This window comes from Phalacrocorax carbo, chromosome 2, assembly GCF_963921805.1.
Source record: "Phalacrocorax carbo chromosome 2, bPhaCar2.1, whole genome shotgun sequence".
NCBI classification, from domain to species: Eukaryota; Metazoa; Chordata; class Aves; order Suliformes; family Phalacrocoracidae; genus Phalacrocorax; species Phalacrocorax carbo.
The window spans coordinates 152,081,841-152,226,019 of NC_087514.1; the positions used below are offsets into that span (position 1 = coordinate 152,081,841).

Consider the following 144,179-nt stretch of genomic DNA (forward strand, 5'->3'; position numbering starts at 1 on the left):
TGTGGTTATGGGTGACTTGAGGCATAAAATGGTATAAAAGAAAAAATTAAAGCTCTAATAAATTAATGTTGCTTGAACCAATATGCTGTTAGGCATAATGCATTGCGAAGGACAGAACAATTAAGGAGTGGGAAGGGAATTACTTCTGGTATCTAATGTCCAGATGCCATGATCTGAAAATCAAAACCAACTTTGACGTTTGACTTTGTGAAAGCAGGAGAGGAGAATTGACTTAGAAATCACAGAATCACAGAATCACAGAATCACAGAATGGTAGGGGTGGAAGGGACCTCTGGAGATCATCTTGTCCAACCCCCCTGCTTGAGCAGGCACACCCAGAGCAGGGGGCACAGGAACGTGTCCAGGTGGGTTTTGGATGTCTCTGGGCAGCCTGTTCCACTGCTCTGGCACTGTCACAGTAAAGAGTTTTTTTTTTTCTCCTGTTTAAGTGGGAAATAGACTAGTTGTAGATAAGAAAATACTTACAAGGGTCAATGCTTCATAAAAGATAGTTTATGAGGACTGAGGATCCTTCATCTCCACTGGGAGAGGCAGCTTTGGGCCAGTGGGCAGGTTTGTACAGGTAGGCACCTCTGTCATTTCCATGATGCCAGTGAGCCTTACCCAACCATACACCAGCTGTGCTGCCCCTGCCTCTCCTGTACATCTGCCTTTTGCTGTATAATTGTATTTTATGTCCTGCCAAAAGGCAAGGAAGTGGCACTGGGCTCAGCACTGTGGCTATGTGGCTGCTGGCTCAGGGCTCGTACGTTTGACTGGTGAAATAATAATAGGGTTTGCATGTCTCTACCTACCAAAGAACCTTTTTACAGACCATGACCCTAATATTTGAGCCTTAGAGTTGTGCGCTCCTGGCACTGGTTGTCTGTAGCTGACCCATCTGTTATTTCCATCTGCTCTTCCTTTTCTTTCAAGTTTACAAGATATGTTCTGAAATGTAATTAGATCCCATTGCACCATTTTTGTCTTTCCTTTATATAGCCTATTTAGTGCAGAAAACTGAAGGTTTAGTGCTAAGTAGTTGTTAGCTTCTAGGCTAATTAATTTCCCCTAAATGAAATAAAGAGAATTTTCTTAACTTAAAATACTTGTCTCTCTTTTCTGAACTTCATCCTCCATGGATTCACTTTATAGATTTCTTTTTTTACTAATTAATTCCATTGCCATTTATTTTCCCTCAAAGAGCCCTGTGGCTGGTTATTACAGAAGCAAACAGAGTGCAGTGAAGTACATTTCTAAGGAATTTGGATTTCGTGATTATATGGACAGCAACCTTCACAACTGTCTTTTGAGAGCACTCCCTATTCTGACCACAAAGCCAAGTTTTGCTCAGGCGCATTGCTGTAGTTGCATCTGATATTTTAAACAGGTACCCACAACAGCGCTGTCTTGAGGACAAAAGGTTTGATCCGTTCTCTTCAACAGTGCTGATCATCAAATATATGGTAATAGGTACAATATTTTCCCCAGGAGTAGTAAAGTAGCTGAAGTAAAATGTTTGTTCACGAACGCTCAACCTAGCGACATACTGACAGTATGTGCATTGTTCATATGTGCAGCATAAAGAAAGGATTTGAAAAACTTTAATGTGCAGACTGCTCAGTATTAAAACGAAACAAATAGTGAAGTATTGCATACAACAGGTTGTGTGCAATCTAAAGCTTCTTGTCTGGATGCAAATTTCTAGAAGGTCTCCTACCCACTATTGTGTGTTCCACAAATGAGTTCAGTACCCAACCGAATGCCAAATCAGGCCTAATGGGTTGCTCTTGCAGCATTTGCTCCCGTCAGCAACTTCCATTCTGCGTTGGAAGGTTTGGCCATGGTTGGGTAAATCCTGATGACTTCAGTGGAAATTTGTAAGGAGCTCATCAGTACAAACCTTACTACTGGGGCAGAGATGTAGTGGAGCAACTTGTCAAAAATGGCCATTGCTCCCTGGGAAGACTCACCCCTAGGAGCAAGCCACAAGGGGTGCATGTGGCTTACACAGGGTGTGCGGCTTGGGCTTCCCATGGCAGCGAGATGCAATACAACCTGCAAGCAGCGGTGGCAGATTTGTCCTCTTAACTCCCTGCTGTTTGGCTAAAAGTTAGGCATGTAGTGGGTGTGTCTTCTGGCAGGGAGAGAGAATTGGGCAGGCAGGGGGTGAATCCCTCCATCCTAAACCATGAACGGTTCCACTAAGGTTGGAGTTGCCTACCAACAAATGTAACTGTGATTAAAAGATTGGGCTTGTTGCAAGATGCTAAATAAAACCAGCCATTTAATAAAATCAATCCATTTTAGTATAATAAAATACATCAGGTATGGGATATTTTATGAAAATGTTTAATTCAACTGTTTCTTTGGAATGTAGTAGTCATAGTTTGGAAATTTAAGTTACAGTTCAGTTCTATGTGTTTTTTTTATGCTACTCAGTGTCTGAGAATACAAATGTCATTTAAAGTTAAGGCTTCGCTGTTCATTTTGAAACAACAATTTACAAGTGTCATATTGTCATAGAAAATAAAAATTTCTGTAAAAAAAATTTGCACAAAGTTTTATGATGGTACAAAACATGAAGCAATAATATACCAGTAAAATGAAATCATTTTACTACAGAAGATTCTTATAGTTTTTCAATAAAGAAAAAAATATGTTATTTTACACTTTAAAAATTATGAAACAATCTAAAACAATATAAACTGAACATTTTGTAACACTGCCTTTACAAATTAATAACTTTATAAACATATAATTTTTTTTAAATATATTTATCAGTGCAAGATACTTTTCAATGTAAAGTTGCAGTATCATTTTTCCTTATTTGATGGGCAACTTTCATTCTGTTACCTTCAGAGAAATAAAATCTTCAGTGCTAGAACCTCATTATCATAGTAAGGTCTGAAGACCACAAAGGAGATATATTTCTTTTTATGTTCGCTACTCTCAGTACGTTAAAAGAGGGAAAAAACCCACCAACCACCAGCTTTACTGTTCAAATAGACCACGACCAAAAGCTGGCCTAGAATCAATTGAAATCCACGGGAGTATTTCAAAAGATTTTGGACTTGGGCTCCCCAATGGGATTTTCTCTTCAAGGCAATATATGCATGTAACTCTGTCAGGTTAGTGGACTAGAATTTCTCTCAGCTAAGGAGAACAGATCCTAACACCTGAATCACACGGTGGTAGCGTGCTGAAAATAGTTTTGAAGAATTAATTTTTTCTTTGGGTTAATTAAGTAGCTGCTGTGATACTATTATGGTCACATTTCACTGTTGGATACAACTGAAAATTCTGCCTCTGCCAAAGTGAGTTTGTCACTTGGGACATTTAATGGACTAACTTTTACGCCTAACTTTCAGGCCTTAGGCTCTGCCCTAGCTTCTGGAGGACCCAGGGCCTAGAGCCTGGGGAGGTAACTTTTTCAATTTAGGCATCTAAATGGGTGTTTGAATATTCACTATAGTCTCTGCCTTTAGGATTCCTTTGAAGTAGCAACTGTCCACTATTCTTTCTACTGGGTCTTTCTTCAAAATATTTTCAATTTCCAAACTCATATTTTTACCTCCAGTCTCCCTCCCTTTTCTTCAATTCCTAGGTTACTGGTGGATTTTCTACGGGTTTTTCTGTTTTATGATTCATATTGGTGAAATGATATGCTTGCAACCATTTAATTGATAAATAGGAGTGGATTTAGTTGCTCTACTAACTCAAGGCTGAATGAGTGAAAAGGCTAACTCAGAAAGTCACAATCACTTCCCTGACTCTGCTCAGGGAATTCAGTGAGGAAAAACATGAGTTTAGCACTTTGCAGGATGTTCCTTTCCCCATGTTTGCACTGGTTTTTCCTGCTGGTTAGTAGCTACCCAGGGGAAGGTTAAAGCTGCCTTCTACTGCCTCCCTGGTTATGGCTGTGCTGTGCGTGGGTCACTGCAGAAAAGCCAGGGGGTCCCCTCGCACCTGCAGAAGGGGAATGATCCTGCTGGCCCCTCGCCTTCTCCTATGGACCCCTGAGGGCAACAAAATCTTGTTGGACCAGCTGCACAGGCTGTTGAATATTTGTCCTAAAATATTAAAAAATTGCCACATAATTGTCAAACACATTTGTCCAACAGCTTACACTACTCACTGACCTGACCCTGCCACTATCTGACTTCTGGTCAAACAGAAACCTCCTGGTATGAAATGCCAATTGGATACAACAGGGTAAGAACATACCCTACATACACTGTGGGATTTTATTCTGCCCTCAGTACCCATGTGTATGCCCAATTAGCATTGATTAGCATGAAAATACACGTTTACTGAGAGAACAGAACTCTGGGTTCAGGTAGGGGCAGGAGGAGGAAAGTTTCTCATTTTAAAGGCAATCTTTTCCGTTAGCAAATCATTTTCCCTGGTGTAATTAACAGGCAAACTGTTCAGGATAAAAGACGTGTTTCATGACTTCAGGAAAAAAGATACTGTCACTTTATGCTGTTAAGAAGAAACCCAAAGTTCTACTTTGGAGGGTAAAGTTAAGAATTTTCCCTTATTTTTAAACACAAACTCTAATAAAATCCTTTGCCATTACCAGCAAGTTAAAGCTGCAGTTTTCTTTCCTTGGCAATGGCAAATGCTTATGCAATCTACTTAGAGAGAGAACGGGAGAGAGGAAGAGAAGAGAAAGGGAGAGACATTTTACATTTGAAAATACATTCTATATGAAAGAACAATAAAAGGAGATATTGCAGCTTTATACAAAAGGGTCAAGAGACATGAAGTTGGAATACAGAAAGCAGAACAATCGAGCCAGGTTGTTAAATCTGATTAGCCCTTGCCTTGCTGAGGCTACTTTCTTACACTAAAATATAATTTTCTTTTAGTCAGTGAGCCATCAGAATATGATTAAAGACAAGGGCATAACTGCAGAGAAGCAGAGCTGTAGTTAATGTTAACACAATAAGAAGCAGTACAAACAAAAAGGCACTTGAGAGGACATACACTAGCCAGTGCCAAGGACTTTTTTGTTTAGTTTTTAGGCAGTACACTCGGTTACCAGTTGTGTCTGATGATGGCACATACTCTTTTATGGAGTTCACAAGCACAAAATTTAGTACAACACTGAAAAACATCAATAAAATTTGACTGTATTGCTTCGTAAACAGAGCTGACACACTATATCGGTACTGATGCAGCAGTACTTTCAAAAACATCCTAACCCTTCTTTGCCTATGCACAACACTAGCAATTATACACAAATACAGGTGCAGGAGTCCACTAAATTGCTGTTACTCCAATATTTTCTGGGCACTGAGCTACAGACAGCATGTCCATCCAAAGGACCCCACTGAATACATTTTGTGACAGCATCTTGGATTTTGCACAGTAAAACCAAAATTATCCATTAACGGAAAACAAGAGAGGGAGAGAAAGAAAGACAAAATGAACTATAAGTCAATCATACTTGGTCTCAACACCAGCATTTGATTATTTCAAATAAAACCAACAGAAAAAGCAGACTGTACATGATTCAGATTGTTAACACAGATTGTTGTCCATGTTTATCGGTTACACACTCATTGAAGCTCCTGAGAAAAGCTTGGCTCAGTGTCATCAATGCACTTTTCAGCCTGTACAGTAAAAGAAGATCAACAGTTCCCCAGCACGACCGAGCTATGTCCTTCCATCCCGATTCTCTGAAACTTCTCCAGTCGCTTTATACCTTCATGCTTCCGAGTATGAATTCTGTGTGTTTAGTTTATCTTTTTTCAGTTTTACACCATCGACCAGTTCAAAATTGTAGTTCTCCAGTGCAGACAAGTTCCTCTCTGACATCCCATTGTGCCAACAGGCACAGTACAGGACAACTCCACAGATGGCTCCTAAAAGCACCCCGAGTGCACTCATGGCTATAATGGTGATAAGGATTGGATCTAGGGTCTTCAGGACGTTGCCTGGTTTCCTGGAGATATCATCGTAGTCTTCGCCTGTATGGTATGGGGGCGTAAATCCTGAAATGGAGTAAAGAATTACAAAATTTTCAGAACTGATTCTAGGTAGGACTTTGTTTGGTGACTTGGAAATTTAGAGAAAGGACATAAAGTTTCTGACAGAAATTGCTACATGATTTGAAAACCCAGCTTCTTGGAGGTAGTCATAAGTAGCTGAAAGCTATAAGGCAGCCCAAACAGTTGTTGGGTTTTTTCATATTGTTCTTGAATCCCGGAACCTGCTGCATGTTAGCAGGGGTCTGATTCTGCCTCGGATTAAGTGGGAGTCTTGGGAATGAATAACCAGACCTTTTGATTATATTTTGCCAGTTCTTAGTTTTTAGCTCAAAAATGTTAATTAAATTGCGTTCAGCTCAGTGTGAATGTTTACAACCTTAGACATTGTTTGAGAATCTCCAGCTGTTTTGTGTCCATCTCCCCTGACTTCAGGATTGGACCTTGAAATGTGACAGTGACAGACCTGACACAGAAGGGCACTCTGCCCACTTGTGTAAAATATTCACTGGGTCTCACAGTGTTTTCCCCCAACCGTTTCAGATTATAAAAGAGATCCAATAAGCTTGCAAACTCTGCTAATTGTTGCAGGAAAAGCCAAAATGTCTTTTGGACAAACTCTGCATTCACTGAAGCCAATGAAAGCAATCCTGTTGACTGTGACAGAAAAAAAATTGAGCTCATTGCCTGAAAAATGCGAGTGTATTTTATTATTGGGACAATATGACAGTTATGATCCATTTAATGATCCACTTACAGCTATCATCACTGAAAATGATAATGCTTTGGTAGACTGGTCATAAAATGACATTTTCAGCCAGGTCTGAGAAACAATTAGCCTGAAGAGTTTGAGCCTAATTACCTAGGGACTGCGTGAATCATAGATTGTAAGAGATAATTATAGCTTTTTCTTCAGTTGCGGGCAAGCCTTCTAGGTACCAAACTATTAAGGAGCTATAGTGTGCATGCATATATATTTATACAATGTAACCAATTATGCATATAAAGTTTGAAAGGTTTGAGACAGGTATAAATGTTACAAAGTCCACAAGATTACATGACATAGAAGAATAAAACTATTACATCCTTCAAATAAATGTAAGCTGTCTTCGCATCTGATCTAGATAAATCAAAAAACCTTAATACAACATGCAGTTAGAGAACTGATCTATAAATAAATTAATAGAATACACAAATTCACATGAAAACACACTTTAAAATTCATTCGCTTTTAACAACAATACAACTTTTACCTGTTTGATTACTTTCTGGGTCTTCTTCTTCATCTATTTCATTCTCCACATCAGTTGATTCTAATGAAGCAAAGAGAATTGACATTGATTATTAGGGTTACAAACACTGATTGACTATCATGCTGGCAATAACGGTATGGCAGATTTTCTTCTGTCAGAGCATCATTATGCCAGCTTGACAGAACTGTTCATTATGATGGGCTATGATAATTAATGGAGAAAAAAGGAAGATTTAAAAACTCCTCTCTGCCCAGTCTTGGCACCGTTTTAGTTATCAGCAGGGGTTTTCCATGTCTGGGAAAGAAAAATCAGTGTGATGAATTAGCATCTCATTCATTGTATTTACAATTTTGGAGCACAATTCCATAACACTTCATCAGCATAGGCTTAGCTAATCACAAGACCACTTGAGTTTGGGCTTCAGACTAAGCTTTTGGCTTTGACTCCCACAGGACAAAATCATTGCTCAGCAATTGGTTTGAACAACCAAAACATGTGGGGGTAGGAAAGAATTTACTTTCCTCTCTCATTTGGAGTCAGGTAAATACATCACTGAGGTCCCAGCACCCTGCTTGGCCCTGAGGACACTGCAGGAGGACCAAGCAGTGCACCCTGCCTCTCTTTCCTGGTAACTGCCACTCTGGCAGCATATGACGAACCCCAGGAGATGGACTGTGTGATAAAAAGAGATTGTTCAGTTTTCTCATCCTGCAGTGAAATCACCATGTAGCTGAAGTCATGTTACCCTCAAAAGGCTATTAGCTACAAAAGGTGAGGAACACCCTCCGTTATTGCTCTCAGTTGTGTTGCCAATTCTCATGGCATAAGTTTATATTTGTAATGCTGAGGGTTCTCAGTTCTATTCCCTTTCATACATAAAAGTCATTGCTTCATCTCCATCGTGAAGGAGAGGGTTCAGTTGCTTGTGTTTATCTGGGGTTCCTGCTGCCAAATTACTTGCAGTGTGCAATGCGCACATGATCAGCAGTAACTGGAATAACTGAAGAGTGGCCATAAATAAAAGGATTCAAACAGCATCCCAGGAATAGCCTGGCTCAAATGTGGAAAAGGTCGTGTTCTAACATTACTTGACGTCTCACATGTCTGGGAGCTGGTGACTACAGCAAACAAGTCACAGCAAACTCAGAATTGCCGAACAACAGAGGAGAGAGCAGGGGCCATTTCAACCTACTTATGTACCCTGTAAGGATTTGATACGGTCCTTTAAAAAACTTGTGGTAGAATTAAAGTAGGCTTGGTAGTAAGGGTGAATAAATAAAGCTGGGTTTTAAGCATTAGTTAAAACAGGGAAAAACATTAGGAAAAGCAGAGAAATTTAAAGAGGACAGCAATGTGAAATACAGGGAGAGATGTGAGGATGTGAACACGCTGTGGCCCATGTCAGTAGGATCCCAATTCTGATCCAAAAGGCTGCAGTTGCTGAGGTACTGAGGTGAGAAAAGTGGCACTTACTATGCATAAAGCTATAGGCCAGATCAGGATCTTTTCAGTGCAAAACCTCCTATAGAGTCAGTAATTATCTATCCCTTTCTCACAGGAAAAAACAGCTATCAAAGTAAAATAAAAAATGTTTGGGATGAGATTTCTATATGTTCTTCATGCTTTTCATACTTACTTCGGCAATCCTCTTGTGCTACATGATTGTCAATCTTAATATCATCCACAGCAATTCCTCCAGTTCCTTTTCCAATTTCTCCCTCTATAACCACCTGGCAAAATAAGATAATGTTCACATTATTTTCCTGTTTACACACAATTCCGTCATTCAGGGTATCTTAATTAGTTGTTAATACACATCTTTACTTGCTGTGATGCCACACCTGCATGTACTTTGATTGTGGTCTGCCAGGCTGCACCGCATACCTTTATGAACTTATGAATTCAAATGTGAATATATAGAATGTCATAACTTCATTAAATACTTTTATGTCACCAGCAAAACTGTGGCAAGGATGTAGCTTTGTGACATGAGAAATGATTTCTGAACTATTTATTTGGCCTTTGATAAAAAATTGCTTGTATCACTGTCATCTGAGATACCATGAAATATGCCACTGTTATTACTGGCAGGGCAATGACACCTCATCTGTAGGTATAATACTGTCTACATAAATCCTTCAGAGACATTTTCTGCTATGGTGTATAAAACATGACCAGCAAGGTGTTATTGGTCTCGGCCTTGTTAATTCAGTGAGGAGCAGCCAAGCTCACCTGATAGTGTTTCACAGACTTGTGAAGAAGAACACGTCCTTCCTTCCAGCAGTTTGCCTGGTGCCCGCTCAGGGTCCACAGCACCTGATCGTATTCATCTGGCTTTTGGTACCGCAATTTGATCTTCAGGGTGCCAACATGTGCGCCGGACATGTGGTACCAGAAAGTCATGCAGTGAGCAGAGTTCTGCGAGTAAATCATGGGGCTCAGCAGTCGGGCGACTTTCCCTTTTTGGCTTTCATCAGCTTGTGAGTAAATGAAGTTGCCATCTCCTACTGTGACAGAAGGACTGCGTTAGGAATAGCCCCAAGCTTTTGTATTCTTTGTTCACCTAAGAAGCCCCAACCACCCCAATCATTTTGCCTTCTTTCCATGGTGACAGGTCAATCCAAGAGAGTCAGAGGGCATTGATTTGGGAGCTCTAGGAAAGCTGATGAGCACTAAAGAGAGTTTATTTCTTTTGGCAGCCTCCTTTGCTGTTCATTGGGATGCTTTGTGCTGAGAGTGAACTGTAACAAGATGTTCACTATATGGCACACACAAGGCATTTTCTTTTGCTCAGGGAAGGAGGCAAAAGCATGTTTGGTGTGACAGTGTATGTTCTATTAGTCAGTGTGCACCTCCTGAAGAGAGCCAGCCCTAGTTCAGCAGGCTAGACAGAAATCCCTCAGGGCCTGCTCTACACTTATTGCGCAAAGAGCTATTTTTGATCTCTGTTTAAAGTAATCTGTGCTTGAGAAAGCAAGATTTGAATGGGAAGAACAGTGGAGGATAAACTAGCTATGAACAGCCATGGTCAGAGATCAGGAACTGAGATCTCAACAGTACTCCTAAATAGAGTCTGAGCATTGTCACAAATGGTGCCAGTTATCCCCTTGATTTTGGCAATAATATATTGGGCTCTGTATATTTGTGAGCTTCCTGAAAGAGTAAGATTATGGATGGTATTTTCTGAAGAGCATAATGGATTTATACATGTTGAAATCTGGATACCTAATACCCTTAACTTGGAAAATTACTTGCTTAATCACGCTGGGAGAGAAACATGTGGGAGTGTGATAAGTTTGGTGACATATAATTGCTAAGGAAGATACTGACTACAGGGAAGTGCTTGTGATTTACACCAGCCAGGCATCCATTCCAGTCAGCTTTTGAACAACTCCTTTGCAGAGAATTATGGTGGAAAAATACAAAGTTCATCCTGGTGTGTTTAAGAAGAGATTGCATGTGTAATGCACTCACACAAAAAGATGTAGCAGTCATTTGCTGGTATTGGTATAAAGTTATTTTGAAAGTAGGAAGGAGAAAAGTAATAACAAGAAAGACTATTTCTCAAATGCTGAAATAAGTATATACAGCTATATATATAAGCATATATATAAGTATATATATATACACTTGTATATATATATAAGTGTGTATATATATATATATAAAAGTATATAAGCATTGTACCAATGCTTAAATACAAGAAAAGTAAAAAGAGGTGAAATAAGATGTTTTGGAAGGGTGGTGTTTTATCAGCATTGATCTTTGCTTATACATGATATTCTTGAATTTTGTTTGAAATAATGTATAACTGAGACTTGCTGGATTGTAACGGTATAGTTCTGCACCAATGAAGAAGGGAATGTGAGCATTGCCACTCTGGGAAGTATAAAAAGCACAGGGTAGTAAAAGGTCAACCAGGAACAAAAAGGAGTGGGTTAAACGCAGTGGTTGGAAGGCGTGGGTCTAATAAATGAGAAAGGGAAATATTTCTTCCAAGAGGAGACAAGGATGCTTTCTTTTATTTGGATTTTTCTGTAAGTAGTCAGAGGTATCCTGGCCAATATGCATGTAGAAGTATCTGGTCCTTGAAAGAATTTGGAAGATGATATTAAATTGAAAAAAAAAAATGTAGGCTTTTTTTTTTTTCCCTTTTTTCTATCTTACTGCAGTAATATCTTGTCCAGCTTCTTCAGCAGCAGTGCTTTTGCCTATATGTTCTTTCCAACACACTGTGCCGCGTCTGTGCAGAGGGCAGCACATGTGCAAATCTCATCAAAGAATGGTGATAGGGAAATCCAAAGGGAGGAAAAAAGAAAAATAATCACAGCATTACGATGGCTGTCTCAGTTGGAAGACCTAACTCTGGCCAGATTTAATCATAACATGTATAATTTGAAGTGACATAGAGCATACCCTGCTGTCTTAAAGCAATTGCTGTTGAAGATCACTTCTGTGGAGTTTCTTCAGCTTTATACAAGTGCAGCTGAGAGCAAGATATGTCTGGGAATTGCTCATTGCGGTTCTCCCAGTATATAGGGTGGCCTTGCTGCGTAGTGGTGACCCTGAGGGGCTTGCTTGGGATGGCAGTGCCATTCAGGCTGCTAGTGGTCTGCATTCACACCCACCCCACTCATTGCGTACCTGCTGGCAGGTGAATGGCAAACCTGGCAGGTGAAGGTGCCCTTAGCATTGATGGAAAATTTTGGAAAATGCTGAGGGTTAGTACAGTAAGGAGCAAGAGGGGCTGCCTGTAAGACTTACTCAAACTACAGCTAATGGAACAAATAAGTCTACTGCACTAGCAGGGCCCAGTGAAAACAACAAAATCTCATTTGAAGTATATAATTTCTACATCTTTTGATTGAAGACAGGTTCAGTCTCTCTGTAATCCTTGGTGGCAAAGTGCAGATAGCTCTCATTTCCAGAATATTATTGCAGTGCTGGGTCAGGAACTCCGTCTTCATTGTCTTAATTAGAGCTTTACTTATGCATGCCTTTTAGATTTTGTCAGTCTCTGGCTAACATAGCTTTTAACCTCCTTTCAATGTCAGATCCTACTGAGCCATTTCACTTTACATCAATTTTTCCACCATTACAGCCTTCACTTCAGCTAACTGCATTTAGTTAATTTGATGCCATTTATTTGTACAATGCCATTTATAGTCAAAGTATTATAAGTTTTTTTCCCTGAAACTACTGTACTTGTCTTAAGATTCAATTGAAAGTGTCTCAGAATGTAAAAAGTCCAATTTTGTCTAATTTCCTTGTCATTCTCATTAGGCAAAGGGGTTGCAGAAGTGAGAAGGGGGATTCGTCTCAACACATTTGATTAATCTGCATGTATGCAAGAGAGAACACTAAAGCGAGAGGCTGTGCAGGTCACGCAGTGCCCTCCCTTCGCACTAGCCAGCAGCATATTTATTGCCTAATTATGCAGAGCCACGAACTAGATACTACAAAACCTACCAATCAATTTCCCAGGGTGATATTTCTGGGAAAACTGTGTGTGAGTGAAGGGATGGCTATAATCTCCAACTCCTGCTGGAGAGGAGGAGGGCATGGAAATACATCCATCTGGGAAGTTTCACTTAAAACACATTTCTGTGGTGGGCAGCCCCTGTACCTGCAAACAGGAACAATGTGAGGTTTGTTTATGACTGTATCACTTGGTAAGTGGTATTTGCAGAATATTTGGTCATTCAGATTTTTTTCTACCCTAGATGGTGGTTATCCAAAAGCAAGTCAGGAGAAGGGAATATCTTCAATTCTTTTTATTCCCCAACATAAAGGACAATTATGGTCAGTTCTGACTACATACGATGGATTAGCTTTCCTAAAGGATTGTCTTTGAGACTACATATTTTATATATAATTAATTCTCCTCTGGTTTTGGAAGGCATGTTGGTATTAAACAGAAGAACCTCTTCCCATGTAAAATGGTTAAATCATGAACTCATGATTACCTGTGTGGTCTTGAATTGGCCCAGTTTTGCTGGTCAGGATTGCCCACTTTAAATCCACCTGGTTGTCATGCTCCCAGTGGCACAAAGTCTTTTGGGATCCCCAGCCAAAGGCACAGTTGAAGTTGTACAGTGGCAGCTCTGCAGGGAAATAGGGAAAGAAGGGACAAAATTTGATTATCAATTGCATAATTCAGATATTGTACTTCAAAACCAAATGCATACACTTGACTATTAAGAGAGCTGTTCCTGCCTGAAACTCTGAGAAGCTATAGCAAAAGCAGCCCTGCTGGGAAGCAGATAAAGAATGACTATTTCTAGTAAATGATGTGGTTGTTTCTTGTCTCTTTATGACCTATATTTTGGGATTTTTTGTGGTTAGATTAATTCTTCTGATTTGCCCACATTAGTGGGTAATTGTACTGTAACATATGACTCAAAAAGAAAGCTCTGGCTTAACTATCAGATATATTTGCTGGTTGATAATATCTATTTGTACCGTAACTGTACAAAGTTTTGCAACAACTCATAATAAGGTTTGGACAAAAATGAGAAAGGGCAGAATCACTAATGGAATGTCCTTGGTAGGAAAGAATTTCTGGTGAAATGTATAGTATGTGGCCTCAATAAGGAACTTATTTCATCCTCTTCCAGACAGTTTAGTGGGCCCACAAGATGGCAGCATTGAAATGGACAAATTGAGATTGAAAAGGGACAAATGTGGCTGATGGCCAAATGAACTCAAAATAAGCTTCAAAACAAGCTTCACGTAAAACAAGGGAAGTCTGGTATTATGGTCAGGATGAGATCATATCTTATTTTCAGCTTCTCTTCAATTCTGCCCAAAGGTTTAATACATAGTAGCTTATTTTCTTCAGTAGAACTTGGAATTTGAATGGAAAGATTATACAAAGATAGCATATAAATCCTCTGCATTTCTTATTTTCAGAAGCGGTTTGAAATCTTTTGGGCTTTTGGTTCTTACCCCATTGGTATGAAACTTGACCTCACCTTGAGCAATGACAGCCCCCACTAAAGCAATAACCTTCCCATAGTGATGTGATCAAATCCTGGAGTCTTTTCTCAGGCATGACTCAGGCCTTGTTAAAGGAATAACTTAGGTTTATTTTAATGAGATGCTTTGTGCATGAACTAAGAACAAAGGACTCTGTGCTCCCATCAGTATCGATTCTGGGGGAAGAATTGTGTTCTTTTGCTTTCTTGCCCATTATATATATATAAAAAAAAGCCAGGAAAGATAATGCAACCCCTAGAATGTGTTTTGTTTACTGTGGGAAAATACGGAGAAATATGGGAAGTGTGTTGGGACCTGTGGCTGGCCAGACCTTTGAGGTGAAGCTCTTCCAGTCTGAAGAGGCAACGACCTCCTCCATGTAGTGAGCTGCCCGGGGAAGCCTGGAAAGGCTTTTGAACTCACAACCCAGATTTTAATGGAAAGTAAACTGTAATAATAATTTTATCGACACAGAGAAGCCTCAGGTGAGAAGGTTGAGACAGAATGGATATAAGAAGTGCTCATCTATCATCCTCTCCTTGCCTGCTATGTCCTTGTTTGGTGGGTCCTTGCTCCCAGACACAGTTTTAACTCAACTCTCTGGATTCCTGCATTGCAGCCACTGTGCCCTCTCCCCTCTGGCCCCTAGAAAATGTCTTTCTGTCAGCAGATAGGCCTGAGCATATGGCAGCTCTTGCCCCTCTCTGCCTGTCAGTACCTCAGCAGTGCTTCGGCATCTCTCCGCTCTGAGCCCTCATTCTTTTCTCCTTCCTTTCATCTGCCCCATTCTGCCCGCCTCCCCACCTCCCTCCTGCTGGCTTCCAGGGGGTCTACTCCACATTGTCACAAATACGGCATCCTAGCTGGGAACAAATGAATTAAACAGTTAATGTCTGGTACAGGAATTCAATGTGGAGAAAACATGTTTCCTGGAGGACCCTAGCCCTTTCTAGGAAAGGGGCAGAGAGTGGTGAATTATCTCTCTTTGGGCTCAAAACGTTGAAGAAGCAGAACTCAGTCTTTGCGCACAAGAGTACAGAAAGGCAATCCATTATGTTTCTTTCTTCAGTATATGTTTTTTTTTTGCTAGACAATGGGGCCATGATCAAAGACATCTTGCCTAAAAGGGGACATCTGAAAATCAAGGGCAACTTTTAAAGAAGCAGAATGACATTGAAATGAATTAAAGGGTTTTAAGTTTGTGAAAAATAGCCTTTCATTGTCAAGGAGGCCTAGGGAGAGCTATATTGCATGGCTTTGACATCAGAGCCATGAAAGAGAACTTTAGAAAAGGTCTTAGAAAACGTAAAACAAAATTAATCTTATTAATCCTGAAGGATTATATCATGCAAAGCTAGTAATAGTCTGTGTGGTATTCAAACCACAAGAAAGGAGAACAGTGGTAGATAGATCACATCAATCTGAAGATATCACACAGCACAAATGAGCACGTAGCACAAAGAGATTGAAAGGACTGGTTTTGTTCAACTCTGAATAAAAATAAATAGCAGAAGACACAGGAGAAGTATGTAAATGGGTGAAGAATCCAGAGAAGGAATATTACAGTATTCTGTTTTCTCCATTTCATAGCCCGAAAACTGTGAGATACTCAGTGAAGTTCAATGCAGATCAAAGGAAAAAATTTCTCATATGATGTGAGCGATACTTGCTTCCCTCGAATGCTGCTAAGGCTGAACACAATTCAAAGAGAACTGGACACTGAAATGGATAAGGAAAATATCCAGAATTTGATTGTTAATTCTAAAGCAAAGGGAGTGACAAAAGCCTTTTGCTTCATGGTCTGAAGCCAGCTCTGAACACTGGGATTAGAAGGAGAGTTTCAAAGCAGAACTAAATTTCACAGCACCATCTAATAAAGAATTTCTTACACTTTCATTTGAAATATATAGTCCAGGAAATTGGCAAAGAACCTAAGCCTGATATGCTTTGGCCATGCCTGTGTTCTTGGCTTTGGTCTAACAGACAGCGTGGTGTAGCATAAAAATGAACTTCTCTTCCATGCAGAAGTTAATGAGAATCCCCTGAAATTGAGCAGGATTTGACCAGTAACCTGCTCTCAGTTAGCTATATCTTGCTAGACTCCTATTGTTTTCTTAAAAGTGATTGTGTTAATATATTCCTTAGACAATCACAGCAACGGGATTGAAGGTCAAAGGCAAGGCATTTCAGAGTGCTCTTATTTTATGGAGCTTTTAAGCATGCCATCTCTTATTGTCTATTCTTACGTCTCCTCCAATGCTTCTCCCAGGGACCCATAAAAAGGAAAAAATAGACCTGCTAGCCAATTAATATTAGACACTTGTAGCATGAGGATAGGTTCATTAGTCGTACGGACAATGGATCTGCCCCAGCAAAAGACAGAACAGTTCAGCACTTCTATTAAAGGTCCCAGGGGGCTGATACAGTAGCTCACAGTGAGCTACAAGCAATCTGTCCTCTTCTTTGTCCTTGAACTATAGCTTGGCAGCTCTGGTGGAAGGAAGGAAAGTAGGGACAAGTAGCATTTAGTGGGCTCCCTCTGTACCACTGGCCCATTCCCCTGCTAGGACAATTCTCCTGCCAATAGGTGATTGATCTCTGGGTTTGTGTGTATTGAGAGGAGGAAGAAAACCAGCTATTATGTAACCAAATAGCAGCAGTTCAGATGAGAATCTGAGAGGGAGGTGTGACAAAATCCCATATGCCTTTTTCAAAATGTAGGGTATGTGATACTGAATTAAAACAGATTTATCCTCTCAAAGAATAACCAACAGCTGTACTTCTTGACCACATCTTGCTCACAGCTGGAACCATTACTGCACATGAACAAGAAAGTAATTTGAAAATCTAGCTGAGTGAGTTTCTTGCAAGTCCATTAATCTTTCGTGGCCCACAGACTTTGACATATTTTTATAACTCCCCCAACAACAAGCAAGAAGGAACATGATGGCTTTAAAAATTCTCTATAGGATGCTCTTGCCAAAGGGTAAATCAACATTAAACTGGGAAATTACAAACATAATTTGGACCACTTCAAGTAGTATATTAGGTCTGATTTGTATTTGCATTTCACCTTTTTATACCACTTATGCTGGCAGCACAGAATTACCTTAAATGATAGTAAATGATCATTTAACTGCTTTAACATCCCTTTGTTGATGCAAAGTTGTCCCACCGTAAATGAGAATCAGACCTATTCTACCTTTAAACTATTTCTTAGCATAGATTTTAACCTCAGGATTTCTTAGTTATATTTTTCTGAAATAGCTATTACATGTGTGAAAAATGAGGTACTTTACTTCTTGAACAGTCCGCTTTACAAAGGACTGAGCTTACATTCTGAAAGCACATAATGTAAATGAACAGCTTGCTCTGTATGTAAATAGCTAAGAGTCAAGCATTTCAAATAGTCCTTTGGAACTGAAAAAGATGTGTTCAAAAAGACTAGATGTTGGTGAGTCTTAGGACTGTGGCCTGAAAGGTATTTACCTTGACAGACAGATGTCTTTTCAAGTTTGAGGAGGAAAGTAGATCCTCCCTTAAAAAAATATTCAAACCTTTAAACATTTTTAGCACTTTGAAATCATGATTCTTTTTTATTTTCTTACAATTCAGTCCCCCTGAAATGAACTGTTAAAGTCTCCTTGATGGAAAGCTTGTTTATACATGGAGGCTTTCCAGCCATTTGCTCTTAACTGTTTCAATAGTGTATGAAAGCTTGTTGGAATAGGATAATCTCAGGCTTTGACATACAAGCACGTTAGTCTGGGATAACAAGATTAGGGGTGTTTGCAGGCTTGAATGCAGGCAGGAGGACAGCGATACATGGCGTTAGCACCTATTGCAGAAGTACCTGTGCCACAGCAGGTGCTGTTACTAAGAGGGCTGGTAAATCTGTCCTGAATCACTGTGGCACAAGCTGCTGCGGCCAGCACTGGCACAGTGTAGCTTGTGCAGGGTTACCCGCAGTGGCCTGCATCCTGCAACTGATCTAGAATAGCTCTTAGGCTTGGAGTTCGCCATTTGCCTCAAGGTGTATTAGCATCTTAAGGTAATCCAGCCCTTAGAGGGAATTAAGGCTGAAGCTGAAGGCTCAGTCCTTGGCATGTTAAATTCATACCTTGTTCAGCTTGAGAATAGCTGAAAGATCTGGAGTGTACTGATCCTCAGCCAGCTGAGGGCTCTGGGGGGCCTGAGCAGCTCTGTAACTTCAAGGCCAGTTTTAATTATGTTGTTCATGGCTGCATGGCCTTTTGCTATGATGTACTTCATCATGCCAGCTAGGTCCACCTGTGCCCCTTCAGGAGAAGGAAATGCTTGCACCACCTTTATGCCAGGAGAGGTTTCCCCAAGTTGAGGGCAGTTTCTGTCTGCCCTTTTTAGGAGTTTTCTGGCTGGTTTTCAGTGAAGAATTATGAAGCAGCTGGAAACCTTTGTGTCTTAAACTGGAGATTCTGGAAACTGTATTCTTATTTATTAGCATCGGACTGATCTCTTCTATGGTCTTTGTAATGTGCTGCCATGTAGAAGCCTGGAGTTTGGGATGTGAACTCGTCCCTTTTTCCCCGGAAGGAAACAGTTCCTACCAGCACAATGCATGGAAGTAATATTGGCATGCTCTGAAGGGAACCTCAGAAACTTCTTTACTAGAGAAAAATCTTGGCTTGTCACAGAGTAAGTGAAGGTGGTGCAGGAGGGAAGTAAGGAGAGAAAATAAGGATATCTTAATCTCTGGCAGAAAGAGTCAATCTATTACTGGAGAGTCCCACCCAAGCCAAAGGGATTAAACACAACCTGCAAATGCAACTGGTACTGGGGAGGAGGGAGGAAAACTGCATTGCACAGAGGCACTTTATGAATTTGCAATTTGTTTAAATGCAAGAAGATACTTAAAAAGTCCTTCATTTTAGCAAAACAGAAAGCTAAAAGATTATTTCAGGCATAAAAATTAAAATGTTTTACTCTAAAACTACTGCACAGCAGCCTTTCTTCCTCTGCATCCCCCACCGCTTTCTGAACTGTGGGATCAACAGCAGCCCTCCAGCCCTTCAGCAATGCTGGCTGCGGGAGAGCAGTGTGGTGAGGTGTCCCGCGAAGGTGGGCCAGCCTGCCGCCGTGTTTCTCATTGCACCAGTACTCCACAACCTCCCTCTGCTCATAAAGCAGGGCAGAGATAGAAATAGTGTATGCTGACTAAGCCAACTGGATGACCCTGGAGACAAATTTTGAAAGGAGTAAAAGCATTTGCCCCTGCAATATCAGAACGCAGAGGCCGAGAGAGGGAACAACGTCTGAGATAAGTCGGCTCTATCTCTTAATCAGGTCGACACCATCAGTGTCCTTTAGGAAACTTTTGCATCATTAGTTCCTTTTTTTTACTTGAAGCAAAAGCCGATTGTGTCACATGGTTGAGGAAACAATGACAAACACTTACCCACCCTGTTAATAAATCAATTGCAAGACTGTGCCTGACTGTACTTTAATGGAGGAAATGGGAGTAACTGAAAACTGACCTCTTTACTGCTCCACAATTATTAAAGCAAAGTATTTTAAACTGGTGCTCGTAGTTTTTGGAGTTGGGTTTTCTGCCTATATCTATCCTCTCCCCCACTCCCAGTAAATTGTACAGGATATTAAAAAATGGTATGAAAGCTGTTGAAGCAGCAAACTAGGGATTTTAAAAGCTGCTAGTTATTGTATTGATTAAGTAAAAAGGACCTGCTGCCAGTGACAACTTGTTTTTCCCTTTTCAAGTTCATGGTAGCAGTTTATGTAACCCCATTTTGAGAAAACTTGCTAGAAAACAATATTGTAAAACTGCCAGCTCTCTGGTGGAGAAAACTGGCAAACTTTACTTGTCTTAGTTTTGTAAAACCAGGGATATAAATAGTGAGTGGGCCTGTGTGGCTCTGCTTTTGTTTTCCCGGAGTTTGCAAACACACTTTATGTCACTGACATGCCACATTATAACAGAGTGCACTGTGTGATTAAGTTAGTTTAATTTTGTCAGCATTTGGCATTTGCTGATGCAGAAGGAAATCTTGTTCTCTGCTGTGTCTACATGTGGATGAAAGGAATGAAATATTTACTGTACAGAGCTGGGAGACCAGATGCTTCTTTACTTCAGAGACTTTTAGGGAATTGGAAGTCAGGAAGTACTGCAATTCATTATTTTGTCTCTGGCATGAAATTTGGGTATGGAATTTATTATGTTTTCAATAAGAAAATTTTTTTTTACCTGGTTGTAATGTATTGTCTATTACTGTTGGCTTTTCTGTATTCAGCACTGTAGTACCACCTGGAAAAGAAATTATGCATATCATGATACATGGGACACAACAAAGGACACAGCAGTCATTAGGAGTATCCTATATATAAATCTGAAGCATTACCATCTTTATTAGACATGTAGGTAACTGAGTATGTGAGCTTAAGCATGAAAATATGACATTAAAGATCTGGTTTCCTTTATCAAAAAAGAAAACAAGAACTCATCATTCAGTAAAGCTGTATGTCTTTGGAGTCCTTGCAAACACCAGCTAATCAATCCTCACCATGTCCCTGTGGCCATCCTCATTTTATAGACAGTGATTTGCTCCAAATCACATGGGAAGTCAGCGACTGATCTCTGTACCATTTCCTAACAGTTACCAGTTTGTGCACTCACCCATGGCATGTTGTTTCTCATATCAGGGATGTGAGGTCCTCCGGACCCTGCCATGCTGGGTCCTCCCTGTGCATTGTTTCATAGCTGTGGTGTGAGATCAGCTCACAAGAGAGGTGCATGGGAATTGCCCGACTTTAAGCTATAGTCTAAGGCAGGTTTCACTTCTGTCTCAAAGTGCAGGAGGACTTAAGGACTTCCCCTTTGTCCTCTTCTTCAAGCAGATAACAAGTGGTGAGTGGGGTCATGGCCCTCTCGTGAGCTCACTAACTGTTATTTTTAAAATACTTGACTTTTTAAAGCAAGCCTCATATTGATAAAGGAAACAAAAAGTAAATTAGCACAATTATAAATGCACAGTGGGGTGCTGATTACCAGTCAATGGCTTTTCTTTTCTCCAGCAAGCAAGTGCTTAAAGCATTATAGAAAGGATATCTGCAATGGCTTCCAATGAGAATGAATGCCCAAGCTCTATCAGCTTTATGTTTGTGAGAATGATCTGATGGGGAATGCTATAAGCCACACAAATAGAGTAGCTCTGTATGGGGTCCAAATAGAGCAGGAAGGAATCTGGCCTACAGCACAATTACAGTTAATTGCATGGGAGGCTTCATTGTGATACTCACATATGTGCAAGTGCTATCAGGGAAGTGACTGTAACTGTTGTACCCATGACAATGTGGGTGCCACACTCACACTGGGAGTAGATAAAATAGGGTAAGACACTGATGACATGCCCTTTGCACTGGCCTGGTATCCTTAATGGGCCACGAGATTTACATACTTTCCTTCTATGCATTTGGAGGAAGAAAATAATGTTTACAATGAAATTATTGGTAATATCACTTCTGTGGATTTTAGTATTATATGTAACATCACACATTCAATGTAGTATTTCTAGTGTCAAGAACAACTTGGGATGCACTGCTCAGGGTTTCTAGGTGATATAGTAACAAATTATACTAAAGTGCGTGCACTTTTGTAGAAGGGCAATGTAGTAATTTTCAATTTTAGTACTGAAATAGGTTCAGTTCCCCAAAAGAGCTGGTGCTCAGGAAGGCTGGTGGCTGTTCCCTTTTCTTAGAGATTATGAGGTGCTCCCTAAGCACAACCTGCAAAAATTGCCAGAGGGAGTTTCTTCTACTCAATAAGCTTTTCATAAGGGACATGTGGGGATGCAGTCCTGAGCTCCCTGGAGTGCAGAGACTGAGTGAACAGGGAAGGTGCTTGCATAGATCTGTGTCCTTCCCCTCACACAGCCTCTGTCTATGTGAAATACATCTTTACCTATCGGGCTGTGCAAGCCAGCCCTCAGGGTAGGGCTTTGCAGGAAGCCCCAGAGTTTCCTGGCCTGGCTTTTCCCTTTCAGAAAAAATACATAAATTACAATGTTTAGTAACATTGAAAGCTTTCTGAGCTACCTTAACACAATACAGACTATTTTATCAAACTCCTTGCGTGGCTGTTTTCAAAAAGAATAAGATTCATCTGGGACACTGATTTGAACAGCAGTGAGAGTGACCATGCAGTGTCTTTTCCACTCAAGAATTGTTTTTCACTTTATGATTTGCAACATGCATTTACAGGAGACATTGGCAAAGCTCAGAAAGTCTTTGATGCTGAAACTGCACTTTAATTGGTATCTGCTGTCGGATGTTCTACTTGGTTGCTTCCAAAAAGCCAATCTCTTACCTAAGGTTTCCCAATGTCCTCTTGGACAGCTATTGCCAGATTTTAATGCTATTTTATATCATGGATATAAGAAGCAATAAACATTTATTAGATAAGCACACCAGGGAGCAGTGATGAAATAACTTGTGTCACTGTGTCCAAAAATAAGCTCAGTTACTGTAGATGTATAGCTCTGCTACAGGAAGATCTCATCAAACAGGCCCAGAACTTTGTGGAGCAAGCGACCTCCAAGAAGACATAAAAAATATAGTGGTGCAGCATCAGCTTTCTCAGAAGGACAGTGGTTCTCTGCAAAAGTGGGAGAATAAGAAAACTAGCAAGCTTCCTCTGTTCCAGATGCAGACTTTGTTATGTTTCTCCCTCCTATTTTTCTGCTAGTGATGGCAGCTTGGAAAACATCAGCCCCTCTGCGGCTGTAATGTTGTGTTGGTGGGGAAGCTCATGGAAATATTTCTGGTGGTATGTGTGTGAGTACACTTTGATGAAACAAATCTGCTTTGTTTCTGTCTGGGGAAGGTTTGGAGATGAAATCTGAGTCCTATACTAATTTTTAGGTATGAAAGTGTATACATATCTTGAACCTAAACAATATTTCATTTTGAGATCTTCAATCTCAGACAATAAACCTCAAAAGGTTTGTCCAGCTCTTTTCTTAATAAGAGAAAGTTTGATTAGGACATTTGATTAGACACAATTCCTACTCAGAAAAATTGCCCTCCTTTCCAGCTAGTCACTGTTATTTGCTTCAAAAATTACATAGCTGAGAAAACAATCAAAAGTATTGTCATATGTAAAAGGCAGATGCCTATGTTTTGACAGCACTGACAATATGAACTGCATACCAATGTCCATTTATGTTGAGTGATTAAATCAGTGCAAACATTTAGCTGGTAACTGGTGATGGATATGAGCTACAATGAAGCTGCAATGGAATGAGGATGGTTTCTGCACCTGTCAGTTGGTAGTCATCACCTGTGCCACTGTGACAGTTTGCCTGGTCATCATCACACTCATCCACGGGTTTGCCTTCGGAAACGGTAGGGACAGCCGTAGGAGCTGAAACAAAATCCAGTCATTCAGTTAAAACGTGTGCCGGAGAATCAGCATGCAGTTGGCAGTAACATTTTGATGAGCACCATATGCTGTCTTCATGTGTTATATCAGAGGAAAGGAGCAACTCTACTTTGCAGGTTAGTTGGTGCTTCTTTGCAGTGGGATGTATCTGTTCTGCCTCCTTGCACCAAAGCACTCTGCTGTATCTGAGCTCAAGGGCTGAGCGTTGTTGGGCAGCAAAGCCCCGGACTGTCTATTTACTGGCTGATGAGTGTTTGCTATTCCTACCAACAAAGAGAGAAAGCCTGGCAGGGCAGAATGGGAGGCTTGGAGAGGGGTAGAAAACCCATCATTTTATTGCAGGCTGAAGTGCCTGTGAGTGGGCCTCTACAGACAAGCAGGAAGGGTGCATGCTCAAGGCAGTAATTCTCCAGCACTCACCACATTGTTGAAGAAACCTCTCTGCAGAGCACATGTAAGAAAGGAAATGTCTGAGCAGAGTCCTGGTAACTGTGGCAGGAAGGCAGTGTGCTGGAGAATCACTTTGTGCTCAGTGAGGAGATCTGGAAGGAGGTTCTTTTTGTTAAAGTTATAAATAAGACAGTGATGTCAGTCACCCCTTCTGGCCACCTGCTTGCTTCTCATTGGTGATGACCTTCCGGTAGCTGCTGCATAACCAGTAAAAGTCTGACCTTTGTTACTACAGTTAAAATCTTGAGATTTGTGCATGGTGCCAGAAGACATATCTATACCTCAGTATCTGCAAAACATACCACATCTGGAAAATCAGAATTCAGATACTTGGTGTTTTGTTTAGGTTTATGTTTTATGCTGCAGGTATAGTTCCCTGCCTTAAGATAACCGGACTGGGAATGTGATCCAGGCTTTCGTCTGTTCTCACCTACTGTTATTTTCATTAACGATGTTTCACTGTCATTATAAGCTACGCAATAATGCATCCCTTTCTCGGATTCTTCTTTGCCCTTCTACTGCCTCCAGAGCCTGCTGGCCACATAAGATCTTATGCACTGACTTCTTGGCCTGAAAATGTCAGGAGGGATGGTAGTTTCTGAAGTAGCTATATTATGGGATGAAACATGGCTCTTTAGGACCCTGACCTATGCCTTACAGCTAAAATCTAACCCTAGTTAAAGAAACAGTTCTGTACCTATTATGAATTATGGAGAGCATGTGTTCCCCATATCTCTTTAAAAACCCCTGTGGGAGCTCCCTCTAGCTTTCTACATCAAGTTAAGTTTCTTATCTTGATCTTCATGACCCTGTATAGCCTCAAGCTTGCCTACATCTCTGCTGTCATTTCATATGAAGCCCCACTGGGATGCTCTGAGCACACGAAGCTTCCCCATGCTTATTACTGCTGGAGAGCTGATTTCTACTCCTGCCTGTGTCAACCTCCATGCCTCTTTTCTTGTTTCAACTCCTTTCCTTCTCAGTAAATCTCAGATGACTTCTCTTCATTCAACTCCCTCCTTAAGATACAGTTATACAACAAAGTTTTTTTATAGTGCTTCTCCCTCAGGTAAATGGGAATTGACCTTACCTGTCCATGGGTGACCTATGGGTGAGCACCCTTCGAAAGTACACCATAGCAGAAAGACAAATACAAGTGGATGAGTCCCAGGGAAAAATTGTACTTGCTGCTGCAGTTTGCCTAAAAGCAAGGGCATTTTGCCTGGTCAGTCTGCTCTTTGGCTCCTCCATCTCACTGAGCAGTGTGTTCTTGTAAGGTGGTCCACAGCCTCACTTCCTGATGTCTAGGCCACTACAGGAGCCCTGTGGCTGAAGGACTTTGCCCACAGGTTGTGAGTTTACATGAGGCAGGTGCTGGGTTTTCTTTTTTCTGAGCAAGTAGCACAATAGTCTGCAGGAACTAAGTATTCCCACAGGAAATGAGGACTTCCTGCAGGAACTAAGAAGTATTTCCAACCTCCCCACTTTCCGGGCCAAGTAAAAAGCACACTTATTCAATCTGGCCTTCTCTAAAAAACAACATAGAACTCATCAGTTCTCACAGCAAATGCCTCCCACTCTTCCGCCTTGGGGGAAAAATGGTGAGAAAGAAATGGAGGCAGAGCAGTCAGTTCCATTCATCTTGGGAGCCTGTTCAGCTACTTCTGTATGAGGTATCATATGAAACCCTGAATAACATGGTTTGTTATTCTGTGTGTTGTTAAGCTGTGGGGTTTATAAGCCATGCTACTATACCATCATCCATCAGATAAAATTGTGAAATTCACATAGTGTTATCTGTACTTATCTATGAAGATAAATAATTATTGTTTATATAACCAGAATCAAAGCTTGACTTCATGTCACAGTCCAAGAATAAATGTCTAAACTTTGCTTTTCCTGGTCTTTCATCTCCTATGTACTCTTGCAAAATTAAAGCTTGGTAAGGAACAAAGAGGCCCCCTCTGGCTCCCAAAAGGAACAGCACAGAGGCTGTCCAGCCAAGCAGTCATTGCCCACCATACTGTCTGGTGTGACTTTCACATCCTTTGAAGGAGCAAGGGACATAATTGCTATATTTAGTGCAAAGTTCCTCTGCATTCTCAGAAAAACAGCTCTTCCAGGGTTGTATCATGGTAACATAAAAATATAAGTTGCTGTCTTTATTCTCTCCTAATAGCTCTGTGCTTCTCAAAAGTATAATCATAAGGCTGCTTACGAGAACAGGAAACCATGTGAGGAATATCACTGTGATTCAGCAAAGGAATGGGAGAAAGAATAATATTTGTGCCTTGGGCATATTCAAATGTCTGCAGAGAAGGAACTGATTAGGCCAAGAAACAGCACTCATGGCAGTCACAGAAGCGAGAGTCCGACGTGCTGCCTGTACAGACACAGCAGTGTTCAGCAGTATTCCAAGTGGGGATTGTATTTATGAAAATAATAAAGTGCATTCATCTCTGGCAGAGCAATTACCTTCAAGTTCACAGCCCAGCAGCTCCATTCGCAGCCCCAGTCCTCCGTGTGTGGCTCTCTCAGGGTAGACGCGGATGAATCTCGTTGATACAGGTTCAAAAGTCCGCAGTTCAGGCGTGTCATAGTTGGTGTTGCCTTCAAAAGTCTGCAAAGCATGACAAATGCTACTTGTTGAAAAAAAAAAGAAGCTATTTTCAACACTCATCTTTTCCCCTTCATTCTCTAGTCTTTGAATTAGGTGAGCAGTAGGCCAGATTCTAACAGCTTAATAAGTGTCAGGCATTCCTATCCTAAATGAGAATGGAAAATACATAGCTAAAGCTTCTTGGAAAAGTAATGCATTACATTTTTCATAAACTCAGTAGCAACCAATCCATCAGGGTCATAACAAGAGCTGAATGTTTAATGAGACATGTTTTTAAATGACGCTCTGATCTGGGGTTTAACTGGGTGACATTTTCAACACTTCTCAGGGAAAAAATGGCTGAGGTGAAGATCCTGTCACCTTTTAAGTGGTTACAATAATAATCCAACTATTCAAGAGAAAATTTCAATCTGATTTCCCCCAGTGACAGAGTTTCACAAATTGTAGTTATTTCAAAAGGCATAAATTAAACTCCAGGAGCAGTAGCTGCAAGAGTTCTTCCAGTGAGCCTGTTATTGAATAAGAATAGAAAGAAAGAAAGAAAAGAAGAAGAAAGCTGCTTCCTGACAAAACTGCAATACGGGCAATAACGGGCAAGGCAGGTCAGCAAATGTACATTTCAGACAAAAATGTCTTCTCTGAGTTGCACTCGGGGTTCTTCAGCCATAATGCAGCTCTCAATGACATTTGTTTGATGCCTTTAACTTCTCTTGTCAGTGATCTTTTGCATATAGAACAAGTTATAATTTGTACTTATAGCAGCACCTCGGGTGCCTCCATGGAGATGATTTCTCCTTAGAATGAAGTACCTGTACAAAGAAGCAGTCCTTGCCATGAAAAGTGTATAACCAAGATAGGCAAAAGGAGTTCTTTTTACCTTATTTTATGGAAAAAATGACCTCGGAATATCATGTAGAAAATACTCTAATGTACAAAACGTGAAAATGTATATAACAATGAAGTAAAAGTAAAGTATTTTCAAATTTTCTATGAATTAGTTAAATGACAAAACATTAAAATAATCTTCTTTGAACCGGACTTCAAATTTAGGATTAGAAGTGCTATTTATAAGATACTTCCAACTCATAGCTGCAAAGCCTGAAGCCTTCTTCAGGAAGAAACTACCAGATGTCCTTCATTTTGGATGAGAACAAAACCCAGCCTACAATGAACTCCTCCAATTGATCTGCGGGCAGACAAAACAGAGGCCATGGGAAAAGCTGGCTGTATTTCCCAAAGCACAAAACCAGGGTAGGTAAAACTGATTGTTGCTTGTATTTTCAGTGCAGTTGTAAAAGCCTTCCTTGTTTTTACTGTACACCTCTGTATTACGAATCAATGTTCCACAACCCCTTCTGGACATTGGTTAGAGCGCCAGTCACAAAAGCCAATAATGACGGGAGACTATGACCGACTAGATTTAAAAAATAATTTCAACATTAATGCTTCTGCTCCTATTTCCTAGGGGAGATTGTACCTCCAAGGTGGCTTCAAGGGGCACTGGTTGACCTGGTGTTCTGCCAGTGCTTGGAAGATTGTTGTCAAGAATTCACATGCAGATAGCCTGTCAGATCTAATTAACATGCAATTACATATTATTATATTTGAATAGCAATACAGTGCAAATGATCAGAAAAGCTACCTACCATATAAGAAAGAATGAATGCCATTTTATGTGTAAAAAGTAGACAGACATGTATCTGAGGAATCCTTGCTTCCTTTTTAATAGTAGTCTTAATAGCAACACGTAATAATGAAAACTGTTTTATAAAAGACATCAGCCCTGGAGTACTGACACATAGACATTAGAATTCAATAGGCATCTAGAATTATATTGAATCATAATTATATTGAATCATTGTCCTTTGTAGTGCAGAGCTGCCTGTGATTCAATTTTGACTGTTCATTTAAAACACGTACTGATATTCTTTGTGGGGGAGGAGAGGAGAGAGGAGTATACAGTAAAACTTTACTTTGTGAGTGTCTTTTATACGGGCTATGTCACAAATTGCTTTACTTCATTACAAAGATAAGTTATAATAAATAATAGCTAAACAAAACAGAAGCTAAATGGGCAAGAGGAAAAAAATTCTTCCTGATGTCTTTAAAAAAAAGAAACATGGCAGAAAAATTAAAAAAGCTTGTTCCAAATGGGAGGATAGCCAGAAGTTTCTTGTACCAGAAATGATGAGAGGTGGTGTAAAAAAACCCCAAAAAACCATCAGTAGGTAAGTGGAAGTTGGAAAGGAGTATGAAAGAGAAAGATGACATTATGGAGTAAGCTTGAATAAGACTATGGAGAAGAAATAGAAATTGTATCTTGAAATGAAAACGGGGTTCTGCATGATTGTTTAAGGATTTGAGTGATGTTCACTTCTTCAAGTGCTTGAGCTAGGCTAAAGGGGGAAACTTTCTGCACATTCAAAAATAGCAGAAATTGGGTCAACCACAGAGGAAAGTGTTACGGTAGTCTTAGTGAAAGGAGCTGCAGGCATGGATGAAAAGATCATGTTGAGAAACAAGGTGATGTTTCATCCTTTGGACATATTCTGTTGTTACATTTAGCTTATGATTGCTCTTTCTTTCCTAAAATGTGTTGTTTGTTTATTGAAAGTCAAGACTTTAACCAAGTGAAACGATGTGTTTCATTTCACATAACAGGGCTGTTTCTAATCCACATTCCTGCTGTGACTCATTACAGCATTCTGTCCCATCCAGCTCCACTTACATTTAGAAATCCTACATTCCAGTATTAACATTTGAAATCTCTCAGACTCCCAAATCATAGGATTTATCTGATTTTCTTTAAAGAAAAGTTGTGCTTCAGAAGAAAGTTTATTAAATGTCTTGAATTTTTGAGGAGGATTATAATTATGCCACAAGAGATTTGAATTCCAGCCCTCCCCATTCCATTAAACTTGAAAGTTAATTTCTGGTAGTGATGAAAGCTAAGGATGGGCTCAGTGTGTTAGCGCACTAGTTTTCTTGTCAAACTGCTAACTTCTGACAATGATGGCAAGTGCTTGTATTAGAAAACAGAAAGCCATGCAGCAGACGGCGCACTGCTTTGAAAGCATATGGCATTATTTTTTTCCCTCGTTGAGCCACAGTGTAGAAGTACATGTCAAAACAACATCTATTTTAGAAAGAAAATGGTTAGATCCCATTGTTGATTTACACTCTCTTCACACTTTATGATGAAGTCAAAACTCATGGTAACAAGAGAAAGGAGCTGACTGCAAAGGCTGAATTAATTTAGTTTTAATCCCCAAAACAAATGATGAAAAGTGATGAGAAGTGAGAAAATGCAGACATATTCAGTGAGATTAAAACAGGAGAGAATGAAGTCCAATATTTACTAAATGTGCTTGGAAAAGCTACATCCTTGGGCCCACTCAGCTTTTCCTTAACGAAACACAGGTTTGTCCAATGGATGAGTCTATACAGCAAAACAGCTTTTACATCTAATTTTCAGACTAACGCAGATGAGATACGGAGTAACTCTCAGGATTCCCATCTGCCAAGCACCACACCAATTTGCCTTTTGAGGGCATATTTTGGTATACGATTCCCCGATCATCCCAGTACTGCAGCACCACTTTGTGAATAGGACTGCATGCCCACTGGTTTCCTCATGGAACAAGGTAGGAGGACTAAAAAACAGTTGTGCCTTTTAAGGTAAAAATGCACTTTGTGAGCAACACTAGCAAAATGGGATGGAAGTCTTAATGAATGGGATTTGGGGTAAATAAGCTAAATACTCAGTGTCCTGAAAAGCAGACGTTATGTCCTGAAAAGCATACATTCACAGACAAACCAAAATAGGTACATTCCCAGAAACTTTTCTAGGCCACACTATTTTTCTTTTCCTTGGCATCTAACCCGGCAATTCATTTGGTCCTCCTCTAGAAATGTCTTCCAGTTTCTGCTTGAACCTGTGATCCAGCTGCCCTTTTTTCCCAAGCAACCTCCAAGATGCTTCACTTGTGACAGTATGATAGTACTTTTCACTTGGGAAGGGATAACATGTCAAAAACTCCATCACTTTCTTTCAGAGCAGCTTGGATCAGGCCATTACAGTGAGCCTGTGGAGCTCTCAAAGCAGTCTACAAGCAGTTCAGAAATCCAACAGGTACCCATTGAGTTAAATAACACCATTCCATTCTACAGCTCAGACAAAAAAGAAGGAAAGGAAAAGTAATTCAGTGTCTCAAAGAAGTTCATTCAATGTCAGTGGAAAAACTGCAGAGGGACATCTACTTTTATGGCAGTGTTGCATATTACCACTGCATGGGATTTTGCAGTAACCTAGGGGCCACAGGGGCACACTGCCCTTGTCAGAAATCAAGTCTGAACTAGCTGTTGAATAAACAAAACCTTTGCCACAGAGGGGAATATCCTAAGGCCAGCTCCTGCCCTCAGGCATGGTGCCGTTCCCACAGCATCTCTTCAGGGTTGCTGCCCTAGGAGTCCTCCTGCTTAGCTTCATCCCAGCTGTGTGCCTTTTCTAAGGTCGGAGATGATAGATGCATAAAAAATTAACACAGAACTTTTTCCTAGTGCAACTTTTTCTCTTTTTAGTGCAGCTTTTCCTCCTTACCTTTGTCTTTTTCTTGCTGGAATCCATGATCATTTTCCAATCTGATCCATTGTTGCTGTAGCCAATTTTGAATTTTTTCATGAACACTTTGTTTTCTCGGTGCTTGCCTCCTTGGACAATTATGCCCCTCACTTTTTTTTCTTCACCAAGATCAATTTGAAGCCATTCATTTGTATATGGATGAGTAGTTGGTGGCAGCGCCCAACCTGAACGGCTTGTTATAAGGCGAGCATTTTCTGGGATCCAGTTTCGATCGACTTGAGTAGATGCAGTAATCTGAGAGTCAGGAATGAGTCCAGAGACCATCCCCAGCATCCCAGAGCAAGGATAATCTACAGAGAAAAAACCAAATAAATAGTTAATCTGAACAAGCACCAAAACAGAAACAGGACATATCAGTCGGTTCAACTATCATAAGCAATTACTTATTTCTTTCTTATATCCAAAATAATCTTTTTGGATTGGTATGTAATTTTCATTTGTTCAAACTTGCACATCCTAGTTTTGGCAGGAAGTACCAAAATACCACAAGTATTTCTGGCTTGATGGGAACCAAAAGGATCAGAAAACGCTATTCTATTCTTGTTTTCTATTCTTCTTGCTAAGGCAAAGAGTGCAGGGTCACATCTGAATTTGTGAATATTTCTCTAGAGAAAACTTCCAAAATCAGCAAAAACCTGGTACCAGATTAACTTAAGTTTGGTAACACTGGAAATGGAAGTCTTTTTATACATTCTGTAAAATATAATTTATTGCTGTACTTGAGATTTTCCTATTGTATTTCTTTGGTCTCTCAGCCTTTTTCCAATGACACAGAAGCTAAATAGTTGCTTCTTTTGCGGTCCCATAAATAAATATAAATCAGAAGTAGGAAAAACTGCTAACAAGGAATGAAGATTTCCAGTATAGAATGTAACAGCAGTTCTGCTGATACTACTTTATCTAATCTGAAAAGATTTCATAGAACGACCTGGAATTCTATAACATAGTAATCAGTAATCTTATTTTCCTGCTGTATGGAAACGAGTCCTAAGAAACATTTTCAAGACTAAAGAAACACCTTAAGGGAAAAAAACCCATCCCTAGAAAAATTTGTGCCAATCAACTGTATTAAGTGCTACAAAATGACACCAGAGATTTTTTTAGAAAAATCAGCTTTGTAAAAAATACTAGATCATTACCATTTTCTTTAATCTATAACTTGTATTTTTACTTTACATATAAAAACACCTCAGTTTTGTAGAAGTTAGAGAAATCCTAAAACTAGAAAAAAAAGACTTCTAAAAAGATTCCTGCTTGTGCCCATTTTGTTTTGGTTTGTTTTGGTTTGGATTTTTTTGTTTTTAAAATAGTATTTTTATGATAATGAATGCCTTTTGCTGTTACTTCAGAAAACACTTTGGACAGCTATTTGTGTAGTTAGCTGTGTGATAGAAAGGAGTTACATCCCAATACTGATCACTAGTGGGTATCTGACTATATATGTCTAGTTGCTTGAATAGGCTTCAGATCTAAGTGTTTGTACGTTGCAATGCTTTTAAACCTAGTTATGTATGTTTGTCCCTTGGAAAACCTGCTGAGCACTACCTACAGGTTATCAGGCATGAGAGAAGGACTAGAGTGTTAGAAAGGAAAAACAACATGGGAATTTGCAAAATTTCTGTGTAGCTCAGGTATTTTGCACAGACCTGTAAAATAATTGTAAGAAAAGTAATTAAACTTTTTTTTTCACTTAAAGCTGAACACCTAAAAGATAATGCCAGAACAACATTCAGATAACAATGGATGTTTGAACATACATTTCACTCATAAAAGCCACAGCATAGGCACAATAAATTCCCTTGGTTTTAAAATCCTTTCAAGACCTACCTGTTATCTTGCAGCCATAAACTTCAAATCTCAGTGATACTCCATTTTCCCAAGACACAGGTCTAATTCGCACAAACCGTGTTAAAACTGGTTTGGCAAAAGGTCTGTAAACAACATCAGTGGGGTTGCTATTCCCTTGAAACACCTTTTTGTGGAAAGAAAAAGTGCATATTTGTTAGGCTTTCTCTTAAGTGGTGTTCCTAATTCAGTGTTTTACAGATAGTTAGGATACAAGGTCTAACCAGGGTTACTCTGGGGGGGCATGAGACAAAAGACTTGCATGGGGAACTGTTTCATCAAACTCCTAACACAATTTTTGCAGACAGATAAGTTTTCCTTGGGGAGCAAAAAAAGGTGATGTAAGGTGTTAAATTATACTAAAAAGTGCTTGCCACCTGCAGAGTCCCGTAACATACCCAAACACTGCAGAGCAGACCAGGAGAGCTCAGGGCCTTCTTGAGAGCAGGAGCTCACCTGAGTGCAACAAGGGTCTGTCCACTCACTGCCTATTTTGAGGTGTTCCTAATGCCCAGATCTATATTCAGGAATGACATACACTGGTCTTTGTCACCGAAGGACTGCTGTGTCCTGGAACAATCCTTCAATACTCCATTAGGGCAATTTTATTCCTTGTACTCTCATAGAATGATGCAAAAAGCTACAGAACCTCAGGCCCAAATTAAAGATCTGGGTTTCATTTAGACCACATGAAAATCCTATGTGGAGTTAGGATAAAAACATATATCATTTTGCCATCCTTGGGCTTAAGAGTTTTGCACAGTGTATCGTGCAGACCTTGCCTTGTTAACCTTCCATTTTTTAATCCTTTCTAACAAGTACCCAGACTTTCTTGCTCCTTGCATACTGAGATGGAAGTCTATTTAAAATCTATATAGCAGGCTCTAAGATTTTCTCTGCGTCCCCTGAGGCTAAGAGTCAAATTAGACGAACAATGAGACTTCCACAAGAAGGGACAGGATTGTGCTGTGCTTTCATGTTGAGGATCCTGCAGACGCGCTCCTTCCTAGCAGAGACGAAACCTTGCAATGTTCTAGTCCAAAGAAGGTGATTCAGTTTCCTGCTTCTTCCTCACGTAGAGAGGACCAATTTCCTGTTGTTTTCCATGGATACAAACTCCTCTCCTTTTATGGGAGATTCTTCCATTTCTTACACACTCTGTCTACTTTCCTGTTTGTTACTTGCAATAAATGCACTAATTTGGAGTGGAGGCCAGCAGCGCACAGCTGTCAACTCGTCAGGCTCAGTTATATCTCAAGTAATTTAATAAAGGAGTTTCGTATCTAGCAAGAGATTTTAAATGGAGCTACGTTACTCTTCAGCAACTTTTTTTCACTGTGAGGACCCACTGTGGTTTTCTCTAGGTCTGCATCTGACAGAGGAAATGAGTCTTTTCTCAAAAGTACACAACTCCTTATATGTGGTTAGTGCAACACTCGTGTGAGGCTTCCATTAAGAGAACTGCTACTGCCTGCTAGTGTTGTTCCTTCAGTAGCCAATTCTCCTTAACTTTTAATTTGAATAAAAATATCAGAAGATGACTAGTGTGTAGTTTTTTATTGTCCTCATCAACAGCAAAATATTGACATTTTAGAAACCTTTTTTTTTTTTTTAATAAGCCCTTTGAACAAATAACACAGGTTTAGGAAGGGCTCCCACTAATTAAGGACAACATGCTCAATAGAAACTCATGTAAAATACACTCTTACAGAGTACAAATTGAAGTTGGTAATGAAAATCAGGCATATTCTGATTTTGAAAGAGGCATTTGTTCAGATTACAGGAACCAGAGCCAGGAAACCTTGTCTCTTATACCAGCCACAGTGTTGGCTCCTCTTGTGACTCTGGGCAGGTCAGTTATTGTACATTTATACATCATTATACAGTGCACAAATTGTGGCATTTTACCTTCTAAAGTCCTTCTCTGTAAAACCAGGATAATACCTGTCAAAGAGAAGCTTTCAGGATTCATTTTTTATTGTTTTACACAGTGCTTCAAAGAGGGAAGATGTATGTGTTAAGCACTGCTAGCTGCCATTTTGATTAGATAAATGTAGTGGACTTGGCATAGCACTTACAGATGAATCAGGGACAAACCAGTAACCAAATATTTAGAGCTAGATATGGTTACATTGATAGAGTTTAATATTATACAGCTCTTCTAGATCTTCACAGAAGGGTCACAAAACCACTGTTTTGAAGGGAGGCACCACAAAACCTTTCCAGTTGCATCAGCCCCTGGCAGCCTCTGGAGATGCTGCTTCCGGGCACATCCTGAGCGGGGTGGGAAGGGAGGCACATCCTCACTGGGACTATTCATGTGAGAGTTGGAGCAGAATTGACTTCTCAGTAATGAGCTTTATGCTCATGGTAGTGGGTAATGAAGATTTTTCTTATGAGTGTCTAAAGCTGTTTCATTTGGGAGGTCACAGAAAGCAAATCCACTGATAAATGGAAAGGTGATAAAAATCTGTAAGGATGGAAAGGTGTGCCTAATTATCTGTCTGCATGACCCCCATCACTGAGATGCTTGTAAGTCTAACAAACTACTAATGATTTGCTAGCACTCCTGCAAGACAGCATTGCACAGGGAGCCGAGGCACTGACACATTGCATAGCCAGAGCTTCACTGCAGATAAGGGACCTACAGGTTTTTTAAAAGGTTCCACATAATGTTTTCCTCAAGGTCACATAGATGATCTCTGGCAAAATGGGAAGCAGCAGCACACTCCAGGGAAAAGACCCAAACCACTCAGATTCCTGTGGGTACAACAGATGGGGCAACACCTTGTACCCTTTTCGGCTGCTCTAGGCTTTGGATAAACAATTTCTGTGGCCCATTACTGCTGAGACAATAGCTATTTTTTGGATCTGGGATATTGTTAACCCTGATCATGCTGATTAAACCTGTGATACCTTACTCCTCTTAATTTTTTAACAACTGGTAGTAACTAAAGAATTCAATAGCCTATTTCTTGGCCAAAGAGAGGTAAAAGCGAAAAGACTTACAACAGGCTTGTTTCCCTCCTTCAGTGTAATCCAGTCCTCTCCATTGGAGCTGACATCTACACGGTATGTTTTCAGATAATATTCTTTCTTTGTTTCTTTTGAGATGGCTCCTTGAGTCCCAATTCCAGAAACAAAGCGGAGAAGGCCTAGATCTACCTGTGGTAAGGAATGAATTGGGACATGAGGACCACCTGTTCAGAGCATAACAGTAATGCAGAAGTGACACCCCTCTTGTCCATGTTTTACAGAGATAATAACGATTTTATATAAAGGAAACTGCAGTATATTGTTAGTAATAACATAGCTGAATCTCCTCTTTTGTAAACAGTGTCATCACAGGAGACAGGGACATTTGCCTAATTAGACAGGAAGGCTATTCACATGCCAGAGAATTATCTTTCCTCTATTGGGGAGGAACCAGAGAGCCCATCAGTGCGAGTGGGAACCACCAGACTGCAGAGAAGTTACTAGAGAAGTTCCTCAAGGACCAGTCTGGTAAACAATCTTACTTAATGCTTTCATTAACTACCTTGCATAGATGCTAATGAACTTTGCTGAGGACACAAAGCTGCAAGGCACTGTCAATACAGAGGAGAGTCATGCAGTGAGAACTGAATGACCCTGAGGGCTAGAGTATTAGAAATAGGATGAAATTTAATGGTACAATATCAAACTCATGCACTTAGGGAACGATAACAAGAATTCTGCTAAAACCCAGGAGCTCATCACTTGCAAACAGAAGTGTAGAAAAGAATCCCGTGGTGTATTAGTCACAAGATAATTAAGAATCACTGTGTGATTTTGTTGGGAAAAAGGCAAATGAGTTGCTTGTACCGTATGATGTATTTGAACAAAACAGAGATAAGTATTAAGCCAAGTACGATAATTCTGTTCCAACTGTCAAATGTAGTTAACTTTAATAATTAGAAAATAATGGCATTTTGAACTTGCTGGAGAAATGAATGGTATGGTGTGCATATGAATGTGTGTTAGAGGCCTCTCTTCTTCACCCATGTTCTGTCTTTCTCCTTCTCTCATGAAGTTACACTGCAACCAAATGGACAAGTGATTTAGGCTAACCTTCCCCTCCCCCAGTTATTTGTCATCCAGATCTGTCTCCTGATCTAGTTCATCATGTGGCATCACCAAAGTTGTATCAGCATAGCTGGGACGACGAAGTGGGGTGCAGGACTGTGGCTACCCAAGTCAGTTCTGCTGACAAAAGAAACCTTTGTCCCAGTGCACAAGTCCAGCTGCCAAATGGCTGAAACTAGGCACAAAACTCTCTCACAGCCAGGTTGATGACCACAGTTTTGGAACACCTGCTATTTCCTTACAGCCTTTCTTTAGCCATAAAAACAAAACAATTAAAATCAAATTCATCACCCTCTTTCTCCATAGCTAGAACCTTCTCTTTGTTTCCTAAAGCAAGCCATTTAATTTCAATATAAAATGACACTATGCACAAAATATTAATCAGAGTAATTTATTCCTCTAAACTTCAGTTGTCCAGACTTTAGTAGGTTAATAATAGGTTGAATTAACCCTTCTCAAGTGAATGTCTCATGAATGTCTTAGGCTTTTTCATTATTTCCAAAGTACGCAGGATGCAGAATATATGTCCCCTGTGTCCTACAGGCATCCTTTTTCCTGGATGTATGTCATATATCCAAAGGCACTGGAGCAGATAAATCAACATGCTCTGCATTCTCTCTCAAAAGGCTGAAGGAAGTGCTATTGAGGACAGACTGGCTGCTCTTTAAATGCCCATGTCATATGCAAAGCATTTTGAAGTCTTCCAACACAAGAATAGCAGCCTTGTGTATGACAGATAGAACTAGCTTTCAGGGCAAAGCCCCTGCCCCTGCCCCAGTTTTTAAGGCTGTTAAAGTCTGTATGTAACATTTTAGCCCTTGTCTTTAGGGGTAAAATACTGCAACATTTTGTTTTGTCGTGATAAAAAAATTCAGTCTTAAAAAAAAAATCTCAGCACCACCTTACAAAAACAATCAAGTGATTTAAAGTAACTGGAGAGTCTCAGATGTTAGATTGTTGCAATCTGAAAGTTAATGGGGGAATCTGGGCATCATTGCGCTGAGCAATCTCAGCTTAACTTCAAATGCTCTCCAAACTGTACTCTGCTGATTGTAAAGTGTGCTGCACTGAGTTATGTCCAATACCACATTCACTTCCAGGCTGAAGTGCACTTGAAAATCTGGAAGTCTGGGGGAGTGCAGAGCGAAGTTATTTAAATGATCTGCTTCTCTTACAATTTGAAACAGCTCTTCAGTTTTGAAATGATTAGGGTCCCAGGCCTGTACCGTTCCAACTGATTTGAAATGATTCTATTAGGGGCTTTTTAATATACAGTAAGTACTTCATTGTGAATGAAGTCAAGCAAAGGCCTATTACAAGAGTTCTAGGTATTTGAAGCCAAGTTAAAATTTATCATTGAGGGTTTAGGGGAAGGTTTGATTAGTTGATGCCTGAGCTAACAATTACATCGACCAGTCACTGACCGTTCAGGCGACTCAGGCTTGTCCCATCAAAAAACCTTAGGTGCCCAAATTTTTGTCAGTCCCAAATGATGGTATTCAATATACTCCCTTAACACTTGGGACACTGAATATCCTACAGCATCTATCCTACTGCCCAGAGCTAAGTCCTAAACACACAAAGGATTTAGACATCTACCTTCATGCCTAAAACCTAGGAGAATTCAAAAGGTGGGCAGAATTTCTCCTGCCAGAAGTTAACAACTCACTGGGAGAGACAGAGACTCTGAGAAGACCTCTAATTTATTGCCTATAGGTAGGGAAGGAGCAACCTCATTAGCACTCCTGGCTCCAGTAACTGTGTAATGCAGTACAGGAGGAGGGGGGCACCGCTTGTCATTAGGGAGAACATCTCTTCACATAGATGTGCTCTCTCCCGATCAGCAAATCTTTACGTGCTTCTTGAAAACTGGAACTATATCAACAGCAGTCCTCTCCTGGAGCGCCTGGAGGCTGAGTGTTCAGCTGCATGCCACAGCTTTAAACCCCTTGCAAAAGCAAGCTGTAACCCCAGACCTGCCACATGCCAGGGGGTGTTTTCTCAGAAGCTGATAGAGGAAAAAAGAATAACCTTTCTCCCTCAGTGTTTTCTGAGAAAGGAGTAGTGCAAATAAGAAAGGTGGGGTTAAGCTGCAGAGAAGCAGAAGCATTGGAGTTTTCAAGTACTAACTCTGACTCAGTGCAGTAGTCCAGGAGAGAGGCAAAGCTTAAGGCATTTTCCTCCTTTTGACAATTCTCTGCAGTGGTCTCCGGAGGAACTGCTCCTCTCCAGGTGCATACAAACAGAATTGCAACACTAAGCACCCCTCTGTGGTGCCTACGTATGTTTGTAAATCAAGCTCTAAATGTACTAATATTCTCTAACTGAGGTGATAGAAATAAATTATGTAGAAGACTACCTTGGAAACTGCATGACACATCTGAAGGGCTGTTAAGCTCACCTTCTTTAATTATTTTGTGATGTATTTTGTTTTATTCCAATGTCTTTTGAAACTTTGCTTTCTGTAAAATGGAAAACTGTGCATAAAATACACAGTCTAAATGTTACAGGGACTGCTCAGAGCTGAGGTTCAACCATATCAACTGCTGTTAACAACTGGAACCTGAAGGTACCAAAATGTAGCTCTGGGAAGATACTGCTTTTCTGTGCCTTATTATCCAGAGGAATCATTGCAGAGGGCAGTAGCTCTAGTACACCTGTCACCAAACACGTAGGAGTTCTTATGTTTTTTTGGAGGCTTATGCTTATAGAGTCCAACTGTTTGTATAATTTCTAATCAGCTTAGTATATCCCCTCCACAGAGGTCTCCAAGTGTTAACATGACCAGAGGCAACCCATTTTTCTCAGATCCAGCCTCCTCCAGCTGAGATGGTAATACAAATCTTTAACAGCTAGCTTTTTGTTTTGGGCTTCTTGTCATTTTTTGTTTCAAGAACTTGTGTTTCACGTTAAAATGAACTGTGGAGAGAGGTGGTGATGAAATACAGTACTTTTGAAGATGAACATCAAATGCATTTCCCTGCAACTTGACATTTAACTTTTTGCACATATGATAAACAAACATCTGGTATTTATTTTAGAGGATGCAAGTGATTTTGTAAGTTATTGCATGCTGTATGGCTGTGATCTGAGATAGACAGCTGTCTCCAAACCTGAAATCATGACATTTCATTTCCAGAGTTTTAGCTTTGACTAACTGCAGTATGTTACTAATTCTTTTTTCAAATTTTGGTTACTTTCATTCCGATTAAAAAGCATCTCTCTCCTGGAAAATGATGCCTTAGGGCCTCATCCAACAAACACAGCCTTTGGTAACTGCCTCTGCTGCAATGTCACCACCTTTACTGCTAAGTACAAGACTGGGAGCAGACTTGCTTATAGGAATGGGCCCCTAACTTACAAGAAATGAGTAACGTCTCAAGTGTGTCTTTTTTTCCAGGAGAGAAATGTTCATGTAAAGAAAGCACCAGTTGTTCTTACTTCTAAAATCAGTTTGTATCCTGCAACAGCATATTGCAAGACGCTAGCTGTTTCTACATAAGAATTACTTTCTCTCTATTTATTCTGCAATATCTTTTAGCATCCGGTAAAAATATTTTTATTGCTGTCTTACTGTCTCCAAAAAATGTGGGTGGGTGACACATTTTAAAGACATAGACATGCAAGGGGTGGCGTATGCATTTTATTAGAGACCAGTTAAGGTGAAGGAAAGAGAATAACATTTAGCTCTGCCCAATATATCATGTAGCAAATCTTAGCAAACTGCTGGATAAAGAACAACACACAACATACACAACTTGAAAGGAATATTGCTGCTTCCTTGCACCATACATAACTGTCATAGTATGGAAGACCTTATTTCCAGAACGAAGATCTGCCGTGCTAAATAAAATACGGCCATTGAGGGAGCTGTAGCAAGGGAGCAGTTTTACCAGCTTTTAACACTCCTACTGTAGGTCTGCTCAACAGCCTGAGAAAATAAAGGACAAAGTGCTGGAGTTTGATTAACAACAGGAAACTTTTTGTTGCGGGCATCTCTTGTGGCTTGAAAAGCTGTATAATCCATCACTTGACACAACATACCAAAGTAAATATTTTTAGAGAACTGTGTCATTTCCCTAGATAGCATACAGTGCTCTGAGTCAGATTAACTGTTGTGACGCTTCACTGTTCTTCTGTCAAATATTTAATTAAGCAAGAGTTGATCTTTCTTATTAGGTGTTGCTGTTGATTTGACCAGTCATGCTCTCCCATGAGGTATACACAACTACCACTTAATTCCTTAATTTACTGAGCTTTAAGTAAAGAAGAATAGAATGCTAAGTAAAAATGGCACAGGGTCTAGAAGAAATTTTGAAAATAGTTTCATTAATTTGGTTGGAAAATTACTTCCAAAAGTCTTTGTCCTTGAAATGAGCAGTCATTGCAAGAGCACAACTCCTTGATTAATGTCCTGGGTTTAAATAAAAATAGTTAAGGCTGTAAACCATCTCAGATCTCTGTGCAAAATTCTCAGTGATATTTGTGGCAGCCCCATAAAGAAAGTGAGGAGAAAATATTGCTGTTAGTTAGATCTCTCCCAAGTCACTGAAGTCTTTCTCATTGACCTTGACAGCAACATCCTGAGACCCCCAGAAGAGAAAGCAGCTAATCACATGCTCAACTTCTAGTCTGTGCCTAACAACTGTCCTTAGTCAGTACGCTTTACTGAACTGATGCTTATGTGACTTGGCAAAAATGGGGAAGCATGAAACAGAAGATGAGCAAACATTCATGCCAAAGAAATAGGAATGCTTGGCAGCAAAAAGGAAATGAACTTTAGCAGTGGAAATATTCCTCTCAATCTTCACCCTCTGCCCAAATCCTTTTCTGCAGCAGAAAAAACTTAAGTGTAAAGATTCCCCCAACTGAAAACAAAGAGTAGACTCAAAGGATGCTATCACATTAAGATGCTGATGCTGGGATTGCAGTATTGGGAATGGTAAATTTTTTTAGAAGCAGATCAGCCAGTTTCTACAAGAGAAATTTTAAGATAATGATGAAAAAGTATGACTGATGAACATAAGAGAACCTCAGCCATCATTATGGGGCTGCTTCAAGAAGGAAAAGATGCAGAAAGTGTAAGAAAAATGAAATTCAGAAACAAAAAAGAAAAAAGAAAAGACAAGAAAAAAGAAAAGACAAGAAAAAATGAAAGAAAAGGCCTCTGTCTCTGACAGAGAAAAGATAATGCTTGTGTGGGCTGTGTTGCATCTGGATTCATGGCACATTCTCCCACTCTTATGTTAATTTTTTTTTGCATAAATCAGAAGCAACTAATTAAAAAAGAAATATTTAATTCTGACATGTTCTTTGAACTGGTGTTCCATCTGGTTCTGTTTGAATAGTAAAATCTGCTGTGGTTGTAAAAATTGGCAAGCAGCACTCTGGTAAAGAGAAACAAAAGAGACTCAGTACAGCAGGTTAATACACTAGCATTTCAACTTGAGACATTTCCAGAATTCAGCAAACCAAATCGCTCCAGTATGGAAACCATAAAGATCAAATGTGAAAGAGAAATGCTGCAAGTGGGCCGGGAGAAGCCCTGCCACTGGTACACATTAGCTCCGTGTGATTATTTTAGTGTGAGTCTTTGAAGGAGTTTGGTTTAAAAGCAAGGGCAGTGCAATGCTCCCCTGAAATGGGCTCACTGCATTGTATGAAATGCACCCAGTGCACATGCAGTGATAGTGAACGATCCTTCTGCTATTCATTTGCAAGCTCCACCTTACGCATTCATGTGCTCTGATGTAACACGATCATTATTCAGAAGACTCAGAAAATACCTTCTTCTTAATTTATTTTTTTACCTGAAAACTACTTAAAACCTGAACACCAAGATACAATAAACTCTGATAACAAAGGGAGGAAAATATAATCGTATTGGGATTTCTATAGACTCTGGGATCTAAGCAATCAGCATCCTATGCCATTCGAACCCTCTCTGTAGCAATGAAGAGAAAGGCTGATTAACTCCCAGTGCTTTAGAAAAAAGATTGGTTTACATCTTGCAGCAGCATATCTTGCTGTGAAATATTACTTCTTTAAAATGAAAACCTTTGCTTCAGCACTACATTAACTTGCAAATGGATAACCTAAGACATGTACAATGACTTGGTCAAAAAGGAGGAATGTGAATGGCCCCTTTCTCCAGCTAAGATACTTAGGAACCCTTGCTGAGCAATAAATGAGTCAGGAACGTAATACTTTTAATTAACGTTTTCTGAATACTTATTTGTAATTTACATTTAATTTTAAACCTGAGCTTAATCCTCTGATCTGGAATGAAGACAACTATTTAGTTCAGTTTGAATGTAACCTTCCCCAGTTTGTGTTAGAAACTATAGAAAAGGGAAACTCTATAGCAATACTTGCAGAACCACTCTTTTCTGAGAGGAGGACATAATTGTAGGACTTTCTTTCCCCCAAGTGTACTGAGCAACTAATGCGCAGATGGGAAACAAGTAATCCAAAGCTTCTCTATCAGACTGCTTCACATATGAATAACTGGGCTTTGGGTGGAAAACATTCAATTTTGCCTATAAAGTTCTTCTGTAACATTTTTTTTTTGCCAGCTGCTGTCTTGTTAAAATCAGAGGGTACAGACAGCAGGGCTTGATTTATAATACATTTTGGTATTTTGAATATAAGTACAATATTACACATGCATAAACACACAGAAATAACCTCTGCTTCTTCCCGTTTCGCAGCATACCTATGCTAATTGGGTAGGAAGCTGGTAAGTGAGGGGATGATCTAATATGCAGGATTAAGCCTCTGCTGTCTCAGACAGCACACCTTGATAGTGTAGATAGATCTGACCATGCAATCACTGTGTTCAGAGAGAGTTCCACTGAAATTTGCTACACTTGGATGTTTTTGGAAGTTCAGGTTTTCGGTTTTCTATAAAAAATAGCAACACAACGAGAAAAAACTGCCAGTGCCTAAGATTTAATACCTTTTAAGCCTAATTTCACTGGCAATTGGAATAGGTGTATAACCTGTGTCATGTAGAAATACATGTATTTTCTTGTGATCAGCTTTCTTATCTTGGAAAATCGGCACAGCCTCTTTAAATCAGTCAGTCATCCACAGGAGTCTGCATTCATTTATTCTCTGTTAAATGGAACTGTCAGTTTTGTTGCACCAAAATTCGATTTTCTATTTCATACACATTGTGTATGATGATTTTAATTTACTACTGGGTCACCAAGCAAGTCACTGCTTTTTTAAAATATGAGTTTCTGCTACCTTCTAGAAAAATAGCTGCAGTTAGATGGTGTGGTGAGGGTACTGTAAATGTACAGAGGAAAAACGAGAGAAAAAGACTATACGTGCAAAGATTATTTTGCTTTTTCCTTGGTATGTCCCTCATAGCTCCGAGGAAATGCGCACATGTAGATGAAACACTTCTGAGGCTGTGATTTGGAAGACCCACTGCTGAGAGCGGTGCTCTCGTGCCGGAGGAGGGAGGGGGACAGCAGAAGGGAGGGTAAAAGCCAGTGACTACCAAGACAACTTACCCTCTGGTGCTAAAGCAAACTAGGGAAATTGGCTGCCCCCAGCTCTGCCCTCCTCTCAACAAAGCCCACGCAAACTCCAGCCACGGGGATTTAACTTCCAGGGTTTCTTTGGTGAAAGAATAGTGCCTGGTTTGTGTACTCCCACCCAGCCTCTCTAAAAGTTGCTGTATCTCCAGCTATGTTAAGAGCAAAGCTATTGATTTTTAAGTGCTGTGGCTTTTTAAAATAAACACAGGATGTATTTTCTTAGTTAAGCATGTCATGAAAGTGGGGAACACTCCTGTGGACAGTTAATTTTTATGGCCTGATAAGAGCATTTTAAAATTATTCTGTGCTATGTCAAGCACATAGTTTGAATTTAATAGGACTTGCAATGGAAGAGTCTGCTCCTGTCTGTGTTAAGGCTGAAAGTCACCTTAGTCTATAGTACAATAATCTATAACCTAAATATGACCTGCTAAAATATGCCTTAGTTTTATATCTGATAGGACAAACTGATCTTTTGAGCAGCTTTGGAGGATCCAAACCAGAAATGAATGTGGCCCAAAGTGTTCAACACAGGAGGCTGCAATGAAGAGAAGGACCAGACTACACAGGTACAGCTGGTTGGTGGAAGTTATGTGTAAACAGTGCTTCTCTGATGAGAAGCCAGTTGTTCCTGAAAACAGAGGAACCAAACCTCAGCTTAATGTTTGGTCAACTGTTTTTTCTCTGTTAGTACGTTTTGTTTATCAGACAGCAATGAAGTTGACTCTGATGCCTTTTTAAAGAGTTTTTTAAAATCTTGAATGAAAACATTAGAGGTAAAGGGAAAATGGAAGTATTTCCCTGTTGAAATATACTCTTTATTTTTCTTTTTTTTTTTCATGGGAAGAAGACAAATTGCTTTCTGAAGGGCAGGTATTTACCACTTGGAAGAAATCTCATTTATCCTTCCACTTTACCTGTCTTGCTACTGCTGTGAAAATGTCACCTAATGGGCAGAACAGAATTAAACTGGGACAGAAAAGCAGGATGACACAAGGACAGGGGAGGCAAATAATAGCTTGGCAACAGAAAATCTGGAGCATGGATGGTGGGATGAGGAGGGCCGATAGGACTTGTGAACTCTTCAGCTTCATACTACTGTGCAGGTGTGGAAAGAATGAATAAAAATGCACAATTGCCTTTGCAAAGCACTCAGCAGTAACCTATCCTCTCCAACCCAGGGTCAGCCCCGTGAGAACAGAGACCTTTAGCTCAGTAACAACTCTGCTTATTATAACATGCCTCAGCTGTGCGTTCCTGCCCAAGGCTGTGTTTCTGGCCACTACCCTTAGTCACTTAACTTCTAGCCTTGAGCTCTACCTCACCCACAGTTTGACACCTGTCTAGTCTTGTACATTAATTTATTTCTGCTGGACTCAGAAAAATCTCCTTCTGAGATACCTTCCTTTACATCTGCAAAAAATCCTGGCTGTGATGGAGCAGATGTGTTGCAGTGCCTCGTAGCTGGGTGGGCAAGGCTGCCTCAGCCCCCACGGGGTCTGCAAGCCATCTGGGAGAGCACTCCCCTACCAAGCAGAATGGCACAAACAACTGATTTTTTGGCTTGATGGCAGTTTAAGAACAAGCAAATAATAACAAATGCTTTATGTCAAGCCAAACACATGAACCTGGTGAACAGGAAAAGTAAGAGAGAGAAGAATAATTTTGTACAAAGTTTTTTTAAGTGGCTTTAATTTCTGTGAAAGAAAGTAGACAAAAAAGATGTTGTGATTTAAAAAAACCAAAACCCACAACTGTGGTGTTTAGTTTAAAACCATATTTAAAGTTTTAATTTCTTTCCCTCCTGGAACCAACTAGTGAAAGTGAGATAAATTTACAAAATTATTTTAGTAGCTGCTGAATCAGTGCTTTTGCTGGACACATTTTTAAGTCGCTATCTTAGCTCTAAAGGGCCATCTGTCTTGCAGCCGTTGAGGGGATGTAGGGCTGGACTGGGAAGTGGATACATAGGTAATTACAGAGGTATATACAAACTACTCTTATCTCTGCATAATGGATCCCCTGAAAGAACTGAAACTATTATAATGATTAGGCTGGTAGTGGAGGCTCAGAGGGGCTCTGCTTCTGCTGCTCCTCCATATGTTGCATGCAGGATTGCTCGAAGCCACACAGGACTCCCCTCCATATTAGGGCTGATGCTGAAACATGTCAGAGGGAGGTAGAGAAGATTTTCTTCTAAACTGCATTTTGCACCTGCACTTCTGGAGCAATAAGGCTGCCGACAGTTTTGCACAGTTCTCTGAGCATCCCTTCAGGTCCCCAGAGTGATAAATCTATGGCTGGGAACCTTCTGCTACTAAAATAGCTCTTAAAGCACTTTGAATAATCAAAAAAACCTTCATACTTTGTAGGGCCCTTTTATTTCTCCCTTTTCCTCTTGTCTAATTTCAGTACTTGCCTTTGTGAAACTCTACCATTTATTCCCATGTCACAGTAAATAAAGGTACAAATGTACCCTGCTGGGTCAATTAACCCTGTTTCTGCGCTGTGTCACAGTCTGTACTGGCAGTGATTTCCAGGAAGGAATATTCTTTTGTCATTCTTTGCCCATGTGCGAAGTATGTTAAGACCGTAAGATAACTGTAACACTTTTCCACACAAAGCTAACTCTGCTTTTTGTAATTACTGGAGTGCAGTTATGAACTGTAGAATGACATGAACCAAATACATGACTTTTATTCTAAAGTGGTAGAGAAGACAAAGAACTGACAGGTTTTGTGCTTTCATGTCAGTGTGCTCCCTAATGATGGGCAAGCCCTGCCACAAAGCCTCTGAACTTCAGCTCTCAGGCAGTCCTTCAAAGGCTAGCAGAACTGGGAGGCTGAGGTTTCCCAGGTTTCATGTTATTCTATGCAGTAATATGATGCACTTCACTGCAATATCAAACTCCAAAATAAACAGAAATAATAAGAATAAAAATAACTGGCATTGTTGACTTGCACTTCCTTGAGCTTTCATGTGAAATATTTAGATAAGCTTGCTTGGTAACGTCAACCTAAACAGCTGCCTGAGGTAAGAATAAAGCTGTTAATGAAACAAATGTGCTGTGCAGCAGCATATATAAATACTGACTATATTTTTAAGTGAATACCTGATAAGGAAATAAACTATAACACAGATGAAAGGTTGAAACACCGAATGATGAACTGCAACTATTTTCAGAAGTGCTACAGGAATAAATCTGTACTAATCTATATACCAGTTCACATAAGCGATACATGCTTCTGGGTTTCACTTACAAAGGAGCAAATAATAAGGAACGTAGGTTTATGCAAATGTAAAGGAATGAAGAGAAATATGGAAGGAAAATTCCACCTCAGAGGTCCCTCTCATTCTGGTGAAGTAGTGTATACATAGAAGTGTTTTAAATCAATGGAAGTGTATTTTCCTTGCATGGGAGAGTTAGTGTTAAATAAACAACTGATATTTCAATCAGTGGAGGTGAGAGGATCTCCCAGGTTGCTTTTTGAGGAAGCCTATTCTTACCTCTCTCTGGCCTTTCTCCAGATCCCTAAATGCTGCAAGAGGCAGAGGGAGAATTTTGCACCACATCAGCTGATATTCCTAGGGCCGACAGATCTAGAGGTCTAGAGAAATGCTCTGCAAGAGTCGTAGGTGCCAAAGGGATGGAGACAGGCAGGCAGAGGCCAGAGGGAGCAACCAAACCTGCTCCCAGTGCCAACCTCTGACTCCAGCTGTTACGTGGTGCCGGATCTGTGCCCTGCTGAAAAACCCAGCAGTACAAATTTGGGCTGGATTAGCCATTTATGTGATATTAGCCAGAACACACAATAAGGAGTTCATCTTAGCGTACGGCCTTGTGTCAGCTGCAGAATGACTGATAATACCCAATCCAAAGTATAATGTCTATTTATGTTAACCCCTGTTAACCTTTTTTGAACAAATTTGAACTGGCAGAGTGTGTTTATACCAGTGCTTTTTATTTTATGGCTGCAAAGTTTTAATCTGATGCTAGGATTCTTAAAGCTGGATTTATGGTTTTGTCCAAAACCAGCCATAATATGAACCAAAGATCTTGTGTTATTAACAAACATGCTTTGCTTTCTGGGCAAGCTGGAGGTCTCACTCAGTGTTACAGGGTAAGAGAAAAATCGTGCCACCCAGAAACTATCATCCAGCTTGGTGGGAGTGTAAAGATTTGTGTTATATGCATTGGAAGAAACATTTTGATAGAAAACATACAGATTTTTCAGTAAAAGCACCCAGAAGGTGTTGCTCCTTGCGGGTTTGAAAACCCACACTATTATGAGGATTGATGATAGCACAGGTTCCCAGTGACCCTCGTAATAGGCAATCAGTCTCCCTTCAAAACCACACACACGTGGGTCTCAAGTGTCTTTAGCTGACGGCACATATCCTGCCAGGCGCTCCTCCTGGAGATCCCCCCAGCTCCTGCACTGCCCTGGGGGGCTGCTGGCCACAACCCATCGGGGTGTCCCTGAGGCACAAGAGCTTGCCATGCACAGCAGCCCATGGCTCCAGCTCAAAGGCTTCAAAAATAAGATACAAAAAGTTCCCTAAATGTAACGATTTCGCATGTTACTTTTTCAGATAAGTGTAAACGTAACTGCTGTTCTTAAATGCGAACGTTAAATCTACTCTGTAAAAACACAATTACTGCTGCCGTGGCAGAAATCAGTCGTCCCTTTTGAAGGAACGCCTTGAAAATGCAATCATAAAATCCCTGCATGTTATGGATTTCATTAACATTGTACTCCCCTAGGATTCCCAATTGCACAATAACAGGAGTTCTTTAAATTTTAAATACCACAGACAGGAACAGTTTCACTAAAACCAGATGTGAAACCCTCGCACTGGCCTTCTTACTGGTTCTAAGTACTGAAACTGGCTGGTAATTGATACCTATTAACATGTTTGTTGTTCAGATTGCAGAAATGGAAACACTATACTATTTTTCCTGTGAAAGGATACATTAATGAGGGACAATGACTTATGCTGCAATGGCAGTTCCCTGCTCTTGATTAAACTAAAGGGCTGTTTTTATTTTTTATTTTAAATTATGCTATTTCACACTGAAGGGCAGTCGAGTGTGCGAAACTTAAGTGTCCTAAACAAGTAGAGTAAGCTTAAGGTTGAGGAGCTAATAACATCCCATATGACAATAAAATAACTTCATGTTTATTTTTGGCAGCCCTTGCCTCATGCGTATCTTTATTCCATTCATATTAGAAAATCCACAGACTTTATTAATGTGTTTTTAAAGAAGAAATTCGATCTGGAGTGACCCTGTTTCTGATTATGGAGTCACTCCAAATCTCAAGTTAGTTGAGCAATTTTAAAAAGTGTGTTTGAGGGTGAAAATAAAATGGAGAAAGTACTGTGCAGACTTATGGTGTGACTGTGCTGTGGATATTTTGAATCTAAGCTTTGATATTTATTTCAAAACAACTAAGGAAAGGAATGGACAGACAAGCTTTCACTTAGCAGACCCCAGTAAGCAGGTAGCATTCAGATGAACTCAGGGGTTAGTACCTTGTCAGCCACAAAGGAGCAATCTAGTTTTTGCACCAAAGAATGGGTTCTACCTCCACAGATGGAATTAATGCAAATCCATTACTAACAACAAGCCAACACTATTTTCCTAATTCTTTTCAGCCAAATGGTCCGAAAGACGTCAACACCTCCACGGAGACAATCATATCACATGCCCTCTAGACGTCCCTTATAGATACCAATCTCCCTTTGCTGATACTTAACTGAGGTTTTCTGTTTCTTTTGTCTTAGCAAAAACATTAACCTTGAAGGGAGGGGTAAAAGGAAGGGAAAGGAGAACTATAATACTTCCCCTACACAAAAAAATGATACGCTAAGGAAATTAGTATTTGTAGCTGAATTTTCAAGCTGCTTCACCCATGTATGATTGCACATATCTCATATATATGCCCTAGTTGCATATGCATATTAGCAGTTTGAAGGCAGACATCACTATTTAAGCAGCTGCAGCGTGTCTGCAGGTATGGAAACCTGCAGTTATGAAAAGATTAATGAATAATGATATACGCAAAATCTTTGTCTCTCAGACAAGGGCATATAGGCATAAATTTTCACTTTAAAAGTTCCAAGTTCAGCATTGCTGTATCCTTCATCCTGCTTTTTGCTGCCTAATATTTTCTAGAGTTCTTGCACTATACAACAAAAATCCATTTACACTGTACTGCACAAAAGCAAATACTTCAAATAAATGACTAGTTTACAATAGCATATAGAACAAAACAGAACAAAGTGACTTCAGTCCTTCATATACAAGTGTCCTCCTCCTTTTATAAAATATTATGATTTTTTTTCAACGGGTAATTTCAGAGCTGCATGTCCTTGGTTGTTTGTCTGTACGCTCTTATGGAGATGAACATCTGTTCCTGGGGATATTTGTACAAAGGAAACATGGGATTTCAATTTTTTATCCAGGTACAAACTCGCAACATGTGCTTACTGCCAATGGCATCAAGCCTTTGTAGAAGATGGCAGTTCACATGTGCCAGGACCCTGTTACTGCAGTGCCTGATGGTCTGAAGTACTTAGCATCCGTCTCAAGGTTGCCAATTACGTTTAACAGGAAAGCATTTAGAACACATTTGAAGTTTGAATTAGCAATGTTAGTACTGAATTAAACCACAATAAATAAGAATTAATATCCTCCTGACACAAATGGAATCAAAGATGAATTAAATCATTATACCTTGTGAAAAGCCAGGGTTGGCATACTCGATCTCTGTACTAGCTCAGTTGCTTCTGCTACATAGGATGACTGGTAGAAACGATTAACAGTTCTTCAGCAGCATGTATTAAGCACGCCTGTTCAATGCAGTGAATCTTCAGGCAAGGCTTTGTAGGCTCAGTCATGCAAACAAGACCCAGCTCTACAGCGAAGTTTACTACAGCCTAGCCTAGTTGCTCTGTCATGAAGTCTGCCCTGGGGGTGCTGATCCCTCCATGTGCACCCTGGGCAGTGGAGGAGATGCCCTAGGGCTGGACTGCTCAGGGAAATGCTTCATGCTGCCTCTCCCAAACCAGGGGCTGGGTGAAACAGGTGACAGCTGTGGCACGAGCAGTACAGCATACAAATAGCCACCAACTTCTTGGCTGATGTGGTAGCTGGAGGCAGCGTAACACTGCTAAAAGTTATGCTCAGTGGTTATTTCAGCCCCTGAGCACCCTGGTTTATAGCAGAAGGAAAAGGAGGCTGAGAAATTCATGGGCAGGAAGCCTGAGGTACCCCGGGCTGTTTTAAGCATAAAGCCCGGAGTAGCTTGGATTCTGTTATGTGTTTGCTATTAAAGGAGTTAATGGTTAAAAAATGTCCGTTGAAACTTTTTCTCAGAAAGATCTAGTTCTAAGTGAAAGGATTAAGCTATATATGTATGTATGTAGTCATCATAACTTAATAAAGTTAATAAGCACACAGAACACATGAATGAGATTTAACTAGCTCTCTTGTTTTGATTATCCAGTCATAAATACGTAAGTGACAGCAGAAAAGAAGGAAATAAAGAAAAAGTGGCGGCCCTCCGACCAGATGAAACACAAGGAATTTGATTCTGATGCATTCCACCCTTTTTCCATGTGCATTCCATGGATTGCAAGTGGCAATGATTAATAACAAGCCTTGCACTTAGATAAGGCTGGGGAGATTTTAACATTTATTCCTAAGTAAGGGAAAAGGATCAACAGGGGGTTTTTGCCACTCTGAAGTCTGATTAGGTCCATCATACATGATTACCAATTTGCCAAGAGCTCAGGATGTGTAGGGGCCCCTAAGCAGGACACCTGGGAGTCTCATTGTGTGCAAAGGATTAGAAATGAAAGATTTCCCTCTCTTTCTTCCCTTTACTAACTGCTACTCAACATGTTTTTAAGCTTTCTTGCAGACAGCAAACCTCACAGGAAACATCAATGTGAACATTCGTATGGACGACTAATAAGGCATTGTTTTTATATGCCAGTTAGTAATTTCCTATAGAAAACAAAAGAAGCAGGAGGAACGTTTCAAATATATGAACAAGTTTTCAGTATTAATAATATTGATCTAATATGCTCAAGGCTTTCTCTTAGCTTTTGCCAACTGAAATAGAATCTAGATCATATCTAAGAAGTGTAAGTCAACCTACAATTGAGACAAATCACTATTTCTTTCACCTATTGATATTAATACCTGCCTGCTAGTACAGGTTGTTTGTAAACAGTAATTCACATCAATAATTCTAACCTGTTCAGGGATCTTGTGCAATTAAGCTATGGGCCTGATGACAAATAGCAAATGAGCCAAAGTAGACTAACTGAACTCAAGGAGTCTCTTCACTGGGTTAAATGTTTGCAGGATTTCTCCTGTATTAACAGAGCAAAGCCCAGACGGCCAGTCTTGCTAATGAACGTTGTGTATAAGGACATGGAAGAATAGCCACTAGACAGAGATCACTAAACTCATTCTGTATGTAACATATTCTAGAAGGGACACAGGTCTTCTGAGGTGAAATCTGAGCGCATTAAAACACCATGCCATATTAATGCTTAACTGTAATCAGCTAGAGACATAGCACATGCTCAGTTTACTGGGACATTCCACTTTAAGTGCATGTTAAACTAATATTGACTTTTCCACTAAACCAAAATCTCTGTTATTTGTGCCCAGAAGACTGAAAAAACAATAGACATGGGAAGCAGAAGAATTAATCTTCCTGACCTTTTGGTTTTTTATACCTTTGGGAGTCAGTCTTTTTTTGTGTGTCTAATAGGGAATGTGAGCTATTCACTTGCAATGATTCTTAGATTATGTAGAAGTACTTTACTGTGTTATTTTTTCTTTCTTTTGCATTCTCCACATTCAATAAACTCCACAGAGTATTATTAATAGTGTCTTTAAAACGTTATCTTTTTACCTGTATCCATTCTCTGATAGAATCTTCCCCTGGGGTCCATCCATTCTCAGGGTAATTTAGCCGGGACCTTTCTGAAGACCAGATAGCGCTGTACTGGGAGGAGACAGTGATTTGATCAGAGTGAATTTCTCCTGACTCCATACCTAGTGGTTCCATGCACTGGAAATCTGAAGAAAAATAAATTATGTTCAGCTTTTTGATTTAGACTTTGAATAATGAGAACATTTTCCTGCTTTGAATATGAATATCTAAAGAATTTATTTTTTTGTGACTTTGAATTCTTTAACAACTTTAAGTGAGGCAGTACTGGGCTTATGGTGTCATTCTTAATACTGTCATTTGAGTTGCCATGGCAATTCCTGCAATAATAATGCTATACAAATATTTTTAGCCAGGCATTGTAGCCATTTCTATATAGGACAATAGAATTCTCTTTTCTAGGGTAGCACAGGCACTTCTCTGGATTCATAATGTAAAACAATATATGTTCAATTCACAATTATGCACAAAGTCAGGAAAGACAAACCAGATGACTGTATAAAATGATTTTATTTTAAAACTATTTACTTCATTACAAAAAATAGAAAATGTTTTTAAAATATTATTAAAATTCTAGCCATTCTCTTTTGATCCTGGACATTGGAAACAAACAGATCAACAAAGTTTGTATCCAGGCCAGAAGAGTATTGACATAAGGGAATTACCACCTCTTATATAATAATGTGCTGTATTTTAAATGAGTTGATAATCTCCATCCAATCTCTTTTTGTTGACACAAAAATTACCAAAATAATTTAGAATCAATTGACAACTCAGACACTGTAGGGAGTTCAATGGCTGATAGGGCATGGAGACTAAATTCTTCTCTCACTCTTCAAAAATAAAGGCTCCAACCCCCTTGAAGCAATAAAGGCAGGTGGCTTTAGATGATCATCACACCCAACTGCTCAGGCACCCTCTGACAGAGGTTTACCAACCCCATTGCAAGGGCAGGAGAAAATAACATGTGCCTACGCTTCTGTTCAGGCACTTCAAAGTATCTTAACTCATAACTTCATGAGCAGTTTAAGGTAAAATACCAGTGTGTGAAGTGGAGACCCCGACATTTGGGTACACACTCCTTTTTATCACACCTACTCTGGAGCTGGTATGTCTCTAACGGAGGGGTAGGTGCTGAGCTGAAGGTTTTAAAATCTATGAGTTGGAAAAATGAGCTTTTAATAAGCAAAGTTCTGATTTTTCAGTGAAAATTAAAATATACTGGAAGAAAAAAGTTTAAAATCTTTGATCTGGGATCCAAAAACTTATATTCAGAAATGCTATCAGGGTACCTTTTAGGAGTTGTAATTAGGGTGCCCCATAACTGAATTATTAAACTTGTTGCCAAACTGCATTTCCTGTGGCATACCAACCTTTCCCCCATTTCAGTGCTGCTTCAACATATTAGGGGCCTTGGGTGCAGTACTGAAACTTAACTACTTTAGGGTAAGACTCAAAGTAAATTAACTTCTGCTTGGAATCAGGAGATCCATAAGCCACTACAAAGAACTCAAGACATAGTAGGTGGGAGTCATATTAAAATATCTAAAAGGTAGGTGTCTAGTTTGACCTAGACATGAGGGCTTTCCCTGTAGTCTACTGAGAAGGACAAGTACCTCCTGGGGACATCTCACATCCCTGAGATAGATAAGTAGGTTAGGCTGTCCTCTGGAGGTGACCCTCTCTGTAGTGACAACACAAAAGCAAGGGTGGCTGAAATTAAGTGACAGGAATAACTTCCCTATCTAAGCCTGCACCATAGAAAATGTTTTCTCTTATAATCCAAAAGGGTTTTCACACACACTAACTTCTCCTGTTCTGTCGTCCTGTGTTTAAGAGCTGAAGGCATCCCAGCATAGCAGACGTTATTAATTCTGGCTCCAGTGTGATGATGTCTCTACAGCCCAGGGAGGATGGATGTGGAGGACGTGAACATGGGGACCCAAGTTGGCTATGCTAGTTCATGAAGGGGTCGGAGCACCACCTACATAAAGAGAAGCCAAACTAGCTGGAGGTACAATCTGAGAGATGGCGGAGGATGCTTCCCATCCATAGAGGCTGGGGTATGTTCCATTCCCTCTTCCTGGCTATGGGGCATACAAGAAAGCTATTAAAGAGGCAAGGGACAGAGAAGAGATGGGGAGTAACAGGGATAATTTCAGTATACTAATTTTTCTTTTGTTCCTTCTTTGACTAAACAAGTACATTGTATCTGTGTGAATCTGCTCAAAACCCAGTAAGTCACCGAAAGGAGAGAGAGTTTGATTTAAAGTGCATGTTTTATCATCAAGCAAAGCAAGGAAATCTGCAAGGACATGGTGTAACACAGCCTGTTATTTTTCTGCATCTCCCTCACTTTGTTTCATTCTCTGTCCAAAGGGTAAGCATGAAAATGAGGCAACTGGGAAAAAAATATGAGACAGAGAACAAAGCTTAGATAGCTTATGAAATGGTCTAACAAGAACACATATATTAAATGGGTTCTTTTTATTCAAGAAATCGATCATCAAAGCCTATTCCATGTAATAAAAGAAGGCTTTGGATAGTGCATTCATTGTTCATGTTTCATTGTTTTAATGCAAGTGATCAATTGCTCTGCATTCCTGCGTTTCCTTGGTCAGCACAGTTTTTCACAATAATTATCCCAACTTCCTGGAAATATTGCAGAATAAAACTGTAAGAAAAATTCTGTTTCTTGCACTGCCTTTCAAAGGACGGCTGTTCTTTAAAAAAAAACAAACCAAAAACCAACCAAAACAGAACCAACCCTTCCTCACCATCTTCTTTATTTAAGGTTTCTTTAAAGTTTCACGCAACACCTGGTGTGCAAGAAGACATAACAAAGAATAGTTTCCAAGAAGCTCTGCAGGATAGATAAATACTGACCTTCTGATACACTGCTCTGTGACACGCTGTAGTTTGCTGAGAATCCCTCTTTTGCTATTGCACTGTCGGTGTAAAATACCATTGAAAGAATCCCTGTTGAAGAGCGGACACGTCCTGGGTTGTTCTGCCCACAATAACGCCCTATGTGCGGGCCAACTGCAAAGAGATGGGATATAATAGTAAACTACAAATTCTACTACAATAGATGCCACTACAATAGCCTCCCAAGGAAAGTCCCTCAGCAGGAAATAGTGAACCTCTACAACAGTTCAAAATCACAATCTCGTCAATAACTTAGCGGTGAACAATAAATTGCTTATCCTACCCTAGTAATCTTACTTCTAAAATGTTCCAGATAGCACTCCATAAACCTCTGAAAATGTAAAGAACCAGGATTTCAAAAAGTGTCCTTAAGGTGTGCAGAGGGCAATGATGCACAAAATTACATGTACAAAACACAAAAAGTATTTTCCAAAGTGTGACTGAAACACTATTTATGACAAGGACATCTGAATGGCCTTATTTGCCCACCCAGCCTACAAGAGGCTTTGGAATAGGAGTTCAAACAGCACCATCCAGGTTTTATGTTCAAGACTTCAGGTAATCTGTTAATTTAATAGTGAACTCAGAAATCATTTTTGCACTCGTATTGAGGCTATGACCAATGAATTTTTATCCCCTCCTATTTAGGCTTTCAGCACACCCTCATGGTTCTTTTGCCTATATGCTTAATATGAAGAATACTGTAAAAGAAATCAAGAGGAAAATCTTAATCCGTTCAAAAGACCAAGGATTTATAAAGTATATCTCCATGTCACAGAACACACACGCATACAGGATCTCTCCCAGTGTTAATAATGTATAAACCAGTTCCTGATATTTTTCTGGATTTCCTGTGCAGTGAGATAATCTTTTTCCTTAATTAAGCTACTCAATTCACAACCAACATATGTGGCCTTCTAGCACTTGAGCATTCCCTACAGATAGGTCCCTAGGCTGTTGAATAGTGGTACATCTGTGCTTGCAAACAATAAGAAAAAATAATGCTAAAACCCATCCATGGAGTCCATCATGAAAATTATCATAAGATGTCATTCTAATGCTTACACTGCTGGCTTTCCAGGCTTAAACTAACACCTTGTCATTTCTCTAGGAAGCCCATTTCACTTTCAGTTTAAAATATAAAATGTTTATATTTCCTAATTTTTTCACAGTTCAAAGAAAACCCTCAGCTAACATATTTTTGTAGCAACTTATTGGCATTTTCCAAGAAGTAAAACAGTTCCAGGTTGGAATAATTTTATTATGTAAGCTACACATTTCTGTAAGGCCCTAGAGCTGCCAGAAAGAGGGAGCTCAGGTGTTACAGCTTTTGCTGCCAGCACGTGCTTTTCTATCCATATTCTGGCCATAGTTAGTTGCCTTGGCAATTCCATGGCATTTAAAATACCTGCCAGTTCAGCCCTTCTCCACCGGGGTTGTTCAATGCAGTACTGACAGAATGAAATACCCTGTAGAGGATATGAGCTGAATTCTTCCTCATCCTAGAAATCATTAAAGCTCTACAGTTTTATTATTTGGAGTGAGAAAGTTGTTTTACACTGTTACCATCAGTGGCTTTTTAAAAACACAAAATAATGTTGCAGGTTTGTTTGTTTTGTTTTCTTTGCATTTTCTTTGTGTAAACAGCTCTGATCCTGATCTTCCCCATGATGGCCTTCCAGCATTATAGCTGCTGATGTTGCTCTGAACTGCAAGAAAATAAGGAAAGTAAGGCCACCACGTCCTGGCACTCTGAGCCTCCCTCCTCCCATTTCCTGTAGGGAAGCCTCTTTGAAATGACAAACAGAAGAGAACTTTGTTTAAAGCAGACAGGCTTTAAGATTCCCCATGACTCACTCGTTTATAATTTTTAAGACACAGTGATTCTGCATTTCAGTCTTCTACATATTGGCCCTGCTGTCACAGTACTATTCCCTTTGCTAGCTATGTAGATACAAGAGCTAAAAACTTGCAGAATACTATGCAAAGAGGTATTGAATTTTTTTGCTCAACGTGTAAACCTCAGCTGAGGTAATTGATCTGAGCAGAACTGGATCAAATAGAGATTCTTATTCTTCTTACATAAATAGCTAACACAAGGTTCTCCTTTTTTCCTTTCAAGTCTTGAAAACTGTTGAATGACAATAAATTATCAAATGTTGCAGGTGTCACCACATCAAATAAATGCTGTGTGGGGAGCACCATCTGAGCAATCATTCAGGGGATGAAACTGCTGTCTGCTTAGGTAGACTATGCCACTGCATTTTTTTAACTACCTTCCTGACACTTCCTTACGAACTGAGATGAGCTTTCATAACAGAGCATATACAAAACATAGCATAACAGAGCATATTCCAAACTGGAATTTTAGGGTGGCAGGTGCTGAAAAGCCTTTAGGCCCAGAAAGCTCTTTACAGCCTCCCCTTGTAGAACACTACGTCACTTTGTCAGCATCCCCCAGGAAGGCTTACTCCAAATATGAGTCACTTGGACGTGTCCTCTCCCAAGGACACTTCTACATTACCCTCAGAATAGAGGCATTTTGATGAGCCAGCTACTTCATTTGATTGCCCATGCTGTAGCTATTTCTGGGGCCTTGGCTCCTCTTCCCACTGGCATAGTATGATATAGTGGAAAACTGAGTAACTTTCAGGTTAAAAGGTGGAGAGGCAACTAAGAAACCTGTTTTGCAAACTTTTCCCAACATGCAGAGTCTAATTCTAGAACTTGAATAAATCCTTGATTATTCTTAATACATATGTTTGAAGATTTACAAGATCTGAGTGTGGAATGTAAAGAATACAGCTGGTGGTTTAAGACTAAACTGAAACCTCACCCTTACGAATTCTTCCTTTCTTTTCTACTGTTTGCCCTTCTGGACAAGAATATCAGTATCAGGAAATTTTGAGGCTTATTGAAAGACACATTTGCCCATCCAGTTGAAATCTTAACTTTTTGAATTCGGTTAAAAAAACCCAAACAAAACAGAAGCAAGGAAAAATGGTATATGAGACTTCTAAAAGATTAAAAGAAATGTCAACTAGCCATTTTACTGAATTTTAAAGCTGGTCTTAAAAATACACTGGTGTGCTGTGGACAGTATTTTCACAGCAGTATAATTTTTATTGACAAAACATTTGCACAATTTAGGATGCTAAAGAGAAAATAACTGAAAAATTAATCCCATCCTCACAGTCCAGTAGTCACCTACCCTGAGCTTGTGTATAGTCCTATCATAACAGCTTCTCACAAGGCTCTAGAAAGCAACCGCAACGTAGGAGAAACACACCTAGATTAATAGCAACCTTCATTTGCACTGATGTTAACAACTGAAGTAAAGCGTTCTGCTTTGGCCTGTAATTCAGTGGAAGCTCTTGTGGTATTGACTAAAGCAGCAATGCTTAGCCTGTCGTTGTCAAACCATATGTAAACTTCTTTAAATTACTTTTGAGCCCCTAATAGACAGCCTATAGAGCTTCAAAGAGAGCTGCATGATGAATATGTGTAATTCATCACTTAAGCTAGCCCTGGTTTAGAGTGGGCTATTTTTCTTCAAAGTCATCAATGGACTGTTCTCAGTTGAGGCTGGCTGAGGTATATTTGTGCCTTGGGCAAAGACATTTTTGGTGTCTAGTTTATTAATGCAAAAGCACATATTTCTGTTCTGTGATCTACTCACTCTCCTACTCCAACTCCACCTCCTATTTCCTTCAAACAATTGTCCCTTTTCTGCACAATATTTGCAACATGCACACATAGTTCTCAAACATTCTCCAACAATGTTTGTCTCACTTATTGCTTTGTTTTAAAGAAGAGACCAAAGGATGCCCTTGGCATGCAGTTATGCAGAAACAAAATGCCAGGTTTGAAGCATGCCTGGATGCCTACCATTCCTCTCCTGAACCAGCAAAACACTTGCACCAGTGTTTAACTTCAGACCTGTAAGAGTCCTTGGTGAATTCCTTTTGAAGTCAATCTAACTGCTCACATGCTTCAAAGATAAGCGCATGTTTTGCAGAATCAAGACACAAGTACTCAGCACTTGCCAGATTCAATCCACTAAAAGGACAGCCAGGTACACTGAGGACTCCATGATTGTGACAGAGCGTTTCAGGATTAACGTCTTTGTGAATGACTGTTATAGTTGCTGGCAAATTGTATAACAGAAAATTGTTTTCCATCAGAAAAATGGCAATTACATAAAAGCAAAATGTAAATGGAGGCATACTGATTTTGACATATCTTTTAAAACATCATTGTGAAACTTTGTTTGAGAGAACATTTCTCCTTTTTTTGCGTCTTTGGGGGAAGAAGGAAGAAAATCACAGATGTAGAAAACAGCAAATCCATTTCCTGCTGATCTCCAGTGACTGTAGCTGATCAAACTCTCCAGTGAAAAAATTTTCCACTTATGGTGGGTTTCATCTGCTCTGACTTTGGGTATCTAAAGTTTATGTCTGAGCTAGTAAACCATAACTCTCAGTACAGTCAAGGAGATAAGCACCTCCAGAGCTTCATTAAGTGCCCTAAAATAGATGGTGGAGACAAATCAGAATCAGGGGTGTTCTCTGCTGAGAATGGGGGGACTGACAGTGCCTGTCTCAAACATGGGTGTCTGGTTTCCAGAGTTGGGTGAGAGTCAGGGGGCTGTCCATCTAATTCTGCCCTGGTTGCAGCCACAACTATCTTCCATCAAACAGTTCTCTGTGTCCTGTTAAAAACTGCCATCATCCTGGCAAACCACAGCTGTGTTCCTGTGGAGCAGGGGGCTTAACTGAAGGATATGATTTTTTCCAAACATTTAAAAAATCCTTCTACTTCATGTTTATATCAGTGTAGTGCAATGGGGACTTTAACCTCTAACACAGCTGGGCATGTGAGCAGCAATGCAGTACAAAAAAGCAAAACAGCTTCCTTTTTTTATGGCTATGTCTATATCACTAAATAGAGCAGGCCAGCAACCACCCTCCGGACCTGCAGCCAGTGGCCGGGGACTGTTCCTGCGGCCAGACTAACAGTGTGACACAGCTCACTCCCACAGGGCTCTACCCTCTGAAGCAGGATGTCTGTGTCCAATGTGCCTGTTGGGAACGACCTCCAGCTTTCGCTCTCCTCCAAACCATGCTTAGGACTTGCTTGGAAAAGTGCAAACTGACGTGGGCTAAAATCATGCAAGAGACTATGCCAGCAATTAAGAAGTACACACAACCATGCCTTGGCCCTGTTTTAGTTAATCATGAAGATGTAGCTTCAGAATATTTTTTCATGGACTAAAGGGAAACAGATAAATGGCTGACAGACGCACCCTGGGTGAGCCTCCCTTCATCAAAGGCAACCATACTATCTAATATTTTTCAGAAATTTACAACGTCCATGTGGATGCAAATTAGATTTATCTTGCCTTCTTTTCTCCTTTTTCTTCCCCCAATTTTTCTGGATACTCTTTTTAATATCTAGAAACTTTTAATTTCTATCTTCAGTTTATAGCCAGGTCATAACGGTGGCTTCCTGTGTCAGCTTTGCTCTTCAGTTGAAGTAGCTCCCCTCCCTCCCAGGGATTCATCCTGTGATGAATTTATCAAGAAGCAATGATGCCCTCTCTGCCTTTTTTGTGGTAAGTTAAACAAGAGAGACTCACTGCTGGCTAAGGATTGTCCAATGGTAAAAAGATGCAGCAACCATTTCCCTACAACCACTGCAACCTCTAATAGTTTGTATCTAAGGAAACATTTCCTTCTAGCCTACAAATTCAGCTGAATATTTACAAGCATGTAAACATCCTTACTGGATGTCAGGATCATTTTCGTTTAGACAGTTTGCAAGGGAATTGGTAGGCTGATAATGTCCATTGTTAATTGCTCTTCAGTATGGCTCAGTCACTTTCTTGAACCAGGAAATTACTGCTTTGAAACCCTCTGACACTGACAAGAATGCATTTCTTTTTGGTAATATTACACATAAATTGATTGATTGGATCAGCTTTTCACATGTCAGTTTAAATGCAAGTTCTACAGGAATTCAGCTTGGAAAGATTTGGCCTATATACAAATAAACCTATTATTAACCGTTCCAGACATCATTATTGTAGCGTTACAATACTGTTTTCCTAACAGAGGCATTAAATACTAAACAGTCTTTCAGCTACTGTTAAATCTCTTTCTTCACTATTTTTTGTAGTGGGTTGAAAAGAGCCATGATAAACCCATTAAGCATAAAACAAAAAGGAAAACCAAATATGTGTTAAAAAGCACATACCTATTTACTGCAGCATCAATAAAAGCTTTAGTTAAAATTATATTGGGGATTTATCTAGGAAAACAGGCAAGTTTAAATGTGTTATTAAAATATGTTTCTTAAGTTATATATTTTTGTTTAAATGAAATATTAATGTAGATTAGCAGTTTGTAGAAACTGCCACTGCTGTTCATAAAAGCAAAGAAAATATCCATTAATATGGGTTACCACACCAATGGAAAACTAAAATAGCTGCAATTAGTGCCCAACACAACCAATATAAATCCTAGGTTGTTGAATATTACTACAAGTTACCAAACTAAGAAGAGAAAAGACAGCTTCAAGATGCTTCTCTCTATCAGTTTATGCCATACACAGAAACAGTGAAAAGGGCATCACAATCAGTTTTACATAGCTGTTTGCACAATTCATACAGGCATTTGGGCACCCTAAATGTTAGGCTTTCAGCTTGAACAGTCACTTTTACGCTGGAGCCACAGCCTATCAAGCTGGGGTCCTTGGAGAACGGGTACATGGCTGCTCTGCCTAGAGGGGACTTGGATCTCGTGGACCCATTGCTGTATATGAAAACAACAGAGAAATCATGCAACTGTTTTCTTCATCAGTCTCAGTGTAAAACAGGGATATGAAATTGGGTGGAGGGGGAAACGAGGGCTTGCTGGCTCTGTAAGCTTAGCTAATATCTAGCTATGCACTTAGAGAATTTGCAGAAGGTCAAGTGTGGTCAACAACTATGTGGAAAATTACTGAGATGGCAGAGAAGTAAGTTCCAGAAGGGTACCCAACACACCCACCCTGACACATGTGCCCAGCTAATCAGAGATTATAAATTAACAAATTAAGATAAAACCTTTGGATTTGCTTATACTGCCGGAAGAGAGCGCACTATAATGGAGGAACCCTGCAGTGCCCAGTCACTGAAGGTGCCTGACCTGGGTAATCATTTAGTCACTGTGATTTCAATTGTATGGACACCACATTTTCTCTGGCAAACAGATTTTCTGCTTTCACAGCTGATCTGTAACCTGTTTCCTCCTCACGCTAGAGGGTTAGTACCTGAAGTCCTGTTTGAGCAAATTGGTGGAAATTTCTGGACAATACCCATGTGTTAGCTGTGAAAGTTTGGGAACGCATTGTAACGCTTCATATTTAATTTATTTTAGCATAGAATGCCCATCACATACTCCCTCTAAAAATAGAGGTTTCCCCCAAGCCAGCTGTTCAAAATTAAACATATTTCATTAAAATAAAAGCGTTCAGACTGTGATATGCTTTACTGAATAAATTTACAGAGCATTTTCCTCATTTCTCTTTAATTCAACTCCTTTCACATAAATCAAGCAAGGACCTGTCTACTATGACATTTAAAAAAATGAGAATATGCCTTTTGCAGCCTACTTTGGAGTAATGGTTATGTATATCACAGTCCATTTTTCTCTTACCATCAGGGAATCCATCCCAGATTTCCAATCGGTCATAGCGACAGAATGCTCCCCCTGGAGTATTTGAATCAGGTTCTAGCTCAAAGCTTTCAAATTCCAGTATAATCTCTGACATCTTTGGTGCAAAGATAATATAAGTGCATTCAAGGCTATTGGGATATTTTTCAGGGAATCCAGGGGACTTTATCACTCCACTTGATGAAGTGAAGTTTCTGGAACATTCAGGTCCTGTAAGAGAAAGAGAAAAATCACCTGGGTTAACACTATGCTACTAAGCAAAGTAGTTAGCTGGAAAACAAATTAGATTGTATTGTCTCTCCAGCAGCAAAGGTGGCTTTTCAATGAAACACCTCATTTTAATCATTGTATTAATCATTCAGCCAGCTTGTTCTTATTATTGATAGTCAGGTTTTAAAGCTCAATTCGCATATACTGTCTGATCTCAAATTTTCAATTTGTATGGAACAATATGAAAACTTGTACCAGCTCTAGAAAAAATTATGACAAATACAAAGTCATGTGGGAACAATGGAAGTGTAAGCTGCAGAAATCTCGACAGGGCCCTAGAGAAATAATTATAGCCCCTTCAAGCTCAAATCTTTAAATCTTACGACTGACAGGCTTTTATTGGTGAAATAGAATTTTTTACGAAAGCGGGTGAGTGTATTCAGTAGAGGGAGTAGTGGTTTCAGGTTCCTGGAGCACTGACTCAGTAACTCTGCCAGATGTGACCTATGCCTCCTTGACAAACTAAATGTGAAAGGTAATTCGTACATGTACCAAGGGTGAGTGACTCATTCTGAGTGGTGTTGACACAGGTGCACCAGTAAAATGTTGCTGTTAGTGCAGGCATGATAAACTGTGTGATTACAGGCAGTGTTGCTAGAAGTCACCTAATGTCAATGTTGACACACCAGCTCTCACCGATGTCCCCACCATGGCATAATGGGATGCTCCAAACACTGCTCTTGGTGGAGCTGGAAAGTGGCAGTAAAAATGCAAGGGTATAAAAGGCCAGATCACAGGATTTGCCTTTGTGAATACAGGGAACTAAAACTGGAGTCCCTCTCTTGTTGACAGATCACATTTCTCTGTTATTTAGGTCCCTCAGGAATCTTTTCCATGGATCCCATATCTGCAGGTGTGCTCAGAGCGAGCTGCAGGCACTGCCCACATATCCTCCCACAGGGTCAGCATAGGTACCCCTATCTTTCTGACTTTTGACACTCCCAATTTAATGGAAAGTGATTTACAGGATCTGGGGCATTGGTGGATAGCAGCTGACCTGGGGAGTTTGGGTAGGATGACTCATGAAGGTCTTCAGACATGGAGTATAGGCAGGACACAAGCAACAAAGTTTGGTTGCAACAGGTTATGCTGGAGGATGAGCATGTGCGAGGTTTCAGTTTGGATGAGGATGCCCAGCATCCTTAGAGACTGTAGTGAGGAGCCTTAGAGGATTTCCAATGCTTAACACAGATCATTGAAGGAAAACAGTCTGGCTTGTTGCATATATACATACTCTTATCTCACCATAGAAAATGTTTCCTTTGTGAATGTGCCAAACATATTACCCCCCACAGATTTGGCCACCTCCCAGCTAAATTCAGCATGCAAAAGAGAGGTCTGAATGAATTTAGTCAGTTCAGGTATTTTTGTCCTTCAACAGACACTGATAGGAAATGCTTGAGCTATCACATCAATATTCAGAGCACTTCACGGCATATTTTGGAAGATGTGGATATTAATGCTTATGTAGCCTGACCCATTCCAATTTGGGAAATTATATTTTGCCTATAATTAAATCTCTCCCTTACACATTAGTTGGATATTTCTCTTCTCTCCCTGTCATTCCCTTGTCTCCTTGTCATGTATGGGAGGGTTATATTCTGGTTGTTGCGCCTCACTCCCACCAGTAGCTGCTGTTCCAGGATAAAATAGCTTTGCTATGCCATTCATAGCATAAAGTGCTCTGTGCTCCTCTTGGAATCCACTAAAGGATGCAACATAAAATGTAAGCCAGAATCATTATTACTTTATTAAATACAGCCAGATCCTGGCTCTGTGAGTGCACAATTGTCAGGCTCCTTACGCTCATGGTATCTTTACCAGCTTGCTTTATTTTAAACATGTTCAAGTCAATCTGGTGCAAGACACAAAAACTGTTTTCAGAAAAGCTGCCTCATTAAAATGCCATCCACAGATTTTGACCCTTTATTGACAATGTGAAGGACCTCCAGGAATTAAATTGATGCTGAGGCTATGCGGAACTCCATGGCGTGATATTCATGGAAAACTGGCAGAAAAGGTTCTAGCAGAGACCAGACAGAATAGATACTTCTATGGTGGAGAAACTACGTGTGTGTGTGTGTATGAAATAAAGGAAGACATATGAGCTGAAGGGCAGAGAGGAGGCAAAAGAGAGAGCAAAGAAAGTGATGCCACTAGTGATAATTTCGCTTCCTTTCTGTAGGTGTCACTGTAGGAGCCAGACGATCATTTGCCTTCCTGGTTGACGCTGTCTTTTCTTTCAGTTTACACCATAAATTTAGTCGACTGAAGTTAAGAATGTTGAATGTGAACCACACAGATCCTCTTCTAGTGAATAGGTTACTCATCCACCCTAAGATAGGCTGCCTGATGGAGTCAAAATGATGAACATTTCAGATGAGCTAAATGTTGAGTTTCATGCTTTAGTCTGGAATTAGAGTTTCATGGGTTTCAGGTTTTAGTCTGGAAATCAACTTCCTCAGTGTCTTTCTGGCTAAGGAGCTGGATGAGAAGTAGCAGCTCATACTCTCAAAGCCCATACTACATTTATCACAGTTATAACCTGTGCTAGTCTCTCCTTACAATTTCCATGGTACATGGCATTTTAAGCATCAGGTTTAGAATTCAGCTTAGGACACAGGTAGCATAATGCAGTTTTTCGTTTCAAAAACTAAGGATACTCTCACAGGAATAATGGGCAAAAATATACTGTGTGCTGGAACACAGCTCAGTCTTCAGCTCAGCACCACATGACCTTGGGCTTGGGATCATTTTAATACGTCTCATACCTGCGAAATGATGAGCTAAGTTGTGAATATGTTAAAATGACACATATTGGTCTGGTGTGAGCAACTGAGCTTCTCCCGTGCAACAGGGTAAATTGGTCAGCTTTATTTGGTACAGAAATTAAAATGTAAATTTGGAATAGCATATATGCATTAACTCAAAAGTTAAAAAGGGCTGTGTTCCCACAGAAACTATAACTTGTATCCTTTGTGTATGCACAGCATTTCTAACGCTGTACCTGGTGATAACTTTCCTGCCTTAATATACAGTTTATATGGAATGAACTAGAGTTAAAGTTGCTCTGGGAGCCATAATTTTGAGTTGCCTGACTTCTGTGTGTGTAAGATCACATTCATAATGCCATCTTAACATGGTTAATGTGTATCACTGAGAAATGTAAATGACCACACAAGGAAATAAACACAACATTCCTGTCAGAGCTCTGAGTTGCCACTACACTATTAGGAAATACATAAAAGCTTTTTTCTTGAAAATGCTCAGTTGCTTAAATAGCTTGTTTCACAGATCATTCTTTCACTTGTTCTTGCATTTCAGCCTTGTTCTTTACGAAAGATGGTACTGTATATGTAAGCACTGAGAAACTTCAGGACACAGTTTCAAGAGTTTAGTCTCCTAAAGACACCAAAATAAATAGAGATATTTTTTCAGGAAAGCTTGGTGTCATTTGGATGCTGAGTTCTTTCAAAAAATGTGACCCTGAAGGTCACCAGAAGAATTTCTGGGAACCAAGAGTGGATTTACAGACAGGGAAGATGGTGAACGAGAGGTCTGCGGCCCCAATTAGCACTGTGCAGAGCAGCAATAGCATGCAGCAGAAATGAGACTTCACTACTGTGCTTCTCTTCATTAACAGTACAGCTGCCACGAAGCCTGTATGCTGAACGTAGCTGAAAATCTGGGTCTGGTTTAGGTGTATAAAAGGGACTTGAACTGGTTCTGAAAATGGGGCACTGTCTGGGAGTGGTGTCTATTGCAAATTTGGAGTTTTGAGCTGCTTTTGTGAATATGACCCTAAGCATTGATGTTGAAGTTAATATTTTTTCCTATGAAGTTATGCTATTGTCTTTCTGTATATCAAGAGTTTTGGTCCTATATTGTCCAGGCATGGAATATACGAATTATTTATCTGCATCCAGCTATAGGGAAGGTGTATGCCCCCCCCCCCCCAAAAAAAAAAAAGATCTTACTCCCCTTCTAGCTGTTGACTCCAAAAGAGAGTTATCAAAGAGGTTAATCTGTCTGGTTAATCCTGGACTGTTTGTTTCTCCAGGCTTTCTCTGCACCCCATACAGCTATCTGTGCTCACCGGCACTGAACTCCCGGCACAAGCTTCCAGCAGGACATGCCTGTGAGCAGCGTGAGCTTCTCCTCTCCTTTACCTCCCAAACACGATTTGTGAAAACAGCAGCAGCATCATCTGCTGCCCATGTGTACTCTGGTCCTTTCCAAGCCCACAGCCGTCACTTGGGAATGCAGAGCAAAACACTAATTAAAATAAGTCAGGGACTCAGAAGGTTACAGTGCTGTTAAGGCAGTACATTGGAAATCATACAGCAATTATTATCACACCCCCACCCCCACCCCCCCCCAAAAAAAAAAAAAAAAAGGAGGAAAGCTAATGGTTTTAAGAAGGTTGAAACAAACAGCTGATGAAGACTATCACATTACACCCAGAGGAGTCAATCATCAGATACAGCTGACCCATTGGATTCATAATGATTTACACCCATTGAATACATGCCACACCTTGGAATGACAAGGGTAATACAATTTTCTCTTTCAAGAATTTTCATGTATTCCCCACATCCCAAAGAATTATGGTGAACTTTTTGATGAAATAAAAAAAAAAAACAGGTTATGAGCTATATAACAATGAATTGTTTCTCACCTCTTTTGAAAACTTCGTAACGGATAGAAAATCCTGCTCCATGTGTCTCATAGTCGGAAACAAATTTAATAAAAAGATATGGTCCCGAAGACACTAAAGGAGGGGGAGCAATTTTTCCACAGTACTTTCCCCATAAGCGTCCTTCAGGATTATCTCCATCAATCACTTCAACATAATCATACCTGGTAGATAAATGGAAGGAAGAAACTTTTAACTTCCAGGAAAGAAGGAGACCTAATTAATTTAGAAACCATAACACAACATAGATAATCAAGAAAAATGCTAGCTTGCTTGGAAAATGCATTATGCTGAAAGATGTAAGCAAAATGAAATAATTAAAATGGACTACATTATGTCTGTAGACATCATCTGGCAACATGGAACTATTAGGAAGAATGGTGTCCATTATGCTTGCAGACAATGTCAGCTAAAGTAACCAATTAACAAAAAAAAAAAAGGAAATCTCATGAGCACAATTCTGTATTATTAAATTGTGTTCCTTTGTCTGTGTAGTGTTGTTATCAATACATAATGCATAGCATTCTTTTCAAACTGTGAAGTTCTGTTATGAATTCAAAAATGTCTTTTTGGCTGGAGCTCTTTATGAACAATACTTTGATTTCCATATGCTGTCCTCCAAACATATGTCCACAGAATAATAAATAAATCCCTAAACCTTAGATTTTGTTCGAAACTCCACCATGTTTCAGATCAGTGGTAGAAAAATCTGTTATTTTCCTTGTTAGCTGGACAAATAGTTTGGAGCAAATCACAAAATCCACACATCAGTCATGGCACTTGGGTTTTCTCAGACAAAACTTGCTTCATTACAAATCATCTTTGCTCAGGTATTTGAATCAAGAAGAGCACGTTATAATATTCATACTTGTACAGCATGTGATTACTGAACAGGCTGGGCTAAATCCTCCCCTGGTTACTTGCTTGATTCCTAAGGACTTGATAAGAAAAGGTACATAATATGCAGCAATGACGGGTGGTAAAAGTTTGCCTGGGAGCAACAGTCATGTTAGGGTCCCTCAGCCCTGTCGCCAGAGGTGCCAACATGCAGGCCTGGTCCGACAGATTTGGTTTCAGAGGGCTGCGGAGGGCCCAGCAGCTTGGTGCACTGAGCCAGCCGAGCGAATACAAATGAGGATAAGAAGTCACGGAGAGGCAGAAGCTGCAGGTGCGGAGACAGGTCTGGTTTTAAGTTTTATTAGCAGATGATTTCTCTCGACCCTGGATGGGAGGGAGGAGCAGACACAATTTGTAGAATCAGTTTAACCTTTCCCTAAAAGGTGGTGGCATTTGGAGCCTGGGTTTTGCTCTGGGCCTCTTTCGGACTGCAGCGAAAGGCTCTTCTCTGCCCCTGAGTCTTTGTGTCTCAGCTGTGCTGCCGTTTTGTTTAACAAGTTGCTGTTAGCCAGACAATCTCATTTACTTTTCATTATCCTACTACAACTGACATTAAAATGTTACCATTAATTTGTTTAGACCTTTATTCTACTGCTATGTTCACTGAAATGTTCCAAACATATTAATATACAAGGAAGAGCTAAAAATGACAGGACAATAAAGTATGTCTGACATTTTTAAAGAGATCAAAGGAAAAAAATGTCTTCATGATGACCAATGTCATTTTTAACAACTCAGCTCCAAACTGTCCAGGGCACATTACTTATGTTTACGTGAAGCCCCATGAGACAACTGCAAAGATGATATCACTAGTTAAAGTGGACAGCTTAAGGCTCCTTAAATTGAAAATGACATTACCTCATCAGTTAAAATTGTGTGCCAGCTTTGGTGTATATCAAGTAGAAAATAAAGCTGACACTGATGGAACTGTAAGCATTAACATATGTGAAATATTGTGGTAACTGCATTTCCTCTTATGTATTTGATTTTTCTAGTAGCAATTGCTCAGCTAGTTAGCTTCACTGTCCCATTTCAGATTGGTAGAAATATAAAGCAGAAACCTGCATTTCTGAGCTAATTTTACAGATACTTTAAGTAGCCTGCATTTTTTTTAAATTAGACTTCTGTTCTTTCTAGAATTTCTTTATGACATATGTATAACAGGATTTGAAAGTTGGGAGAAGAGTTGTAGAAAGACCTCAGAATTGTTTTTCTTTGGTTTTGTCCTCCCCCCCTTAGGAATATCCTTAAGAATACCAGCCCTAGGTTTCCTGCAAAACCTATTGGAAGTACTCAGGAATGCAGGCTGCTGGTTTTTACACTTTAGGGAAAAAATGAATGTTGAGAATTTTTAACAAGACAATCTTTCTCCAAATAATTAACTACTTGTTAAAGAGAAAGAGTAACCACATAAAAGCACAGCATCTGAGTGACAGTCTTTGCTCTTCTCTCCATGATGACGTTATTTCACCAGTTTCCCAGGCACCATTCATTGCTCAAGCCTCAACAGTAGATAACTTTTCAAATTAATATCAAGAAGAACCCTATTTCTGAATTATTAAATGATACAAATAATTTTAACTAAAAATGCTAAGCAAATTTTTACATGCTTTTTAACTTCATGCATATATAAAAAAAACCCAAACCAAAACCCCAAAAGGTTTGAATTCAGTACTTTTATTCTGCTACACCTCAAAAATAAACAATCTTCTATAGTCTTACTAAGTCTTTTGTTTACAGCCAAAAAAAAAAATTAACCTGTTAAGTACCAATTTTGCTATTATATGAAGTAAATCTGACAAAAAATATTCAAATTAAATTCTATTGCTCTCTTCCTTTATAGAGATAACCTGCCCACACCTTTCCATTGTCCCTTATAGTGACAGAATTGCAATTTATGGTGCTCTTTCTGGCTGCTGTGCAATTGTAAATGACAGAATTTGGTTACTAAAAGGCTGTCTTATAATGGATTTTGCAAGTTAGAGGTCATGCAGCCCTGTGGAAAACTGGAGGATTTTTCTTTTTTTTTTCTTTTGCTTTGAAAAATTACTGACAGACAGAAAAGTAGTTTAGGTGTGAGACAATAGGTACGAAGTACAATTTGAAAAGGGGAAACTTTAGAGATCAACCCTACAACCTTCATATTCTAAGGTTGTCTTTCACTTGGCAGCTAACAAATGGATTTGAATTCTCTCATGCTGGCGGCAACATCTGATATCTGGGCTGCTCTAAGTGAGTATCTATTTTTTTTTTCTTAGGGAAATGAAATTACTCTGGATTTTACTAGTTTATACTTAGAAACTAATGTCCTGCTGTCATTTTTGCACTTTTCAAAATCCTACCAGAGACCATAGTGTATCACATACAACTGTTCTTGTAAATAGGAGAAAGTACAGTCACAACTTGAAAATGGAGCTGCTGCCAAGGAAGCTCAGAAAGCAGCTTGCATCTCCCTCTGGACTTGGTAGCAGTTCTTCTCCATAAGTTTGTCAGGAGAAGATGCTGTGCCAGGGATGCAGTTGGCACATTGCATCCCTGTGAGGAGACTGAATGTGTCACCTCCGCAGCGCCCAGACAGTCTTGGCGCACAGCCCAGAATACTGAGTTTGCAAATTTGGATTTCCCACTTGGCAATTCTTCGCTCAGTTACTCCTGCCAATGGTGTGGCAAATATTTCTTGTAATGTTATAGTCCTTTAGGGTTTATGGCACAGAGATGTAAATATAAACACGGTGCTAACCATTGAGTGTAGTTTCAGGTGAAAGACCAAAGCACGAATTCATGTGCAAAAATAGGAGATGCCTGCCCAGAAGAGGAGGTAATCAGTGGATATGTTCATGGAGCCACTATGCCATGATGCAAAAACCATTTTCTTTTTTGTTGTCTGGGTCTTTCTGGATATCCCGTTTTTGTTTGCTTTCTGTTCGCACCCTCTGTGGTGTGCAAGGACCATGTGTGGCTCTCGGGCGGGAGTCTGCTGAAATGCACTGCAGAGCTTGCACACTCCCCCTGCTCCTCCCAGCCAGTGCCTGAACATGCCATTACTAGACAGTCCTAATTTTATGGTTCAGTAAAACAATGTCTGGGACAGATTCCCACTGGAAAGAGAGGGAGTCTAGAATTCCTCTACAAATTCTTGAAGGAATTGCAAAAAACTTGCCCTTTTTTTGGAAAGTGTAAGTTATGAGCTTCAGGAAAAGGCCAAGCAATACCTATAAAATGAGCACTGGGCAATGAAAAACATAAACAGCTGCAGAATACAGATTTGGTGAATTTTCTATTTCCAGTTTCTAGTAGGTGATAACAGTGCTTACGTCTGGTTTCAGTTCTGAACATGCTGGCGACCCCTGAAGTGCACCATAGCACCTTGTACTGCAGAAAGTGAAGTGCAAGTGCTGGAAAGCCCTGCCTGCTGCTGAAGCCAGCCACTCTGCCAAGCTACACCCCACTTCTACACATTTTCCTATTATTAGGGCAGTGAGATCTTATGCCCTTTGCCTAAAAAAATTCCTTCCTGAGGCATATGCAGAACTCAGCTGAAATCTAAATATCTGCCATTTTACCTTATGAAACAATCAGTGAAGCATATATGACTATAATTTACATCTGAATATGCCATATTTTTCTGCAGCCTACTATGATATGCATCTATAGGGTGGTTATGAGTATTTTGCTTACTCACCTGTTAGAATGAAAAGATTTTCCGCCCCTCTGTTTCTTTTATAACTCTGATTCCACTTCCACCAAACTGCTCAACCTCTCCCTGACACGAATTATCCACCCTACTCAGACTACCTTTGGCTCTGAGAATTTGCTTCTTAGTATGCATCTTTCTTTTGCCTTTATTATATAGAGATTTTTTTTTATTCCTCACAAGGCTCCATTTTAGCTGAACAGAAGGCATTACTAGAGAAAATCTAAATAAAGAGTTTCGAGTTGTTCTGCACCATGGATTTGTGCCCCATTAGTGACTGAGGGTTAGTGGTGTGGGATTTACTGCAGTGCTTGTGGCACAAGGCAATCTGTATCCCAGAGCTAAAAGCTTAAGAACTGCAGGCACTCGAGGGATACTAACCTTAATCCCAGTTTATTAGCAACAAGAAAAAGAAGTACATGCTGTTAAAAAAAAAGAAAATTAAGCACAGCCCCAAACAGGCTGTTTTTCTGCCTGTAACCTCAGCGTCTGTCGAGCTGCTCTCATGGAGGGGATACAACTCCTCACGCATGGGCCTCAAAACACAGCTTGTTGGAGGTGAAAGCAGCACGTGGGCCTTGGAGGCTCCTGGATGACTGCTGTGTCTGCAGCCAGCCACCAGTCCTAAGCAGGGCACAGGTACTCCCTGAGCACTGGGAGGCAAGGGAACTGCAGGGAACTGAGGCTTTATTTTTTTGCTTTTTAGCCCTTTCCCAGTGTGCTTGGTGCCATGGGGTCCTGCGTAGTACATTGCTGCCTGGCTGCTCATTCCCATCACACAGTGCACTCTTCTCAATGGAGAAGTCTTTCTCCATCCTGCCAAGTGAACCCTTGGTGTGGGCATGTCTTTGACAGGATGAGTGAAGTGACCTTTTTTTTTTTTAAATTTTCTTTCTTTCATTCTTTCATTCTTTCTTTCTCAGCCCAACAGATCATTTCTCCGACTGTGAACATGCATACAGTTGAATTAGCACCAGCCAGGCAGTGCAAACTCTGTGAGAAAGGGGGAGGCAGGAGCGAGTGCCCATGGCAGGAGGCTTTTAAACTGCTTTTCCTTGTACTGGATTAACAGTGCGGATGAAGCCTCCTAAGAGTGACAACAAATCATCTGAATGCCATAGTTCTCCAAAGTCCTGGATATTTAGATACATAATTTGCAATTGATTAATGATTTGTAATTTACTGAAATCCCTGTCAGTTACGGGGGCCTTTGTTTCCACGGGTCTTTTGCGAACTGGTGTTTTTATGGTCTTCACCCAGGGCCAAAATTCACTGAAGTTACTCATACAAAGGTCCTGTCAAGCTAAGAGATTTCTGGGAATAAGGCCATTGGGATTTGGCCACTGTTCAGTAATTTACTAATGCCATTAACTGACAGTGGGTCTCCATTAAGAATGAACTAGTGAGGGTCTGTTTTAGTACAAGACAATGTTGTAGTGAAAAAGAGAGAAGATGTAACAAAGACATCGATGAAGATCTACAGTTACCCACTGTAACAGTTTGATGGCGATGGATGTTAGCAATAGTTTTGTTATTACACTGGTTTCTGGAATAATCTAATGCTTTGGGATTTGCCCTTTCATTTTAAAATTAAGCTTTTAACTCTCTGCTGAACAGAGGAATCTGAAATTCAACATACCTTAACCAATGAAAGTTCAAAACCCAGAAGTAATAAAAATAATCACTACTATTTTAAATTATGATTATCCTTCATCTTATCACATGCTTCTGGTTGTTTGGCTCATGCCTTTTGAATACCTGGGACTGGCAGAACTGAAGATCTAAACTAAATAAGCAAGATATCTGCACTTTTATCTATACAGCTCCACTGGGAACAGTAGACAGATCTTTAGCTGCTGCAAATGAGATTAGCCCCTTTATGTCCATGGATCTAAGCCAGTTTACACTGATAAATGGCTAAAGAGGGTGCAAGTGGTGACAGAATATTTTACTTTGGATTTACTTAGTTCTATTCTATTTATACCAAATAAAACTTGGAAAATTCTCCAACAGAAATGTGAACACCAGGATTCACTCTGGGAATGAATGTAACAACATCATGCAGAACATGAAGAAGAATCAGAGGTTGTGGACCAGGTTTTGCCATTTTATGCAATAATGTCCTGGGGGAAGTAAAAGCAAAATTCATCTGCTAAGGTCTTCAGCCCATCTATCTGCAAAAAGCATTTTACCAATGAAAAGATCTGATCTTGAAGTTAGGGCAAACTCCACTGATTTCACTGCTTGCCACATACTGTAATAAATTATAATATAATGATCCCAGTATATCAAAATGAAAACCTCTTCTGGGAAGAAACATTCAATTTTAAACCTCTTCAGTGAGGACTTCAGTTCATAACTTTCTGGCATAGAGAAAAGCTGTCTTTTCATTGAAAAAGGTTTCTGTCTGTCAAATAAGACAAATTTACACATCCATGACTTCGACTTTAAGTGGGGGAAAAAGACACTTAGCAGTTTAAAGACTTCAGAGACGAAGGAGCTTTCTAGTGTCAAACTGGTGAAGTTTAGTATTTATAGGAAATTCACATGCCTCTAATTACTCTAAACTCAGTTCCCAAGTAAAATATGCCATCTGGAAGATATTAGAGACATTTACAACTTGTTCACCTCCCTATTTCACTGCAAAATCTTACCTCTCGCCAACTTTCCAATATTCTTCACAAAATAAAATGCAGTCTAATTTTTACTGGTTGTTTCATAGTTACATTATCTACATTGAGCCACCTAAGGGCTTAAGAAACTGGAAAAATATATGTATTTTTTTAAAAAGTAATTTTCTTATTACTCACTGTACCTCTAGCTTTATATTCTTTCATATGGGCATTTCAGGTGTGAGGGTTATGCCATGTCTTATTTCAATATTTAGCCACTAATTTGACATGGTTAGATTTGGAAAGATATTCTAGGTGATAATAGCAAGAAAAAAGATGTCACAAGCAGTCATTCTGCATAAGAGTAGGCTCTTGTAAGCCAAAAAAAAAAAATTATTTCCAAAACCACAATTATACCATTTTGTTTTTGTTTTCATGACCCCCCAAGAGACTCCCATCAATCAGAAAGCTTCTTGTTAGTTGAGCTACTTCATCCAAGTACGCCAATCTGCTTATAAGTGAAGCTTTGCAACATTCCTCTGAGGTAAAATTGTCATTCTTTTTTTACATATGTGGAGACAGAAGAGAAAGACTGAGTGCCAACAGTGTCCCAGAAATTTTGCAAACAGCAAGGAACAAAGCCTAGATAGCCAGATACCAGGTTTTAAATACAAGAACCCAGTCTAACTCCTCCTGAAATAATGGAAAGATTCCTAATGGCCTCTGTGACTTTCCAATAAAATTGAACAGAGACTTGAAACTTGGAACTTTTCTTAACCCATAGTATTACTGGAAGAAGGGGCTGCAAACTCTCACGCAGTCTCACAGATACATTTGTGTGATTTCTGTAGGAGAACTAGACTAAATTACTTGCATACAGAGACTCATGCATATATACACAATCACACTGCTGCAAGGAGTCAAGCACTATTTGCACGCCTCTATATCCATTAAACATTGTTTTCATGTGCCTGACTAGTTTTATGATTTGTGGTTGGATTAGTGCTCTTAGCTTGTACTGCTGAATTCACTAGAAGCCTGCTTAACTGGTAAGTTACAGAAGCTTCAGGTTTGCTTCCTTGAATGCCTAAAGAACAGAGAAGAGTTGTATCAAATGAAGATGAGAATTGTTTGTGATTTCTTTTTCTTTCCATGAAAGTAGAAAAGGAATGTTTTAAAGTGATGGCAACCTTATAGTACTCCATTTGGGAGTTTTGAGCTGCTGATTAATTTGTAATTATCCTGTTGGGATCTATGTGGTATATTAATCATAACCTTAGGAACTTGACTTTTAAAAGTATTAGGTAGATGCTAGCTTTTCACAGAAACTGTGAAAGTTCAGAACATAAAATAAGTTCCACGCTTTTGAAACTCAAGTATTTGTCCCTTGTGGGCTGTCCACAACCTCTCTGAGCAACACCCATAATTAATGAAACTAAAAGAGGCTAAAGGAGAAAGGAAATTGCAGATATACCTGTCAGCTTTAGAACACAAGTTACGGCAATTTTCTTCCATGGCAACCATGTCCTGAAGCTCTGTAAATGCAGTAAAATGATGGGTATTTTCATGTATTTCCAGTTAGGAACTATATCAAGAGAGTATTAAAGGTGCAGCATTAGGCACTTGGAACTCAATATTTCTCAGTGTTGTGTCCTTTGTTCTGATTTCTGCACCACATTCTCTTTGGGCAAACCCTTGGCCAAGTGAAAAATCCACTGTGGGGTCAGTGTCTTCACATACCTGCTCTGTATTGATATAAATTACTTCTGTGGATCTTCCTTGCCTGGAAGTGTGACACATGTAAATGAGTGGATTGATTTTTGCTGAGACTATCTAAAACGCGTATATTGCCACATGACTCGGCATAAGTACAAACAAGTGGAGTTATCGGAACAAATATGGCTTTGTTGTTGAAACTTTGGACTTGTCAGTGTTTAATCATGTACATGTATTAGAGCTTTTCCTGGTGGTTTTTTTTTTTTTTTGTTATTTTTAAGGGACAGAAGGGCAGACTATTTTACACTATCAGAAAAGAAAAAAGATTTTTAATTAAATAAAACGGATCAAAAGATCAAAACTTTCAGGACTTTTCTGGATTGAAAATGGAGTCTTAAACTGTGTAAAATGTGTGGCATTATTAGCTAAATATTGTCATACTGCTAAAAAGACCTTTGGCAGTCTGTTGTAGCACTTAGAGATTAAAACCATGTCTCCTTACTTCTTTCATGTAATACAAACTTGAAAAGACAAAGTGCCTGGCCATAGCATCTAGAAGCACTCTTTGGCACAGGAGGCACACAAAGCTGGCTAAGAAGCATTTGTAGTTCAGAGATCAACCCACTTACAATGTCTGCATGTTTCCTGGCGGGCCGTTATCTCAACACAAAATCATTTGGTTGTGTACTTTGCCAGTTTAACAAACAACCCTTAAGCAGCATGAGTAATACGCATAGCCGGCAACTTTAAAGATGCCCTGACTTTGTGAAATCTAAACGATATTTCACAAGAGCAGTGCATGGAACATTTACTCATGGACGGTGCTTTCAAATTTCAGCCTTCTGATCTTAGAAAGTGTGGTTGAAGAGCTGCCTGAAAAAGTCCCACAGTAGTTGTTCTGTTTTGCAATGGGGACATGTGTATGCACGTATGTGTGCATGCCTGTGTGTATATTTTTATATTCTTTGTACAAAAAGAGACGTGAATCATTTTAGCTCTCTCTTTCCAAAGTTCGTTCTCAAGAACAGGAGCAGCCTGGGAAACTTTCAGCCTGGAAGATGTGCATTTCAAAACAACTAAAGCAGATGAGAACAGGGAAGCAGAGTGGAAACCTCTATGCAAATTTAAGTATAGTAATTGTTACCAATCCTTTTCTATTAATTTGTTGTCCAATTTCAGTAGAGACATTACGAATAAAACTTCTGTTGATATTCTGGTGTGTTTCCTTATAGTTGTCAGTTGGATTTTGCACACACCAGTGTGTCAATCCAGTTAGTACAGGCCTCCCCATAAATTTCTGCTCTTGAAATATACATTAAGAAATTCAATAGCATCCTCAGTACCATTTTCTTATAAAGTACGTGAATACTTAAAATTTATTGCAAACAGATCACTATTTCTCTTAAACTCAGTTTAGTACAGAGTTACAATACGTTGTTTTTGTAATAGAGCTCACAGTTAAACTGTACCAGTCTGAAACATCAGTATATAAAAGTTTGTCCCATTGAGCAATTTTATTACCATTTTATTGTGTGTATCATTGAACTAAAAAGTATATATAACTTCAGTGAACTTATTTATATTATGATAAAATATACCATAGATGTTTAAAGCTGCTAAGCCTGAAGTTAGTTAATTTGTATCCTGTATCACAGAAAATGCCACAGTTTTTATGAGTTTTGTGACCTTATGATTTATATGGGCCTTGAGAAATAACTATGTGTTTAGAATGGGGGAAAACAGTGGCCAATAAACATTCCCAGTAGCCTAAAACCAGGAACAGCTTGTTAGCTGGGGTCAGCCGTATGACCCAGTGCCTAGTGAAACTGCATTGTTATAGCTGGAGCATGGGGCAAACCAGCCATACAAAAAACCCACCACCCCAGTGATCCACCTCTCATAAAAATGTCTTTCTTAGAAAGAGAGGCATGTGATAATGACTTACAGGAAGGAAAATGTGCACAGCAGATCAGCATCATCCCTGGTACAAATTTACAGAGTTTGGTGGAGTTGCATCAGAGGAGTTGCATCGGCCTACACTATTTTAAAATGGAAAACTAAGCTGAAAACCTGCCAGAATTCACAAGTGTCTGCTAAAGAATTTTGCATAGTTTTCTTCTGATACTAAATACTGACCCGTGAAAGCAAACAGGGTAATGAACATACACACAACACAAACATAGACAGCTCGTGGGCTTCAGTAATTGGGACCATACTGCATGCATGCACGCCAGCTTAAATCCCCAGCAGGAGCTGCACAAATGTCAAGGAAGTATTCATTAGATGGGACCGAGTTTGCTTCTTTCCACTTCCTTTTCCTCCCTCATTGCTGCAACTTCTTGAGATATACTCTATTAAATCTGCTGAGCATTTGGACCTATACCCAGTGAAGGCTAAACCTTGTTTGGAGCTGCATGACTGTGAGATAACCCCGTCTTTGGAATCTGGGCAGTGCAAAACCTAAGTCAGGACTAACACTGCCACACAGAAGTTGCTGCTTTTGAGGTCAGCAGTAATGTTCTCCTAGAACCACTTTCTCCCATCCTTGTCCTGGCTGCTTTGACAGCTGTGATCCAGAAAAACATAGTCTTCAGGAAAGGGCTATTACTGGGTCCAAGAAAGCATGGGATAATGATGTTGATTTGTCTTCTGCATTTCATGGGTCAGGCTTCTGTCCTTGCTTTCTACTCAGGGAAATAGACAGTGTGACATGGAGCTGTAATATGTATTACCTGAAATATCAAGAGGACCTGTAGTAACTCAATGAATTACAAACATAGATGGTGTTGTAACTTCTTTCCTTTTGTTACCCATAAGAGAGCGCTGCTCTAAGTCTTCATTAATCAATTATAATAAATTAGCCTTGAAAGGCAATAAACCGTTACACAGCTGATGAAAACAGCTACTCTGCAATTAAATGGATAAAATCCTGATTTGATGGCTTTTGTTTTGTTTACACTTCTAGACAGGTATCTATTAATGTTTTTACTTTTGTTTGTCGACTTAGTAGTGATAAGCATACAAGAACAGTCTGTATAAGACTCTGTGGTATTAAGCATTGATTCTTTCCTCTCCTTCACTCACAGCAAGCAGCACACTAACCCAGACAGACAAGCCGTGAAATGTATTTGGGCCGGACTCTCTTGTACGTGCAGAGAATCTGAGCAAGATAAAGCCATGCTTTCCTTTGCAGTTTAATAATGCAAAAGACAGGCTTTTGCACACTGGGGAGAACAAGGTTTGTTTGCCTTATGCATTCTTAAAGGTATAAATTGCCCAAAACAGTAGTAGGAAGTCTGGGAAGGAAATGAGATAATGCCCCATCCCTTTCCTCACTTCGAGACCCCTGAGCTGGCTCATAGAGATGTCTGGCTTGCACAGAAGGAATCAGGGACACTTGGCAGCGTAGTCTCCATCTTCCTGTTGCAGACTCTCCCTGTGCTGTGTCTAAGGTGGTGCAGCTCCTGGGGTGCATGGCAGGTCGCAAGGTGAACTTCTGGAGCTGCCCTCCCTCTGCCAGCAGTACAGCCAAACGCTGTCACCTTCTAGCATGTTAATGAAAGGTAAACCTGCAGTTTTTCTCTCTCAGTACTAAGATAGCCAAATAACCAACATCACACCCAGATTTGACCCAGATGACACATGCACTGTGTTCATCCCCTACTCTGAATAAAACAGTTGGTACCTGGCAGGGGGAGGATCAGTATTTGGGGGAATCTCAATTTTTTTTTGTCAAAAGCACTTGTTTTTCTCAAATGGAAACATTATTTTTGTAACTTTTAAATACAAACCTTCCTGTTCATATGTTTCATGCCATTGAGCCTAGGTGTCAGCACGTAGTCCCCTTTAAAATTTTACAGCATAACATAACCTCATTTTGTTACATTGTAAACATTTCCAAGATACAGGATCCTGGTTTTTATTACAGGGGTGAAATGGTAATAATCCCCCCTCTTTCCTGAAACATGCAGAAAAACCCTTTAACAAATTAAAGGCACACATTCCTCATTAGCTTTAACCTGAATTTGGTCTCGTGGGCACTGTAAAGCCAGTCCTTCTTTCTCTCTCTCTGAACAAAGGGATGTTAAGAGACTAACAGACTATTGGAGAGGGAAAATCCTGCCTGACTCACAGTACCAACACATACTGAGATGAACAGATCCCTGAAACAGCTCCAGTGAACTGAATTTTCACTTATTTGGCATATAACAGCCCAGATCTCAGCTTTTTCTCAACTGCAGCCTATTTCTCCTCAAACAGATACCATGAAGTGTCCTCTGCCCTTGCACGATTGCCACATGTCTAGTGTAGGAACCACAACAGCCAGACAACTTTGAGAAATATCTCAAACCTTTGTCCGTTCCTCTGTGAAAATTCCACGTGGGAATTCACAAAAATCAGAACTAGCAAAGGGATAAGAGAGGAACTGTTGAAGGTTTGTCTCTTTTTTTCCCAACAGGGATAAGGATCATGGAGGAGCTCTCATGCCAGCAACAAAAAGATATATCAGCTGGAAAGGATCTGAGTAAGGTTTCTATGCAGCATTATGCTCTGGGAAAATAACAGTATTGCTCGTTAACAGTGCTGCTCAGAGCCGTGATAAACTCTACCAAAAATTGCTATTCTTGCATTTGGAGATGCGATTGCAACACAGGGACACATGTCTGAACTATTTTTATTTAACTGTCTGAGGTACTAATAATGTCATAGACTCTGTTCAGTGCTGAATGTTCCCACCAGGGTCAATAAAACCTATGTCACCACAGCTTTGCCACTAACTGGGTAAGGATTTGGCACCGTTATGGATGCCGCAGTCATGTCTTTAACTGCAGCACAGATGCAGGTGTCCAACATGCAGCAGGCTGGAAGTTGGGAGTCATTAGCTTTTGTGAGAGCCACTGGCTGGAAAGGCAGGAGTGTCGGAAGGGAATCAGGCAGGACTGCCATGCTGCCCAGGGGTTGCCTGTTTATTCACCTGTAAACTTTCCATGTCATTACAGCTCTGTACTGCTCATGCAGTAGCTAACAGGGTCATAATGTCAGGGGATTAAAGAGAGAGTTGAGATTTCATGCTTCAAACACAAGCAAATGTGAGCCTAGATGGTCCTCAGAACGATGGGGCTTAGGTTGTTTAGGGAGATGGTAGATGATGGGAGAAAGTGGGTGGAGACTGGCCTGGAAGGCTCTGTTCCTGTGCCATCACTATTCAGTGAAGTCAAGTGCCAGCTAACTCCCTTGTGCCTCAGTTTCTCAGTCTGGAAAATCAGATGCTGATATTTCCCTGAAAGAGTTTGAAGGCATTGGATAAACTGAGATGGCTCAATACTAGTGACACTATCATTAATTTTGTGATTTAATACATCTTTTGTAATCAGATATATTTATTTGACAGTTCTGCATTCTTGCTCCTAAGTCTTTTAGTTTTGTTTTAGAATTTTACCTTTGCATATGGAAAATTAACAAAACGGAGAAAGAGACTTAAAATGCTAGTTAGTTTTTGTGAGCCTCCATTTCAAAATGTTCATAGTGAAATAGGGCATTTTACTACTCTTGCCACAACATCAAAACTCATTCCACTAAGCACATTATAACAAGCAATAACATTTCTTTATAACCCAGAAATACTTGTGGATGTAGTATTGTCTAGATGTGCAGGGTTTTACACAATTAATACTCAAAAGTATTAATAAGCCTTCTGCATAAATCCCTAGGTGTGTAAAGAGGCTACCATGTATCCATAAGCTCCTTAAGATGGGTACTTACAAGGAGTCTGAAGAATGAAGGATTTGGGGGAGAGCCTGTTTTTAAGCAGAACATGATTGTCTGACATCTGAGGGACCCAGAATTACTCTGAATTACCCTGTGCTGAGCATCCTGCTGCTCTGGAGAACTGGTTGTCTGAGGGAAACATTCTGTGGTGTCGTGGCAGGGTGCCCTGGCAGGTTGTCCACACTTGTTTCACTCTTAACTAACCATATTGGGCAAACGGACTAAAAGGATTTCTTCTTTGAAGAGGGGCATTTCCTATACCTGAGCTCAGGTGTGAGAGGTTGCCCACCTTTCCCCAAGACTTTCTAAATGATGATGGTGATTATACTTCTGTCAGTAAAATAGAATAGGAACAAGATGTGTTACCTCCTTCATAATACTGGCAGTATTTTCTATCTGAATCGCGGCTGATTATGCTTTTTCACCCTTTGATAATCAGCATACAATCCAGAAATTGTACTGTGGGGTGGAGTCTTTTCACATAAAGTTATTGCAAAAAATGTCTCATTGCATAAAAGCCTTAGCCAAATTGTATACAGGATAGATTACATACACACCATGAAGTTGTCAAAACATTGTGATTTGATTAATGAGGCTGTTAATTTTCAGACTTGTCTCCCATACAGATCTCGAGCCTCTTCAGTCACATCAAGACTTGTGAGGTTAACGATATTCCCTGCCAGCCTTAGCATGAGTCTGTTACGTTATAAATTACTCTCCCTCTGTTTGCCATGTATGAACTGTCTTAGATACCTGGGGCAACACAAGAGGAAGTAAGCATATTAGCAAACACTTCACTATGGCAAGTCATTCTGAATGTGAAATGCCTTTCATCCAGTATGACCAGTGCCCTTTACACCCAGAACTTAAGCTTGCTCCTCTCCAGCATGCATTTTATCTCCCGATGTTTTTAAACCTTTTAATCAAGTGAGCAAGTCCCGCTTACTTGAATTTTGCAGTCCCCTACCCATCTACCTTAAGCCAACAAACTTTGAGAAGAAAATCAGGGAGTTGCTATAACGTAAGTGAAAATGGTTTCATATTAATTGAATCCTAATAGTAGCCCATCCTGTTTTCCTTAATCTGCAATATCTGTGTTCTTCTGCAAAAGAATCCCAGAAGTATTAACATAAGTAAGGAAGACAGAATGGTGCAGAGATCTTCTTTTCCCTCATTTCATACACACAGACACATAGACATGCAAATCCATGATTAGGAGGCATGGTGAAAACTGCTTTTAAGTGTGATCATCAATCTTGTGTATACTGGTGATTTTTATTTGTTTTTCTTTCATTTTAAGCACATCAGTCTTGGCTAATTGATGATTTATTAAATCAGTACTATCCACTACTCATAAGAGTTAGAAACATGAATTACTCAGTAAGCTAGAGAAGTTCAATATTCAGCCAGTTTCATATTCAGGCCATATGCTTCACCTTACAAAATCTAAGATAAGGAGAACAGCATCAAGAATTGATATGTACATGACATTTTAAGAATTAGACTGTACAGCCGTCCTTTCGCTAATGTCAGTGAGACTCCTTGTGCGCAAGGATTTAGCAGCATAGGGGTTCCACAGAGAGCTTGGGAGAAAGGTTTTACTGTTCTGCAGTATGACATCAGGTTGGGAGAGTATCTATCTTTCTGCAATAAAGCCAACATAAATAACAGGGAAAAAATCTCTTCTTATATGGTTTTAATGATTTCAGTTGTTGGAAATGAGAAAAAACCTTTTAGCATATGTATGTGAATTAGAAATGTGCAATTCTTAAAGTTGAATCACTTAACAGAATTACAGATAAGCCTTCTTATATTCCCTAAGTGCTTATCAGCCTCACCGAAGGCAGGTTTCTGGTTTTTCATCAAATTAGTTTTATTTCAGTCAATACTGGTTAAGAACCTGTTACAAATCCTCCAGCTTCTACATGATTCAAATACCATTGAATATTACATTGTTTAAAAAAAACGTGGTTTCAAATGTTGTCCAAAGTGATGCTGGAAAGCAGAAATACAATTTCTATATGCAATTTGCACCAGCCTGTCAAAAACAGCATAAAAGGGAGAGAAGAAAACAGGCTACGTGATATGTTTTGCTATTGTTAAAAACAAGAGGGCATCTCACCTAATAATTTAAATAAGATCCTGTTGCCTGACATTTTTAAAGCCTTTTGATCTCTTTCTTCTGGTTCCCTGGGCTGTGGCTCTGTAGGGTGCAGTAGATGGAAAGCTGTGGATTAAATTTCGTGTTGCCTATGCCCCCCTTTACTTTGCCAAAACCCCTGTTAGTGGGTAAAATGAATATTTGCTTTTATGAAGCACCACTCCACTGGAGATGGTGGAGAACAACCCTTACGAATGCTTTTTAGACATGGGCCAATCTATAAAACTGCCAAGTTCAAATTTTCTGTTATTATCAAGGCAATAATTCTTTGGCCCTTCTTTAAGATGATTTACCAATTTTGTCGGTACAAATTAGGGACTGAGATTTAATCTCCTGTAATCTGATTTTGAAAATGAATTTGACATACACTGCACCCCCAAAATAATGTAGAGGTAATGCATTTGTTTTGCAATTTGCTGCACTTGGGTATAATGCTAGGAAATGACAAATTTTATCTTTCCAGAGCAAAGACAGAAAGAAAGATACGTTATTATCCCTGGTTCAGTGCAAGCGGATAAGCCTGAACAATCTGAAGATAAAAACCTTAGCAGAATATTTAGAACTCCAGCCACACATCAGGCTTATGCATTTTCTCACTGAACGCAATGTTAACACATTCATTAACCTTGAAAGAGCAAGAGATGGGTTAAAAACTTAGAAATATTGAACTATAACAAGAAATTTGTGAAAATAAATATGAAACAGGCATAAGAAATCATAGATTGGAGCAGACTTTTTCATTGTTGTAACCCAATTAGTTTTGAAAGAATCCTATGAACCATTACTACGGCCCCTTAAATTTCCAGCGGGTCAGATTTAGTGTAGGAGATTGTAAACTGCTTTGTAGCGAACAGCTCAAAGTATTTGCATTCAATTTACATTTAGAATATGTAACACAAGCTGAGAAGAGGCTGGAAAAGTCCTTTCAGAGAGCTCCATTTTATCTGTACACAGGCATTAACTCAGAGCCTGCCTGTGAGACTCGTAGGCTCATTGGGTTTGGCAGAGACCTCTAGCAGAGCCTGCTGCCCCTCCCCCTGTTCAAAGAGAAACGCTTATTAATTATTCTCCAAAGCAGCTCTGATAGAAAAGTGTCAGTTCTAGCCTTGACTGTCTCCCTTGACAGCCTGCTACTTTGCTTAAGTGATCTCGCAGTTACAACATTTTTCATAATATTTAACCTAAATTTTCCTTGCCACAGATTAATCCCACTCCTTCTCTTATCAAGTACAATAGCTTCGTGGCTCGCAGACAGTATTCCTAACATGAAACAGGGATCCAAGTGAGGGCTCTTTCTTAGAGTACGTGATGTCAAACTGACCTTTGACTCTCACACTTTAAATACATCTCTTGGCATCCTGTGCAAAAGAAAACAGACACCACTTGTTTCCTAAAGATTTTACAACTGGCTCGGGCTAATTAATCAGTCTCCAGCACACACAGCTCTGCACTTACCTGTCTGGAGGAAGTGCAGATCACAGGAGCAAAGGGAGGTTTCTCAGATCTATCGTTCACCAGGTACTTCATTAATTACTGAATAGACAAAGGGAAATCTGTTCACGGCTGCTTCTTCCTTTCTGCTACTGTGCAGCAATCCCATTACCCATTTGCCTATTTCATTATATGCAAAAGTAGATTTTGGTTCCATGGCCTATTTCGATTTCTGGAGTAGTTTAGCCAAAGCCAGTGAAATTCCAGTAGGAACAATTTGGCCCACTGTGTTTAAGTATTTAACCATCTGCACAAAAACCACAAAAGAGACGCCCAAACCCAAACCACTCATTTACATAATAAGGATGTGAACCTACTACAGCCATGTGAAACTATCATTTTTCACATGTGCTTGTGAATCTTTTCCCAGGCTTTTGCAGAGGGAGGGGCAATCTGAGAGCTGGGATATATGAAGTGAAGAGAAATGTGTGGGTGGGGAAAAATGAGGTTTGTTTTTTTTTTTCCCCTTTTATTCTTGAAGAAGTATGCAGCAATTACTTCTGTATTTTAAAGAAATGGTAAAAATACCCAGAGGTTATAGATTGATGTTTTTCCTTAACGTTTATACAAATATAAATACACAGCTAAAATAAATACAGCAGTAAATGGAACACGCCCACCTCTACAATTACAAAATCACTTTCCCATGGGGAAATTTCATCGTATCCCCATCTGTTAGAACTTGGATTGTGCCATGAACCACTATGGCTTATATCCCTTAATCATTTTGTATCATATGAAATGTAATTGTGGATATTCCACATCTTCATTGCAAATCCTTCATTTTCTTTCGTGAAGCTACCTATGTTCTTGGCCTAGTTCAGTGTTGTGGAAAAGAATTCCCAGGGTTAATTAGGTATAACAGAGTAAGCCACAGTCCTGATCCCACGGTCTCTGCATAAGTTAAATTCTCACAGAGATAATAGAACTTTTTCCAGGCTGAGAAGAACAGGGAAAAAAGCGCCCATGCCAGTCTGCCACGCAGCTGAGACCAGGAGATCCAAGGCAGCCGTGCAGCAGCTGTCCTCTGCACAGGACTGTGGCAGACGCCTTACCCAACATGGAACCCAAAAAACCTACACTCTGCAATCACACTCTCTTCTCTGGCATTTTGTGAAACTCGGCATACTTTGGTAGCGGAGGGCATTGCAGTATGTAGGTTCTGCTGGTGGAGCCAAATAGTCTCAGGAGGAGAAAAGGTGTTACTGCGTGAAGAATCTCAGCTTTTAAAGAACAACTTGAAATCTGCAACTTGAAAATATGTTCAAGTCATTCTCACAGGGCCTTTCTGGTCCTGCTTTCTGGACCTGCATGGTGTCCTGTCCTGCTGCTCCAGCTCTGCCAAAGTTGAAAACTGACACGGATCTATTAATTTAAGTGGATGCAATTTAACCCGCTGAGGCCTAGCCCAAGGCAAGTCCTCCTTAGTACACCTATAAACATGTAGCAGTAGGTACATTTAATAGCTGCTTTTATACCTTGCAGCTGAGAAGTTGTTTCAAGTGTTTTTCCTCCAGTGATGAATGTGGAATTAATAAATAGTGGTTTGACAAAACTTGCATGAGACCAGAAATCGCAAACCTCCCTACGCATCCTACGAGCAACCGCACATCCTGCTTTCAAAGTTTGTATATTGGACTCTTAAGAGCAAAGGGAATCTCTACTCCCGGGATGTATTCCTAAAAGGAATAGCGTTTGTGATATAACAGCTGATGAAAATAATGGTTTTGTGATTTTGACTTGAAAACATGGAATTTTTTTACCCTTTTAACAGCACTATTTCATTACTTTGAACTAATGCCTGTTTTACAGCTGTGCCCACTTCTGTGTACTGTATAGCTGCTTTGTCCTCTTGGTCAGAAAAGAGGCTTATCATGGCAGAAATGAAGGTATTTTCATGATGGTTCAGCAGAAAGCCTCAGATCCTCAAATCCAGAGGGTCGATATAAAAAAGAAGATAGACAGCCTCTGTTTGAATTACAAGGCCCTCCTGCCAGAAAAGAGGTGATGGATTTCTTACACATCATTTCTTTCTGGATATTAGATAGCCTCTAATAGACTCACAATAAACTACAGCAGATGTTTGAAAAGCACATAATTTGCAATTGATTATACACATATATCACAAATCAGACATTGTATAAATAATGGTTGCCCTGTAATCATATTGCTTTCGTGAATCAGAGATTCAACTATTTGATCAATTGTTGAAATTTTATCACCAGTCTTCTAAAGTAAATATACCTTGGAGGTACTAATGCCTCCCAGCTAAAGTGACATTCAGGATACAAATCAAAAAGCTGATCTGTGTGCAAGCACATTTTGCACCTGCAAAATTAATTGACCAGAGGAGAGTAGCATAATTTGCATTACTTGAATTTCACCAGCAATTCATTACTTAGCATGGGATCTATTCAGGTATATGGATAAGATGTGGTAAGAAAAACAGAAGGTATTCTGTTTTGCTGTCAGGTAAGGAGGGAAGTCAGTACTGGGTTTGGCCTCCATGGCTGAATCAGATGGAGCAGAGGAGGAGGCTCACAGACAGAAACCCAACACCAAGAGTAGAGTGGCAGGCTGGAAGGGTTTGAAATGAGCTTCCTTGCGCTGCTTGGAAGGTGGAAAAGGAAAGGAGGGTTTCTTCAGAAGATTTTGAAAAGAAGAATAGATGCATCACGATCACTTCAGTATTATTCACCCACTTTGACATAATCTTTGTCTCCTTGGTTTGTTCCTGTCTGCTTTCACATGAACTGAACAGTGTTGAAAATATACAGACATTTCCACACAATAGAACACAAATATATCATTTGAATGTGAAAGAGGTGCTAAACAGTACTCTCATTTAAATGATGCCTAAAGCCAAGAGACACAGGGTCTAAGATAGATGAGAACAAGTCACAAAACCATCTCTACCATGTTTAAAAGCACATTTGTTTAACTACTCCATGCTGAGATTATGTTCAGTATTTTTCCCTAGGCTTGGAGTTGCTGAGACAGACAGAACATAGCTGACCTTTGGAGTGGGATTTTTGTAAAATAAATAAACTGGATGGCAGAGTATAAAAGTTACAAACCTCTTTAGAATGCCATATGTGAAAATCTTGTAAACAGTCCATAAATATCACCTGCTGGGTAGGGCTTGCAGAAGCTGCTGCAGAATTCTCTGCTAACATCTTCCCCTCCAAAACATTGAACCATCTGGTAATGACAATTTATTCTATAGATTTTCTGTTGGCATGTGCCTACAATTATAAAACATGTTATTACCAGCTTCAGTCTGGAAGCAACACCATCCCATGGCCTGGGATCAGAAGCGCTGACACTGACCGAAATGCTGGGGAAGGCTAAAGCACCCACGGTGACACCAGCACGTTTGTCCTCCTGTCTTTGGAGGCAATTTTACTGATATTATAGGCGAACATTTTACCAAGTGTTGTGACTGCAAAACTGAGCTCTTACTTTTTCTTCCAGAATCTAACTTCCTGATGAGGCAGTTAACATTTGATCTAATTACCACTGAAGCAAATGGGTTTCTTCCACTAGCAACGCGGAGCTGGACCAAGCTCAACTGTGCAGCAGTAGTTTTAAAACTTGGGAACCTGTTTGTTACTATCTCTGCTATAACTAATTTTCTGAAATAACAAAGCCATTGACTGCTTTAAGAGTTCATTTCTTACTGAGTTAATTTTTGAAATAGATTTACAGATCTGGAAAAAGTGTTTTAAGACCTTATTCCTTTTTACACATAAAATGTCTAAACTACAAACATTACATCTTTTTATTTAACAAATTCAGTTCAAATATTCACTCCTTGGCTGACGTTTATCCTGGGAGTGAATTTTTATAGCTGATATTTAAATCCTTGAAAGTAGGGGCTTATAACAGAATCTCCAACATGTTTTAAACTACTGTGCAGCAGTCCTGGTTGGCAGTGCTCTAGTTAGCACTCCTTTTAATCACCTGTTTGAATATACTGCTGAAGACATTCTTTAGATTTTAGTGGACAGAACAGTTGTGGATCCTCAATGACTTGCCATGAGAAATGGAATTAAGAACAGTACGTATGGTTTAATAGCTTTATCATTATGAACAGGCACAAAGGCTGACATTTGAAAGTCATTATCCTCTTGCACAAGCTGGTACAATTATACTTTTAATCAAGAATTTCTACTTCTTTTGTTACTTCCTGCCTCTCCGAGTTCCTGTGATATACAGTTCCCATTTTGGCCTCATCCTGTTATGCCCTGCTTCTTGTATCTTAAGGAGTCTAGCTATACTGTAGGCAAGCATTTTTCAAATACAGCAGCATACAATAAACAGGAAAGATTCCCTTAGAGACACTGTTGTTTTTAGCTGATCAAAAGACTATTCTGGCATCCGCTTCTTGCTCAATAAAAATATTATTTAAGGAAAAAGAGAAACAACTCTAGATTAGCTTTGCATCCTTAGCTTGGCTAAAGCCTCAGCAAAAGAAAATGCTGGTGTCTTAACTGCTTAACCTATTGCTGCTTAAATCCACCCTATTTTAGTTACATAAGGTAGAGACAACAAATCAGACTGTAAGTGAAAATGCAGTGCCCTCTATTTTTCCTGAATTTTAAACTACAGAACTACTTACTACAATTTAGCAAAACATCAGAAACTTAAGGACACTGCCCTGACAACCTGCCAGGAGTCTATGAACTGCATCCAATTTGCATGTTTCAAGTCTGTGGGAGTTTTGCAGTAACAGGAACTTCAGGATTTGAGCTTCATAACTTGGTCTAAGACATAGTCTTTGCTTTGACCCTGATTACGAAAAAGTTTTGAGCTCAGACCTAAATGGGTGCATGTGAAGAGTCATCTGAACAGAAGCATTTCATAGTGCCTCATCATCCATGCAATGCAGTCTGCATCAACTACACATCCTAGCGTGCAATGCTCCATTGTAATAGAAACAGTCTTGTTAATGTGTTGAAGCAGGATTATTTGGATCTTACTTCAGACACGTTACTAAGCATGTGCCTAATTGTAAGCACCTGTTGGCTACATTAAATTAAGCAGCGTTCAAGCATATGTCAAACAGGGCTGAGTGTGCTGTGAGAAAAGAATGAGGAAGCTCAAGTGAATGAATTGCATTTGCTGGATTTGGCAGTCTATGTTGTGCACACTTATACTCCGGTATTTCCCTTTCCATTCCCTTCCACTTCAGGGATGTTGCTCATATCCTTGATACTTGTCCTATTGAGTATCTTCTTTGCTACAGAAGGTCTCTAACTGCTGACTAGTGTGCTCTTACAGTGCACGTGCTCTGCAGGAGTGACTTTGAATGCCACAAACCAGTGAGCACGGGTCTGTCAGTCTGCCCCACTGAGATACAAAAAGGCTTTGAGTCAAGTCACAGAAGCTGCAGGTAACACTGCCCAAGTAAACACAATTTTGCACTGTAAGTACATCAACATGTGATATATTTTAAGACAAGAGTTTCAGTTCTTGAAGACGACGTTTACTTCCATATGAACAGAACATAAAGGTCTTGTGCTCATTTTCTGTTTTCGTTTCACTAGTAAACTAATGACACTGCTTGTTGTGCATTAAGCCTGGCATGGCAAACAATTTCCAAACAGTTGCAAGATGTTTTTTACCTCATTGACATGGGCAAAACTGTACCAACCCTGGCAATCAGCTCTGTATCCACCATGACAGAAATGAGCTTCTGCAGCTATCTAAGTCTGCCAGCTTTCCTGTCCACTTTGGGCAGCATTTCTGAGGACTTTGGGTGGAATTTGTTTTATCTTACAGTAGTTGTCTAAAACCCAGGGAGATACTCTGAGCTAGTTATCCTTTGGTAGTCTGGGGAGAGAGATAAAGGCACCTTCAAAGAATGATTTATCCTGGTGATCAGTCTTAAGGTGGGATGTACTTTTGCTGGAGGTATCTCTCTCCCCATAAGCCACAGGAGAAGCCCAGATATGCAGTTTAGAGGAGACATCCAGCATTTGGAAGGATAAATTAGGTGAAATTAGGTGCTCTTTCTGCACTTTCTCACTATTTTTCTCACAATAATTTCTAAATGACACTTGCTTATCACTCCTGCTCATGCCTTGCACTTCCAGGTACAGGGCAACTCTGCAGCAAATATACTGTTTATTTCCTACTCACATGCCAACACTGCTTTCTGCTACATGTTCTCTCCACAGGGTAATTAATAATGTGAAGCACTTCTGCCAGGAAAAAGCCTCTTTGGTGGATCATTCTTTCTCAACTCTTTAAAAGGGCATTATTAAGCTCAATTTTGAATTGACAGATGAAGAGAGAAAATTGCAAAGGAATTTCTAGACCTCAGGCAGAGAAGTTTCAGACATCAGCAGCAATCTTCTGAAACTTGAATTAGGAATGCAGTTATAAGGGTGGATGGGAAAGGTGTAAGGTAGGAGAAAAGTTTGGCTTCTGGCTCTTTGATATGTGCATCATACAGTTGCTAGACACCTGTGCTTGGGACTTGAAAGTTGGCTGGTTGTTTCATCCACGTGGTGTAAAATGGCATAGTAGGGCTTTGATCTAATGCTGTGACCTAATCTTGCAGGAAGAACAACTCTGGCCCTGACACTCTAGGTCTGGGTGAGCTAGTGATTTTTGTGGATGAACACAGAGCAAGTTCGGAGAGTTCAAAACTGAGGGTAGCTGCTCTTGCGGGCAGAGCCAACAAAGGCAAGCGCTTGGCAAATACAGCCAATTCCTGCCTCTCTTATCTTTGACATGCTGCCACAGCTTTACAAACACCTTTCAAAGGAAATGCGTTGCAGTCAGGCCAAAGTAGCAGTGTGTGCTTCCAATGGTTTTGGCTCACCAGGGTGCTGAAGTTGTTGTGAACGTAAGCACAGAGGATGCTGGGCACTCCCAGAGGAGCACGTACGTCACGCGCATCAAAGGAATCTGAAACCCAGGAGCCGGCCCACAAAGCATGTGTTCCTGCTGTTTGCAGCCTGCAAAAAGGCAACGAAGCACTCCCGGACGACTGAGGTACAGATGTGGAAGCTCTGGTTCATGAGAAAGGACTCCAGAACTAGTCTTTCAGATAGCAGCAGCTACAGAGATGTTTAAAGTCTGATTTACTGCAAATTGGCTGTTTGTTGTTTGGCTGTTGCGTGTGATCAAAATGGGTCATCCCTGCCAAGGGAGGCAAATGCAATTCTGTCAAACAGCATCTGAGTGCTTCCTTTGCTAAGTGGAAACAATTGCTTCTCCTCACTTTGCAGGCTCCTCTTCAGTTCCTTAGGTGGCACTGACACAGGTCACAGATCAAGCATGCCAGTGCTGTTAATATTAAAGAAATAACGGGAAGGAAATGTAGGAATGAGCTTTTTTTCCCACAGTAACTTCCACGACAAAGAAGTATGCAATAATGTTACCATCTGTGTCACTTTATTCAGGCCAGATCCACATTACAGCTAGAACAGTGTTCCCATGCTGAAAGACTGCATCATTATTAGCAATTACCAACATAGCTCCATTATTAGCAAAGGGATGTCTACAGCCAATTCGAATCGTCTGTGCTGCTTTTATTTATTTTGGAGAAACAATGAACATAAAATGTCGCTGCTGGACTCTGACATGGTGTGCACAAAGGCAGATGTCTGTTGCAATCTAGGGGGCGGACAGGGAAGAGGTGACGGAGGGAACTGCTCAGCCACTGAAAGTTACTTTCATCAGTGTTTCCTTTGGCAAAGACTTCTCAGAAAATGCTAGGGGAAAGGGGGAAGGGAGGCAAAGAGGAGGGTGAAAGAAGGAGACAAAAAAAACCAAAGATGAAAAGTGTTTTTCTTACTGTAGTCGTTTCACAAGTTTTTTGACAGATAATTGCTAATTATTTGAGAGAGATGGGCATTTTTCTGCAGATAACTGTCTCTCATGCCTTAAAACTCTGTTGAGTTAGGCTGGAATAGACTTTAACATCTACTTTAAAAACCCCTAATAACCAGAAGACAGCAAATGGTCTATTTAACACGTGGGAAAAGTAGGGACGCTGCAAGTAAATATTAATCTCTGTTCAAAAAGAGGTGATTCAAGCACACATTTATACAGTGCCTTTTAACTTCGACACCATTTCAGTTTTCTGGCTACTGGGTCAGGATGCCTAATGGCTGTGTCAAACACAGGGTGATGCACGAGTGAAGTCCCCAGTTCAATGACTAGGGTATGAGATCCGCTCTAACGTCTGAGCGCACAGTTGTGACTCCTTCTCTTCAGAATTCACCAGGAATGCACATTAAAAGAGGCTGCAGGGTAAAAAACTACAGCTGCCTGACAGAAAGGCAGCAGCCTCATTTTACAAAACTCTTGTCTGTACTCTGCTGAAATAAAAACAACAGGCTGATTCATAACTTCCAAATTACCCATGTAAGAAAAGTGGACATTCCCCTGCTATAATGAGAGTATAGGAGCCTCCATCCTCAGTGCCATGCAGGGGAAACAGTCCACAATATGTCTCCTCGCTACAGCCAATCCAGACCAGATATACTAAAGCAGGCTTTAACAACTCACTCATTAAGAGCTTTTTCATCAAGCATGCACTTGATATGGTCCTTAACAGAAAGCCTATTTTTGATCCTTTTCTCCAGGTCTCAGTCTTGGGCCTGGATGCTCTGGGAGGGTTTGCCATGCTGGCTGCAGCCATGACTGCATGCCCTCGCCACGGACTTGGGGGGCTGCACAGTGGTGCACAGTGCACAATGGTTCCTCCCCAGGACAGGGTGGAAACTGTTTGACACCTGCAGCCTTGGTGAGCTTTGGGCAAAACTTACCTCCACCTGGACCAAACCTGGCTATTTTGGTCCTAAGTCCTGCCTGCCCTGAGCCCTGATCCTGAGATGGCTCACCGTCATGCTCTTTCTTTAGAAAGGTCTTTTCTGGGCTTAGCTGAGATGGCAGACCATGACGCAGAGGGGTCCTGCAGTTACCATACAGGGACATGCTTGTGTCCCTACCTCTCGCGCTCCTCCTAGGGTGGGTCAGCCCTACATGATATTTCCATGTATTTTTAAATGGAAAAATGTATGGGAAACTTCTTTTCAATAAAAGCATGAAAACTAAAGTTTTAAAATTAACAAGGAGAGCTGGTGACAAACTAGTATTTGCTTGAGAAGAAAGGCTGGGATAGGCCACGAAATAAAGGTTCTGAAACATCCTAACTAGGTCTTCTTTGGTTTTATAGGAACATTTGGTTTTACATGGATTGCTTCATTTTAGCTTTTGTGTTCTATAAAATGCAATTCCTTTGAGTAGTAAGTTGGACAAGATGATTTCCTGAGGTGCCTTCCAACCCAAATGATCCTACGATAAAATGAAGCTAATTTAATACAGCTCAGTAAAATTTTATTTTCATACAAGAATCAAAGAAAAATAATCAAATTAAAAAGATGTTTCAACATTTTGCCATCAAAAATTGAATGAAATTCATGCCAGAAATTGAATTGAATGCCTCCACTCTGCTTTCTGGGGAAAGAAAAAGAACTGGACGGTTTGAATTTAAGCCATTCCATGGCAATTGGCCTCAGAGCCAGACAATGGACTTTGCCTGGTTTATATACTACCTGTTTACAATAAAACTTCCTAATATGATTTAAACTAGTTTTTCCCATGGAAAATATTTTTTCTACCAAAGTCTTCAACTAATAGCAAACTGTGCTGCATTTTTCAGTGCAGTTCCCACACAAGCAAAATCCACCAGCTGTCTAAGTAACACTTTCACTGATGCTGGGACTGAACACATCTGGAAAATTCTTATAGTACTTTTCTGGTAAAAGCTATATAAGATCATACTTTACTAAAATGCATTTTCCCTCCAGCTTCCCTAGTGGTGATACAGCAAAAAAGTTGTTCCTTGGGATACAATAAATAACCACGTGCTTGCATATATGTGCAGATGTGTGAGATTTCTCCAGCACAGAAACATACAGTTGAAGTTACAGCAGTGACAGTTCCATTATAATCCCATTTCCACATGCTTGGAGCTTTCTGAGCTGTATTATTTTGCCACAGAGGTCTACATTTGGCCCCTAGCTCATAGGTGATATTTTTTTGAGGTTTCACAGAATCTATTAATCCATTTGGTATTACCAGAGGGTAAAGAAATGCTTTTCCTGCCTCTTAGATTCTTGTAGTCCTGTTATGGCATTGATTTTTACACAGAACTCTCTGCAGAGTTTAATAGCAATCAGCAGCCTGATGTGTCTTAATGACTTCCTCTGTGTGTTCAAAAAATGGCTAAACTTGACAAGTTGAAACGTTCCAAAGGGCCGGTGCTCACTGAGCAATAGCTCCAAGGTCAGTTTGGGATTATTGTTTTAAAGTAATAACAGAATAAAGACATTAAGATTTCCTTGAGTTTATAAAAATGTTTTGAAAATTAGTTTTGTCCTCAGAACAGACCCTGAGTTTAGAGCTATATGGCCACTTCTCAGCTTGTGCACATCACATTAGACCCACTGCAGTTATTATAACTGCAGCAGGGAAGGATCCAAATGGTAAAGGAAATACAAAGCAGTCAGGCACAACTTCATTGACTGCAGTAAAAACATGCAGACATAAAAATGGTATAGTTAGGTGGAGGATGGGACCCTTAATGTCGGTGATGTTAGCTATTTCGCAGATTTTTGTGTAAGACTTGAAAGAGAACAATCCCCTGAAAACATAAGCCTGCACAACACATAAAAGAACAGTGCATAAGAAAGTTTTTTCTGTGTCAGTCCACCTCATTTATCTCCAGCACAACTGCCAGGGGCTAGCAGTGCGACAGCATAAGGATCCTGCAGCACCTAGTGTCATCTTTGTCCCAAATATGCTAGCAATTTGTAGATCAGGGTCTTCCTGAGCCAAAAGTCATGTCCTTGTGTTTAATGGATCTCTATCATTTTTATTCTCATTGGTGTAAGTTGTCTCTGAAGCCAAGCAAACATTCAGCCTCCATAACAGTAGGACTCCTAATGCTATTTTATGTGTACTCAGAAGAAAGGGTGGTAAACCCAGAGGTTTGGGTTTTGTTGTGGGTTTTTTTTTTTTTGTTTGTTTGTTTGTTTTTTTTTCCCCCTGGATGAATTTTGTGTTCTGAAAGTTTCAGTCATGCAGTGAGGGGTGAAGAAACATAGCCAAGCAGTCAAATCGATGTAAGATAATACTTGCATTTCCTTTTGATTCTATTTTTCTTCTGTAAGTCTGTCACCTGAGTGGGAGTTTCAGGGTTGTGACTGAGAACAGGAACAGCATCAGGAAGTTGGGACTTTAGCAAGATTCCAACATTGCCAGCTCTCATGATTTTTATCATGAGTATAATGAAATTTGGTCACAGGCTTTAAAGCATCAGCTGCTGATATCATGGTATTACCAAACTTCTCATTTAAGGCAGAGGAATTTTCTGGCTATTATTATCACAGAAGAAATCCCCAAAAAGTATACTAGATAGATAATGAAAAATAAATCCACAGTACTTTTTGAGATAAAAGGATTTTTATAAAGTTTCACAAATTTTTGAGGCCTTACTTATAATGTCCAAAACTTGGAGTGGACAATATTGAAAAACTACTGTGTTTTACTCAGGAGAGAGAGAGCTTTCACATCACCCATAGAGAGGAGATAGGGAAGGACGAGGCATCAGGTGGAACAAGCAAACAACAAAACAGCCTGAAATGTTCTGAAAAGAGGTTAAGAAAAGAGGTAGATGACCTAGCACAGTTCTTCATGCATTATGTGTACTCTAACAACAGATTTCTTTTTTTGTAAATTTATTTCATCATTGTTCTAGCAGCACAAATACATTTGAAAACTCATAGGCCTCTTTGCTCCCCTACATGCACTGTGTGCACTGGAAGGAAAGTAATGTCCAAAATGAGAAAAATTCTATGAGGTACACTAGCACCAGAAAAGTGCTCTTCAGAAAAGGTTTTTCTGGAGCCTAAAATAAATAATTTTTTTTCAGTCTGTGTGAGACTGGGGAGAAATTTTGCCATTGACTTGAAGGAAGCCAGAATTTCACCCTACATGCAAGGATGGGGAATGCTCCCCCCATAGCGGGCAGAGCAGGCTCAAAATCTTTGTGTCATCTGCTTCCACCCAACAACAGCTTTATAGAAGTTAAGAATAAATAACTTAACAGCTGCCCAAGGCGCCTCTAAAGTGCTGCTTTCCCTCACTGCACATGAGAAGACGGCCATTAGTGTTGCTGCTGCTAGGTTCACTACTCCTTGGGGGACACTGCGCTTGCCGAATGGCCTGGTTTTGTGCTGGCAATATGCACACATTTGAAATAGCTTGCATTTGGATGCTGTTTCGTGCTCAGTTTTGAGTTAGTGCTGTGTCTGTTATAGATTCTTCTCATCACGGATAATGTGTCTCTTGTGAGCATGAGTCCTATTCTTTATTTTTGTTTGGATAACACTTCTCTGAAAGTCAAAAGATTGCCACATGCATTTTTACACAGCAGTATATTGTTAAAAAAATTTAAAAGCTAGAAGATGAACAAATACAAAACAATGGTGTTGTGGTTTAAATAACTATTATACTGCACTACATTTCCACCCAGCAGTCTCTAAGGGCTTCACAAACACTAATAACCACATCCTCAAATATTTACAACCAAAGAAATATTATCCTGTCTAAGGAAACTGAGGCACAAAGAAGATGATTGACTGCCAGTCAATCATCAAGCAGTATGAGAGCGTTAGCACTGTAAACAGCCACAGTGCCCTAGCACCTACTCCTGTGTACTTCTTTAAAGCTGTTAGTGGAACCAAAGGTTTGTACACGTGACAGAAGGACTTTGGTCTTTATTCCACCTACTTTTAAGAAGGTCCCATTCTGCATAAGTATTAAAGTCTGATCTTGCTGAATGGCAAAACTTTGACTTCACTCTGAGTTAATGCCATTTCAGCTACAATACTGGTCTTTCTTCCGAGAATTTCTAGGGAACTATAGAAATGTAGAGTCAGCTCCTCACTCAGCTGATATAAATCAATAGTTAGTGCTCCACTAACTTCAGTAGAATGATCTTTGGACAAATTAAGAATATGGCCCATGAAAAACAGCTTCCTTTCTTTACATATTTAAATCAAAATTAGCTGGTATCATTCAGATAAGAAAGAGCTGAAGCTGGGGTGTGGCAAGGAAAGATGAAAGATTTTCTCTCTCTGAGAGAGAGAAAATCTGGAGAAAGGAAGACTTCCCCTTGGTGCCCAAGGATTGGAGGGCAGCCAATGTCACTGGACCTGGGGAACTATAGGCCAGTCAGCCTCACCTCCATCCCTGGAAAGGTGACAGAATAGTTCATTCTGGAGATCATCTTCAGGCATGTAGAGGAAAAGAAGGTTATCAGAAGTAGTCAGCATGGACTTACCAAGAGAATGCTCAACCAACCCGATAGCCTTCTGTGATGGTGTGACTGGCTGTGTAGATGAAGGGAGAGCAGTGGATATTGTTTACCTTGACTTCAGCAAGGCTTTTGACACTGTCACCCATAACATCCTCACAGACAAGCTAAGGAAGTGTGGGTTAGATGAGAGGATGGTGAGGTGGATTGAGAACTGGCTGAACGGCAGAGCTCTGAGGGTTGTGACCAATGGGGCAGAGGCTGGTTGGAGACCTGTAACCAGCGGTGTTCCCCAGGGATCTGTGCTGGGTCCAGTCCTGTTCAACATATTCATCAATGATCTGGACAAAGGGACAGAGTGTACCCTCAGCAAGTTTGCTGATGATACCAAGCTGGGAGGAGTGGCTGACACACCAGAAGGCTGTACTGCCATCTGAGACCTGGACAGGCTGGAGAGCTGGGCTCAGGGGAACCTGATGAAATGCAACAAAAGCAAGTATAAGGTCCTGCACCTGGGAGGAGCAACCCCATGCACCAGTACAGGCTGGGGGTTGACCTGCTGGAAAGTGGCTCTGTTGAGAAGGACCTGGGAGTGCTGGTGGACAGCAAGCTGACCATGAGCCAGCAATGTGCCCTTGTGGCCAAGAAGGCCAACAGTATCCTGGGGTGCATTAAAAGGAGTGTGGCCAGCAGGTCGAGGGGGGTTATCCTCCCCCTATTCTGCCCTAGTGAGACCACATTTGGAGTGCTGTGTCCAGTTCTGGGCTCCCCAGTTCAAGAAAGATGGGGAACTTCTTAAGCAAGTCCAGCGGAAAGCTACGAAGATGATCAAGGGGCTGGAGCATCTCCCTTATGAGGAAAGGCTGAGAGACTTGGGTTTGTTCATCCTGGAGAAGAGAAGGCTGCGGGGGGATTTCATCAATACCTATAAATATCTAAAGGGAGGGTGTCAAGAGGATGGGGATGGACTCTTTTCAGTGGTGCCTAAACGACAAGAGTAGAGGCAATGGGCACAAGTTGGAACACAGGAAGTTCCACCTGAATATGAGGAAAAAGTCCTGTACTGTGAGGGTGCCAGAGCAGTGGAACAGGATGCCTGGAGAGGTTGTGAAGTCCCTTTCTCCAGAAATCTTCAAAACACACCTGGACGCGTTCCTGTGCCCCCTGCTCTAGGTGTCCCTGCTCAAGCTAGGGGAATGGACGAGATGATCTCCAGAGGTCCCTTCCAACCCCTATCATTCTGTAATTGTGTGACATATTTTCCCTTCCATGCTGAGCATATGGGGACATGTAAAAGTTACCTGGTGATCAGATGTTTATTTTCAGAGCACTCAGAGTTTGATTTCAGAGCATCAGCTGAGCTGTGGCTACACCTATAAGCATGTTTTTACTTTGCAATGTTGGGGGGCAGGGGGAGGAATAACTAAGAAAAGGGATAAATTACCTTGCACATCATATGGAATATCATGGGGTGGGAGTGTGCATATGGACAATTTCCGTGAAGTAGGGGGCTTGAAGGTAACACCACAGTAATTTATCTAGCTGCCTAGTGAGGCAAGTTCAGAAAAAAACTTTCCTGAAAAGCATAAGTTACAAGAGGCAGAGGAACTGTTTAGCTTAAACATTTTCCCTGTATATATATGTCTATATTGTAATTTGCAACTTGCAGTCAGTAAGTCAATCTAATTAATTTTTGCTAACAAATTTAGCTAATACAGTATCCAAAAATCTCTACTAGCATTTGTGACTAGCTAAGTAACACAGAAGTAGGTCTATACACTTTTTTTACAGCCATTTTAGCTATACCAGTTTAGAAACCATTATAGATAAAGCAGTACAGTCCCTGCTATACTGCTGACATAGCAAGGTTTATTTCACAGAATCACAGAATGGCAGGGGTTGGAAGGGACCTCTGGAGATCATCTTGTCCAACCCCCCTGCTTGAGCAGGCACACCCAGAGCAGGGGGCACAGGAACGCGTCCAGGTGTGTTTTGGATGTCTCCAGGGAAGGAGACTCCACAGCCTCCCTGGGCAGCCTGTGCCACTGCTCTGGCACCCGCACAGGAAAGAATTTTTTTATCATGTTTAAGTAGAACTTCCTGTGTTCCAGCTTGTGCCCATTCCCCCTTGTCCTGTCATTGGGCACTATTGAAAGGAGTCTAGTCCCATCATCCTGACACCCTCCCTTTAGATATTTATAGGTATTGATGAAATCCCCCCTCAGTCTTCTCTTCTCCAGGATGAACAAACCCAAGTCTCTCAGCCTTTTCTCATAAGGGAGATGGTCCAGCCCCCTGACCATCTTCGTAGCTCTCCGCTGGGCTTGCTCAAGGAGTTCCACATCCTTCTTAAACTGGGGCGCCCAAAACTGGACAGAGCACTCCAAATGTGGTCTCACTAGGGCAGAGTAGGGGGGGAGGATAACTCCCCTCGACCTGCTGGCCACACTCCTTTTAATGCACCCCAGGACACCATTGGCCTTCTTGGCCACAAGGGCACATTGCTGGCTCATGGTCAACTTGTCCACCAGGACTCCATTTCTGCAAAAGTCGTCACATAAGACATATTTGTACTAAGACACATGTCTGCCCCAGTACATACTGAATTGTTTTGACTATACAGAAACAAAACCGTAATTGAAATCATTAAATCAATACAAAAATCAGTGTATGAAAACTAGGCTCTAGAAGGCAAAAACTTGAGTCTCAAGGAGTACACAAGTTTGGTTAATTAAAAAGTGTAAAAATGTGCAAGATGAAAATGTAATACCCAGTAGAAGGAGCCTAACTGCCTGTGAAATGTAAGACTGACTCTTGGTAGTAAGTTTTAAGTTTAGTTTTGGGGAGACCTATTCATGTGGGAAAGGCTAAAGAGCACTGGTTTCTTAAATAATGACATGCTATGATGGGAAGAATGAGAAGCAATTTGAGCACTATTAGCTACACTGCTTGAGAGTAATAAGGAACTTGAAAATGATGTCAGAGAAATGAGATAAAGACGACTATTATACTGTTTGAAGGCCATCACCTCCTATAGCTGTGCGGGATAAATGAAAATGGAAACCAGTAAGGAACATAATACGATATGCTTATGGTATTTTGTGTTTGAGCTATTAGCAGGTGCAACACTATTGGCATCAGTGGAACTGTCTTCACTTGCTTCACAGCTCAGTGTGGCCTTGTATCTATTTTATATACCTACATTATATAGCGTATATGCTATTGAAACACAACAGAAAACCTTAAATGTGTTAGAACATTAGACTGTATAGAGTGGTTAAAATTTGAACATGCTTTAACTGTTTGTCATCTGAAATACAAGGAGATGAACCTCAATTATCTGCTATAAATGCATGTAAAGATGTTTTGAATTTAAGCCCAGATATGAATATACATATAGATAAAGTTTATAGAATTGTGGCACAAAGTCTAAGGGGTTTTGGGGAATGTTAAAAAACACTCAGCAATTGGAACATATGCCTGCTGTATTAATATATCTTATGCCTCTGTCTCCAAAACAGATTATGGAAATGACTGTGAAACAGAAAAAAAAGCTTTTATTTAAAAGCTACCTTTGCGTATTTTTTCAGATGTAACTAAAGCTACTCAAATGCAGTGACAGCGTAGGATTTCCTCTAAGAAGGATTTTTACCATGTAAAAATGGGATGTAAGCCTCCCGTTTTGCGTCTGCATCTGGCAAAGAGGAGCGATGGAAATAGGCAGCGCAGCCTATGATTCTGCATAGTGATCAAGCTAAAGCTTTTCTAAATTGCTGTTGTGCTTCCCTTGTTACAGATGAATACATCAGAGGAAAGTCGGTAGAAGTTGTCTGGCTTAATGACAGATTGGCACAACATCCTACAACAAGGCGAACTTTGATTCTTACCCATGCACTTAGCAATTTGTCCCAAACCTTCACTATTATGAGCTAAGATTCTGAAGAAGAAATGATAACTTATTTATGGTGATTTATGAGTTGAGGGGACAAAAAAGAATGAAGCAGAATTTTTTACTGTATTGTAATTTACTCTGTAAGCATCTGAAATCCATTGTGATAAAAAGTAATTATTAATTTGTGTAGTGCCATAAATGTATGTCCCAGCTATTAGCCCTGCACAAGTGAGTCTGTGTTTTAATTGACTTCAGCGGGACTGTTTATGTGAATAAGATGAGCAAAACTTTGGCTGTGAGGGAGCATTTCTCAAAGCTTGAGGCAGAATAATCACGCGGGTGTAAACAGGCCTCTCTATTTTTCTCTAGGTTGCCAACTTCCAATTTAAGAAGGAGTGTTGTAAAAAACCGAAAAAGGACTATCTGTATCTTCCTTTCCAACATGAAAAGGAGCAGGGCATGGCCCCAGCACAGGGCTGAGCTGTGAGGGTGGCATGTGCCCCCCTGCAGTGGGCTCTGTTTCACATGGGGGCACAGAGCAGCCCACAGTGTGAATATGCAATGGAGCCCAAGCTGCTAGGAGCATAATGAAGGGATTAATCCAGGCTCTCATTCAATGTGAGTCTCGGACTGTCTGTATTTAGGGGAGGCATAGGGCATGTGGCCACTGCAGCTCCACATCGGTGTGGAAGGCAGCAGACAGCCGCCCAGTTTCTCCTGTACAACAGCTGGTTATTGTGCTTCTGGGATGTGCATAGTTTCTTCTGGAAGAAATCACCACGTCAAATGGGTGTCTCTTCCACATATGGAGATATTTTCTCAATAGTCCTTCTGAGCCATCTAAATTCTTCATTTTATAGCATTACGTAAAATACTTGTAATGCTATTAACATGCAAGATGAGTCTAAATACGCACAATCTTTTCCTGTTTAAATGAATTATTATAAAGCTCACACAGTTCACAACCAGCTTTGTGGATCACAGAGTTTCACAGTACCTTATGTGTGAGAAACAATCAGATATTTGACTTTTTGAGGTTATGTTTTTAAAAACCTTTGATACTGTCCATGAAAATCAATTTCCTCCATGGAAGTTTAGGGCTTGGGAAGGGGGTTATTCTCACATTTTTGTGAATTCCTACAGAAAAGCAAATGACCTATGCTCCCCAAAAGTTGGCAGGTGACTTATTAAACTTCTCTCAAATCTCTTTCAGGAAGTTCATTAAAACTCTATTTGGAAATGACCAGGTGCTTGCTTCCCACAGTGCAAGAGCGAAATCTGTCACCCTGTTTAAAAAATTGTTTGGTTACTTGGGATAAAGAAATAATAATTATACCAAGCTGTGTGGTTTTGTGATGGAAAACTGTGGCTTGGTGAGAAAAGTGCCAAGGTCAATGCAATGAAAGACCCACAGTGAACTCAGACCTGATTTCAGAAGTCAGTGGTGGATGGAGGCCAGGAGAAAAAAGTCTTTTCTGTGGTTCACTTGAAAACACTTTTTAAGATTCTGGATAAATATAACTCTCTTGCTTGAGAGAGTTTCTAGCTTGAAAAAATATCATTAGAAGAGATTTTTCTATGTTTTATGAGGATTGCTGAGGCTGACAAAATTACCTAGTTTGACACTGGATCCTGACCTAAATACTATGGCCAAGTCAACTAATAGGAAAATAGTAGGGCTAAGCCTTTTTCGTTCTTTATTCTGCCAAACCACTGCCTCTTGCAATCAGGATTGATTACAAACACCCAATTAAGAGGCATTTGGAACATGATCTGAACACTAATCCTGTCTCTTTTTCTCTTTATACCTAATTATCAGCCTTAAGATGGGTATTAGCGCTTTAATTAGTAGATTTACTTTAGGAACTTCTACATAAACTAAGAAATCTATATGCATAAATGTGTGTATATGTGCACAGTCTTAAAGAGGTGCATGTAACACATATGCCTATATTGAAGTAGTTCTGTGTGATATATAAGTCTAGACATATACATGTGAGTGCATGTATATCCTCTTTTCAGGCATAAATTAATTCTTTGGAAATACTACAAAAGAAAATAATTGAATTTGGTTTTACATCAGCTGTATAAAAATCTCTATATCATAATTATCAAATTATGATCCAATGTTATAGCTTGCAAAAAGCTATAATTAAGAAATTAATTTTCAGCAACACTTAGGTTTTTGTTTTAACTACATTAGCACAGGAGAAGGCATGGAGAGGAGACCAGGGTGGGGTTGAGTGAAAACATATTGAGTGTTTCATGGGGCTAATACCAACGACTCTGAGTTTCAATTTAGAAAGGACTCAGCCCTCTGTTCTGAATTTGTCTATCTCTGTCCACAGAAAGGATGAAGGATTAGGCTCATCGGAATCCATATTTGACCCTCAAAGTTTTTCCTCTCTGAAGTGTATCTGGTTGTAGCACATCAAGACAAAATTCTCCCCACAGTTCACTTAACTGTCTGGATTAATAGAAACACCTGTATATAATTGTTATTATAATTTTAAGGTGCTATGGTACAGAGACTCAAGTCAAGACTCTACTGTGCCAGGGAATGCACCCATGCACATAAAGCGCAAAACCAGGCTCTGCATCCAACAGCTCAGCCCCAAATGCAGGCAAGCACAGACTCTCTAGCTATGACCAGGCAGTTTGGTCATGGTTTCCCTAATACCTTTTCCTAAGAAAACTCAAACCCAAACTGCTGCTCTAAAAGAAAGAATTGTTAAACAGTTTGACAATAGAGACTTTCACAAGAGTTAACTGCTTGAATAAACAACAAAAGAGTCTGTTTATTACACTGTGTAATCAGAAAGACAATAAAGTTTCCAAGTTCTTTCAACTCTCATTTAGTCTCTAAAGCACAATAAAATAACAGCGTTATCTTTCAATACTTGCATCTGATACTTGTGTGTAAATACATACTGAATCCTGTAGCAAAGAGCACATACTTGCATATACTTTCACAATCCAGAGCTTTCAAGTTAAGGAAAATTATTAGTTGTGCATGTGTGGTAGGGGTGGTAACACGCTCCATGTCTACTGCAACAAGTGTTTTCTGCTTCCCTGATCCTGCACAGGCTCTGGGCTGACTCCTTTGCTTGGCATGGTTTACTGTAGCCTTCCAGAGGGTATCAAATAGCAATGGTCACCAGCAGGGCTGTCTGGAGTCTAGCAGCATGCTCCCTGAGAAAGCCTTTTGTGTGCTTTATATGAAGTAGAGAAATGCCCTCAAAGTGCACCCAGAAACATGAGATGTCGTGTGCCCCAAATCCACTGTAACAACTCATCCTAAACTATGTCAAAAATACTTGTTTCTGGTTTTGGGGACAGAATGAAGGATGGTCCCCTTCATCCCTTCAGTACTCCCAGTGCTGATCTCTCAGTAACCCCAACAGCTCTTGAGGGACAGATTTCTGGGAGACAAGGGTGGGCCTGGGTCTGGCCTTCCCAGTGGATCGGTGCTGGGCCCCACATCCCACTCATGGCTGTGTCGAGCCTGGCTTTGACAGAGAGATTCAAGCCTTTGCCAACCTCCTGCACTGAAGTACGCAGTGGAGTGGCTCAAGGCGATTTAGTTAGCTCAAGTGTGGGCTGGGTGATTTAGTTAATCCAAATCAGAGCAAGCATGGGAGCACGGGTGTTCCTCCAGCTGCTCTCAGCAGGTGAGGAGGGGACATTCCTGCCTGGCTTGGATATCTCGTCCTGGGGCAAATGGCTAAAAGCCTGACACTGACGCCCAGAGGAGGCGAGGCAGGTCATTAAAACCATATTTCTGTTTGAAAGCCCTGAGGCCTTGGCTCCTTCAGGCTTGTCTGCTCAACCATGGGCCTGAATGAATCTGCTCCTTTGCTGGCTCTGCAGCTTACCTCGTGTTGTCAGCTGCAGTCACCTCACTGCCTGCTGCGCTCAACAGCACGGGAGGGAGAGGGAATTAGGAAGCTCTGACTGACATTTGCTGTCAAAACAACTGATACAGTCATAAACCAGTCCTACAGGGCCTGTGCTGCACCCTTCCTCACAGCCTTAAAGAGTAACAGGAGACAGCTCTGTGGAAGCAGAGGGCAAAACTCCCATTGCTGCCAACAATGACGGGTCTGCACTGGGCCCAGACCCTCCATTACACCTGAGATGTCCTCGGTGCAGTTTGTGGCAGCAGTTCAGGGGTGGTAAGGCAGGCTCTAGCCACACCTCTGGGAAGTCAAAAGCATTCACAGGACCCTTCTGACAGGCAAGTCTTGACAGACAGCCCAGCCGATGTCCTTTACTGGCGGCTCTCCTCTAGATGGGCAGGCAGGACATTTGCATCACTGCATTGCCATGGCGGCTCAGTGCCATCCACGGCTCCTCTTACTTCCATCAGCTCTAACCCTAAGGGCTCAGACCTCCTCTGCACAAGGGAAACATGAGACACTAAGTCTGCACAAAGCAGACCTCGCTGCATGGAAGAATAGGAACCAGGATTTAGACAAAAGTAAATGAAAGCTTAAACTTTGCAGAAACTAAAGAAAGGCTGAGCCATGGCTTGCCTTGCTCCTGTTTATTTTACCAGCCTCAGTTTGTTATACATACAGATTTATAGCATAAATCCATTGACATTATTTAGAAATAAAATGGATGGATGAATTTCTAACATCATTAAGGTCTATAGTTCTGTGGGGTTACAATTTCACTCTGTAGGTCTGGATAGCTATACTTTCTTCCTTACTCAAGGATCTGGAGGAGCTATTTTCTTCTATATAAACAAACATAGGTATTTTTTGCTCTGTATTCTATAACTGACTGCAATTTCTATACAGCACTAATCTCATCAGTGTAACTAATCCCTGGTAAATGCAATATAAAGAATAATTATCTATGACATGTCTCCTTCTACGACTTGAATGTTTCCAAAATGGGCAATTTTTCCATTCCAAGTGATTTGACGGCATTGTGTATACACTCTATAGTTGTCAACCAAGGATGATATTTACACTTTATGTCTATAAATGATGGCCAATAAACCAATTGTGTTGTGTCATATATCTATGAAAACCTTGTGAAAAATACAGTCAAGTCTGGCAACAAAGTCAATAATTTGTCAGTAAAGGAAACCACTATTGGGCTTTCTCTACCCAACCCTCCACCTTTCTTAAGCCCTTTTCTTCTGAAGCTTCACATTCATTTTCTTAATGTTTTTAACCTAGTGTCTGTGAAATTTTTATTGCTCCCTAGGTAATGACATCTGATCTGAATGTAACCACACACCTATTTGCTCAGCAACATTTGTCACAAGCCATTATAAATTATCATGCTGATAGTGTGCATTGCTGGGAAACCGGAAAAGTTCCATAAATTCAAAGTACTGTATCAGTGACATTCTTGTTTATTATCTAGGTATAAAGTTTTACTAGATTCAAGATGGCTACATTTACACAGTAGGGTACTTCAGCAACATGAGACTTGTACAGCTTGCACTAAGTGCTGAAAAGCATTTACCACATGCAACAAACACTGGAGCATTTTAACTAATATGTAGCCATATGTTTTGTCTCTTCTATTAATTTTAACCATGTTCCTGATTCAAAAAATGCTTGGCTATTATTTGGCCTTGCTTGAGAAAAGGCAAAAAGGCAAACAGAAACTACTTTTCTCTTAAAGTACAACCATAATTTCTGTTTCTTGGCCTCCTGAAGAGGAGGCATAATACTCATTAAAGTTAAAAGTTAAAAAGAGACTGTGTATTTTTTTATTATGTATGTCCTTGATAACAATCTGTGGTTGACATGATTGTATACTTCCCGTTGAGGCCCAGTATTTCCATTATGCTGGTTCAGTAGTTCTGGCTAGAAGATTTTTTTATTAGATGAACCTAGCTTGTGTGAACATATTTTTAATTATTTGCTATCTTTATTCTTCAAAACTGTGAAAGTTGAATCCTTTGGAATGCCTCCAGAAAAACAGGAATTTTTACCATGTTTGCTTGAAATTTAAAACAACTCAAATGGTTCTGATTGTCAGAAAAATCATACATATATGAATTTTATTAGGAGTCATTTGAGAAATACCTATTCATTAAAGCATAGCGTAATAACTAGGTAAATCAAGGGCATATTTTTAAAATTAATTCCAAACCCTAACATACAAAGAGACTAACTAGGAACAGCTTCAGTACAGCTAACACTTAGATTTGCTGCTTTTGATTCTCCTCAGAGAATCAACCTTTCACCAGTTTTACATTTCAACACATCTAGCCATCTATGTAGAGTAATATTCAAAAAAGTTAAATAAGGTCTCTTGATTTTCTTGCTGACACTACAGAACAAGAAGGTAATCTTCCCAAAGTCACATTGTTTCCTTCCCTGGGCTCAGGGGGTCCTTGTTATTAAAGCTGTTTTCAGCGCTAACTAAGGTCTAAGATGTGATGAACAGCATTATAAAGAGGATTTTGGGAGCTAGGCCAGCAAGCTAATCTTCTCCTCCACTCTACTCTAATTGTATGGGGCATTTTTTGTTCCCAGACATGAATTCCCCTATCTCTCATTTTCTATCTGCATTTCATATTTAAGTGCTTATTAATTTCCAGTGCTAAACCTTTCAATAAACTAGAGTGTAACCTAAATTGCACATTTCTAGATTGCAGACTGAGTTACTAATAAACTATGTATATTAGGAAATCAAAATGTACTTAGCTGCAAAACCAAAAAATCTTGTGATGTGTATTATTGCATTAACCTCCTGTTGTACCCAATATTTTGCACAAGGAATGTGAATTTTGTAAGTAGACACTGAAATTTCAAACCACAGAGATTGTTGACAAATTCCTGTTGCTGAAATCATTTTCTATTATTCTGGTCCTAAGTTTTTTGGCACAAATAAAATCCCTCTCAAAAAGAGCAATTTTAAATATAAGTGAAGTAGCAGCTGAGTAATTTAGCATAGCCTGGAAGATTAGCATTTCAGCATAGACCAAATAACGGTAAAGTCATCACCATCGCATACTGCAAAGACAATGCAAACAACCCTGTCAGACCTCCTTCTACCCACTACCATCTCGTTACTGCACTGGGCCCCCTTCCAGAGGAAGAAATAATGCAGGGGGAGAGTGGACAATGAATATTGAGAAGGAAGCAATGGAGGGAGGGAGTCAATCCCTTCCCTGGATCCAGTTCAGCTCAGTCTAGTACTGTTTAGCACAACACTATGCCACAAAGATTACTTGTTCTTCAAATAATTGTATGCTGTACACCACTTTACTGCTGTCAAAGACCATGTTGGTTTTACAGCGTTGGAAAAACATGTATTCTAGCAAGGAACAAAAAGAATTTGACACTGAAATATGCTTGATTTAATTTCCTAATCTCTATCTAAAAGGCAAAGAGAGACAAACATTTTAAAGCATTTGCACTGTCCCACAGAACAAAAGCAAAGCCTGTATCAAGAAGACATAGGGAAGTCATCCATTGCCTGAGTACAACAAATTAAAAATTAAAGAATGGGAAGTCAGCATGGGAACATATGGCGTGAATATGAGCTGCAGTTCCAACACCACAGTAAAAACTCATTTCAACAAAGAGTCAGTTAAGTTTTATGAGCACAGGGTTTTCCTGCGTTATCACTCTACTATGGTACTGAAATGCTGATGTATACACAATTAGAAAAAACAACAAAAGCAGCAACTAAGCACCACACCTCATCATTAAAGAACTTTATTTTAAGGGAAAATCAGTAATTATTATCTAAGTAATCAATTTATTAAGTAATAGGAACAAAGATGTGCTTGGTAAAAATTAAGTGCTTGAGTACAGTCGCTCTCTTTCTCTAAGTCCAACACTCTAACCTCATGGTCTGTTATAACCACTCCTGAGGATGCTTTACAGGACCAAATCCTGTAAAATCTTGGATGCTCCCATGAAATGCCAAACACCAATGGCTACTGAGTTTAATCTCTTTCTGACATGCAGAAAAGACCTTGACTGGCAGCATTAATGAACAATAACTCTCTTGCATTTGTCAAAAGGGGGTGAAAAAACCATGATACTCAAGAAATTTTTAAATAATGAATCACTGAAATATTTTCTTCATGAAACAAGTAGGCTGAATTTAGAGGGCATGTTGAAGAGGGGAATGATCTGACCATGTGTTGCCTTGTGCAAGTTATGTGGTTTCCAGATTTGGGGAAAGGCAGGGAATGGCTTCTGGGAGGCTCTGACTCCCCTTCTCACTCTTGGAAATAGATGGTCAAAGGGAATGCATGCACAAGGGAGCAAAGGGAGCCTCAGCTATCCCCTTGCCCTCTCAGGGCACTACTGTAGAGCAGGAGAAGGGGAAAGAAGAGCTACTGGCTATAAATCAGCAGCAAAGGGAAAAAGGGGGAAATATGACTACCAGTCCTGCAGTCCACTGCCCCTTAAGGGGTGAAAGTAAATGCCTGACTAACTCTGCATGAAGAGGATTTGGCAATTTATAAATTGCCTGTTTCTGCCACAGGCTGTTTGTAGCTGTGGGGACACAAAATGAAACGCTAGAGACTTATGCAAAAAAGCAAGCAGTCCAACAAAGACGCAACGGTGCCTCACCCTGATCGCAACCCAGAGCGCACATCATCACCATCATCCACAGGCCTCTCCCATCAGGCAGACAGAATTCAAATATACTTTATAAACCTCAAGAAGTTGTAAAGATGTTTTTAAACTCCCGCCCCCGAGGATGCTCCGCTGAACGCCTCCTGCGTCCTGCCACAGCAAACGCCGGCCGCAGCCCCCCGGCAGCGAGGGGGAGCAGCGAGGGGGAGCGGCCCGGGGGCGGCGGGGGCCCCGCGGGCGCGGAGCGGCGGGGGCCCCGCGGGCGCGGAGCGGCGGGGGCGGCGGCGGGCCGGCAGGTGGCGCCCTGGCGCTCCGGAGCGCGGCGCCCGCACTTACTTGCAGTCGCGGTCCTCCAGGTCGAAGTGGGGGTTGAAGTTGATGAGGATCCTCTGGTAGGGCTCCGGAGCCTGGATCAGCCACTCGCATTTTTGGCTGGGGTGGTAGGACTGGGGGTAGCCGGGAGAGGTGAGGTACCCGGGGTTTAAAATTTTGATCGTGTCGCCGCACTTATCTGCAGGGGAAGCAAATGCACAGGGATTTTTTCAGTTCGCCCTGGCAAGCGCTCGGTTTCAGCCCGCAGCAGCGAACCACCCGACCGCTGTGGAAGTGCTTGCGGGGGGTGGTGGTGGTGGTGGTATTGTGTATGTGGAAGGAAGGACAGACGGTTTGCAGCCTGCTTCAAGCAAACTTTTGCTGCATCCTTATGCCTTTAACGCAAAGGCATCTCTGCTACATTTTACCAAAGGAAAGAGGCCTGCTTCTCCATGCCCGGCCTTAAGTTCAGAGGCTGGACAGACAGCAGGTAGCAGAAGATAGCCCATTTCTAAACAGCACCCTTTCAAAAAGCCCCCCACTCTGAGCAAACACTGCCCTTTGCAGGGTTAAAACCTTGCATACTCACAACAGTGTTAATGTTGGCTCAGAAGGGTGTCTGAGACTCAATTATCTCCAAAAAGTATAATCTTCTTAAGTACAAAGTTTTAAGGAAAGCTGGGAGGAAAGCTAAAAGGATGCCATTTGACCCCCTGCCCAGCTACAGGATAAGCCTGGTCTGTGTCACTGACCACTGGGATTGTCTTGGTGGATCCAAACTCATTCGGAGCAGACCCACCCTTTGTTTTATCAGCCCATAAATCTAGGCAGGTTGAAATTATCTGTGCTCCTCAGACCAAGGCTAGCAGAGAACAAAGTAGGTTTAGTCAAGCAGAAATCATCCACTGTTTATTCCTTCAAGGAAGTTTGTTCATGCTTGGAGACTGCATCAAAGTAATGGAGCAGAACAACATCCTTTCCTCTTCCCTCTGTCCCTTCATTCCCCGAACAACAACAAAGATTTATTTCTAATAGCAAAATAGTTGCAAAAGTTTCCAGGATCACCAAATGTAACTAAGAAATGTGGCATGCTGCATCTTGCTCCTTTGGCCAGCATTATCAGGGTTGCATTTTAAGGTTTACAGGAAAAATAAAAAGGGACAAGAAATCCAACCTACACTGTCCAGTGCAGTTTGTGTGCTGGTTTTTTACTACTACGGATTTCTTTCTCTAGATCTTCAGGGACGAAAAACTTTCTCCACATATTGATTGTTTAATTCTGAGTAGTAAAATATGACAGTAAACTACAGACAGGAAGAACGTCCACACTAAAAAGCAAGACTATATATCACTACATCCTACACTACATAATGGTACATACAGGCTGCAGTGCTGTATCCAATATGTTCCCTGTGAAAGCAAAATGGCATTCCTTGCTCTCAGCATGAATTTATAAATGTACGGGATTTTATTGTAAGAAAAGCAGGTCAAATGGAAATGAAAGAGGAAGTGCACATCAAAAATGCATAAAGCTACACTCTTTATAGAAATTTTCTGCCATAAATTAGGTGGAAAGGGGATGTTACGTACTCAGCTGTATGGTCAAAACCCAGATACTGCTAAGCATGTTGCTGGGAAAGCCTATCTTATTATTTATTTCCTCTTTGCCTTTGCAAAACAGGCTGTTTTCCTCTGACCAGAACAAAAGGCGTTGCACCTCAAAGCTCAAAAGCTGTCACTGGTGATCTTGCTAATCCGCTGTCTGGGGCTCTCAGGGAATCTTGCCTTTTCCTCTCTGTGTAAGCACACTCGGAAAGTGATCCTGTCTCATTAAACCCACTCCAGCCCTGCAAACAACATGGCAGAGTCTGGCATCTGTTAAATGCCTGAAATAAAGCAGTGCTACTTCAGTCACTTGACAGAGTCACTTCAGAGGACGTTGAGGTGGACTCACTACCACCAGCGCTCCTTAATCTGCGACTTCTGGGAAAGTGACAGTGTAATAAGATAATGTGGTCTGCTAGACTCCCTGGCTCTGTGCAATCTCTCTCACACTTGATTAAGAAGAGCAGTTTCTAATGACTTTGGACCATTAGTTCTAAATAAGGTTAATGAATTAATTTAGCAGACACTAGTAGTACATGTAGGTGAAGGTGGCATTAGTAGGTCTGGTAGGTTACAGGGGAGGTTAATGGCCTTGGTGACTCCAGCAGGGCCCCACATTAACTGCTCATGGTGGAGGCTTCTGCCCAGCAGCCTGCCCTACTCCTCCCCTTCTTTTAATGGGGAGAAACGATTGCCAAGACCACTGGGTGCCCCCCTCCCACTCCTCAGAGGGTGCAGGACTAGGGGCAGTCCTGGTTTACTTGGGAGCCAGGGAGATGGCTGCCTGCACCCCTCACCTGGGCTGGGGGGGTGAGCAAAGTGCATCCTCTTGGAGCATCCCCAAGCCAGGCTTGGCACATGCCTCTAGTGCCTTCGCTCCTGCACCACGGTGCTCAAGGAGGCAACTTGTCCTGATTTAATTAAGCAGCCTCCTCAAAATATATTGGGAAAGAGATTAACTTCCATCATAAAACATGCGATTTTAATACTCTCTCTCCCACAACACTCCGCTTGCGGTCCCTTATTAAAACAATATACCAGCGTAAGTGGAGGGTGCTCTCTTCTTTTAATTACTTTGATTGAAAACTCAGTCAGGCAAAAGTAAATATTTGATAATTAGTTAATAATAATTGCCCAGGATTTTCCGGCAAAGGAAAACTCACACGAGCTGTTTCATGTGTGAGAGCTAAACGTCAAGCAGTCCCACAATTAGACCGTCTTTAAAAATGCATCATGCAGTGAAATATTCACGGTGCCCTGGCATTGTTCGGGGAAGGAGGAGCATGCTGCTTCTAATTAGTTGTGTTTTCAAGGGCTGCCTGATAGTACGCGAGCTACATCAGTCATTTGTTACAGGATTTCTCTCTCGGAAGAGTGTCTTGAGCCTTCACAGAGCAGCTCAGCCTCTCTCTTGGCACTGTGCAAGTTGCATGTAAACTGCAGACTTGGGAAAGGGGTAGTCTAGAGAGCTCTCCGTTTGAAGGCTACCCACAGGTACACACACAACTGGTAAAAGGCACGATACTCTGAAATCTTATGCTTCGGAAAAGGAAAGGAGGGGAGAGAGAGCGTTGGCTTTAAAGCGTTCATTATCTTTCAGGTATCGAAGGCGAGACTTATTTAATTGCCTATGGGAGGAAACATTATTAAGATAATTGGCTGTCCTAATCTAGTGAGAGCGAGCAGCCCGCTTTATACAACAACCCAAAAGAGCGGAAAATAAAGTCGGAAGGCCGTGCCAGGGCGGGCGATCCTCGGGCCAGGACCGCACCGCCTCCCTCCTCCGGCAAAGTTCCCCCAGCCGGGCTCAGGTCGGTGCGCACCCGGGCTGAGACCCCACGTCCCCCGTGACACTCACCGCTTCGCAGAGCCCTGGCGAGGGTGAAGGTGAGGGCTGCACAGTGCAGGAGAAGTCCCCAATCCATTTTCCCTTCCGACAGCAGGGAAAGGAGGAAAAAAAAAAAAAAAATGCCCTCCACGCACAAGTCTTCCTGGGTCTGAAATCCTCCAGCGGAGTCAGGAGCGGAAAGCACGGTCCGCAAGGGCAGTCCCGGGGGCAGAGGGAGGGCCGCTTCTTTCTGTGCCTCAAGTCGCCCGCATCCTGTCATTTAGCTCCGGCTCCCTCTCCCTTTCCCCACACTTGTTCCTTCTCCAGGCGCCGTTGCCCCTGCCATTCCCAGAGAGACTAGAAAGCCAAATGAAAACGAGGGAGGAAAAAAACCAAACAAACAAACAAAAAAAAACCCCAAACACACAAACAAGACAGACAAAAATCCTGGCGGCTGCTGGCACCTCGGGAGCGCTCTGCCGGGCGGGCTCCGGGAGACGGGGCGGGCGTGCTCTGCGGAGAGAAGGAAGGGAAAGCGGGCGTCAGCGGGGACCAGCCGGGCGCTGGAGTTTGGCAAACTGCGTGTCCCCCCCGCCCCACGCCTGCCCCGCTCTCCCGCTGCGGCGCGGCCGCGGCTCCCGCGGGGCCCCGCAGCCCCGGGGCGGCGGTGCAAAGCCCGGCGGTGCAACGCAACGCAACGCGCGCCCGGGGCGGCGGGGCCCGGCAATGCCCGGCGGGGCTCGGCAATGCCCCGCACTCACCTGCCCCGGCGGGAGGCGGGCGAGCGAGCGCGCTGCCGCCGCAGGGGCTCCCGGCCGGCCGGGGAAGGAGGAAGCGACCGGGCGGCTCCTGCTCGCAGCCTGAGGAAGAGGAGCGCAACTCAGCGGCAATAAGAGAGGCCGAGGAGCCGCCGTCTCCCAAGCCCCAGTCCCCTCCCCCTCCCCGCCCTCCTCCTTCTCCTCCTCCTCCTCCTCAGCCCCCCAAGACATCGGCGGCGCAGAAGAACCAACAAACAAACACAGCAAGCCCCAGCCCTGACACCCAGCCGAGGCGGGGGCTGGCTTGGGGGGACGCGGAGGGGAAGAGGGGGGACGAGGGGTGGCTTCCCACCGCCACGGCAGGTAAAGCCGACCCAGGCGGCGGCACCCACCTGCGCCCCGCCGCCCCCGCTGGTCCTGCGGGGCCCCGCGCACCCTTGCCGTGCCCTGCCCGGCCCCGGCCCCACAAGCAGACACGCACCCACGCGCACCCCAGCCCACCTCCCGGCCCGCTCCCTCCGCGGCGCCCCGCGGGCACCCTGCCCCGTCCCCTCCCGGGCCACCCCCTTCCCCACCCACCCACCCACCCTCTTTGTGTTTCGTGCGAGCGTGCAGACAAGCACCCGGCCCCACGCGTGTCCCTGCGGTCCCCCAGTGGGACACCTCTGTCCCTTGTGATCCTAGGAGCTGCCGGCCATGCTGGCGGGGGCTGAGCTGTGGCGACCCTCCCGTGAGGGGACTCCCAGCTAGCAGGCTCACCCGGACCCACCCACCCCCCATCCTCTTTGCATTTCTGCATCTCTGGGGGGCTTTCCTGCACCCTCTCCCTCATGGCCCTCTTGCCCACCCTGGCTCTCATTCCTGCTTCTCTCAACTTCTCTTGCTGCTTAGCTCCCCTCACCACTACCAGTCTGTCTCTCATGAAGTCTCCTGAGGGGCTGAGGAGCTGCCTGCATCCCCCGGGGCCAGCTCTGCACCCCGTGGAGGCTATGTGGCATGAAATTCCCACTGGGGACTTTGTGTCTCCTGAGCAACCCACCCTCCCTGCACCGGCGGCAGGCACGAAGCGGGGACATAAGTGGCTATGAATTCTGCTGCTTTGGCTGCATTGTCTGGTGCTCACCAGCTATGGGGCCCGTCCTGGGCCCGTCCCTTCCTTGCCCCATTGTCCTGCCTTACAGGCTGTCCCTGCACTCAGGGAGTGATTACCTAGATGAACCTGACTGCTTCTTTTATGTGGAGCATTTTGAGCTCCCTCTGTGTGGAGGCAATTCAGTTGCTGGGGTAGGTCTTAGAGGAAGAGCTCTAAGGCTGAAAGTTGAAACGCAGTATTAAATGGTCCCCAAAGATGGGGCTGTGCTAGGAAAATAACCTGCGGCCAATGGTGGATGTCAGCTCCTCTCATCTCCCAGAGCAGAGTTTGAAAACAATTTGTTACTGGTGCACAGCTGAGGCAAACTCTGTTAATGCTTCATTGGGAAAAAGGCCTGTTAGAGGACCTACTCCACAAGGAATCTTTCTGAAGGATGCAGAGGGAAAAGAGTTGGGCTTTGCTGGGGGCAGGGTCATCCTCCAAGTGCAGCCGCAGCAGTAAATCCCTGTCCACTCTGAAGATGTAACTATGTTTGAAATAGTTTTCAAACATAGTTGTAAGTCTGCAGCCATACAGATTAACTACAAATGTGTTACATCTGTGTTCAGAAATCATACACAGATTCAGCCTCCTCCATCCCTTTGTCTCCAGCCCAGAGCCGAGCCTTCCACTCTCGCTGCCCTTTTGAAGCCCCGGCTTTAAGGTCAGCTGAAGTCTGGAGATTAAATCCGTAGGAGATCTGTCTGCCAGTTTCATACTGCACACTCTCTCATCACTACTTTCCGAGTTTTGCCAGACATTCCCCTTCTCTTCTGTGATCGTAGTTCTGTAATATCGTGCACTAAAGTGCAGTTTGATCCTGTTATACTCTCTGTACACCTCATTCTTTCCTTCCTTAGCTTCTGCCTCTGTCCCTGCCCTTGCCCCTGCTCCTGCCCGTGCCCATGTCTGCAGGCAGGCTGGAACTAGTCAGACTGAGTTATGTAGTTCAGTCTCATTTCCCCATCTTTAGGCAGTCTCTGGATCATCATATGCAATACTTATGCATTTCCTTGATTGATTGGGATGTATATTTTATGGGTAGCACATTAAGTCCCCTTTATTTTTTTTCCTTTAGAGAAGTTCCCAGAACTGGGGAGAAGGGGAGATTTAACAGCGCTTTCTGATTATTAAAACTCTCATGCTGCTGGACAGTCCTTGAGATAAATTGGTTCTGTCCTGAAGCACATCATAGTCTGCAACTGACTGGGAGACAATGCAGGTTTTAAAATAAAGTACATCTATTTTTGAAAACAGAAATTACCTGCTGATGGTAGCTTACCAGGGGGTTGCAGAAGTCTATACATACATGTTTGTTTTTAAAACTCGGTCTCAGAAGCCAAGATTGATTCTGTAAGTGAAAAACAGTAAGCAGATACCCAGAATTTAGCAAAAATTACACTTAGCACGTGACAATGGTGGCTCTCTTGCTTTGGGATTATCATTGTCCGTCAGGTAATTTCTACAATCTGCAGAGAGGAAATCCTCATTCCCAGTTGTATGCTGCAAAGATGCTCCAAACCAACCAACCAACCAACAAACCAGCTATGATGGTTTTCCATTTCTTTTCCTGTCAGATTAACAAGCTACTTTCTGCAGATGCAGACAACAGCATGTTAGTAGCTTGTGTATTTTAAAGAAATTCCATTATCTGAAAGAGAAATTAAACACTTTAATGCAGACAGAACATGTACATTAGTGAAGATGGTACAATGTGATAAATTGTAAGACTAATGAAGAATGTTGCTTTTATCACCTCAGCCTACCTTGTAACCACTAATCCATATACCAAGGTTTATTTCAGCATGCTCATGTCTCAAATATCAGCGCTTCCTCCTCTTGCAGAGAGAGATGTGCACCAGGCTGAAAAGACAGCTGAATGGGAGTGGCCTCTCTTGTAGCTAATGTGGCCCAAGGAAGAGGATTTCTGCCCCTCCTCAGCACTATGTGGACATTTTTGATTTTACACTGGGAGTCTTTTTTTTTTTCCTGTTGATTCTCAAGGCCTAGGAAATACAAAATGTCTGGTACGTTAACGTCCTTTCCTATCATAATGTGAATGGCATTAGTCTAGTTTTTCTATCCATCTTTTCCTCTCTAGTTCACAGATATAAGCACAGGTTTCTTCCATGTATGAATTGCCCTGAAGTGGTGAGTGAAGACATTCCATCCTTGGTTTACATATATTTATCTGAAAAAGTTTAATCTTGAATATAAACTGGCATCAAATGAAACATTCGGAAGTCTCTTTTTATTATCCACTTCTCACATTTTAGTCATGGTATTTTGGGTCCTGATCCTGCAACTGCTTATGCATTTGTTCAGCTCTGCATTTTCACATCAGTAATGGGATTTTATGGCAAGGATGAGCTAGTGTTACAAAGGCTGAATCTGAATCCAGTGTACATAAAAGTTAATGGATCGCCTAGGCTTGGGGTTTGGGTTCAGGCCCATCTTTGCTTCATAATTTGACTTGGTGCTTATAATGCTTTTTTGAAGATTGTCTGCACTTCTGTTATAAACCTGTTTCTCAAGAACTTTATAATTCAGCCATAAAAGATATTTGCCTTGGGCTAAATCATGTAATATAAAACTTAAAATTCCAAAGGAAAAAACACTTTTCCCATTTTAACAATAGCAGAACAGAGCAACTTTGATGTTTACTCCTTTATGCACTCATATAGTACCATAATGCATTTAATTAAAACCTAACTTTGGCAAATGATTAATCCATGGCTGAAAACACTTTTATTTGGTATTATTTTGAAAAATTAAACCCATCCATAATATTAAATGCCTGAAAATGGAGACTTCCTAGCAATATTTAGTCAGAATAGAAATATATTTGCTTTATGACTAGTACCTACTAATATCTTCATATGTGGTCTGGTGCTCATTTATAACCTTCTCTCTAATGTTTTCCTTTTCTTTCACTCATCTTCCCCAATAATCTATCCAAAATTAGGCTCCTGTGTCATCTCCTCTCCTGTTGCTTTGGCCATATGAATCACTGCTTGGCTTCCTGTTGCTTACTGTACTGAAGTGAAGCTATTTACCCTTATCTTTAAGATCAGACATACATTTTGCATTGTCTATCTCTCTCCTCACTCAACCCTTTTATCTCCTACATCTTTTACCCTCCTACTCAGTCTCTCACACCCAATCATTTTTTACTGTCCTCTCACATTACACCTTTTTTCCACACACAGCCACATGCATCTAAATGATCCTTCCTCTTTCACTGCACATCTTACCCTTCTCCAAAGAACAACTGTAAATACATGTATTTTTATAAACCATGCCATCTGATTTATACATTATTTAAATTTACATATGGCCACGTATTGCAAAATACACTCAGATGCTGTACTCCTTTGGTTAGAGGTCAGATTCATTTGCATTTACATCATCTCCACAGTGACTACATTGTTAGGGTTAGAGTGACTTTACAAATATCTTACCAAACTCCTTGGAATCACAACTGTGCCATCTCACAAATGCCTTATCAAAACATGTTCATCATCCTGTCTAAACACATTCCACTCCAACAAATTAGCACAGCCCAAGGCTTTATTAGCCGATTATCTGATTATCAAAAGTCAAATGTTTTCATCTGTGTCAAAGGCAAATCATCACACATTACACATCACACACTACACCCATTTCCAAACTGACAACAAGCTCATCAGGTCTCTCCTAGGACTAATTCCTCTTCTGCTTGCACTGCTACAGCTGCCAAAATCTAAGCATAATCACCATGTTCTTCCACATTGCCTCACTCCTTTTCTTCAGTAATATTTGTATATTCTTAGTGTAATCTGCTTCTTATCTGAAATCGGAAATGGGAGACATATACAGCACATGACTTACGGTAGTGTCCTTAATAAGAATGCCTGATCAACTCAAGGGGTTCTGAAGTAGCTGTTTCTGTGATGAAGGAAGTAATACACAGCAAATCCGCCCATGTGGACTAAGAATCTGATTGTATTTCCATTGATGGCAATGACAAAATCCCACTGACTTCAAAGGAGAAAAACAGACCCTGTATGATGATAGTGGAATCTCCGATTATAAACTTGTGTTTATCAGCTTCTGTTGTTTCCATTTGGTTGCACAATGGGTATATCAGTGTCTGTGTTTACACTAAGATAACTGCCACAAAAAGCCAAAATAGCAGTTCCTTTCAAAGTAAGGCTTTGCTAGACTGAAGGTCTATAATCATTAAGAAGTAGGTGGAAATAATGTTGAATGTATCTTTGTATTTCTTGTCTTGCTCTAATTTTGGCTGGAAAATTAGTGTCCTGCTCATGTAATCTATTCATCTTTAAACATCCATATTATTATATGATATTATTGAAAATTATATGCACTACTTTATATGTTACATCTGATAGAATAATAGTAGGAAGGGAGCGATGTTATTAGGGAAATGGAAGCTGTCACAGCGACACTGCATGGTTGTCATGCACCCCCTTTAGCTACAATGCAGCAATCACTGTAAACAAGCAGTCGTACTGCATTCATTACAGATCAGATTCCCTTTCTCGGTCATCTCTCATCTTCTTCAAGAGATGTTCTCGATCATAATTTTCTTTGTCACTTATTACAGCTGATGTTAAATGGCTTTTCAGCTAAATGCTTGTTTGGGTTATTTATTAACTAGAGAACATTTACATTGGCACACTTTGATGTTATACATGAAACGGAGAACCATTTGTAGACTATAGTGGATTAACTAGAAATTCAGGGAATCGTATTCAAAGGGATTAACTCTTAGGCAATGGATTACCTCCAGTCAGTTAGCTTCATTGGAGGAGATGGAAGCAACCGCTAACACACAGATCTTTATTCAGGTGGTTTTATATAATGGCAGGAGTATTATTCAAATAAATTAAATATAATTAGTTTATATTTGTGCTGTTATTGCTGGTGCACCTTAAGAATAGGGACTGAGACCTGGAAGGAGCTCTTAGGCTCGATGATGGTTAATTTTGTTTTCATATTGGGGCTTGAAAGTGGAAAGCAAGAAATATAACTGGTCTGATCTAATGGGTTCATTTTCAGAATGTTGGTTTCTTTCAGTATTTTCTCCTTATTGCTATGTCTATAGAAAAATTGCTCTGAAATATTGTGTCTCGTAAAGTTGCTTTGAAAAAAAACCCCAGAGAGTAATATTTTGTTTTGTTTTGTTACTTTTTCAAGAAGATGCATTTAAAACAGAAAGACGTTTTGGCTATGGAATATGGGTGGGCAATTTTTTAAAAGCTGAATTTGTAGGGTGCAGTAGAGGGATGTCAGAGATGCCCAATGGGGGTGATAGAAAATGGAACTGGTAGTCTCCTTGGTATACAACTAGAAAAGGAAAAAGAAAGTTAAAAAGACCCTAAACAAAGACCGACTGAATAGGAAATTATGTTTTAAAAGGCCTCACCTTTCTTGGAAATGTGTTGTGTTTGTCTTTTTTTCTCCCTCCTGTCTTTTCTACTGCATTTTAACCTATATTGGGACTATTTAGTTGCCAATAAAGTCAACTGAAAAACTCCTGTTTTGAGGAGAGTTTACTCAATAATTTTTACCTACTTTGGGAAAAAAAAAAATTTTCTAAAGAAGCTTCTAAGCAATAACCAAAGCAGTGTTCAACATGTCTCACAATCTTCTCAATCTTCTTTCTTGAAAAGGGTAACAGAATCATTGTGTTAGATGTTTTGTAATCTCTCAGGTATGGTTTTAAGTTTCTTAGAGATCTTTCTGGAATGTAGTTTTCATTGTGGATTCATGATTTCATGTAACTCAGACAGGTTGTCATGAGGAGAAACACAGTTGTCCAGGTTGTCATAGCAGCTAAAACTTTCCTTTCTGTGAAATTGTCACCAGGCCCTTGGCTTCTTGTAACCAAATAACCAGAAACATTATTAGTTTAATGAAGAAGCTCTCCAACAGGCTGTTTCCAAATCTGTAAGTTATCTGTCCAACAAGTATGTCACTCTGTGTGCAGTATTTTATTCACAAAGGCCATCTGGACAGCCTTGACAAAGGATTCATATCATTTGCCAGAGAACATCTTGTTTGCTGTGAAAAAAAAAAATTAAATTCAATGTTTTTCTAAATCTATCCAGAGACATCGCTTTTTTGTTCTCAACTGCTCTGTTGGCTTTACTTTGTTGAAGCTTCTTTGTCACCATTGCAGAATGTACAAACATGACATTGCCTCCTTTTTCGTCCCTGTAGTTATAATTTTACACTCCCTGTGTTCTTTAAGATTATTTCAGACTCTGATTAGTAAAAGGCATTGATTTATTCGGGTGAGATTTGTGTTTGAATGGAAACTCCCCGACATTTCTATGTTATGTTGTTTTTGAGATTTCCTTCATGGCTTGTTCATCATGCCATAGCATATCATAAAGCTTTCAGTTATTTTCTCCTCCTTTGGGGCAAATTCTTCCATCACATAGATCTTAATGAGTACTAAACAGATAAAAACCAGGTATCACATATAGACTGGGAAAAGGTCAAAGCCCACTTTGATGGCTTAGCAACTGCATGTAGTGAATCCAAAAGGTGCTTGGTTTTTATTGACTGCAATGAAGATTATTTCAGCTTGGCAGAAAATACCATGCTGTGACCAATGGCCAAGAACCCCACTTCAAATTAATCCTGCAAGGTACCTAGCAAAATTATAAAAGACTGAGTAACCACAGCTGCCATACAACATGGAATAGGAGCTGATGTTTTTTCACTTCCTTAGTAAAACAGTGAGTATCTTGCTGGAAGGCTCTGCATCCTTCATGCAGAAAGTTCACTTGTTAATATAAATTCAAATGTTCTTTCACCAAATTATCCATAATTAGAAAAGGGCTGCCAGACCAGACCTTTGTGATACAGTATCTGGATGAAACATTAGAAAATTAATGAAATTGATTTTTTCACATGTGCAGTATCTCTCCCTGAATATAATCAAAATATCATTTTTGAGAATGATGGGAACTGACTGGATTTATTGAAAATGCCTCTTTTATATTTACTGCCTTGATTTTTGTCTTACAAGATAATTTTGTGGCACACATACACGATCCTGGTGCAATCAGAATAAATGTAGTACATTTTGCATTCATTAGTATATTCAGAATCTCCAAGTCTCCATTCAAGTAAAGTATAGACACTCTATTTTGGAGAGTTTAAGGTGAATTAAAATTTAAAAACCAAGTGTATAAATGGTTCTTAATTATGTAAATGTGGTGCTTGGAGAAAAAAATATGAAGTTTGTGATGAGACAGTGTTGGCAAACAATTTTTCTTTTAAATGTTATCTTTTTTTATGGCTAAAGAAGACCAGAGGTGAGATGGTACTCATCCTTCCAAAGGCCCACACTTTTGCAGGTGGAATGTATGTAAGCATATTATACACTGACTGCTTTCAAAAATAAAAATATAGCTTAAAAGTCTAGTATTTCTAGACATGGTGCCAAGGCTGCCTGTAAATGCTAAAACCCAGCAGAAGGACAGTAGCAGGTATTTAGAGGAGGCTGGGTATATTTGTGTGTAGTGCTTCCCTTGGCGGAGACGAGCATTGCTGGGGAAGTTAAGCTCGCTATTATTGTCTGCTGCTGCATCCTGGGAGCATGCTGTGGTGTTGCCAAGTGAAGCACACTCAGGTCCTTTAGCCAAGGTATTAACCTATTGACCTACTGCCCCAGGATGAGAATGCTGCCAGCCATGATCATCTCTCATTGAAGAGTAAGGTATTATAAACATTAAAAAGAAACAACTCGTTGGCAACTAATCAGAAGATTTACCTGAGAAATACTCATTGAAATAAGTCAGTTTTTCTGGGAGACTATGCTGCTTGCTTATGCCCTATGGAAAATTTTGTCCTAATGAAATTCAACTTAATATGTATTAAAACAGCCTAGGATAATTTTGTTCAGTCATCAACCTCTTTCTGAGTGCAAAGTAAAGTTTATTTTTCTAAAGGATAGAAAAAGGAAAGAGTGTTGCTCTGTAACTTACAGTCATTCCAATCCCTACTTATATCAACTTGAAATAGCTTCATATTTTAGTGAACTAAACAGGCCATAGTTATACTGATAAACTAATTAGGGTGCAGCATGGACCTGAGCGCTACTGATAACTGCCAGCATGATTTCAGTGCGTTTTTCGTCAGTGTGACTTAGTGCTTGCTGGCAATGCCTGTGTGAAGTTTGGGAGTTAGCATGCGCCAGGGACCATTCCCCATAGGAAGTCAGGACAAAGCTGTCCTGTGTAAACGAGACAGGGTTAGTTGCCATGAGGCCAGAGCACAGTTTCTGACCCATTTCATCAACTAGCATAGACACAGTTTTAGTATAGGTGCACATGGAAAATGGTATCAAGGCAACTATGAATTGTTGAAAGAACTGGGACTATCCAGTTCCTGACAGGAAAAGATAGCTTGTCATTTATCAAACCGAGTGTTGCTCTCTTCAGTGGGCATTACAAATATGTTTCTTAGTCAGGTAAGAACTATTGTAAGATCTATTGTGAGAATGATTTAATGTATTGTAAATGTGTTATCTAATGGTTTGTAAATAAACTGACTTTTCTATCTATCTAAGGTGGGAGTGAGCTGGACCCCCTGGAAAAGCCAAGGCTGACAAAAGCTTAGATAAGAGGGGATAGTATGTAGGGATTAACTGGGGCTTGGAATTATGATGTGTCACCTATCCTGCCTAAGACAGTAATCACTGGTCTTTACCGAGGTGGACAGGCCACCTATACATAACCCTGACAAAGAACATGTATAATTTTATGTATGTTTGATAAATAGCTGCACAAAAAGTTACTACATCTTTGCAAAAACTGGTGCAGTCCAGCAAATAAAAAACCGTCAAAGTAAGGGTTAACCAAACTGAAGGGTGACTTTTTTGGTGAATTTGTTTTTGGTGTGGAGAGGAAGCAATCAAAGTGAAGGGTGACCCTATGTATTATAACCTGTTGCTCATCTCTTCAATGTGGAGAGCAGTCCATGTGCTGATACCTAGGGATCAGACCCTGCAAATGCTCCAGGCAGGGTTTCTAGGAGAATCTTGAGCATGAAGACATGCAAAGGATTCATCATCCCTCTCCCATCCAAATTCCTGTTATTCAGCTCTAGGTGATAGCCCAGATTTCTCTGTGTCACCAGGCCAGGGTGCACAGGGCTTCCAACTGCTCTGGCTAAGAAGTGGTCTAGGGAGTGTTTCAGCATCCAGCAGTGTGAGCTGCCCTTTGGCAGTGGGGAGTGGGCCTAGGATCTGTTACAATTTCAGATGCCCTACTGGTTGGGAGGAGGGTGCCTTTGAGAGGGACAGAGGGGCACCCGCCCATACTGCTGTTTCAGTTTGCTCCATCACCACATCCAGGAGTGGACCTCACATTTGCTGTAAGAGGTGCACGCATATGCTTCCACTGCACAGTAGAAGCCCATCTGTGTGACGGTGAGTTCTGGGAAAACACTGAAGGCAGTGGGAGATAACTATTCTCGTGCTGTATCTCCTGCCTTCCTCTTCTAGGTCTTAAGCCTGTCCAGTGTGGTGCCCATATTTTCCCCATATGCTGGATCACCCACAGATATTTGATGTGTCTTGTGTAAGGCATAGCTAGAGCCTTCTAAGCTCACCTGGGTCAACTATGAATGAGTTAAATACTGGGGTGTGGATATAAATCAGGAAACTGGGCAGGTGAAGGCAAGGAATGTCTTTTAGACATTGCCTTTGGGATACTCTCAGGATAACTGTGTTTTTTTGAACTTGTGCGGTGCTACCAGTATGGCCTGTGGATGGTGCAATATCCTGATGTTTCTTTTGGGGCATCTGGCTAGCCCTCCCCTCCTGGGCTTTCTTTTTGCATGCTGAAAGGTGGGTTGCTCTCTCTGTGAGACCAGGCTGGCTCCACAGTGCTTCTCAGACATTTGTTGACATGGTGTTAATAACACTTGTCGTCAGGACTGGGTCCACAGGCCAGGCTGCTAATGAGGAGACTGCTTTACAGCCTCAAAAGTGGTATTTTTAATAAGTGTGATGTGGAGAGTATACACATGCCCTGGAGCATTATGTGAATATTTTGGGTTGCATGTGAGAATACAAGGTCTTCTGGGTTAATGTTGGAGGATGGTGACAGATGGAGATAGCTAAACATGGTATGGCCTCATCCATACTGCTCCTTGGTGGAACTTAACCCCAGGATGAACCCGAGCTTCATCTTGAAGAGATGAAGGGGGAATTATCCAAACCACTACAAAGGCGAATGAAGAGCTGACATCAAGGGCTGAATGCTCAAGCTCGTGTACTTGCCTTTTTTAGTTTCACAGGTTATGGATATGCACTGTCAGTCTTCACTGGAACTTCTGCCTTTTCTTGACAGAAACGATGGTTCTATTGCTTTAATAAATTACAGTGTTATTAGTATCAGGCTAGAAACACAATTTTTAAACAATTTAATTTAAAAAGCCTTACTAGCTTCCCTATGATCCACCTCTGTGTGCTGACACAAGAAGGTGTCTGAATTTCAAGTCTGGCGTGGTTTGAGTCGTATCCTGGTGAAACATGTTCACTATCACTGCTGTACACCATGTTCTGATTGCTGTTTTGCAAAGACATTAATGAGTTTCCCAGATCATAGCCGGCTCTTTCTCAGCATAGTTTAACATATATAAACAAAATCTGTTGCAGTAACTGTGAAATGATTTGCATTCATAATTATAGTGTTTTTTCTCATAAATTGCAATCATATCCAAGAAAACATATAAAAATAGAAATACATTACTTATGCTTTATTGTTCAAAACGGGTTTCTGTTTTATCAAGCTGCAATGATGAAAAAAAAAATACATTTACACAAAACAAGAAACCTGGAACATCATACTGTGGCAAGGTGGTGACAGATCAAAATGAAGAATAGTGCAGTTACCTCTTAAAAAGGAGCTAGAACCTTTGAAATCACTATTACTGTAGTGTTAAAAGCCCCCAGATAAAAACAACACTATGCCATATAGACATGAGATGACATTATTCTAGCTGAGGGCCTCAACTGAACCAAAACATCTGAATTTTTTATAAGGTTTTACATTTTTGATGAAAATATCTTAGTAAGGAACTGTTAGGCGGTTCAGAAATATGTCTGTCAGATAGATATTCAGGTCTGTAGTGTTGTGAAAGCTCTTGGAAGTGACGGTGGATGCGCAGTTGATCAAAAGTCTCAGCTGATTTAAAATGCTCAGTAAAATCCAATTAAGCAAAGTAGAGACCAAGGAATTGAAATATCTCCTTTTTCCATTGAAGCACCTGCATATCTTTAGGAATTTAAATTATTATTGGTATATGTAGTCTACATAGGAAATAATGAAATATTTTCCCTTCCAAGAAATATAAATTACATCTAAATCCCATTTACTCAGAATATTTGAGACAGAGATACCGTATTCCGATAACAAGGTCTGAAGTGGTCAGCGGGAGCAACAGAGGAAAGAATTTGATTCTTGGTCTATTATCATAAAAACCAGATTGTGCCACTGTTACTCTCATAAAGTTGTAGCTTAGTCCTTACACCATTTTGTCAGTTTCACTACTGATGGAAATAGTATTTTCTGACATGGATACAGATAACAATATTTGTCTAAAAGAAAAAATTTTTAAGTATCCTGCACTAAATACATAGCCATATAACTTCTGACTGTGGTATTCTACTTAAGCTTTCCCCTGTAAAGGATAATTTGGCTGCAATAAGAAGTGATGGGCTTTTCCCATCTTAGAACTAAACATAAAGTCCTTCTGGAATTTGAAAGGAGTTTTTTAATGTCCTAAGGATTCTTCTCTGTAGGTCCTGGTTTTAGCTAGAACTAGGAGAATAAGTGCTGAAATGTATTGAATAAGGCTACTCTCCTGAGGTTTCCAAACCACTTTTGCTGACCCATGAGACAGGTCAGAAAAATGTCGACTTGTAGGAGTGTTTATCTGAACCACACATTTTGAGGAGCAATGGGTCACGGAAGGAATCTTTAAAATAAGAATCCAAAGTTCAAGGCTGCTTAGATTGAGTTCTTGGTGTCAGTTTAGTGTAATTTCATGGGGATCCCATAACTCTAGTGCAGTATTAATGATGATGTTAAAAAGCTCATGAATACAGATGCAATTACTATTAGATTCCCAAAGCAGTCCTTTGTGATAAGTGCAGTGATAATCCAAAACTAGGGAAAAATGAAGGGTCATTTACTGTGCCAAGCTTAACACATTTGGGCTCTGTTGGAGTAGTTGGGGAAGCCAATTTTGAAGCTGAGAGCTGTTTGTTTTAAAAGCATTGCTACTGCCTCCTATTTGTTTAATTCTAGAGCTCTAACATTATATTGTCAGAAATTGCTTTGAGAGTTCCCTTGGCAGGAGATTTTTTCTCAAGAAGATAGGACCCAAGTCATTTCACACTAATTCAGTGTAGGACCCAGATTCAATAGTGAGGGAGCCACCCCTTTGGTGGGGAGGGAGACAGAATTTTTGCCAGAGAAGCTATCTAGTATGTGCTCAGTGGCTCCCATTGGCAGCCAGGCAAGCAGCTGGTTTCAACACGCACTATTGTTTCCAGTTGGTCCTCATCTGTAGCCCCATATAGAGCACATCACAATAATTAAGTCTAGAATTTACAAAGGCATGGATTGGAGGTGGCACTGTCCAAAGCCAAGAAGAAACATGATAGATGTCTAACTGAAGCAGATATGAAATGCTGTCTTAGTCCGTCAAAGCCACCTGCAATTTCAAATAACAATAGGAATCCAAACCCACTACAGGGCTAAACCCTCCCAAATGGGAAGTGCAAAAGAAGTAACCATGCCCCTATTTTCCCTTACACAATAACACCTCCTCCATCTTGTCCAAATTGAGCTTCTGTCGACTTGCCCTTATCTAAGTATTAATCTCTGCCAGGCACAGGCAAAGCAAAGATGCCGCACCATCTGGGTTTGATGAAAATGAGGCATAGAGCTGCGTGTCATCTGCATCTTGATAGAACAACAGCCCAAATTGTGTTATTATCTCTCTCAGCATCACGTAGAGGAGGGGCACTAAAATATAGCCTGGCAGAACCTGTGTTAAAGTGTTCTTTGGGCAGATGAGCAATTGATCAAAATCACTTACTTTCATCTCCTGGGGCCCAAACCTGTTGTAGTTGAAGCCTAAAGCAGTTTTGCAGTTGACTTCAGTGGGAACTGGAGTTGACATTTGGAGAGGAAAGAACAAAATCACTCAAGTGAGTGATAGCATAAAAGCTATGCTGTTTATCACAACCAAGGACCATGGGTATCAAAGCCTGCTGACTGATCTAACAAATTAAAACAGACATCTGAGATTTTGCCCATTGCTAGGGAGAAACCATCAGTCAGTGAGACTAGAATAGTCTCCATGCTGTTGTTGTAACTCAAATTAACCTGAAAAAAAAAGGATGAAGGACAGATTAAGTTTCCAGGCTGGTTCATCTAGCCTCTTCTTCCTTCTTGGCGACCCTTAGCAAGAAGATTGCGGAGCAACGTGACAACAACAGAATTGCAAGTTCTCATGAGGAATAAGAAATATCTGAACTAATGCGTTTGTGCTCAACTTGGTTCCAAAATCCAGGTTGCAAAATGAAGTCCTTCTTCAAACTTCAAAATTGCTGCTGCTTAAACTGGCTGATATGTTACCAGAGAAGAGGTCATATTTATCTCTTCCAGTCCCAGCTGTGTGACCACAGGTGGAGACGCTGCATGTCTTGGAGAACACTGGGGCGAAGAGTTCATTTGTCCACCTCCTTTCCCCCAGGTAATTAATTACAATGGAGTAGGTTGGCTTGGCTTCCCCTGTAGGGTGACCTTTATTCTTCTGAATGGAGATCCAGCTTTCACTACTCTTTGGGGTCTGAACAGCTTAAAAGCCTTATATATTTCACCTAGGGTGACACTCAAAAGGTGTATACAAGATGGGTGATGACATAGACACAGGACGAAGTTGAAGGGAAGAAATAGTTGCTTGTTACACAATTCCCTCAGTTCTTACATTTTTATTAACTGCAGCATGCAAGATGTGCAAATGTCCTGATGGAGTGGACACACATGTACACATATCGTGCTTTACATCTGTCTGCACATATGTCTTTTGAATGGGATAAAAGATTCTCTTCTAAGCAATCTGGGCTACAGGCTCACATGAATTGAAGAAAATCTTGACAGTATTTTAATCCTAGAGATTTTCTGGAAATTTGTGAGGGGAAAAAAAAAAGACTCAGATTAAAAACTTAGCTCTTATACTAGTTAAGAAAACCCAGCATTCTAACATGATTAACATTAATAAGTAGTGATCTTAAAAGTGGCAAAAGAGGTTAAGCCACGGCCAAGCTGCATTTTAGGAATTTTAAGATAATAATTTTACTATTAAGCTGTGAGAAATTGGTCTGTACCAGAAGGGAGCAGGTTTGATAACTAATGCAGAAGGTGAATTGGAGAAGACAAATTCCTCTACAGAAACAGTGATTGAATGTAACAATGATGTAGGGGTATATGTGAAAAGTATGAGCCAAAGCACCTATGTCGGAAATAGCTGTTTTAGAAAACAAGTAGTTTTCTGATAAATGCTGAGGGATTAAGAATTAAAAGAATGAAAGAGGAAAAGGACACTTTAACTCATGCTAATATCTCTTTTTAATTTAAACACAGTTTTATGATAGGCACTACTTCCTTGGAGTAGTAATGGTATTTTAAAAAGACTATGCACATTAACTTTTATGGTGTCATCATGACCTGTAAGTATTCAAATATGGAACATGAAGACAATGTCTTAGCTTTGTAATTGTAGAAAGCCAAATCATTTAGTAGTTTATGGACAGTAAAAAGCATTAGGGTTTGTGCAGGAGGGAGCAGAGCAGGAAGTTCTTATTATCTTCTCTACATTGTCATTTTTGGATTTTAAAGAAATGTTTTCAAACTTTTTTATTATTAGATTTAATAAGTACCCAGGGTCATAAGAAACAACACTGAGAAATGAAATTTCTCCTTCATAAAAACTTCCATTTGTGTGCTGGTGCAAATTTTATAATGTGAATGTGTTTCTTACGATTTTAGGTTAAGCTGTGCAGGCTGTATTCAATATACTTACATTAAGAATTTGATGACACAAAAGTTCAGGGTTCGTTTTGCCTAAAGCATTCTTTCTCTATTGAGATTTCAGTGAAGAACAGTGAAATGTGACCAGAATAACTAAGTAATGTCCAATACTCTAAGTTATCAGAAAGATAAAAAGGATTAAAGTGGCACTTTGAAATACAGCTCTGAATGTGGAACATATTGGAGAAAATGTTTTCAAAGAGAGAAAAGAGTTTATAAACTACCTACAGATTAACAAAGTGCTGTTAAAAGAGGTGGTTGAAAGGTGAGATCTGTCCTGTCAGTAAAGGAAATCAACAGAGAAAAGAAGTCAAGAAGTCTCTTGTAATTTGAAAAACTATGTATGATCCATGAATACTTACAGTTTGTAGAAATTAAGAATGTAGTTCTATAACATCGATGGAATGATGCATCATACAAATTAGAAGCATTTTCTAGCTAAAAAGAAAAACATTTTGAGGAAGATAACAGATCTACTATCCTTTTCTTCTAAGTGGAAAAACATAGATAATGTCTGACTGGAATCTACAAATACAGTACCAAAACATTTAATCCAAGGATAAAATAAATTCCCCCAACGTATCATACTTATGTAGATTCCTTTCACATTTCTTTCTACCATTAGTTGTATAAAATGCCTTTTTTTGGAGTATTTTGTAGTGTGAAGGGTGCATGGTTGTTGCCAAAGGATTTAGATGTCTTACTAATGGGACTAGGCTGCACGTGCCCTCCATGTACAGGGGTCTAAAGATGACAGTTTAGAGTCAGCCAGGTGTAGGGGCTATAAAAAGAATATCTGGAATCAATTGTTTGTGCAATTGCATGGTCAGCATGCATATAGACATAATTACTTCTGTTTACTTCTATCTGTGCATGATTTTCTCTGTTTTAAATTGCCCAGAGCAGACAAATGGGAGAAAAAGGTTGGGATGAACAAATCTGGCATTCCTGCCCTTGCTCTCCTACGGCACCCTGTTTGTAGGTGGGCATGATGAAAGCACATCTAACACATTGGCAATACTGGCTTCCACACAACATGACTTTCACAGCAAATGTGGTTGTGAGGTTACTAGAAACAGTTCAAACAAAAGCCTATTGAATAGCAGTCTACTCAGAAATCAAAGAGCTGAAATCTGGGCATGTGGAAAAAGAACACCTTTCAATACCTTAACTATTCCCAAGGTTAGAGGTCAAGGCTTAGGCTCTGAAGCATGGCTTTAGCTTGGTGGCCACTATGTCCCGCTCAAGAAAGGGAGGTAAGAGCTGTTGGTTTGCAATGCTCTGACCTCCAGCATCACTAGGCCGTAGCCTTCTGTGTGTGCTGTTTTGCAGGTGTTAGTGCAGGAGCAACCCTGTTGCTGAACAGTATCAGAAAGAGATCAACAAAACAGTGTTCCTGCTTCCAGTGTACTCAAGGGGTAATGAAGAGTTAGTTCTTTATTCCAGCCTCAAAATACTTAAAGCTCCTGTCTTTTACAAACATAGAAATAGTGTATCAGCTATGACAGAGTTGATACAAAGTGTCTCTGACAGTAACTACTGGGGTCACTTTTCTTTCATTTTCTCTGGGTATTCATTAACTTTTGAAAATGGAATTGCTTTAACTATGTTTACCCACCTGTCAGGATCACCATCTACATGCATAAAGTACATCATCGGAGAAACATTCACAAAACAGTGAAGGTAAGGTCTATGCTCCTGTGAATTCTACTTAATCCTGTTAGTGCCTGTTTTCTCTTCAGTAGCAGTTTTACTGGAAATCAAACAGTTTTCAAGTTAATTTGGAAGAATTTATGCTGACAGAAAATTCAAAATTCAAATCAAGCACACTTACATAAAAAATGAATGCCAGTATCCACATTGTCAAATAAAAAAAATTATCAAGTCACCTGCAGATCTATTTTTTGGCACTACAGTTTTTAATTTTAGTGATCAAATACATGCAATGAATTGTTCACAGATGAGCTACATAGCAACAACTACTGGACAAATTGTTTTAAACAATGGATACATCCACAGAAGTTGTTACCTGTTCATAGACAATGCATAGACATAAAAGAAAAGGCAAAATTAGTAAAATAAATTATGCATTGCAAATCCCTATCTTAGCTCTTCTGATAGCCTATCCCTTTACTGTAGCTCCTGCTTTCACCATATGGAGAAATAAAATGTATTTCTAATTTGTTTTCTAATAAGTACTAATTAGTCCAGGCCTTTGAGATCCATAAGGAAATAAAGTGTGTCCTTGTAGTCTTCCAAATAAAGCTCTAAAGCTGCAGCTGGTACAGTCCCACATTGCTGTTCCTTCCGGCCTCCAAGAAGAAATTGAAATCATCCCTCATTTAGATTTTAATATGAGATTAAGTTAAAATCAAAATGACTAAAAGTAGCAGCAGTCACTTAGTCAATGGACAATGTATCGAAGCTGTGCCTTTGTGGTGACTTAGAAGAGGATGATCTGAAGGAAAGCACACAGAAAATGTTAAAATAGAAAGAAGCAAATGATTTTTAACTGGTTTTGTCAGATGATACTGTTAGCAAAAATAGTTTCTTGGGGAAAGCCTGTTTCGCTGTGGAAGAATCCACTCTCTCCGCAGAGCCACTCTGGAGCAGCGACGTGCAGGGCATGGGGGACAACTCCCAGGAGTCATGTCTGGAACAAGCTGTGCGTTCATTGAGCTGGTCTCCCTCGACCCACTGAAGAATTTCATAATGTATCCTTCAGCATTTGCCCATCCAAATTTTACTATAAAACTGGATTTTTACCTTTATCTTTAAACTGTGGACCACTTTGTAAGGAATAATAATAATGTGTTTGGGTACTTCAGCTGTTCCTCTTCTTCCAGTAAGGACTGCTTTCTGGGATATGCACTGTGGTGTATTTTTAGGGGGCTTGTTATGTCACACTGATGACCTCTGCAGATGTACACATGGTGTGTGAGAAGAGAAAGGGAAATGCTTTATCACCTCCACTATTTCCTCTGCCCCCTTCAGTCAGCTTTTTGGGGTCTCCACCTGTGTTTTTTGCCTTTTGACTCTGTATAATTTTCTAACGGCTGTTCTGATTACATGATCTCACCAGCCTGAGAAGTTTCTTTTGTCTCTCACCTCAAATGTTTCCTAAAAACCTCCTTTCTGATGCAGGGAAAAATGACTGCTGGTTAGTCCATTCCACACAAACTGTACAGAGAAGGGTGATTTTGCCTTGTAGAAGATTTTAATGTATTATTTTTTTCCAGCTGTAATTTGGAAAAGAAAAAAAAAAAAAAAAAAAAGAATCTGATTTTTCAAAAGGAGGAAAGAAAAGATGTTTGGTGATGGGGTCTGCTCCTGAGGTTCTCCATGGTGGTTACAGAGAAGCTGAGCAGCTGCAATAGCAGGAAACCAAGGAGATTGCCAGGAGAGACTGGGTGGGTAGGTCTATGAGACCTGGTCAGGGCTCTGTCACAACTTTGTCAAAACCAAACCATTTCTGCCAGACCTTCCAGTTTTTATCAGACAGCAAGTTCTTAGGCAAAATATTTCCCCAACACTTTTGTGACCTAAGAAAGTGTGGCTGTATCTGAGGGTACTTGGATGAGTATTCCCCATCCCGTGGAGCAACATTGGACTTCCTCTGTGGCAGTTCAGCTAGTTGCTAGTGTGGCAGCTGCCCATGGGGTGCTAGCCATCCTCCTCTCCCCTCCCCATTGGCAAGCTGGGCTTTGCAGGCCACAGTGGGCTCTGCTTCACTCAGCTGAGCATTAAGCACGCGCTAAACAGAAGCACGAGTCATGCTGCTGACATGAACTTGAGCTGATGAATAGCAAGTAGTGAAAAAGAAACAACAAATACTTTTGTTCATGCATGAAGCCCTTTGGTTGTGCAAGGATTCTGTTATCTGTATGAATAATACCATATCCACCAATGTTTGTCTGAATGCCTGAGGAAAAATGGGAAAAGAGCAGGTAACTGATACCACAGAATTGTGGTCTTGGAAAGTTTACAAATAAGGTCACTGGCAAATATTTTTGTTACTTGGTCATCTCTTGTGAGGACCATTGGTAACATTTTCTGGCGATGAGCTAGTATTTCTTTGATTTTGCTGGCCAAAGTGGGCTAAATCAAATTTCTATGTTCACCTTCTTAACATTATAAGTGCACCCATGTTAGGTGTTTTTTGGTGGCATGGCTAAACAGAAAAAAAATTTCCTAGGCAAGCCTCAAGAATGTTAGGGAGACTGCCATCTGGACATCCAGTGCTTCTCAGTCTGAATACCCCCAGGAAGAAATCAAACCCAGGTCTTCTAATTAATGACCTTAAGTATTACCACCTTTTTATTTGGTAGGAAAGTAATTGCCACCGTGTCTGAAAAAAAAAGAGTCTCTTTGTTGACAGCCTGATTCCATGCTCCGAAGGAAGCTTAGGTGGATAAACATCTACTTCAAGGTGCCTGTTGGCATTACTGATAAGAGTTAAGTAGGAAATAAAAAATGGGTATGTAGAAAAAAATGTCTGTACACGCAGAAGGAACTTTGTAAAAAATAAAGTCCCTAAGGAATTCAGGCTGTTCTTGAGTCAGATGGCAAACACAGGGAGAGAATTCAGAATAGCATTTAGTGTAAAGGCTACTCAAGCCCCCTTGTATATGCCTACATCATTTGCTGTGTCTAGCCTGCAATTTCACTTTGCAGTCACCCTCGTTTTCTTCTTCTCTTTCTGAGAACGATAATTTTTAGAAAGAACACAGGGTGTCATATCCATTTTAGGTCCATGGGATCTCAAAGGAAATAGACTGTAATGTGAATTCCTAAAAACTGGTTGTGATCCAAGCTCATGTTCTTTGCTTGTTTGTTATTTTTACTGGTACCTATTTGGCTGCTTCTAGTTTGTGTGTTACTTTTTCTGCTCATTTCCATAAATAAAATGTTCTTTCTCTGCCATGTTGCTGTTCCCCCTGATTATTTCCCACTGTGGCCTTGGTGTAATAGTGTTTCTTCTTTTACTTAAAACAGCATGCAATTGCATTTTGAGTTAAGTTAATGGGGGATGGAAAGGATGTAGCCAAATCTCTACAGGACTCCCTGAGTCTCACCGCAGCATCTCTACAAAACCTTTCTATGGGTCTGGCTCAGTTTTTCTGCTGATTTCTGTTGGCTTTGTTTATTACCTACCAAAGTAGAATATTTTGTATGTCACTTGCTGTTTAATGAAATACCCTGCAGTAGGTTGGATTTCTAGTATTAGCTTCCAGGGAACCAGTAAGAGTCCAGTGATTGTTACTGCTATTGGGGCTGTATTGGTTCTTTGCCATCATTAAAAGAATAAAGTATTACATCTGCTACCCTTGCATTACAAAGCAGCTACATAAAGCTCAGTGTAAGCTTTATTATCTGTTGGACTTCCCATAATGTCTAGCGTATAATACAGTGCACCTATTTAGCAAAAAGGTTCCTACTGCAATTGAACCTTCTCTTAGAAATAGAAAAGGATTTTCAGGCTGTGAATCTGCAGGTAGTAATTTTAATAGCCACTAATGTGAATTAATAATTCTAATAGCCTAATTTCTGATGCATTATCAGAATACTGGAGAGTGGGTTGCCATGGCTGCTATATTTTATCACTCACAGCTGTGTAAACTCTTTTAGACCAGCCTTTTTTTTTTTTTTTATTTTTAATACTAAAAAAGCTTTCGTGTGACTTCTCACTGGGGTTGTTCTTAGAGCCCTCATTCAGCATGGACTAACACAGCTTCTAGGAAAGTATTTTTTCCCCCTCTGGGAGACTGAGCCATATTATTAGCAGCTTAGAAAAAATTCACTATCCAGGGAAACATTCAAGGTAAAACCAGTTGTCATCATTCCGGCATATTTATCATTAAGAATGCATGGTCTGCGGAATACTCTTCAAGAAATTCAATTGCCCAGTGAAATAACCAGTGAGGCAGAAGAATATATTCTTTGTTTTCTAGGATGCAGCAAGCTGCAAAAATCACAGCATATTTCTTGATTTGCGAAACTGTTATATGCGGATGGGATTTGCATGGATATAAATTTCAAATTTTGAGTTCTTTGTCTAATAATCAGACAACTCTTTAAGTATATGAGTAACCTCACTCCTGCTGGGCAAAGCACTTGAGCACATGGAACTTAAGTTTTTGCTTAAAGTAAGACCTTAATTGCTGTTTCTGTCAGTTGCTCATCTAAGGTAAAAAAGTAAAAACTCAGGAGGCATGGCACTCAGTGCACAGGGCCTTTTATCTCTGATATTTTATTTATCAAAATAAATTAATTTCTCTGCCGTTTGTGGGCAACTAAGTGGTAGTCTTGATTTAGGGAGCATCTTAATCATGTTAGCTAACATCACCAGTCCATTCATATTTATAAATCTTTTGAAAGCAGTGTTGCAAACATTCATGCCAAGGAGACCCTACCAGATTTGTACAACAGTTATACTTTACTGTACTTCAACAGTCTAACTTGGTAATGGGTGAACCTTAGAGCGGAGATTTGCATCTGGTAATGAGACAAACTTTCAATTCCTTATCTGAAGAACATCCAGATCTCTGCAGTCAGCAAAACATCTCCAAATCTCGCTGCAACACACTTTATAGAGATAACGATGGTATTTCCCAGAAGTGCAAGAATGGTCTTTCTCACAGAATTTCAGCGCTGCTATTTCTGGCTCTGAATTCAAGAAAAGAAAGGGAGGGACATTTTAGAAAATATAACTCAATGTCTTTAAAAAACCCATTTGTTTCTGTTTTGGTGCTGCAAACAGGCACAGGAAGAGGAAGGGATTCACCTACACTCCTGTGCTTTCTGTACACCCAATCCTACTTTACCTCAAGATTTCTACTGAACACTTTTCAGGCAAATCCTGTTCTACTACGCTAGGAAGGGCTGCAGTACCTGCTTCTATGAGGATGGGATGCATTCTTAGAAACCTTTCTGCAGCATTACTGTTTTGGGGCGGTGGGAAGAAGATCTTTCTCTGCAGCTCAGGGCTCTGTGAGGCAGACTGTGCTGCCCTTCAGTCGATCCACAATTTGCTTCCTAGCCTCTCTGCTCTCATTTGCAGCCTATTCACCTTCACATGAGGCCTCATTTACTTTCACAGTTGTTAAGAGTCACTTCAGTTTTTGTACTTACAGTTAATGTACATTTTGTACCCTTGACACCCTAAAAGGATGACCATGGCAAAGCAGGGATTAAAAATCTTTGATGGATGACAGTCTTCCTCTTCACAGAAAGCATTTTGTCTATTTAATATTAGGACAGTTAGACAAAATTACATCTCTTTAAATGTGCCAGAGTATGTCCTTCATTATAATGAATCACACCAGCTACATAAGGCAGGTAGCACAGCACTAAAATGGATCCTCACATGACATTTCTGACCAACAGTGTCTCCGCTCACTTGGACAAAACAAGGCTATTTTATGTAATGTAGATATAACATACAAGAATACACACACATACATACAGTTACTTTGAAATATAAACTAATATAAAAATATTCTATTTTTTAACTATGGGAAAATACTAGGAACATTTATTTTTCTTGACTCATTCTGCTTCTTAAAAAAGAGTTGACAACTGGACCCTTTTAGATTACAAAAAAAGTGTCTTTCTATAGCAAATATAGATACCCTCACACTGTCCCTCAAGAAATAAGTATATAATCGGATTAGAAGATATTTCAGATTTGGACAGCTCTAATTAAATTACTTCTAACTTTTACTGGCCTCCGTGGATCAATCTCTTCATGACCTTCACAGTCCATCAATATAAGCACAAGCAAAGAAAAAAAATCTTCTACCTCAAAACTCGAGCCTTTTTCATACCAGCTCCCCTCCCCTGTAGTTGGCTGGATTTGCTTGCCACTCAACCTCATCAGGCATTAACATTAGCTTAAAAAAAACCCACCTATTTTTTTACATTCACTTTCTTCCATGGTACAAACCCTGTGTAAAGAAATTTCTTGTGCACTCTGGTTTTCTTTTGCATACATCATTCACCATCTTTCGAGGTAAGGAATTTAAATGTGTCTGATGCCTTTATCTTTTTGACAGTTTAAGGATAAAAGTTCTGTCCAATGTGATGAACAAAAGACTTTTCCCTTTAAGTGTATAAAGTAGAAGACATTTTCTTTACATCTCTTAGAAGATTAAATGCCACATATTATTTTGCCTAACATTTGGGAACTCTTTTACCTGAGAAACCCAGAGTCTTTGAGGTCCTATTCTGATCCTTTGCATTTACATAGCGTAATTGTAATCTGATCATGTATCTCCTCACTTGCCACAGTAACGAATGAGAACATACTCTGCCAGAATTCTGTCCTTTTGATGTAGATGATGTGCCTCAACAGTAGGCAATTTAAGGGGTCTGGAGGTAGAACTGCATATTTAGTTGCTTGGCTCCTGCTGTGCTTACTATGTGCTTAAAATTTTCAGTGTTAGCTCTTATATAGAAACAAAAAGAAATAAAAAGTTTTCAAAATTAGCTTTATTTGATGAATTAAATTTAATTACAGTGATGCCAGTATGCATTAAAGTGAAGGTTGCTGCTATGAAACCACACAGCCAGAATCAAAACAGTTTTCAGTCAACAATGTACAACCACTGTATCAAATTCAATCTTGAAGTAAGTACAAACCATCTCAATTAGAGCCATGACATTCTGTGTGTCACAAGACTGATCTTTTCCCCACTAATTTTTGTGTAATTTAATGAGTGTATCTGGAAGGAAAATGCAGTCTAATGCCTTTATTCCATGTGTAGAAATGATTAATCATAAGCCTCACATTGTCACTGCTGAGGATAGTGCATTGACCTTGGATGACCCTGGTTCAGAAGGATGACCCAGCTTAAAAAGTTGCAAAGTGTTCATCATGTCATATTTAGAAATATCAAAATAATCCTTTGGATGGATAAAAAAAAATTCAAAACTTCTGTGAAGTTTTGGAACTTTACTGAGAACTAAAGCTACTTTTATTGATAAAAAGTAAAATATGTATTTCTAAATATCTTTTTTAAATTATTTTTTTCTGCTCAGAAAGAAGATGCTTGCCTGTAAAAATGAGACTTTTCACCAAAGTACAGAGTCAGAGCACTTCACAATTTTATTTTAATTCACCTTTATAACTTGTTGGAGAAAAAAAATCTTTAGTTGCTAGGAGAAATATTACTGTCATTCTCTGAAAAAACAATGAACCTTCACAAAATGAAAAATGGCAAATCAGGCAAACTCGAGGTTTGTCTTTTGCAACAGAGACTTCACAAAGACATATAACTTGGGAAAATAAAAGATAAATAAATCATTTATTCACTTCTGTTACTCACACTTCTTTTCTGCTTCTGTAAATGCTACTCTACACTTAGCTGTCTCTTCTTATCTCCAGATATTTTTTCCTCCTTTCTCATCTCTTCTTTCTCATCAAGCAATTGAAAACATCTTTACTTCTTGCCCTGAGGGAATTCAACCATTTAACGTAAAATTACCCAGGGATTCTCCAGATGGAATACATGAGATGTTTCCTAAAATACCAAGTGAATGCTTTCTATGCATGGTGAGCTGAGAAAATAGTCAGTTCCTGATCAGTTCCAAAACTCATCCAGCTACAGTGTGATGGATGTTGGGTACAGGAAGCCTCAGAAGCCTTCCTAACCACTTCTTAATCCTCTCTCTTCCTTTGTCATTTAAATGATCACTATCACTGTAAAACCTAGGTACACACACACACCATCCTTTTGTTGTCTGCACCACAATAACGAGGAACAATTCCCCATGAACTTTTTTTTCTTCCTAATTTGAATCTAAGCAGGGCTAACAC

The 144,179-nt window shown here is 40.4% G+C and overlaps 1 protein-coding gene and 1 long non-coding RNA gene across 5 annotated transcripts; one reads left to right on the forward strand and one right to left on the reverse strand.

Annotated features, from left to right (window-relative positions):
- Window positions 1-2,270: 2,270 nt before the first annotated feature.
- Window positions 2,271-118,251, reverse strand: NRP1 (neuropilin 1). 4 transcript variants are annotated; one of them, XM_064444936.1, is made up of 18 exons: window positions 118,103-118,251; window positions 117,372-117,854; window positions 113,933-114,107; window positions 69,435-69,616; window positions 64,469-64,696; window positions 56,730-56,885; window positions 53,805-53,971; window positions 36,224-36,379; window positions 33,197-33,341; window positions 31,328-31,659; window positions 26,583-26,727; window positions 23,556-23,639; window positions 20,466-20,525; window positions 13,216-13,353; window positions 9,482-9,756; window positions 8,886-8,979; window positions 7,250-7,309; window positions 2,271-6,002 (listed from the first exon to the last, which is right to left on the reverse strand). In XM_064444936.1, exons 2-18 carry the CDS (start codon window positions 117,619-117,621, stop codon window positions 5,716-5,718), a joined length of 2,934 nt encoding a protein of 977 aa, XP_064301006.1. In that variant the 5' UTR covers window positions 117,622-117,854; window positions 118,103-118,251; the 3' UTR covers window positions 2,271-5,715. The 4 variants fall into 4 exon arrangements, with proteins under 4 accessions (XP_064301006.1, XP_064301003.1, XP_064301005.1 ...); XM_064444933.1 differs by having other exon boundaries at window positions 23,535-23,639; XM_064444935.1 differs by having other exon boundaries at window positions 9,482-9,753; window positions 118,103-118,250.
- A 9,315-nt stretch (window positions 118,252-127,566) lies between these two features.
- LOC135311758 (uncharacterized) lies at window positions 127,567-142,771 on the forward strand. Its single transcript, XR_010371342.1, has 5 exons — window positions 127,567-127,722; window positions 132,938-133,025; window positions 135,988-136,045; window positions 136,960-137,076; window positions 140,904-142,771. It is a non-coding gene; the product is annotated as an uncharacterized LOC135311758 (long non-coding RNA).
- Window positions 142,772-144,179: the final 1,408 nt, after the last annotated feature.

What these genes read in the sequence shown, in the direction of transcription:
- NRP1 (XM_064444933.1), bottom strand. Translation starts at nt 117,621, where the DNA reads ATGACAGGATGCGGGCGACTTGAGGCACAGAAAGAAGCGGCCCTCCCT. An exon ending in CTGGAGGACCGCGACTGCAA is followed by an intron (nt 69,617 to 113,932) that starts GTAAGTGCGGGC and finishes TTTATCTACCAG; the next exon opens with GTATGATTATGTTGAAGTGA. An exon ending in AGACAATACATTACAACCAG is followed by an intron (nt 13,354 to 20,465) that starts GTAAAAAAAAAT and finishes ATTTCCCTGCAG; the next exon opens with AGCTGCCACTGTACAACTTC.